At 38.3% G+C, this 128,036-nt stretch overlaps 3 protein-coding genes across 19 annotated transcripts in view; 1 reads left to right on the top strand and 2 right to left on the bottom strand.

Annotated features, from left to right (window-relative positions):
• Window positions 1-13,691: 13,691 nt before the first annotated feature.
• Window positions 13,692-92,254, bottom strand: TRIP12 (thyroid hormone receptor interactor 12). Of its 14 annotated transcripts, none has more exons than XM_079315595.1 (43): window positions 91,886-92,219; window positions 65,378-65,524; window positions 57,022-57,147; window positions 55,426-56,087; window positions 55,288-55,347; window positions 46,548-46,653; window positions 45,222-45,358; window positions 44,278-44,361; window positions 42,800-42,895; window positions 41,675-41,823; window positions 41,328-41,363; window positions 41,148-41,243; window positions 40,642-40,734; window positions 40,342-40,503; window positions 38,709-38,777; window positions 38,434-38,599; window positions 37,624-37,741; window positions 37,327-37,483; window positions 36,877-37,030; window positions 36,121-36,349; window positions 35,284-35,402; window positions 34,467-34,674; window positions 33,348-33,448; window positions 33,053-33,227; window positions 32,551-32,692; window positions 31,511-31,702; window positions 30,705-30,856; window positions 28,767-28,939; window positions 28,265-28,338; window positions 27,933-28,132; window positions 27,053-27,180; window positions 26,623-26,774; window positions 26,030-26,172; window positions 24,627-24,783; window positions 23,558-23,656; window positions 22,927-23,041; window positions 22,462-22,616; window positions 21,780-21,944; window positions 20,438-20,602; window positions 17,124-17,237; window positions 16,265-16,359; window positions 15,954-16,057; window positions 13,692-15,076 (listed from the first exon to the last, which is right to left on the bottom strand). In XM_079315595.1, the coding sequence occupies exons 2-43, from the start codon at window positions 65,473-65,475 to the stop codon at window positions 14,880-14,882; spliced, it is 6,123 nt and encodes a 2,040-aa protein (XP_079171721.1). In that variant the 5' UTR covers window positions 65,476-65,524; window positions 91,886-92,219; the 3' UTR covers window positions 13,692-14,879. The 14 variants fall into 14 exon arrangements, with proteins under 14 accessions (XP_079171721.1, XP_079171722.1, XP_079171718.1 ...); XM_079315596.1 differs by having other exon boundaries at window positions 28,767-28,924; XM_079315592.1 differs by lacking the exon at window positions 91,886-92,219 and adding an exon at window positions 92,233-92,254 and having other exon boundaries at window positions 55,288-56,087.
• A 137-nt stretch (window positions 92,255-92,391) lies between these two features.
• Window positions 92,392-96,823, top strand: LOC306806663 (uncharacterized protein; the record flags this gene model as incomplete). Of its 4 annotated transcripts, none has more annotated exons than XR_013775519.1 (3): window positions 92,392-92,633; window positions 93,882-94,336; window positions 95,765-96,823. XR_013775519.1 is itself a non-coding variant. In XM_079315633.1 (3 exons), 2 exons carry the CDS (start codon window positions 92,392-92,394, stop codon window positions 93,973-93,975), a joined length of 336 nt encoding a protein of 111 aa, XP_079171759.1. In that variant the 3' UTR covers window positions 93,976-93,983; window positions 95,765-96,823. The 4 variants fall into 4 exon arrangements, 2 of the variants coding, with proteins under 2 accessions (XP_079171759.1, XP_079171758.1); XM_079315633.1 differs by having other exon boundaries at window positions 93,882-93,983; XM_079315632.1 differs by lacking the exon at window positions 95,765-96,823 and having other exon boundaries at window positions 93,882-95,429.
• A 20,324-nt stretch (window positions 96,824-117,147) lies between these two features.
• The window catches only part of SLC16A14 (solute carrier family 16 member 14), a 13,816-nt gene continuing 2,927 nt past the window's right edge, over window positions 117,148-128,036 (bottom strand). The window contains exons 4-8 of the mRNA XM_079315435.1: window positions 125,586-125,810; window positions 125,033-125,331; window positions 124,148-124,291; window positions 119,446-120,438; window positions 117,148-117,948 (exon numbers count right to left, since the gene is read on the bottom strand). Coding sequence (XP_079171561.1) covers window positions 117,800-117,948; window positions 119,446-120,438; window positions 124,148-124,291; window positions 125,033-125,294 — 1,548 coding nt within the window. The 5' untranslated portion in view covers window positions 125,295-125,331; window positions 125,586-125,810 and the 3' untranslated portion in view covers window positions 117,148-117,799. The remainder of the gene's footprint in view (window positions 117,949-119,445; window positions 120,439-124,147; window positions 124,292-125,032; window positions 125,332-125,585; window positions 125,811-128,036) is intronic.

Raw genomic sequence — 128,036 nt, 5'->3', positions numbered from 1 at the left:
CCTCCATCCTCAGCCCCGTTCCCCAGGATGTCTCTGCTCCTCCATCCTCAGCCCCGTTCCCCGGGATGTTTCTGCTCCTCCATCCCCTCGCAGTGTTTTCGGTGCCGCTCCGGCTCCCTCTGCTGCCTCCGCGCCGGCCGCGGCCCGGACGCTGCAGTGACCGCTTCGCTTGAACCGACTCCATTTACATTTGACAGGATTTGTTCTTGATAAGTCCACAGAGGCTGCTACTTGTCTCCCTGTTATCTTCCAAGTGTTCCGAAATAACTTGTGTATATCCCAGGTTGCTCTGGGATTTGCTGTTAAAGCAGCTGGGCTGTAATTCTCTCTGTCCTTCTCACTGAGGTTTGTCCTTTTGCAGTCTCATAGGACTTCACCCATCCACACAGGCTTTCGAAGACATTTGTTAATAACAAGCTTTGGTCAGTTCTCTAAAAATTTTATAGAACAAATCATCAAAAACAGACAATCTGAAAAAATGCTCTCCCCTCGAATCTGACCCATCTTTCTTTCTGCTCAAGCTCTGCTCCTGGCTCATGCTAATTGTGTTGTGCTGACTGATCTTCCTAACAAAGAGTACAGCTGAACAGTCACTTACATAGTGACCCTATTTTCCAGTTGTTCCTGTAACCCCAAAGGGTTTGGTAATTCTGGTCTGTATCTGAAGATTTTAGGGGTAAGACATTTTAGATAAGCATTGGAAAATATGGTTTCAGGATTGACAGCTACATTAGACAATGAATTCTGTTGGTGGAGTAGCCTGGTATTTGCAGAAAAGAACAATTTGAAAAATAAGATGGTCAACCAATGCAGCCAATCAAGCAGGACTTAACACAGTGCTCTGAATCAGGTTGTACATACCTTAATCATAATTTCCTTAGCTCTTTACAGAATATAAAAGCAATGTTTGCGTTATTTTCATATGAAAATATTTAACCTTACAACAGAAAATATTTTGCTTACCTAATTAGCTAGTGATTTTTTGAAATACTATCTCTTTTTATGCATATTAATGTTCCAATGTGCATAGTTTAAATAATTTTATAGTTAGGTTTCTATAAACAAATTATTGATCTTAGTATCCAAAAAGGATTCAAGCTGCCTACTTCATTTACACTTGCTAGGATTTGAATTGTATTACCAGTCTAATAGCTTATTAGTGTGGCTTAGATAAGCTACATTACAGCTTAACTATTTATTTTGATGGAGAAGTACTCATCCTCTAGTGGCTTGAAGGAGATTTTGCAGAGATTTTATTTGTTTTGATTAAATATTTAGTAAAAAACAAACCCTCTCTTATTTGCTAAAACAAAACCACATGCTTTAAAAGTCTCCTATTACAACAATGATCTCTTTGCTAAATATTGATAAATTCTTTTAAAACTACTAACTATTGCTTACATTTTTATTTACTAGCATAGAAGTTATTTTGGCTAAGAAAGTTACAGTGTTGAGCCTTTTCTGAAGAGTGTCTGGACTGTGATTCTTTTGTTGCTTTTTTTGGGTCAAGCTGAAATTGATGAACTGCCATTTTCCTCATGCCTCCCTCAGCTTGTGCCTGCTTCACAGCATCTCAGGAGTTTGAGTTCCAAATTACACAAGGACTGGGATATTAACATCACTTGGGAAATTTCAGAAGGGCCCCACTCATGCAACTGAAGTCAAATTTCAAAAAAATGCCCATTGTCCTCCCTATCTCATTCTTAATAGCAGGCAAAATTAAAGTTACATCTCCTTGAAAATCATTGCTGTAATCACGGAAATTATTGCTGTATAATGTTGTGTTCCATAGGCTTTAAATGCATTTATTTAAAATGTTTGCTGCATGTTTTAAACTTTTTTTTTCCAACCACATTGAGTTTACTGGAATAGAAACTATTAATTAACTTTGAATGACCCACACTTCAATTTGTCAAAGCATTGAAGTATGCACTTAAATGCAGAAGTAACCCACAGAATTCAATAAGAATACTCACCTTGGAAGGAATATGCTCAGGTGTTTCACATTGAAACTTATTTTGTCTCCCCTTCCTGGGTTTGTGAGGGTAGTTTTTAACCATAGGTAGTTTAAGGCTCTCAATAGAGACAGAATTTTTTAAAGTACATAATTTACTGCTGTAGATGGGTGAGGGGGAAATACTGCTTTATTTCTGTGTGTACCTGGATAATTGCTATTTTTCTTCTCCCCTGGCACAGGCTGGCACCTTGCTCCCTTACAATGGGTAGGGATTTATCTGCTTTTCTACCCAGCATTTGTATTTACATTTATTTTAATTTGCTCCCCTTTATTAAGCTGTTTGAAGCTTGCATGTTTTTCCTTTTTGTTTGCTAACTTTGCAGTAAGAAATAGTGATAAGCCTGCTGATTTGTGTGCCACTCTGAGTGTTGTTATTTAATGTCTGCTGGGGAGAGGAGCTGCAGTACAAGTAGGGAGGTGTTGATACAACAAATACTTATTGTGGGAATCATAAATTCTTGGAAGTCATAAATTGAACTTTAAGTCAAAATCCATAGAGCAGAACTTAAGCTCTTCTATCAGGGAGCACAAAGCCACCATGCTGTGAAAATTCATGACGTGTGTTTATCAGTTGAGGAGTGGCAGCATTTCCCACACCTTCACCTGTTTGCTTGGTAAATAGCAACTTTTATCAGCCTGTGTGGGTTTTATATATTTTTAGAGCAATGAGATAAAATACACACAGTATAAATACTTCACAAACTCTCAGGTACCCAAGAAAGATCTTTCTGTAAAGATTAACAAAGATTTTCTCAATGGCTATCTCACCCTTCACTAGAAAGCTGTGCACATCCTTTGAACATAGATAGACACTCATCAACCAAGATGTGTTTGTTATACTCTTAGTTTTTCATCATCATTTTGTGTGACACCACAGTAAATATTACTGTACTTCATAAAACGAGAAGTTTACCATTGAAAAAAACTGTTCTGGACCTATCTCTAAGCAAACTGCATTGGGTAGAATTCTGCATATTTATATCAGGTTCAAATTAACTTCTTCCAATAGTCTCTCACAAAACAGATGTTTCAACTAACACAGGTACAGCTTAAGGTCTTTAAATCCTACAATGTAGATACAACAAAGCAATTAAGAATGGCTTTGCCATTTCCAATCTTCTGCTCTATTCTTAAGCTGTGACTTAGACTTTCAAATAATGATGTAACTACAATTTCAGTAGAGATAAAGAAAATAATTCATAAGATATCATTCATACAGACAGTAGCTTCTAGCTAAAGAAACAGAGCAAGTGCAAAGCACAGGATCAGAATTAATTAATGTCAGAATCACCTTAAATCTTCATCCTAGAATTTATAGAGATGTTTCAGTAATTCAAGTTATTCAAGTAATTCAATTGTGCTTAATATGGCAGCAATCAGAAGAAGTATTTGAGCATAAGAACCTCAAGGAAGCAAGATATCTGAAGAAGAGCTATATTTATATCCAGCAATTAAATGACTTTTTATTTCTATGAATTTCAAGGAGTGTATGGCAGAGGATGTGGTATCAGTGTTCTGATTGACTGGAAACCTTACACATTATAAGCCATACAAACAAAATAGAAAAATAAAATGCCAATAGATGCCTGACCCTACCTCTTTGCTCCCTCCTCAAAAAAAGAAAATAAAAATCATAAGATAATTTACTGACTAATTTTAAAGCTTAATGCTTCTTTTGTTATTCTTCCTGAGCAGTAAACAAAAAGGTGATGCTTTAGTGTGGTTGGTAGACACCAACCACAAGGGGCTACTTACTACCAGTAAAAAATACCCCAAATAAGGAACTGCTTTTATTGCTTTAATTTCAGCACAAAATTTCACAGAAAACACAAAACTGAATTTATATGGTGCATTTTTTTCTTCCATGAACTTATTCTTTTCAGGTATTTATTTAAAGTTTTTCAATTTATTATTGCTCCATAGTATCAACGTCAGTAGAGCTGAAATTCCCAATAGAATATCACTTTTTTGCTATCTGTTCTTTTACATGTCTTTTTAATTAGTAGACTACAGCTCTGTCTGGGCTCGTCTTTGCAGTTTCATTCTCTCCTTTAGCATTTATTTCAAAAAGAGATCACAGAATCACAAAATTGTTTGGGTGAGAAGGGACCTTAAAGATCCTTTAGTCCCAACCCCTGCCATGGGCAGGGACGCCTTTCACTAGGCCAGAGCTCCATCTAGCCTAGCCTTGAACACTTCCAGGGATGGGGCAGCCACAGCTTCTCTGGACAGCCTGTTCTGTGCTTCACCACCCTCAGAGAGAAGACTTTCTGCCTAGTATCTTATCTAAGCCTACTCTCTTGCAGTTTGAATCCACTGCCCCTTGTCCTGTCCATACACATCCATGTCAAGAAATCCCTCACCACCTTCCTTCTGGGCTCCCTTCAGGTACTGGAATGCCACAATTAGGTCACACCAAAGTTTTCTATTTTCATGCTTAAAAAACCAAATTCTCTCAGTCTTTTCTTGTAACAGAAGCTGGTGGTCTACTCTGGACTTGCTCCATCAGGACCATGGCAGAACCCCCTCCCTTTCCTGCTGCCCACGGGGCTCTAGATGCAGCCCAGGACAGGTTTGGCTCTTTGGGCTGGGTCATGTCCAGCCTCTCTGTCACACACCAGCACCTTCCCAGCAGGGCTGCTCTCAATCCCTCAGCCTGCACTGATATGGGGATTTGCCCTGGCTGAGGGGCAGCACCTGGAACTTGCTCTTATTAAGTGGTGTATGCATCTGTTTTAATAAATGTGGATCCACAAAATATCTTGACTCCTTTAAAGGCTAGGTGTTCAGGGTGCCAGTTAATTGAGTGCTGATCATGACCACCCCTCAGCCCTCTCCTGAGATGAGGAAGTGGTTACCCCAATTTTATAGCTCAAGCCTCAGATCCTAAACAATTTAAAGACTTTACAGACAAGGTGGATTCTTGACTAACAGCTACACAGAGGCTGTGGTAAGTACAAAACTCATCCTAAAGCTCTGAATGACTGGTTTATACAATGCTGAACCTTGCTAGAGAAAACAATCAGACTAATTTCTGTAAAAATTATTAATAAATATTATATGTTTATGGGAAAACCATGAAGCCAGTATGACTTCATTGTCATGACATGGTCTTAACATTACCCCAAATTTACAGAAAAGTAGACTTGACAGATTCAAGGTATCAGCGGTGTTTGCAGAGGCAGTGGATGTGTGCTGGCAGTCCACAGTTAATGACAACCTGTTAGAAACTCTATCCACTGTTTCTTAAAACCTTTTCAAAACAAAATGGTAATGTTGTAAGACAGTTCTGGGCCATGTTTCATGATGCCTCCCACATAAAGAGCCTCTCATTTACTTTATATTCAAACTATAAATATGCATAAATTACAGTATCCAGTCTTTATTTGAAGACCACAAGTGATGAAGACTTGAGGTATATTTTTCTCAGAAATCATAATTTTAATCTGAATTATTCTAGTTTCCAGTCACCAGATCTAATTTTACTGTTTTTCCTCACAGATTAAGAGGCTACATGCTAATAAAATAATTAACATAGCATTTTTATTTGGTAGGTGATTCTACATTAAGATTAGCCTTTTAAAACATACTTTTAGATGAGTTAACATTTTGTGGTCACTATTTATTAAGACTAAAGTGCTACAGCTCCCATGGACATATCACAGCAGTAAAAGCTGAACCTTCACCATTTCTTTTTGTGTAATCACTGCACATACATTTTCTTCTTGCAGTTATCTCCCACTAGGAGTTACTGGTTTCTGAGGAAACAGGTTGTATGCTTAGCTTAGTGGGCCTGTAAAGATTTTATAAGATAAGCCAAAAATTACATGGGCTTTTCCTTATACTGTAAAAACCTTCAGAAAGAAATGCCAGAGAGTGTGCAAAGTCACATGCCTGCAAGTTACAATAAACAAATAAACAGATAAATATCTGATGTAGAATGTATTACTAATTCAATAGAAATGTTTCCAATTGCTTGGGTAATGGTAGGAGCATAGGGGCTGTCTGGGAGGTGTTCACTGGGTCACCAGTGGTGTTATGCAAACGTGGCTGAAGGACTTGAGCCCAGGCTGTCTCTTGGGACTCGGGAACACAAAACATAAAGGTTCTTAATCCATGCCTTATTAATAAAATCATTCAGTCTTTGACATCATCAGACAGAAAGTGATGGAGGACTAATCAAACTTCAAATAAAAAACCTTAGAGAGTGACTAATATGCCAACCTGGTTTGTCTTTCAGGCTAGCAGATATTACATAACACACTAATGAGCAAAATTACTTCCTTTCATTTTAATTCTGGGTTAATAAATTGCATATGAATATTTTATGCTTCTGAAATTACTACAAAATTATAGAAATCTGCAATACTAAAAGCAATAAATAGCTCACTTCCGTGTCTATGGCCAAAGCCCAGACATTTTCATATTAATACAGCAGTGACAACTATTAATCCCATCCCACTGCCTACTACAAAACCAGAGCAACAGCATATTGTTTATTTTTTCATAATATCTTCTTGCTTAGTTTGTAAGTGGCTATAAAGTGGATACTCTTACACAGTTTAGCAAGTCAATAATCAAATGCAGAATCATTCATCTACATTCCACATTCAACTTTACCACTTCTTGCTTTTTTTTGATTTAAAGTGTTTGTGTGTCTGTTAACCTCTAAGAATATGCTCACAGGATTCTCCACCACAGAGGTACACAGATTGAAGCCCCTATTTTTGCTCAAGTAATGAGAAATCTAAGTCATAGAAACTTTGCTATCTCAAAGATACATATCAGATTCTGTCAACATCTGGTGTGTGCAAGAGTTACAGGTGATCTGTCAGGCTTTTCTGCACTAGCTGGTAGCTCTAGAGATGAGGCTTTGGCTTTTGGGAGGATGGCTGATTGGTTTTGCTGAACACAGTATCAGGATAATTTTAAAGTTGCTCCTTTCCTCAGCAATCATCAATTCTGAAAAAAAGTACATGTATAAAGTCCAAAGGAACTGGGTTACTGATATATCTCCATGCAGAGGTGCTGTAGCTCAGTCTCTCTGGAAAAGAACAAGACAAGCAGCAGTGCAGCACAGCACATCCCCGGGCTACGTGCAGTCTGTCAGCAATGGAGAGTACCTAATCCCTGAGCCTCTGCACGGGAAATGCAGGCACCCAAACAAAACTCCAGCAAATGAAAAATGAGGCAAGCTCTGTGGAGGAGTGCTTAACTTGAACTCCTCAGTAAATTTCATAAATGGCCCGGGCCAAGAAAGAAGATTACATTGAACTGAGATTAATTTTACTAAAAAAATTGAGGGGTGCAGATTCACCTTTGGAAAGCTGATTTGCTGATAGGGTATAATACAAAGAAAATATAGTCTAGATTTCTTAACATCTTCTAAAACTCTACGATGATAGCATGAAGTGTAAAAGACATTATTATATAATATCATATATTGTTCTGATCTTCACATTAAATCATGTGTGAAAGAGATGCATTTTCATGATTAAGAACCAAATATGTAGACCTCCTAAAAGAAATAACAGAGAAAGCCATATTATCTTTGATAAGTACTTATTTTGACAACTATCTGGAATTGCCTAATTCCATTTGAGAATTATTTAAAAGTTAAAATTATTGTGATTCAATTCAATTTAATATTTTAATTTCTCACATAAGATTAAAAAGTAAATCTCTATAGCAGCTGGTAATGTTTTGCTTCCATTTCCAGACTGGGTAACAGTTCTGAGACAGTCTTCTTGTAACCACGTTCTACTTGATGCTGTGCAGAGAAAGGACAAGAAGACCTCCCCACTTTTTCTTACTGTTAAAGAACAAGAGGAGGCAAAGTCAGGCACTACAGGAAAACCCATCATGAAGGGCACAATGAGACAGTATCAACCATCACAACAAGCCACAAGCATCCACAGCAATAGTCATTTATCATGATCATTTTGGGGGAAATATTATGACAAAGACGCTTTTTAAAGATTTTTAAATTGCCTGAGGCAATTTGAGAATACATTGAAGTGCAAGGTGAAGAAAAGGAGAGGGAAGAACAGTTCCTTCTCAGAGCACTGGAAGACAAGAACTTTAATGTGGTGGAGGAAAGGGAGCTAAGAAATATACATAGAGAAAAGAGACAATTAACCCAGGCAAAGCTGCAGTCTGTACATCTGTCCCCTCATTGGGAATAAACATTGTTGTCTTTAATAGCAAAATAAAAAAAAACTTAAACAAAAATGCCAGTTACATAATGGATCCAATACAACCACTGAATGATGTATGTGGATAGGAAAGGACCTGCACAAAGCATCAGCACATTCAGATCCAGTGTGGATGCAAGAATCTATTTTTGAAGCCAGGGTGACAGGGAGGATGGGTGCATTTAAAAAAAAAAAAAAAATCAGAACTGCAATTTGGTTAGAAATAGTCTACTTTAGCACAGAAGGATAAAAGTCTTGAATTTTTAGATACATAAAACTAAACCCTACTTGATTTGAACTAATTGGTAGTTTCTTGATTTATCTTTTTCTATTTACCCTGTCACAGACATGCAGGATCTCTAACAATTCAAAATGAGGCCTCCTGTTGAATTCTGCTAACAGCTTACAACATTATCAAATGCTACTGACAGCTGGAATGTATGAGGGTCTCAGCATTGGGCACAGGATCCTAAACAGCATCTTACTCTGTTCCTTTGCCCATATACTTCTTAGCATCAAGCCTTAATAAGTCTGTAACCTGCACAGTGAGCTTTTGGTAGAAAATGTATTCACTAAATCTTTACACTAACAGTAAAGCAGGAAGCGAGTGATGTAACATGACCATAAATGAGCATCTCCATGGACATCCATAGCTGATCACTCACCTATTCATACTTATTTTTCTAACTCCACATATTGGACAGAAGTAGGACTTTTTCTCTGTTTTGTCCATTTCACATTCCCAATTCCTGTCTCTCCATTTCCAGGATGCCATTTTTTGCTAAGACCTGTGAAAACTGCCTCTACATGCAATTATGACATCTATCCATAACTGCTGTCAAATCATGTTATCTACTAACTCTAGAAGAAATTGGAAATGACCAGGTGCTAGCTGGGGCAGAGATGAACATGGAGTCATAACAATTTCTCATCACAGATAAGTGCCAATTCATTCAATATTAAAAACAAAGAAGAGGAAGCCAGAAAAACTTTTGAGAATTGAAACCATTTCAAAAAGTAGGAGTAAATAAGGCCTGTAGTTTTCAGCCAGTTGAAAAGGAGTGTTCTGAAGTGGAGATTACCCATAATCTACAGCTGAAACAAAGACCCTTGTATTTTCCATGTATTTCTTCAGAAAATTTAGAAAATCTGTCTCTCCGCATATAAATTTTTCCCATTGAATTTATTTAAATTGACGGGATTGATGTAGCACAAACTGTGCAAGGGTAAGATGCATATCAATTTACTTTGATGCTGTCATACAGTTCTGACTTTAAATTCTAAAGAGAGCTCATTTTAGAACTGTGGTATGTTTTAGTAAAACAAACATATATCCAATTGGGCCTTAAAAAACCCACAGGGACTGTACAATCTCTCCTCTGGGGATACACAGTGAAGGAAATAATCCCTTCCCTTGATTCACCAGCTGTGCTCTCAGTGCAGTGTGTGGTGCTGCTGCCTTCTGGCTGCCAGGGGACAATGCAGAGCAGGGCTCAGCCTTTCCAGCAGAGCAGCTCTCCAGCCACTTCCTCCCTTTCCCTCCCACTTCTGGCTCAGCAGAAGTGGCCAGTACTGCTGGCCATAAATTGGCAACTACCACTCTCAGAACCCAGTGTTACTAAAGATAGAATAATTTTTCTGTTTGACTAAATTGGAAAATTACTTCCCCCTGCCTTCATATAGCATTTATAGTTTTAGTGCCCCAGAACAAGAGCTGTTCTTCACATACTGTGGGAAGCCCTTCTGAAGGGTTAGTAACATCAGTAATTCCAGGAAATTAAGCACGCCAAGCTACAAAGTGAAGACAAAGATTAATATTTTTTGGTGGTGTTTTTTTTTCCCCCTGAGAAGCATAGCACAGACTATGGGAAACACTGTGGGGGGAAAAAAAAAAATCAGCTAGAAAATTTTTACTGTTTAGCCAATGTCTTGACAGTTTTGGTACATTGAAGCAATAATCTGCAAAAAGAGTTGGAAATTGAGACTAGGAAATAAAATGCCACTTCTTAGATTGGCTAACTATTTCTAGATCAGGGCATTGCCCTGCCTGCCAAAGAGGTTTCTGCATGCAGGAGCTCTCAAGAACAGCCAAGCTGCAGTCAGATCAGGTCTATATTTAGCCTAGAACACCTTGGATAGCAGCTAAAAAGTAAAATAACTTGGGAAATAGCTGTTGGGAAAACTGCAGTACATCTATCTCCACAGCCTGAACCTGCCCTGGCTTTTAGTGTGGAAGGTTACATTTCAAAGGGAAACCTCCTCCTTACACCTCTTCCTTTTCTCAGGCAAGAGGGCAGGGTGATCGCTGTCCCACACTCTCCTCCCAGGCTCATCTACTTGTTTTATGGGGATTTGGCAACTCTAATTCTAAAGGGATGGGAAATATGACAGAGGAACACAAGACCAAACCCACAGTCCACATGCTGCTTTACCCCAACAGAGTCCTTTCAGCTTGAACTGCTCAGTGCTCTCCATATGGGAAAGTATTGCAGGACCTAAGAACTCCTCCCTCCTTTGTGGAGGGTGTGGGGGAGAGGCGCTTTCGTGTCTGCTGTTACAGCTTTTAGGTTAGTTTGGGATTTTGAGTTTATGTAGCATTTTGGTCTTTTCTTTTTTCCTCTTTGAATCAGCTTCCCAGAAACTGCTGCCAAACTACATCGGGAGCAATCAGAAACTTCAGTCTAGTGCCTTGAAAATACTGGTTGTGTCTTAACTATTCTCCCTCTGCTTACTTCTGCTTACAGCCCAAGACATCACTAGTTCCCAGATGCACACAGGGAAGGAAGAGGCCCAGGATCTGTTCCTCCCTCTGCCCACAAAGCAGCCTTGTACCTGATCAACACAGGCACATTTCAGCACTGGGAAACAAGGACATGGCATTCCTCTAGAAGCATCAGGCATTCCTTGTGCCATTTGCTGTCAGTCAGAGGCAGCAGAGGATGGAATGCTCCCCATCTGCTGTACCAACAGGCACCAACGCTCAGATCAAGCCCTGCCTGTGCAGCTTGTGCTGCTGCACTGGGCTGGGTGACCACTCCTTTTCTTGGGGCAACTCCACTCACTCCCCTGAGAAAAACTCCTGAAAACACAACACAGTGGGAGAGACATGGCACACTGGGAACCCAAGAGTCAGAAGTTCCTTCAGGATCACAGGAAGAGGTCACACAGCACAGATGTTTTCCAGTTCAAGCAATCAAGAGACCAGGAAAGTAACGTAGGAGAAAGACAGGGCAAGCCCTGAAAAGGCTCACCTATCAGCAGATGATACCTTCCCTTCGCATTTCAGCATTTCCAGAATCCATTTTAGCAAGGCTTTTCATTCTTCTCCATTCCCAGCAGCTTTAACTACAGCAGTTTTGGCTTGGGGAAGGCACATTCATATTGAGACCATGGCATTCTCTCTCATGTCAGGTATGCCCTTCTTTGCTGGTCTGCAGAGTACAGGCTGCTCAGCCCATGGGAACTGGCACTACTCACAAAGGGGGGCCAGGGCCCAGAAACTCCACAGATGACAAACCTACCTCCAGCAGGGGCCAGATGAGAGGGCACAAGTGTGACAGGCACCTGGAACTTCACCAGTCCCTGCCCTTAGGCACCCACCTTATTAGAGGAGCTCAGTAAGGGAAAGGAGATAGAAGAAAACAAAACACATGGTTGAAGGGAAAGGAGGAAGAATCCGGACAATTCAATTATGCAAGTAGTCTGCATATGGAAATTTGAGTATCTGATTAAGTTTGGCAGTGGGCATGGGGACTTCACAGATTATCAGAATTAATTCTTGTGCACCTTCCTAAAGGACATGAAGAAGCAGTGTAACTAATTCACATCAGATGAAATGCTAAAGTGTTCCCTAAACAAGAGATTTTGGTAAAAAGCCAACATTAACAACAACAGTAACAAATATTGCACAGGTTCAGTAGCAGCTATCAGTGCCTGGATGGCCCTTTCATCCACAAATGACTTTTTGCTGCTCTTGTTAATACAGAAGGACACGAAACTCATCCAAAACAGTAACTGGTGGTGTTACCTAAAACACACTGAACTTGCTATGCTAAAAAAGCATCTATTTTAAAGGCAAGACTTCTGGTTGTACCTTTTATTATACCTTATAAAGGTATACAAAGCAGTGCAATACTATAATGACTACAAACACCCATGGATTGATTTTAGTGAACTTTTCCCTTAATCCAAAACTCCTGAAAACAAGGAATCCTTAGGATCTTTTACCACCCCTCCACTCTTTCTGAACTACACTTAGATATACATATTTGTTTGCAGAACAGTACTGCAGTAATGCAAAATGAGATTTTTCAGTTTTTTCTTGTAATTTACTAATCTTCACCTTTTAAGGCAGACTGCTCTTCTAACATGTTAAAAGCTGCCCTTGGTAGGGAAAAAAGAAGTGCCACCCAAAAGGGTTTAATTCACTTTTCAGGCAAACTAAAACCTTAGTCTGCGCTGAAAATGATAGCCAGAAAAACCAAAATCACATCACCACGGGTACTTGTTTTCTCCTTCCTTTTTACACAGGCAATCAACTTATTTTCCCACTGAAACAGTTACACAAAGAGTTACACTATCAAATCTGAAAGCTCCTCAAAATTTCCAAGTCAATGAAAGCCAGATTCTAAAGGGAGACAACATGGGTAAAAAAAGTATCAATACACATGATATTTTAATACAAAATATTAGCTTTTTTCTTTTTTTTTTACACAAGTCAGTTTTTTAAAATATAGAACCTTAAAAAAATGAACAAATTGCTATCCACACACTATAAACACTTGTTTGTGCTCAGTTTGATCAAGTTATCAGAACAATTTAAACACCAGTCCATAGTTTTAAACACTGCATTGAAGTTGGATGCAAACTATGCCGCACTGCGCGCTACCATTATTGTATGCACAGGGTGAAGCGCCTTCAGTCAGGTTTAATATGGTAATAAAAAACTGTTCAGTTATCAGGTTCTTTGTGCAAAGATTTCACATTCTACTCATGCTCATGATAGGTCTGTATTACATTTCAGTGGCACTGGTCTGAGCAAGCACAGGAATTCTGTGAATGTTCACCGGAAGAATGTCCGTTACGTGTTCTGGAAGTACGAGTTCTTCAGCTGGATAAAAGAAAACTTGTTAGTTTAGGGGAAATAACTAGCCTGATTAGCCAGAATTTAACAATTTCTAAGTACTGAAAGGCATTTTGATTTCTCAAAGTTGAATAAAAGTAATAACTATCACATTTTTATAAAGATTACCTATGCAGCAGGTACATTTCAGGAATATTTGTAATTGCCCGTTTTTGAACGCACAGAAAGGAAAAAAATTTCCCCTCAAAGTTGGAGGTCTTAAAAGGTCTTGTTTTAGCAGTAAATCATCCACAAGTTGCAGGTTGTTAGCCAAGTAGATTTAGGACGATTTACTTGCATTACAGTAATTTACACAATTGAGTTTTAGGCATACAGTACAAAACTATGAACAAAAAGGTGAAGCAAACTTTTTTATTTATATTCAGGTAAAAACATTAACCTGATGAAGTAAATTATTGCAGATTTGAGAAATCAGCACATAAAACAGTTGGACAGAGCATTGCTTACAGGTGCTTTATCTGTGTCAAAAGACAAAGGCTGAACTGCTTGTTCCAAGCTAGCACTGGGGGAAAAGAAAAAAAAAGAAAAAAAAAAAGAGAAAAAACTACAAAATTAGCCAGGAACTTAGATCAAGAACAGGAAAACTGTTTACTCAAACAGGGAATGAAAAGACTAATTTGTCTTTTAAAAAACTTTACATCAATTCGAAATGCTCTGGGCCTTACCACAATATACACTGGCCAGCCCAAGCTGTTGGGACTACATGAAAGAAGTAATTCTTCCCTGCCTCCAGTACGAGGCTTTTGCTGCCTGAATCACTGTGTAAACAGCTCTGGAGCGCTCTGATAACGACTGTCGCCATTATATCCTACTACTACAGTAAAACTATGCTATAAGAAAGGTTCTACCTAGTTACAAAGGCTGAATTATATTGACAATATATATTTGATTTCAGTAAAATTTAAATTATCTTAATCAGAGAAAGAGGCATGGAGCAGTTAAATGCCCATGCTAACCAAAACATAACAATTGTTGAATGTTGCACACAAAAAGAACCAAGTGAATTGCACATCAGACAATACATGAGGATGGGTAAAATTAGAGGCAGGTGAGGGTACACAGAACTAGTCTACTAAACTAGATTCGTCAAATACATGGTGTATTTTAATTTCTGTACTTATGTACAAAAGTTGTCTTTGGAGGAAAAACTTCAGACTTAGCTAGATGGATACACACAGCCCAGTATTAAACTGCACAGCGACATTTATTGTTCCAGCCTGGAAAAACATCCCTTTTTAAATTTCACACAGCAAAGCAAGTTAAAAACTTCACTCGTCAAATAAATGATAATTTAAACAAGAACTTGCTAAAGAAACCTTGTCACAACAACTTTTAGGGCCTGATCACTTTAAGTCCATAGGGGCTTTTAATGAATATCAACCAAGTGTCTTTGTTTATAATCTGCAAGCCGTTTTTCTACAACAAGAAGGCGTAACACGTTTCCTTGACTCAGGTGATATATTTAGAAAAGAATCATGAGTTTCTCTTTTGCTGTAACAGGCAGACATTGCATTTTTCATTGTGATCAGGAAAGATGGAATGACTGCTGCCCTTCTCTCGCAGCTATCAAGAGTTTTTCACGCATTATCTCAATAGTTGAATAGTCCGGCAATTTGAGATAGTTCACACAAGTCATTACTGAGGGTAAGAAATCATCGGGATTCTCTGTGGACTCAAATGTCTTCCGTACAATCGTCAAGGGAGGATTCAAACTTCGAAAACCTAGTAATGAGAAAAGACACTCAGAATAAGGCTGCTCCTCCTGGACACCCACAGCTGACTGCAGACATGCCCAGTGACAGGAGCACACATTGCACAACTCACTTCCTGGACACCTTCAGTAGTTCAGACTATGGCTTTAGAAAGCTGCACAAGCTAAAAATACCTGAAATCATGCTTGCAGATGAATTTAAAGTACAGGAATAAGATGGATGAATCTCCTTTTAATTGTGTTCTATGTATAAAAACTCTATTCCAATCATAATATTTTTAAGTTTGTTGGCTTCATACACACTTTTAAGGATTTTCAGGAATCATCTGAGTCTGGTACCTGATTATTCTTACTCCAGCTATTGTTTCTATACTCCTAACACTCAAGTGTGTCTGCACCATGTCTCCATAGAAGAGCTCCCAAAATATGCTTAAGAAAAAAAGAATAATCGTCTTTCCCCCAAATCCCAAAGAATATAAATATTAGAACAGATGCATGAATTCTGTTTCGACCTGCAAAGCAGTCAGTTGAGAATACAGTAACAAGTGTGCTCTACAACAGTCCCTAGAAAAGACAACAAGTTCCTCTGTTTACTGCACTCTTACCTAAAGACTGAAATTCAGAAGGGAAAAAATTAAATAAGATTAAAACAATTTAAACCTGGACAGTCAACTTTAGGAAGTGTCATGAGATCAACACAAAGTTTATGAGAACTGTACCTGAAATCTGCCCAGCCACTTCTGAAATTAGAAACGTGAAACTAGTATCAATCTCTCAAATAAAGAAGCTAAGGTATTTCTTTCTATCCTCAGAAAGTAATAATCTTATCCAGAAATACAACAATAACAGTGATTTCACCCAAAGCAATATGCAGTAAGGAAAACCTACCTCCTACAGGCAGTCTGGGGCTGCCTGTCACAAACTGAAGAAACAGTCTTTGCTGCTCACTATCAAAACTACTGAGAATTTCAAAGAGATACTTCACCGCTCGACTGAGGAGGGAAAAGAACCAAGAGAATATTATTGTATTTCCAGTTAAAATAATTGCATCAGAATAATATTCAGCACAGTATGAACACTTTGAAATAAATGCCATATAATTCCTTTATCTTGAATAACAATATATGAAGATTATTTCAAGAAAGTATTTTCTACTGTTTTGGTTTTTTGTATGTTTAACAAGACCAACATGGTATTACCTGTCATGTGTATAACCGTGATCAGGCCTGCAACATTCCATTAAAGTCTTTGCATCCCAAGTGTCTGTCTTGCTGCCACACAAGAGCTGCTCCAACTGTAAAATTGAACAAGGAGTAAATGTTCCACTTTGCCTTGCAAAGCATTGGGAACACAGGAGCACCACAAAGGCTTGGCCATAGTGTTCCAAAGTGTGCTTTAATGCTTGTTCTTCAAGTCAAAAGATTGAGTTCATAAAGGTAAACAAACCCCTCAAAGTACAGTCTTCAAACAGACCCTCTTGAAGAAGAATAAAGCAGTATCTCTTCTAGTCCAGAGAACCATAATTGTGACTCAATTCAGACCACTTAAGACTGCTGAGCACTTTATAAAGAAATTTATATGGTGGTGGTGGTGAGAATAAAGCAAGACCAACGGTTCTTTACCCCTTCATCTGAATCTCTTATTGTCTGCAGCTGTGCTGAAGAGCTGACTACTTCTTTTATTGTTTTAATACAAGATTCAGGTACTGTGCACATCTATCTGCAGCTATTCAGAGGACTTGAGAAGACAAGGAATTAAGCGCACCCATACTCCATAGAGAAATTAAGTATGATACATAAACTAAAGCACTTCTTAGAAAAGCTGGGTACACACAATTTAAAGAAAATGGAGCAGTTCCTAATAAAAGCATTAAGTAAGTGACTATTGAACAGAGAAATCTTTAAGAGTTAAGTGTGCCATTTCAGGGACTCTCAGTTTTACTAACCTGCACCAGAAATGTCACATTGTCAGACTGTCACAAGTGCCCTACACCCAGGTTAAGACTGCCCATACAGGCACATAAAGGTATAAAACAGCAGCAAAAACACTTTCACCAACCTCCTCAGGATAGAAGTACTGAAGATGACTGAGGGGGAACACCGACTCAAATCCATCTCTGAAGGAGTCAAACTGTCTGGCAACACCTTCATTTAGTGCCCAGAATATAACCAGCTGCAGGGAAAGAAAAAAATAAAAATGAAGAAAGAAATTGAATAAAGGAAATATGCTACCATTACAGTACAAAAGACTACAACTGCAGAAGCCAAACTCCAACAGCCCAGCCATATGCCCACTGGAGTTACCACAGGGAACACACTGATTCATGGAGCTGCTCTACAATCTTGCCTCATTCTGCCTTAATTCATAATTTAGATTACCCTTAACATGAACATTCTGCAGAATTTAAACAACTTATTTGCCTTTGCTTTTAACAAAACAAACAGAACTCTGAATAGTTGGTTAAACTGAACCTATTTAAAAGAACAATTTAAAGTAAATCTGAACATTTGTTATTTTTAGAAGCCTTACCTAGGTGTTCTCTTTCTACACCACTTAAAATGCAGCACCTGAAGCAGAAATCCACAGGGCATCATTGCAGTATTATCTTAATTTCCCCCATGGAAATATATGGGTCCCTACTCTAATCTTAAGTTTAAAAAAAGTAATTTTAGCCTGTTTGATATATTAAGTAGCTTAATATTATAAGAATACATAGGAACAAAAGTAGTAACTTCATTTCAAGTTACTGAAATATGGTTAAGAATCATAATGCAAAAGACAGTAAGACACTAATCTAGGCTACTTCCAAAGCAGACAGCACATAATGGAGCAGTCAGTGGGGGAAGGAAGGGAATATGACCCAAATGAGACCAGAGTTCTTTTAAATAAATCTGCTGGAGCCATTATTTCTCCACTAAATTAAGAGACTTTACATGGCAGATGGCAGGCCAAGTTCAGATTCTTTTGTTATTCAGAGCTATTAATGATTACACTTGCCTTGGATATCCTCAACCCCAGCAGGAAACAAGAGCTGGTTGGAAAAGATGTGCTGTCAACACAGTACTACTAGTTTAAAATTTCTTAAAAGCTCTGGCCTGTGGTGCTGATTAAAGTAATCTACGGATGCACCTGAACAGGATTAAGAAGTTCATAGGTCCTGCTGAAGTCCTGAAGCAAGTATTTAACCCTATCCCAGTAACTGAAGATCTACTGGTTCCAGAAAACTCTCAAGACACAAAAAGCTCATTAGGATCTGCTGATAACATTTTCTGACAGAATACTCAGGAATTTAATTTCATGTGAGATATACTGCACTACTTTCACAAACCAGTTTTAATACTAAAGAGGAAGGTAGCAAGCACTAGGAGCACAAAAAACTCTTCTGCAACACAAGTCTATGTAACAGACATATGTACATAGACAATAGTCTACTGTAACAGCAGTTGCTCACCTACAATTCTGATTATTTATGATCAAGAGCATGTGGCATAATTAAGCTGCACTGTACTCTTGCAGATTCGAAGAGAAGATCAAATTGCTAGACAAAAATCTACACTACTGAACCTTTCTGTTCACAAATCTAGAGCAAGTAAGGTGGCCTCTTTTTAACACAGGGGAGAAGAGGAAATAAGAGACCAAAAAAAAAGAGAATAAAGTCTTTCACTACATTGGTAATTGAAGCAGTTCTACTTTCTGATAAAGGCAGCTCCTGTGGGAACCGTCTTTGGGGAAGAACAGGGAGGTAGAGGGAAGAGTGACATGATGGCAGGAGAGGCATGAAAATCAACAGTAGGATATTACAGCTTTATAAACTACTTTTCATGTTAATCCTCACACAAGATTTTAATGGAAATGACACATTCAAGAGCAGGGAGCTGACCCAAGGAGTGCTCTACAGGCCAGCTGATCAATTAAACACTGTTTCTAAAATACAGTTCATCACACTTATGATGGAGAACACAACAAAACCTTTTCTTTCACACCAAGTCTATAAAGTTATAAAAACAATGGAAAAACTGCAGAGAGGTCCTTTAAGACAATAGTTCCAAAAGTCTTTAGAAGGAGGACAGCAAGTTTTCTCTTGTAATCTCCTTTTCCTTTACAATATCAGAAGCCAGAAGCAGGACAGCTACAGGATATCTGAGCCTAAGCCTCAGTGTAACATATCTGATAAAAATTACTTAGGGAAGAAAAAAGAAAAGACTACCAACCACGGAAATCAGACTGGAAATGCTTAAATGCAAGATTACTCAGTAAAAAGAGACCACAAATTCTGTTTCTAATAAACTGTGGAAGTTTTTATTGCTCCTCTGTTAGGTCTGCAAAGAGCATTAAATTTAAATATATATTTAATTCTGTAAGTGATTCTTGACTAGCAGAATTTATTTGCAACAAATAAATACTTGAGAAGTGGATAGGTAGCAGATTGGAACTGTAAGGTGAATAGAAACTGCTCAATATTCACTTGTAATGATTATGGAACAGTTTTGCAAAAATTCTCAGCAGGGATTTACATGACCCTTATTGAATTATTTCTACCAAAACATGAGATGTGTTTCTTATCAGTGCTTCAAAATTTAACACTCAAAGGGAAACTGGCAGTACCTTAACCTATCAAGAAATGCATTACTAAGAACTCAAATAGAGTGATCTTCCCCTCCATCCCACTCAATTTCATGTGACACTTCATTCTTCCTGTCTTTCTTCATCTCTTTTCTAGGCTGTTTTTAACCAATTCCCTGTATCATCTCCTTATCAACCTTCTGTTTTTTTCTATGTCCCTTTTGCCATAGGAATCAATCAATTCACAGGTGTACTATCAATTTATTCTGGCAATGTTTTCCCTTTTCCTTATTTATTCTTTTTAAGGTTTGGAGTCCTTTGGTTGACTGACTTGGTTTTCCTTGGAATTTTTTGTTGGTTTGGTTTTGGCTTTTTGGACAAAAAACTAATCCTTTAATTTGAACTTAACTGCTGATGTCTAAGTCTGAGCCCATAAAAAATTACTGTTACAGCAGATTGAAAGTCACTGGGTAGCAGTTGCTATATCAATATTGCTAAATTAATTGCTTAATCACTTTCTAAAAAATTCATTACCATAACCACTTACAATACCTTTTCTCCAAGAAGCCAAACTTCTGATGATGTCACTACATACAAATCAGACTTTTTGTACTACACAATTTTCAAGTCAGGTGCAATTAGATTCTAACAGTTTTACTGTAGTAGTAAACTAGTACAGAAGAGAAGTCATAAGTAGGAAAATTATTGTCTCGCCTAGTTCATGAGAATGAACTGAAATATATATAGAAATAAACCACCTGGGAGCAAGAAAAAAGGAGAATTTTAGTTATAGGTTTGTTTTTACATACTCTGAGATACTCCTCTAAATTGTGGATAGTGACTGGTGTATCTTTTCCCCCTTTCTTCAGCTCTATATTAGGAAAGCCAGGAAGTGTGAAGTCCAGCCCTAGATCTTCCACTGAGCAGCCATTCATAGTCAGAGCCTCCAATGCATACTGTAGACTTTCTTTGGTCTAAAAAATTGGAAGTGAAAATCAATAAGAACAATTAATTCAAATAAACTTATCTAAAAGTTAGGACTTCTAAAGCAGACTAATCAGACATTTCTGTAAGAGCATAACCATTAGAACTGTTACAGCTCTCTTTGCTTCTGGAGTTTTTGTACATAACAGTAAACCAAGAGAAAGCAGATAAAGAACTTAATGGATAAATTGGAAAGATCACAAGAGTACACTTTTTTTCCAGCAGTTTTGGAATTACTTAATATACCAGAACACAAACTATCTAGAAAATACTACTACAAGACAAGGAAATGTGAAATATGCTACAGCTCAGAGGCTGGGGTTTTTTTTCCTTTAGAACAGTTAACAGCATTCATATCTGGCATGCATACTGACATTTTTCAGCTTTTATCCACCAGGTTTTTCAAATTCTTGGGAACTTAAAAGCTGTGACCAAGGGGAGAGAGTGAGACAATGAGGTAAAGAGGAACCAAGACCCACAAGCTTGCAATACCTGCACTCATAACAAAGCAGATGTATTAAGAGTATAAATTAGGTTATTATTTCCTGCCATCTATTAACACTGGATGCTAGAAAAAGCATGTGTGCCAAAAACCTTTTATCACTAGTGCCACAGTAAACTGTGTTATTTTTAGCTAACAGTAGATATCCTTGAAAAATTGCTGCACATCCAAAGGAATCTGTATGCTCATGCATGATGATAGTTCACCTCAATTCTGTATACAGCTCTTCAGTGGGGAAAAAACCCAATCCTACATAAAAGGCACATCTATGAAAATCCAAAATTTTGATTAAACCAACTCGTAAAAAAGCCAAACTTTTGACCAATCAAGAAGCAAGGCTATTTTTTTTTCCTCTGATATTCAAGTCAGTCTTTTTAAAGTGAACCAAAAGAAGTTAGGCAAACATATGGCAGCTTTAGACATTTCTAGACTGTGTTTAATCACAAAGAATCCCATAATCAATTTCTCGTGCTAGACTTCAAAAAGGCTGTCTTATAATTACCACCAGTTTATAATTACCAATGATCTAAAAATATTGTGTGAGACCAAAAGTAATTATTACTACTGCAATCAGTTTTAAGCCCTATGATATGTTAATTACTGCTATTTCATAAAATCCAAACATATGAAGATGCACTCTTCTGTTCTTAGAGTTACTTTCCTACCTGAGTTTTATCCTGTTCAAGTCTTTTCTTTTGTCTTACAATATCTTCAAGGTGATATATTGATTTGGCTACTACTGGATCAATACTGAACAAGTCATGCGATGTCAAAGAAGTTTCCTGTCGCAGCATCCACTTATAAAAAGGAAGTCCAAGAGGAAGGTCCACCTGGAAAGCAAAGCACTAAACTGTTTAGAACTGAATTGTCTTCCAAAAGTGTATCTTACACTACTTCATCTCTTGACCAGATTTACAATACTATCTCAGATTTTTGGCACATGACAAAACACCATGTCCTAGTGTTTTTGCTTCAGAAATTTACAGTCAAGAAAACCCAAGTGACTGCCTAGTGCATATACATTAAAGCAATCAGCAACTGGAGTAACAATGAGCCCAATACATTCTTGAAAGAACACTGGAAAGAGATTGGAACACATAGAAGATAATGGCTTTTCCTTTCTACTCTGTGGTCTCAAAGTCACTGTAAAGATGAACATGTATTACCCTTTTCCCCCCACAAAAGTTCAGCTGCATGCTCGTCCTCCTCCCTGCCCCACCCTCAGATTGCCCTTACTTCCAGAGCTGAAAGTAATACCATTTAACTCTTAATGCTTTTATCCCTCAACAGTCAGAACTAGTATTTTTATGTGACCCCTTCAGAACTGATTTTCAATTCCATTCTCACCAGTCTGAAGTCCATGATTGCCTTGGCCATTAGTTTTCCCAGAAAGCGGAACTTCATTTTAACTTTTGCAATGTGAGCTGGCTTAGCTGTTCTACCAAAAGGAAGAGCAAAAAGGCCCTGAAGGTTATGAATGTACTTGGTACCTTCTTGGCTTCCTGTTGAGGGAGAAAGAAGGAAGAAAGAGAGTTCAGTATTTATTCTGCTAGCTTCTTTCAAGACGCAAGTGGCATTCAGATAACCTTAACCTAAGCTTCTTTAAAAAAAATAAACCAACAACAACAACAAAAATCAAACACACACAAAAACCCCAATAAAACCCACGAAGACCCACACATCAGGCACATCATCCACACCATCAGGCACATTATCTGACCACAAACTGAGGTGCTCTTTACATAACTGAAGTCAACTTTCCATCTATACAGTATTAATTAATCTTTATAGATTAGGTAGTAGAGCAATTACCTTTTGGATTGGCTAAAGTCACTTCTTCTCCCCTCCAAAGGCCTAAGTCTGCTCTCTGTAGTTCCTGAGATACAAGTGCATAGAACTCTAGTGTAGGGCCTAGGCCTGTGCCAACCTTCAGGGAACAGAGGGTGAGAGGAGAGAAGGAAGAAGATGACAGAAGTCCATTAAGTCAGTTTGACTACAAAAATCTAGACTTGGAGAAATATTATACATTACTTACTATAAAAAAGACTACATAGCAAAAAGCATCTAGAAGATCCTAGCTACAGGAACATTTACAACGTGACAGAGGCTGGAAAGACCACATACCAGAGGGAGCAACAGCAGAGCAAAAATATTAACCACCTAATGATCATATTACAGAGGAAACACACACAGCTGTTTGCTTAAGAGAAAAAGGAAGAGCTCTGCTGACTACAATTGCTTATGAAATTTAGATCAAAAAGAGCTTCCCCTAGCAGCCAAACATCACTACCAAGTGGATTAGGGATAACTAATGGATACAATTCTTTAGCACCAGCAATGTGAAAAATCAAGGGTCTGATTAAGCCATTTTAGGAAAGCTGCAACTATTTTGCATTAATCTTCAGTAAAAAGGGGTTAAATTGCATGCATTGATATTACTTACTTCATTCTCATACTGGATTTCCAACATGGCTCTTGAACTTCCTAGATCCTGCATCACAGATTCTGCCTGTTTCAACAGCTCATCTCTGTTCACAGTGCGCTACACATTAGAAAAGTTACACATAGTGAAATTATGGATTTAAGTGCCAGCTCCCAAGGCAGTTACAACAGGTAAAAATCAGTTATGCACATTATTCTACCCCATGCCAATAATTCCACAGTTTAGTTCAACAAGGTTTAAGCTTATGCTTTGATATAATAATTTGTTTCTATATGAAAACTGTTTCGAATGAATGCGTTCAATATAAAATGAAAAAATAATGTCTTACATCAGTATAACTAATAGGTACTATTCTTGTCACAGATATGGCAACAGGACTATGATATAGCAAAATATTGTCAAGTGACATTATATACCTCAAACTAATATGTAGAGAAGAAAATAAAGATGCTGAAACCCAAACAAAAACCCAACAGCACCGGGATTCCTACATGTGGGCAGCTATACTCTTTTTAAACTTGAATTCTCATGTCTCCCTGCTGTTTTTCCCTCAGGTATTCAATATCATAGAGCATATACAGAAGATCTTATTTTAAGATAATTTATCTCCAGATTCAAAGCAGACATCCAAGAGTCCCCCAGATTTAACACAGTCACAGCTTACTTTTATTATGTTGTGACAGGTGATTTACCTTCCTCAAATACAAGTACAGTATTTTTGTTTATTAAGGGCTTAAATCGCATTGCCTGATTCTTTGAAAAATTCAAGTAAAACAGAGATCTACAAGCCAGTGGAAATATCACTAATGCAGTCTAAAACTGAGTTCACTGTTGGAGTTTCGTTTCAGGAATTATGTCAGGGTGCCCCCTCCTGCCCTCATTCAGCCTGCACAGAGAAGACACTGCGCCTTCTGCTGGGGGACTGCAGAAACAAAACTCACCTCCCCTTCTTCACTATACCACCAAAAAACCAAGTTCTACAAATAAAATCATTGCTCACAATGATATTCTTCAAGACAATATAAAAATACATAGATCCTTGAGCCCATATAAAACAAGATGTACTTACTTTTTTCCTGTCCAGCCGCGGTGCCACTCTGCTATCCTGAGAATCCGACTGATTGATTTCTGGATTAGTATCCAGTAGCCTCTGCATGGCTCGATCGCGATCAAAGGCCGTCACATAAAACAGCATTTGGCGAGTATCAAACGGAAAGAAAAACGGGCTGTGAAGAGCATTGCATTAGTCAGCGTTCCAAGCAGCATCTCTGACTAGCATTTGGTTTAAAACACAACAAATACAGTATGTCCAAAAATAGTACTTTATTACACTCTATGGTGAAAGCAGCCTCCAAAGTAAGCCCTCTAAAAAACACTTTAGTTTTGGTTAGAATGCTTAGGAGCAAGAGTTTTGAGAAATGCAGTAAATGAAGTAGAAAAAAAATTCCAGAAACTATTGACTCTTCTTGAAAAGTAACTTGAATAATAATAACTTTTGAACTTCACAATACTTGAATGCCTTGGCTGTGCAAAGTTTGCATCAGAGAATAAAATTCCTTGTTCACTACTGTTCTACAATTAGTAAATTCAACAGATTGGAGATTTAAACTCAAGCTCCCATATTTTGCAGCAGAAAGACATGAGAACCTGCCTCAAGCAGCACCACTATTCTACCTTCCAATTGCAAAAAATACTTTAAATAATCTGTAAAACACTACCAGAGAAATTTCCTGTTTTAATTTAATCATTTCCACTATTCTCAAAGGCTTGTGTGTATTAACAGTGTAGTCCTCCACTGAAATTAAGTGAAAAGGCAGTTCTATTAAACAAATAATTGAGCTACAGATTTGTGCTCATCATCTGTTACCTGGATTGTTTATGAAGAGATTTTATTTTTAAAATGAAAAAAGACAGTTTCTCAGAGTATGCATTTCCACAGTCACACCACTATTGCTGCAATTTAAATGCTTTAAAAATCCAAGAATGTCAACTCTGATTTCTCATTCTTTCAAGTGCAAGAGCTTTACAGCTTCTACTCTCTATCAAGATACAACAAAGTACTATGTATATAGTTTCATAAAAAATATTTCTATTCTTTTATCAGTATCGCTTATAAATGTATCTTCCTTTGTATCATACTGAATATGCTAAGATAAATACAGTGATATAGTAAGAATGCTATTAAGCAGTTTAACTCGAATAATCAAAATTTTAATGGAAAAACCTTCAGATTGCTCAGCAATTCCTGTAAGAAATGGTCCAAACTATGCACATAGTCTACCCCTCAGAATATGATTTAAACTATGCAATGTAAGTGTGAACATCCATTCAAGTGTTGCTATGTAACTTGGCAAGACTTGTGTGACTACATTCTGCACTCTCAAGAGTCCTGCAAGGATGATGCACTGTGATGCTCAGCCAAGGTTCCTATTGAACTGCAATTAGAGACACTACACAGCAAATCGCTCATACCATGTTTTTCCAAGTTCTGTCAGCCAAGTTGGGATGTTTCCTGTCATAATCACCAAAGGATCCTGAAGCTGCCTGTTTGCTTTTGCTGTCAGTTTACTGTTGATAAACTCTGAGGTTGGAATTATCTCCTTGCAGACTGCATTCTGTGTTAAATAAAATCAATGTATTTCTAGTTAGAGAAATGCTGAAATAAATAGTTTTGTTAAAAAAGATTTTTAATGCTTCTAATTTGTTTATCACGAAAAGCAAAAACTTCCATTGCTGTTTTATTCATCCGGACTCTCAGACATAAAAGAAGGACTGAGGAGATGTTTACTACTTTTCTTTTCAGGAATAACATTGGTCTTTAAACTTAGGGAAGGACAAAGCATGGATATTGTGTTCAACACAGTATACAGAAAACATGACTGACTGTAAGAAGTTACAGCCTTCATCTTCTCAGAAGTCAGAGAAACATGTAAGGGAAGATGGCAGTATGTGCATTATTCTGTCTTCTTGAGTGGCAGTGAATGGGGAAAAGGTTATTTAAAAATGCTACAGATGGTTCTGTCCTGAACCAAGCATCAAACTGATTTTAGAAGTGCTCTACTCACATCATACAGGTAATACCAGTATCGACTGATAGCATGTAAAACTCTCAAAAGAAGAATAACATCTAATGAGGGGTCTTCAAATGTTATATTTTCAGGTGGAGTTGATATGAGGTAAATTTCCAGAGGATTTAACACCGAAGGGCATACACCATCTAGCAGGGGAAAAAAACACATTAGCAAAACAATTAAATTAGAAATTTTCCCAAGATTTAAGTATTAGGCAGTATTAGCCATGGCATTCACTTAACTACAACAGTTCAGTTAAACAACTCAGTAAGTATCTTACTTTAAGTTTCAATATACAGCTAAAAATATATGCTTGCTATTTTTATACTATGCCTGCTTTAAAAGAAACTCTAGTGGCAGTAAACACTGAAAGTTCTGAAAGGACTGAGAGGAAATCTAACATATAGCAAGGCACCACACTCACCATGCCACAATTCATCATGTTTTTTAGAATTTCTAGGGGAGGTTTTTGTGGGAGCAGTTTGTGCTCTTCCTCTTTTACCACCAACACAGTCCTTATTACCATCTTCATCCTCTCGCACAGGTTTGTACCTAAAAAATAGAGAAGTTAAAAATATATTTTGAAATGCTTACAGGGAAACAAAAGCACTTTTAAAGCTATTCTCAGATTTCCAGAACTTTACTTGAATGACAGTTAAAAGCAGAAAGACAACAACACTGGACTGGGATATGATCGAACTTCTGAAGCAAAGCATGTCACAGGGGAGAAAAAACGGGGATCCTTTGGCTCCATGAACTGGAAGGAGAGAAAGTGAATGTATATAAACAAAACAAAGTGACTGAGGTGAGAGTTAGGGTTAGGTCAGGTTTTGGTGTTTTTTTTATGGGCTTGGTTTTGCTTTTTTCTTTAGCATATTTAAATGTTAAAAAGAACAACTACTGAACATTAAGATGTTCAGCATAGTGATGTGTCAATGTTTCTTGCAAAGTATGGCCAAAGAACACATTCACTTTTACAGCAATCAACTGGGAAAATCAGTATGAAGTTGACCATTAGCTGTATACTGCACATTCTCTGTTTGTGGTTAGTTGCCTAACACTAAGAAATGGTTTCTCCCCATCTAGCAGCTATCCTTTGAATTCCCTATTTCTTGTTCACCAGCTTTACTTAGGAAGTAGCAATGAATTCTTAGTAAGTTTTAAGTATCTCAAGCACATCACAAAATTCAAAGCCCCACAATTTTCAAAGGGATGAAAAGCAGACAGCTATAGTCCAAATTTCTTGATGTATATACATTTAGTAAACTGGAGAAGTTATTCCTAGATTTCTCTAGGCAACTTACCAAATAGTGTGCGTTTTTGTCCAGATCCCAGCTCTTCCCAGTGGGTTGCTTTCATCATCTGTAGACTCCCTCTCTTCCTCAGCTTGTAAACTGTACTGCCTGACTGCTTGGTACACAGTCATATTGTATGGCAGCAAGTGATCTCCAATGTAAAACTGCAATCTATGTCTCACGTTCCCTGAATTTAAGAATTGAGCAGCCTGGACAAAAGAAAAAAAAAAACAAACAAAAAAACAAACACAACCATACAAGTTAGGAAACTTGTTGCTTAGCTTTTCTTTAAAACCCTCCTCACACTGCACCCTCCCCATACTCACAAAGCAAAAGCTTACCAAAGATTCATCTATTTCTTCATCTGACCCATCATCATCACTATCTTCATCATCTTCTCTAACTCTTCCATAGCCTGAGGCAAGAGAGAAGTAAGACATCCTCATTTTTTTTTTTTTTTCATGGAAGGTAACAATGCTTTGGTACTCTGACTGTTTTAACACCTTAAACTTTAAAACAGTTCCTAAATATATAAATTAAAAACAGTAAGATTCAGAACTGCTAGAACAAATTTTAGTATCAACACCTGGCATCAAAACTGCCAAGCTACAGCCAGTGGGACAGTAAAGCAGTGATACTTCTGTTAGTAGTTTGACTGAACTGTTTACCACAGGAAATGGTTTCACCCAGAAAAGGAAGATTCTCTACAGCTTTAACATCCTCCCTTGTGAGCAAGGGTTCACAGGAACCTTTCATATGCATAATCCTCACAGGTTTTCACAGACTGAGAGCAGAACTATTCCAAAAAGGAAAAACACAAGTGACTGTATAATATATAAATACCTCTAACTACAAGGTATCTTTCAATGGCTTGTACCAAAGCCAGAGGATCAATCTTCACGGGTCCACCTTTCCACTGTTTCACATTAGCACAGTCTGGATGTCTTTGCAGTTGGCATTTTAGCTGATGTGTGTTGAAGAATTTTAAAGCTTGGGATCCTCTGTTAAGAGAAAAACTCAAAATAATTTGTGAAAAAAGTTGCTACACAAAGAATCTAATAACCATAATTGCATTAAAAATGCAGTAAAATAGACTTATACATGCATTTACAATTTCGCTTGTTCAGAATATTATTTGTCAGACTATTTCTCTAGAAATAAGGTCCTATGGTTTGGATAAATATATAGATTAGACATTTTCTTCTACAAGAACACCAGAACCGAAGGTGAACAAAATCTGGAAGCTACATGAACTGAAAGAAAGCCCAGCCTGAGGTCTGTTTACAACATGGCCTACACTGTCCATCTTTGAAATCTGAAGTAGTCCAGTGGTCAGCTGATGGCACAGGAGATTTAGAGCTGTGTTTATGTGCAGTGCAACAAGGATCAGAAGTGTTCATGGAAAATGCAAGTATTAATTTAAAAGTGTTTTTCTGTAAGGACCTAAAGAAAAAACCTCCAAGCTCCATTTTCTTCTTGCATACATTACACCTCACCAAACTATCAATACTCAAGCTAGCTGGTTTTATATAGCAAGCCTCTTATCTTGGGCTGCTTCTATTTCCAGGTGCTAGTAAAAGACTACCAAAACTTAATGCCTCAAAATCCTCATTGACATAATCCACAGTAAAACTTACAGTCAAACAATGCTACAGGACTCTGGCTTCCCAAGTTTCATTTTCTACCAAAAGGAACAGCAGAATTTTTCTTCTATGAATTGCTGCTTTTTAGTTTTGGTAGTTATCCCACTTTTTACAAAACTTATATACGTAAAGGAAGCACTCAGATTACAGAGCACATACTATTTGCAAAAGCCAGTATAGAGACACTAATTTCTTCTAATAAGAAATCCATGTACAGTATTAATTCCCACTGATTTTAAGTTTCATAAAAAATAAGCACTGAATTTTAATGTCAATTACCTTAATGCTAGAGTGTGAGGCTCCAATATATCAAATTAAATGGATGTTGTGCCCCCATTAATGAAAAAAAGAAACCTCTCCTCACTACCTTTACTAGCTGGCATTTCTAACTTTACAGAAGAGTTTTCAAAAATTCATTTTTAATGCTCCTCCTCTCATGCTGAGCTTTTAGTCAGCACCAAAAAATACTTTCAAAATTTAGATGTAGCAGTACTGAAACAGATTCACTGCTATATAAAAAATAAAAATTAGTGTTTATTTATTGAAGAAAAGAAACTATAGAAACAGATCTTTAGTCACTTAGATTTTGTTACTTAAAACAACTACTAGTTTGGATTCAAAATTTATTCTGTATCTTAAGACTCAGGGCAGGTCTAAAGCTATTTTAAACTCTATTGACAGCCAAGACATACCACTTAATCCACTATCATCCTAGAGAACAGAACCTATATGAATAATGAAGTTGAGCACTGTAATACACTCTCTGAAATTTAATTACTCTGCTAAAAAGAAAGTGTTCAAGCAATAAACAGATTGTTTCTTTCCAGTGTTTGTTACACTGGGACAAGGAAGACATTTGGATTTTTAAATTGGGAGTGACAGACTATAAATACAACCTCTAAAATTACTCTTTAAGTGAGACAAGTTTCAAGAAGGCAAGTAAACATTTAGTAAAACAGCCCATCTTCTACTGACTAAAAAAAAATCCACCATCATTGCTTTTGTCTTAAATAGGGTCAGAAGTTTCCATTACCTCCTCTTGTAATTCTACTTCTACTTGTCCTTTCAGTGTTGTTTGAAACATGTTTCAGAAAACAAAAGCTTCCAACAAAACTGTTACCTGAGCATTAATCCTTACCTGCTCCCTGTTCCATTTCCACTAGGGAAGTCATGCACTTTAACAGGAAACTGCTCCATCTGACTGAGGCAGTTGTTCATTTTATGGACTAATGCCAACAAAGGTGCATTTTCTAATGGCTCTAATCTTCCAAGGGGCTCTTCTCCAGGAAGCTGAAATATAGTCCAGTCTTTAGTTACCTGCTTGAATAAAACCATCCTAAACAATTTATACTGCAAATTAAGAATCCCTGCTCTCACTGAAAGTAGCAGCAGTATGAGGATGAGAAAATGACATGAAAAGACCTGCTTCAAAGAATGTACTTTTCTGTCCTGGTTTCAACTGAACAGTCCAACAGATTTTAAGCATTCATCCTTAACAATGAGCAATAAGCTTTTTGGAAGTTTCAGTTATCTGCTCTCCTCTCTTCCACTGCAAACTTCTTCCTTTAAACAAAACACTAGTTTCTTGAAGTATTTAGTGCTAAGTGATAATAATACTATCCAAACTCTTTGCACATCAACTTCTAAAAAGACAGAAACAACTTTTAATTTGTTCAAGACTCAGACAATTGGCCATTTCGGCATTTTTTCCACTGCTGTGTAGAATTTACTGCAATTACAGGGTATTTTACAAAGTTCATGACCTATAAGGACATTGAACAATGTGAAGGTTGCAGCATTACACAACTTAGACATAAACAGAACATTTTTTCTGGTCCACTTTTAAGATAAGGTCAACACAGAACCACTCAGATGGTTTTTTGAGGAAAAAAAAATTGAGAGAAAGACAACTAAGAATGCCAAAAAATAAACAAGAAAACTTACTGGAGAAGAAAAAAATACATGAAGAAATCTTTTCAATCTGATATCCCTGCTTACAGCATCTTTTTCACTTTTAGATGTCAAATAGAGCAGCAGTTGTTTAACAAACCCACTATGCTGGATTTCAAATGAGGAGACGTCAGATTCCGAGACAATGCTACGGATTTCTACAAGGCACTCTGTTCCACCATCCACCTGAAAAAGGAAGAGTGTGTTTTACTACCCAGAGATTAAGGGCTTAAGAAATGCTAGTTTTATTTCCAGTGCATGGAACAGCTCTAAAGGGAAGCGGGAAAGAAGGGAAGTCTGGAGTGTATAGTAACTCAATACAAGCAGCAATGCAGGGCAAATAATCTGAGGATAAGCATGTTTCTGTTCAAGGGGAGACAGTACAGGCACCATCTACATTTTCTCTGCTTGAAGAAATACAAGGTCCCTACTCTGTCTTATGCAAGGTAAAGATAAGCTCCAAGCAGGAGTGCTTTCTGTTTCAAAAAAAAAAAAAACAACACCCAAACAAAACCCCAACAACTCAGACTGGTGTATGTTTTACATGACCTCAGTGGGGGAGAGAGGAGGAGAGGAAGTTTTGTATTTTAATGATTGCTCAGATCAAAGCATTCAGCTCAGTTCTTATACTGCTTTAGAAGTTACATGTTTGGACCACCTATCAAGGACAACAACTGTCTAAAAAGCAAGGCTGAAGTTCTTGGCATGCTACCACATTTACCACAACCTGTATTTCTTCTATGGTTTTAACGAAATGCAGCCTCCCTTTCCTTCTCCCTCCAGTCTCAAAGTTCTTACTACAAATGGCATTGCTCTAAGAATAAAATGGATCCCTGACACTTAACTGCAGAACTTCTGAATCCGAAATAAAATGCTATGCAAATGACACATTGCTAGGACTGGTCTTATCTTAAGTGGTGTGTGTCAGAGCTTACACACTCATTCTAAAAAATTACTCCAAGTCATAATGACTCATAAATCAAGGCAAGAAATTACTCCGACCCCCTCCTCCCAGTAAGTCTGACACTTCTAACCTGGAGGTTGAGTTGTTCAGTTGCAGTGCAAAGTCTCTGTAATACATTTAGTGCAGGATTGCTTCCATCCATGTTTTCAGAACTAAAGTAATGTTCTACAAATTTATGGGCTTGCTCCTTAATCCAGCCCTTTATTTTTTCTCTGTAAAGAAGCACACAAAAAGCATTTAGCATTTGCATACATCAGTATTACAAGTAAGCACAACCTGAGTATAATTCTCTCCATGTTAAACAGCACAGAAAAACCTTGGCTTTTACTCCAATACAGACAAGTACTTTTCTCTACAGATTGCTTCTTGCATTGTTTTTTTCAGTTCTCCAAATTTTCCCCACCATGCAAACTTGAAATTATTCAGATGCTACTTTCTCTACCTTAAATTTCTTGATTCTTTATCCAGAATTTTAACTGTAGTTAAGCTCCAACTCCTTGATAGCTGCTATTTAATCACCTGATTATAGTCAACATCATGCTACAAGTATTTTGATTTTTTTCAGTGTGTACCTGTTATTGGAAATGGTATCCTTGGAAGCAGCCCTTGCAAGACCACTTACTCCTGCTGTTCGTGCTGGTTCAATATTATTACTGTTGGACTGTGTGCTTAATCTTCCCCATGTTTTAGGATTTAAACTTGCCAAGAAAGAAGATTTAGGAGACTGAGTAGTTGTGGGGCTTTTAGCTGGAGGAAGTAAAGACAAAATTTAAGAGAATCAACAAGTTTATTACAGCTAGCTATTTCTGCAGTTTACAAGCTTACTTTAAAAGGAGAAAGAAGCATCATACTTTAAGAATTATTTACCTTGATTGTCTACTTTGTCATCATCTCTTGGAGGGGAGTATTTTGGTCTCCTTGGCCCTCGTTTTGGCAATCTTTTTCTCTTTAGAACATCACTCAGTCGTCTGTCCAATTTTAAAAATAAAGTTATTTCCACTCATGAATATATACTCGTGTACACACCCCTCCCTCAATTTAAGATGTATCTGCCAACTACTTCCTTGAGAATTAAAGAACAGGTTCCATCCCATAACAAGGATATTCCCTGCTCTAGGACCAGGGGCCTCAACCCTGTAACTGACACAACAAACTCCATCCAGAAAGAAAGGGTTTTTCTGGCAATCATCTTTCTATCATATGAGCAGCCAAATACAGCCACAGGTGACAATAAACAAAATCCTCATGATTCTCATGCTTTTATTTGTATAATCATTTGTTCATCCATTTAATTGAATACAATTTAAAGAAAAAAAAATTCCACAACTCTCTTCTGAATAAACATCAGCCAAAAATGGGTATCTGGCATGCCTCCCCTACTAAAGCCCAGAAAACACTTCAACTATTTGTGGCATTTCTACTCATCAATCACTACACTTCACAAGTTCACGTATTTCAATTCCTGTTGAAAATGACAAATATTTGACCTTTAAAATAAGAGCCAACTAGTAATTTATTCCTACACTACACCTTAATTCTACAAGTGCTCAAAATTATTGCCTTCCAACAAAACTTAAAAGATAATTTCTTTTGTCTTCAGTCTCCAGCAGAAATAAACTATGCCCCATAGCCCTGAAAGAACCACTATTCTCAATAGTTAGATGAGTCTACAGGCTGTTGCTATTGACATTCTCCCAAAACAAAAAAATTATTTGATATAATTATGACCTAAGTATCAGGTCACTGGTTTTTTTCCTTTTTAAACATTTAATATAAAATTAATCAAAACAACCCATTAAAAAAATTCACCACCATTCCAATTTAGCTCTTTAGAGGAAAGTACCACAGCAAAATGCAGATGATGATGTGGGCACTTCATGTCACTCTAGATGTTTTTTCAAAAACGAGATTTAAAAAATCCCCAAAACCTCACAAGAAAGCACCAAAGGCAGAAGGAACAGATCACTTTCCAGGAAGTGCACTTACCCCTGTGGGCTCAGATCCAAGGAATCCTCCCGGCTGTGCTGCAAGCTGGGAGAGCCCAGATCTGCAGCAGCATTGCTGGCAGCAGTGGCTGTCCCAGTGCTTATGGTCGTAGTGGTTCCCAGAGTTCCTGAACCATTAGTGCATACTTTTGGGGGGCTTGTCAGCAAAGCCTCAGACTCTGCCAAGTTCTTCACTTGGTGCATCACCCCTTAGAGAAAGAAGAGATCTTTGTTTGGTGGGTTGGTCTGGGGTACGGGGAGATGAGGGGGTGGTAGAGATGTGGTGGCAGAACATGGTTGTTTGAAAATGTAGAACTGAGTGTTATTTGAACCTCTGTTTTGACTATGGCAGCATTTGCTCACCCCACCCATCAATACTAAGCTTTAAGAGCAGTTAAATCTTTTCTTCAAAAAGTTAACCTACAAAGTTTAAAAAAAAAATTTGAGGTGACTGAATTATGAAAATTATGAACAGTAGCTAAAGAAACCCCAAACACAAAGACTAGTACAAGACTTTCTGCCAAAGATTCATTAGCTTTCTCCCTAAGACTTGCCACAATTCCAGTGAGCCATCATCAGCCTAAGTGAGTTGACTAGTATCTAGTAAAGCCATACAAACTTCAGATTCTGAAAACACAAGCTCATCTCCTCCAGAGACTGGGTCAGCTCCTCCCTAGTGATATGACAACAGCATGCACAGATCTGCCTTTATTATTCAAGAAAAATATTCAATTTTTTACAGCTTGGGGAGAGTGGATACACATCTTTAAAGTACTACATAAAGAGGTGAAGAGGGGAAAAAAAAAACCACAATTTACCTTCTCTTCTGAAGTAAACACTAAAAATGTCAGGTAACTTTTGCATTAAAATCTCTGCCATCTGCAGGGCTCCAACTACTATCTTAAGGTCTTGACTCGACAGCATGGAGGCAATATGACTAAAACAGATAATTTATTAGAATTAGCTTTGTGACTTTTTGGCTGTTTTTTTTTTTTTTTAATCAAGTCAGTTCATCTTGCACACACAGCACTGGAGACTGAAAGCAAACAAATTTCACAGTGCTTTTATAAAAGCTATCAATAAAAGGACAGAAACAGCTCTCTTCTTACCTATATTACTTTTACCACGTTTTAACACAGCATAAAGGAGACAGTCATTTATGAACATTTTATGAAGTGTTCCAGAACTCGGTACTGTCTTTGAAAAATTATTTGGTTTATTTTCCAGTTGCATCCTCAGATCCTCAACTTGATATGCAATATACAGGAGAAGTTTCATGAATAAAACTTAACAGATGAATGCTATTAGTGTCTGTTATTGTTCACACAGTATTACCTCAAAAGTTATCTTGCCCTCAGAGAATTTCATAAGCAAGTTTTAGAAATCAAAAAACCAATAAAAAGTAATATTAGACACCCTTAGTACACACAGCCAGAGGCGACCTAAGTTTCTAGTAAGAATATCTAGTATAGGCAATTGCTGCAAAATCTACAATGCAAAAAAGATCCTGCAGAGCTGGCAGCCTCAGCTCTTGGAAAATAAGTAAGATTTTAAAAGTATCATTTTCTCCTGGAAAAGATGATTCAAAAAACGTCATCACAAGTTTGAGCTGTAAGCTCAGAATTAATTTCATTTGCAGCAGTTATTGAACCCACCTTGAAACAGCATGGTTTTTCAGCACATCCTTCAGAAGTTCAGCATCAGCAAAATAAATTATCCTAAGAATTGCTCTAAGGCACTTGTGTCTAACAGCAGGTCCAGCTGAAGAACTATATACTTCATAAAGAACACCAAACAGTGTTTTGATAAAGGATTTTGCCAGTTCTGGGTCCTCTTTCATTAATTGTGCTCGAGCATCATCCTTCTTCAATTCTGAATGTCCACCTGTGAGAGAGTGCACAATAAATCACTGGACAGATCTCTGCATCTCTGCTCTGATGATTACTTTCTTTTGTTAAAACTTATTAATTCAGCTCTCAAATTGAAAAGATAAAATTCAAGAATCAGAGATCAAAGTGAGTAAGTAAGTACAAAACTCCCTCTTTCAGGAAGTTTAGGTTTTTTTCTTCAGTTTTCTTACTCATTTCTGTATAACAGTAAGAAGCCCTCACAGAGTCTTTATTAAATAAAAGAGCTTTATGAATAGAACTGTTTCAGAAATCCCAAGCCAGGAACACCCACAGCTCCCTCTCAGTTTGATACTTTTTCAGGTCCCAGGAGGAGTTTACACATTAAAAAGCACACAGTAAAATGTCAACAGTACCAGTTTTGTTATGAGGTTTGCTTCGTTCACATACATCAAAATAGTTGAAAATCATAAGAAAATTATTAGTTAAGCAGTAAACTGCTACACAGCCCAGCATAAATTAGCCACAGCTAGAGAGCCCAGGTGTTTCCTGAGCTGTACTTACTAGTGTTTGTATTGGCTAAAGGGTTTGGTTTTCGCTGAATGGCACGAGCTGTTCCAGTATCCTCATTTATTTGCTGCATAGAGTTAAAATCAATAGTATAGACACGCCCAAGCGTAGACAGGCTTATCTCATCCTCACCAACCTGATGAGCTGCCTAAAATCAAGGAAGAGTTTAAAGTTAAGAAAAGACTAACAAACAGAAAACTAAATGACAGGTGAGGAGAGGGGTAACACAGTAGGAAAAACAGTGACAGAATTACAGTGAGAACAGTAAGTGATTTGGTGTGGCTGAACACTGAAACAATATTACAGCACAATGTTTGAGGAAACTTGTGTTTCTTACTCAGAAAGATCAAGAGAGATATTTTAAAAGACAGAAGGCACTCAATTCCCTATACAACCGCACGCAGATGTGAAAAGGATCACCACACAAATGTGTGGAATTACTACCTCTATTATTCGACTATCAATCCTGTTATAGGGATGCCAGAGACCCCTGTCATCTCGCCATTGCCATATTGCACCATCTGTATTTTGTGCATTTCCTTTCTTTAGCATAGTATCAACAGCAAAGATTCCCTCTTTTGGCAGGCAAGGCATCAGTTCACTGTAAAGAACATTAAAACAGTATTTTACTAGAAGTACACAATCAAGTCCATCTAAGCTGAAAACTGTTTGCCTTATTTTAGTGAAGTTAAGAATTTTAACATACAAATCACGCCCAAAATCTAGGGCTGCAAGACTTACCAGATAAGAGAAGTAAGTTCATAAAGTTCTTGAGGACTTCGTGGAACAAGGTCAATTTGTTCTTGACAACCCCCATTTGAGGCTCCACAAAGGAGGAAGTGAAGCGTTTCTGCAATATCTACAAAAATTATTATCCATGAGACTGCCTGCATCAGATATGGATTCCATTTTCTGTTGGACACTACACAGAAGAGATAGTTACTGCCCAAAGCAAATAGAGTGGACTGTAGGACAAAAGTGTTTCCTTGAACACTAAGAAATGTGTTTGTTCTCAGGTCTGGTGTATGTGGTTTTTTTCCTTTAAGGGACAACTAGAGGAGAGATACCACTAAATGTACAAGGCACAGTAGAAAACATGGAAAAATACAGGGCAGTAGTAGCAGTCAGTCCGTATTTGTGAAATGGAACAAAGAAAACAAGTGACAACTAAGCTCTACAGCAGTTACTTTTGTTAATGTTTTCCCCTAGAAGTAGTAGTTAAAGCACATGGTTCCCCCACATGGTAAAACTGAAACAAATAAATAAATAAAAATATTCAGCTTGTGTTGGAATGAGAGTAGTTTGTGCAGCCAATACAGATTCAAAATTAAGTGAGCACTGCAATGACAACAGCTAGAACTAGGAAAAAAGGATAAAACCCCCTCTGGATAAAAGCTTTCAACAAATTTTAACTAAACTTTTTATCCCAGGGGAAAAAAAGAAAAATTAGAAGAACAGAGTATTTATATAATCAAGTGCAGAGGTCCACACTGAAGTCTGCAGGCATTAACGTGAACAGGCCCCCTAGAACATGCAAGAGTAAGAACTCACTTTGCTTCATAAGCTGGACTGCAAGTGTGGGGCAGTTGGAGCACATCAGGGAGAACATGCGGACCACCATGATGAACATTCCTGAGCTCAGGATAGGAGGTGTCACAACCAAGAGCTGCTGGATATTTGTTAACAAATCCTTGGAAGCAACCTGCTGCAGCAAGTTCTTCAGGAGGGAACAACAAAATGGGAAACATTAGTGCTTGAAAGGTGAGCCCTCAAGAGAAACAGGGGAAGTGGAGAAAAAAGTAAAAATGCACCCCCTCCACACTTACCTCTTCATGCTGGAAGTTGTCCACTAGCCGTGCAAAACACAGACAAGTGCTTTCAACAGACTTTTTGTCCTGTTGGAAAAAAGTTTTGTTCAAATTGAAATATTTGAACTTGTATTAGAACATCCTGTCATTTTGAGGCATTCATAAAATTTCTGCAAAAGGGCAAATCTAATCACATTTTACAGAACACCACAGCTCGGACTTTTAAATTCACTGACAGTCTAAACTGACCTAATGATACAGCTGTGCTTCCTACATATTCCCTGGGAAACACCCCCCACTTGCAAAACAAATACCTTTAGAGATTAATAAATTGATCTCTAATATTCTTTCTGGATTCTGCAAGGGGGAAACAGAGAAAAGAGCTACGAAACCAAAGTAACAGGAGTTATAGACAATAAACAGGAGTGAAGGTTACTGCTCTACAGACTACATGAAACCTGACTTTGATACTATGCAGCACAGACAACACGGCAAATTCAAAGCAAAGACTGCCCCAAAAATAGCTCTAGTTAAAAGGTGAATGAAATGCTCAAAAAATTTCACCTGAACATAACCAAACACCAACTGTTAGGGTGGCTGAGCACTGGAAGAGGTTAGCCTGGGAGATTAACTCTCCATCCTCGGAGATACTTAAAAACAGAAAAAAACCCATCTGGATATGCTCCTGGGCCATCTGCTCTCTGGCTCACCTTGCAGGGGAGCTAAGACTAGGTAAGAGAGTTCTCTTCTAATCTCAACTTTTTTGTTAAGAGCTAACTCAAGATTCTTTTCCAGAAAATTTCTACCTCAAAATTTCTTGAAATCTCACGTTAGTGGGTTGTAGCTTCTCTTCAGAGATCAGGATCAGTACTTGTCCCTACTACTGGTGAGAATGGTGCTTCCTGTTTCTAGAGTACAATCTAAAGCTGTCATTTGGCTTCTTAGAAGCTGTCTCAAAGATTCAAGTAGTCTTTCAGCAAGATGATGTAGGCAAAATTAAGAATAGCACAAGAATACACAAAACCATTACCTGAAAGCTTCCAGTTAGTTTTATTTGTTAATAAACAAAATATTTCTCCATTTTCAACTTTTTAACAGGGATCTGCCAACCAAGCAGATCACGAAAAATCTCTTTGGTGCATCAGTCATTGCAAATGCCCGTTTATGAACACAGCAGCACTGCAGTATATGTAGCCCTTAGGAGTCCCTTGTTCCAGATTCATCACTTCAAACTATTGTACAAAAGCAGGAAATCTTTAAAAATTACATAAGCCCCGCAAAAAGTTAAAGCACAAAAAACCCACAAAAATTGGAACTGATTGTGTTCTGAATTTAAAGAGAGAACCTTGCAACCATCTGATAAGAAAAAATAAAACCAGCAATGCTACTGGACTTGCTGATGCCTTTGTTCTTACAAGGACTACAAAACTATTACTCATGCTTTAAGTACCTTATTTGTCTTGCTTTATAAAATGTCACGTTTACAGAACCACAAAAGGTACATTGGTATATCATAACTTGACATTATAGAAACTTCAAGTCAACTATCACCCTGCAAAGGCAAATAATACACAGCAAAGAACCAGATATCTGGAGACATCTTTGAACTGCTTTCAAAATCAAAAGGCTCCATTTCTTAACAACTTCTTACCTGATGGGTTAACCTTTGTGTTAGCAGTGGCAAAGAGTCTGCCACAAAGTGAAACTCATCAGGTGTTATACTCTGGCAGCAGTTGGCAGCAATAGCTAGTGCATTCCTTTGTGCATTTATACTGAAGAACTCCAGATACAGCAAACAGTCTGCCAACCCACCCTGTAACAAAACAGATGAACATTTTCACTCACAGCACTGCTGAAGTCACAGAAAGTTGTTTTCTTATTTCATCTTCACAGAAGATCACCAAGATGTAGAGCTGGCAGAGGCAAACTGCCTGTTTTTGGTTTTACTTACTGCCTGCAGAATGGCTTTACTGTGTCTGCGTGACAACATCTCCAGGGCTGTAAGCGCCTGCTCTGCCACATCAATGCACTGGATAACTTGCAGCTACAAAACAAGAAAGCTTGTACATCAATTTCTAAACTAATTTGCAAAAATAATCACATATTGATTAACATTCAGACATTCAACCTCTACTAAGACACATATGCTAATGAAACCAGTTCTGAACAAGCCTGCCAGTTTAAGGCTACCTCAGCCACGGGGCTAGAAGCAACAGCTTGCTTAATTATACATTTTGTCCGTTTGCAACACCAATCCAACAAAGTTCTCAGTGACTGAGAGAGCACTTTTCACTAAGGGTGGGAGCAAAGATAAAGCCTGGCTTTAGAAGCTTCTCACACATTTTATTATCTTGCAAGCTATGAAAAGAAGCCACCACCTTAATGGCCTTTCCTAAAGCTAAAACCAAAGATAAAATTCTCTCATGCTGTTTCATCACTGTTTTGATTTCATTTTACCTTTTCCAAGAAGACAGGAATTGCATCTACCACTACAGCAGATGATCTGGGAAGTGCTTCCATCATGTATGTTAAGGCCCGACATGCATGATTCATCTATTAAATATACAGATATTTGATTTTAAGTTCAGATAACATTTTTATATTTCAAAAGCTTATTAAATATTACAAACTACTTACAATGTCAAAGTTGTGCTCCATCTGCAGCAGTGTTATCTGTTTAAAAAAAAGTATTGTTTGTTTAAAAGCATGTATCTAGATACCATTATAAAAAGAGTACAAATCACTACTGTAGCTTTTGACTCAGGATTTTAAATGTTATTAAGAATTACAAAGGAATCACTACCTATCCTTGAGCTATTAAAAAACTAATAGGACTATCAAAATTTAGCAAAACTTCCTCTCAAAACTAAGTAAGACAGACACATACACACACTTAGAAGTAAGACAATATAAATAATGACAGTTTAATTTAAGACTTGGTGTGAAATATGTCCTTCAATAGAAATCTGAGATTAAATCTTTACCAAAGCTGGTACAACACTCTTGACTGGAAATCCTCCTAATGTTTCTTCATTTCCCATAACCAACAGCTGGCACATCTCAATCACTGCCTGTAGCTGCTGACTTTCATCAGTGGCTTGAAGACCTTGTAAAAGCTGCTGAGCTTTAGAACCTAGATATCCAGAAAAGAATTTAGGAAAAAAGGTATTAGAAAGTGTTCAAGGGAACTGCTGTGCTATACTTCTGCCAGAATGGAAGACCAGAGATAGTTTGTTTTCCTCTGTATTTGTAGTTTCATTTCCTTTCCCTGTCATAAAAAGGGGGAATAGGGGAGACAAAAATCTCACTCTTGGCTGCCTTTCCAGTGCAGACTGGTCAGCACAGGGAGTCCACCACACTGCTCAGCACAGCCATCTTGCCAACCTACAGCAGGTGCCAGAACCCACACCACCCCACCTCTGTGCAGCAAAGGACTTGGCAACACCCCCTAGATAATACAGCACATGAAACACCCATAAGACCCCATCCTCTTCTTGGCATGCAGTGTAGCAGGCTGCCTCTGGCTCTCCTGGGAAGCCAGACTTGGACTGGAAGGTGCACATCTCATCCAGCTGCATAGCGCAGACTTGGTGCAACAAGTCTAAGGACCCACATTCTCACTGACACAACGTCTAAAGGAAATTCATTCTGTCCGAAACCTAAGACACTTTTGAAACTAAAACCAACATAACTTAGAACTGACAGCTACCAATTGTTTTAAAGCTAGCTTAAGCATTTGTTTAAAGCTAGCAAAAAACCCAATGGGGTTGGAGAGGTCTTTTGTTAAGCAGCCCATCATGCAAAAGAAAAAGATAAGGAGGGGTGAAAAGGCAAGAACCCTCCCTTCCCCATCTAGAAGGGAACATTAAGATGCCCCGAAAAAGAAAAGCAAAGAAATACAGCTAAGGCAAATTTTTCTTCCTTTAAGGGAGACAAGGAAATTAAAACTGTTGACAAGTAGTCTAGCACTACCATAACATACAAGTCTCCAACACGTAAAACACTATATTAAATTATGATGCTAATACAAATATTAGATTTACTATTGGCTGAGTTCTACTAGTCTGGAAGTGGAAAGAATTAAGTCAAATTAGACAAACTTTGCTTACTAGCTCCACTTCCAATTGTCCTGTGGAAGAGCTGCGACATCCGAGGACCAAGAGGGCCAAACAGGTGAGGAGGAAGACCCCTAGCCTCTAATAGAGCTAAAAGCAAACAGAGGATAACAGCCATTGTCAAAGCTTCTACGTATATTTTTAAAAGCTTAAATTCCCTGATGTTATCATTTAAGACTACTAGAATTTTGATACTTTAGGAGTTAGGATTAGATGATTGCAGCTACCTCAATTTTGAAAAAACACCAAAAAGATGACCTTAAAGGAACAAGGAACTAAACTAATTTTTGTTTCTATCAGAGCATTAAGGTCCTTTACGAAGTCACCCGCTGAGTTTCCACAGCTGTATATTTGACAAAAGTAATCTAATCTATTAAACTCTTACAAGCCTAGAGCCAGAAGAGCAGATACATCAGGCTGCAATTTCAAATCAGAACTCAAACTACACAGGATAGGCTAAGCTTATCCAGAACCTACAGGCACCACTACTCTGAAAAAAATGACACTGAAAAATAGGTTCAACAGCTTTATTTGCTGATGAGTAGAAGAGGGAGGAACTCTGCTACGTATTAGCAGGTTTCTTTTTTGGTTGATTTTCAACACTTTACAGTACTGTTACTTAAGCTAAACTAAGTGGGTGATTCTGATTTTTTTTTGTAGCAACCGTGACTACTGCTGATCAATAAAACAATCATTAGTAGTGAAAACCAATTTAGCCCAATAATCCTAATGCATACCTACACTTACTGAAAACTATAAGCAAGTGAACTGATACTGACAGCACTCACTTCCATATTAAATATCCAGATTAACAAAAACTTGTCATTTGCAAAGGAGATTATGATCTCAGGACTCCCTGCAATGTAGTAGTGAAATCATTAGACCAGTTGCAGGACATGCAAACTGAGTTTATACCTGTCATACTCTTGGTTTTGGGAAACCAGACTCCTTTAGCCCAAGCACAAAAGCAAGCATTTTAAGAACATTCAGATTTTTTTTCAAAGCTTACAGCAACATGGGTATCAGTGACAAGCACCAAAAAAAAAAAAAAACCCAAAAAACGTTATCCAGAAGCAGGCAGAGTATAGTAGGTCTAACCTGGCCTCTAACCTTAAAACATGCTTGCAAAGAATATTTTCAAATTTGAGCTTACACACTTAATAGGACTGAGTTCTTAGTTCTCTCCCCCCCATCTCAGCCTAGGAAATCATCAGTAATAGGGTATTACACACCATTTGAATGAATAAAGACACCATCCCACCCTCCTAAAGACATCCTTGCATCTTTTGTGAATTGTGAATTTTGTGAAGGCTTGTAAATCCCTACTTCAGAATTACTGTAAGCAAAACCACATTCACAGACAGTGAAACAAAATACAGCTTTCCCAGTTGAATGTCATACAGAATTTGTGTAGGTACGTGATTTACAGGCTACTACCAACCAAAGAGGTAAATTAGTAACAACTTTTATACCTTGTAGTCTTCCCATCTCAGAATCATCTGACTCACTTTCTCCAGAAGTTGTCATACCTACAGCTCCAGCAACAGAACTAGAAGCTAAAGAAGCAATAAGAGATTAATACAAGTTACAGTGTCTTTAAAGCCACAAAACACACATCAAAAGAAGGCTCCATCAAAAGCACACTCTGCCACCAGACTCCTGTAAAACTTCCATTTTAAACCAGACCACTCTAGAGGACTAGTACTTTCCAAAAGCTGAAGAGAATAGCTTTATCAACACAAGATAACAAAAAACATACAGGTAAGTCCATAAAATTATGTTTCAGACAGATTTACCTGTATCTTTAATAAATGTATACTTTTCTTAATTAAGAATGCTGTACTTCACTTCCACTACTTCTTTTTGCACTGATGTAACCATTTCTAAGCATAGAATAGTATGTTTAATACTTTCTACCATTCAGCATAATTACTGCACAGCTCCTCTGAGCTCACTAATTAGGACCAGATGATAAAATTATCATCTAATAGAACTGTGCAAGTAACAGTACTCAACTTGGCTACAAATTTCTCCAGTACAGACATGCTTTCAATTTCAAAAGAAAACCTGTAGAATATTTATGAGTAGTTTTAACAGAACTTTTACAGGTAATGCATGCCTTCTACATTCTCAACACTTTTTGTCTTTTCCATTGGTGGCATTTATGTAGCATCAGCTGAAGTTATTTTTAAAAGTATAGTTTGGATACTACAAAAAAGCATAACTGAAACATGTACCAAACGACCAAAGAATCATAATCAAATGTAAGAGTCCCTCTCACTCACAAGCCTTCCAGTATTATTTTCCAGCTTAAATAATTTCTCTTCAGAGCTTAATCAATTTAGCTGCTTTCAAACGCAAAGAATTTTATAGTAACAACTATACTAAAAACTTTTCAGTTGGAATTCCTTCCTACCTGCAGCTCCCTGGGGAGGGTCATCTGTCCGTGCAGCTGAAGAATTAACTCCATCCTGGTTGTTGTCAGGATCAGCCATCTTCTCCTGTCGGCGAGCTTCAGCTGCTCCTCTTTTGCCCAGGCCAGAGCCTCGCCGACTAAAGGTTCAAAAAACAAAATTTTAGACCTTATGAACTAAGATAAGAGATTTATTAATGTAAGCCTACTCAAGACTATAGAATGTTTATGCAACCTCACTGCCAGTACATTGCACAAACAAGCAATTTGTAGAAGAATCAATCTTCCCAAAACAATCCAACCCTTCTGTACACTCCCTGTCCTGCATCACAGCAGTGATTTGTTTACACTAAGGCATTACAGACAGGTCCTTACATTACACATTTCAATACCAGGAAGTCTACTAAAATGTAATAGCAAAAATGAGCAAGCTTAAAGTAACTGTTAAATAGAGTAATCATCTTTAGAGGAAGTTCTGAACTACTGAAAGCAAGAAGAGGACCCCGACATTCATCTTGGTTTTCAATTGAGAGGATGAGCCTATTTAGATTTGCGGTTTTAAATACTACAGCCTTCATGACTACAAATACATATGCCTTCAAAGTAAATAGTCAAATTCAAACACACACTTCCACACCATTAAAAAACACTTCTGAAGTCTTGATTTGTTAAGAGGGAAAAGAGGATGTGTTAAAAGTACTAAACAGTCTAGGCATAAGAACAAAAACAAACCCTGTTAAGCTTCCTATGTCTAGTCCCACAAAATATGCAACTACAGAAGTTTATTGCATCACAGGATACATTAACTGTCCCCTCCCATTTAATCTATCAGCTGTTTAAAATTACTAAGCCAGAACTACTTCTCCTGTGCACCAGGAAGTACATTAAGAACTTAGATGCAGTTCAGATGAAACTGTTGACAAGCTGAGTCAGGTTAACAGTGCACCCTATTAAAACTGACTTCTGTGTGGTACCATAAAGTCTTACTTTTCAAAACAATTATCTATTTCACTATTCATGATAGACAGTACTTCAGCACTAGTGACTGTCTTCTTAAACACCTAAGGACAGGTTTACTTAAGTTTGATACTGGCTTTGGCTGTTTCTCTTCCTCCAACTTTACAGCTGAGGGACTTACTGTAAGTCTGATGGTGACAGATCCTATGTGCTATCCATGACATTGCTGTACAGAGCAATCCAGCAGGCCTGAAAAGCTACAGCTACTTTTACAACAGCCAAGTCAGAGAGAGACAAGGCCAATTTTGATGCATGAAATGACATGAATACCAACTCACTGTAGCAATCAAGTTTCATCTCCCCAAGCTTTACCTGGTGCTAGCACAGGAGCCCGTGGTCTTTTGCCGTGTGCTCCGCCGTAAGCTGGGGAGCTCAGCAGGTGGTGATTCACTGCGCTTCTTTGTAGATTTTCTGAGACCTACACAACATGTAAAGAATTGAGAGTAAATCAGTCTGAATACACAGCAGTCCAACAAAGAAATTAAGACTTGTGTACAGGAAACCTCCAAGTAGAAGAACAGCTTCTATATAAGAACCACAATAAGCCCACATCAATTTAAGTCAGCTTAAACTGAACTGCTATACCTGTGAAAGAAAGGTCTAGGCATTTCCTTTTACTTATTGAGTTAAGTAACACTAAACTCCAAGTTTTTATGCAGGCATCTTTTACTAAACTGTATGCTACAGCTACAGATGATCTTTCTCATGCTAAACAGGTATCACATAATGGGACACAAGTGTATTATTTCTACGTTCAAACACTTAGAAGATGCTTTAGCCTTAAACAAAAAGAAGCTACATTTCAAGAGGGAAGGCAGTGGTGGTTGCAATCTCAACTTTTAGTCAGCTTTATTCACATTAATATGGCTTAAAAATAGCTGTCTTCAATCAGAACTATGCACTTCTCCAGGAGTCAAGCACTGTCAGTGCTGAGATTTATCCCATATATTACTTGTATTCCTATTTGAACTGTAACCCTTCAGCCCCTCTTACTGTCACTAGGTCTCCCTGGATGTAAATAAGTAAGCAAATCCTCACAGTTTTGGAGGAAAAAAAAAAAAAAAAAAAAAAAAAAAAAAAAAAAAAAAAAGTTCCAGTGTTTAACTTACAAGTATTTACACTGCTGAAAACTGACCCAATTGATAACAACTTGCTCTAGGTGACAAAGCCATTGTTTTGGTAACATCCCACCACAGAACCAGGTTAAACACACAAAACCCCCATGCAATACAACACTCTCAGATGATTCTCAGCAAGCTTACTATTAGGTTGAAATATCCAATGGCGGCTTACAAAGCAAAAAATTGCTAATTTAGGGTAAAAGTCAAAACTTTTTATCAGGCCTAGCTTGACAGTGCAGTGATCCCACCCGCACCCCTCCACAACAAATAAATACAATAGCACAGAATATCATCACAATAAATTCAGATATATTATTAGTAGAACAGATGCAAACAACTTTGATTGCTGCTCCCTCTTCTGGCAACAAAGGAGAAATAAAATATACTTAAACACGCAATGCATTTGAGTTCAGAAGTTATCAAACTAGCTCATATTTCCTTAATCCTAAAACATTCCAGGAATGCAGAGTTGTGGTACTGAGAGATGAAATGACAACCATGCAGCTTCTGACTGGATATTTAACAGAAAAGTGACCTATAAAACTACTACTGATCTAGCTAAGAGTGTGTCCTTTCAAACACCACAGCATATTTGACCCAGAAACACAATGCTGTGTGCAGCTGAGGTGTATGTAGATGAAGGTTAACCTGATATTTATATTTTTACCACACACTTGGCTTAGCAACTCAAGAAAACTGGCAATCTTAAGAACAACAACGTTCTGAATTTAAAAGCCACCAAGCATTGAATTGAAGCAGGCCAGACACTTGGATTTCCACATGGTCTGTACATACAGAATATAGAACATATGTAACTTCTTTGAACATCCCAAAACCAGTGGCATTTTTGCTATATATGTTTTGAAACCAAACCTGTAAGCTGAAGTTACCACAATACAGTGACTCAAATCCTACTTACATACAGTACATATAATACTTGGGGGGGGGGGAAAACAGGAAAAAACATACAAGGTAGAGCTAGAAGACAAAACTCATTTGAAATGGCTGCAGCAGGATCCCATGCCATAGCTACATTTCTCAAATAGTCAGAAGTACAATGAAACATCTAAATTTCCCTGGGAGCTATTTGTATTCTACACCAGAAAATGCATTCTTTAACTGCCACTAGCTACTACTCCACAGATAAAATGTGTTTGCCCTACAGAGCTTAGATACACTCTCTCATATAGAGCACATATGGAAAACTAAGAAACTCAGTACCTATAACACCATGGTAAAATTTTATGTGAAACGCACTTTTGCTTTACGTTGGAAGAATAAATTAATCATCTTTATACAGCAGAGTTCACTGGGGGGGAGGGAAAAAAGGCACATTTTCATCCTTTATGTCAGCACACCATTTACTACTTCAAACCTGTGGGTAGTAATTTTCAAGTAGTCAAACCTAAACTAAGCAACTTCATATTAGCTTAGTAATGGGCTATTGATGAGACCACACATCCACTGCAAGTGAAGACTGACTTCACTCGTACCAAAACAGGATTTCTACTAAGGGCAAGAGTTTCACAAAGTAGCAGAGCCAGCTTAACAGCTTACTGTTGTTTAGAAGTAGGGCTCATCCATCTTCTTATTTTCCCCAAATCAATCTCAAGATGTACAAAGTACACATCTGACACACACTTTCCTGTTTTAGTATTCTGCCAGCTTGGTGAGTTGAGCTTAAGAGTCAGATGAGCAAGACACCATCAAGCAGTAGGGCAAAGATGCAATAAAATGGGTTGTCTTTTTCCATAAGTGGCATTAAATTAGCTGAGCCATCTCTTTAAACTGAATTACTTCTGAAGGTTGTAGAGAACATACAGTTACCCAGTTACTGCTTAGTGGGTGAGCATCTACCAAGGTAGAATTAAGCTTTCACCTCCCTCTATTAATTCTAAAGGCTAAAAGACAAAGTGAAGAAAGTCTTCTTACAGCATGTTCCCTTCCTGCTGGTCAATGCCACTCTGCCCTTAAGAAGCTTTCTTAATCAACTTTAAGTCAACCTTACCACCTGCATCTTCTGCACCTCCTTTAAATCTTCCCAATACCATAACTTCAGGACTGCTCATTTCTTTGGATGAGCCTTGTTCCTTTCACTCACACTGTCCTTAAAATTTGGGATGGCCAGCACACCCTCCAAATTGAAGGTTAATCCTGTGTCTTCAGGAGTTGCAGGAGGCTAAAAGTGGCAAGCATTCACCAGTAAATAGAGAACAGCCGATGTTCAGGAAAATGAGATTAAAGACACCCTGTGTATGCCTGATGGAGGAAAGCACCAGGCATACACAGGATGTCACAGACAGCAAGGGCTCTCAGAGGAATTGGTTTGGTGTTCATCTCCAGAAGTTGTTTATTCAGCACTATTTCTGTAATACATAGAGCAATTGTCACAGGCTCAAAGAAAGGTTGGGAATCAAACAGCCTTCAGAGATCATCTAATCCCACTGCTACAGCAGTCCTAGTCATGTCCAGGCATGTTTTGAGTATCTCCAGAAAAAGCAGACTCCACTGTCTCTCTGGGCAGCCTGTTCTACTGCTCTGTCATCTTCAAAGAGGTTTTTCTTCTTATTCAGTGGAACTTCCTGTGTTCAGTTTGTGTCCTTTGTTGCTTGTCACCACTGAAAAAAGAGTCCAGTCCCAGTCTCTTGACAGCCACCCCTGAAGTATTTGTATGCACTGGCAAGTCTTTCCTCCAGGCTAAACTGGCACAGAGGTCTCAGCCTTTCCTCATGAGAGATGCTCCAGTCCCCTCATTACCTTCATAGTCCTCCACTGGAACTTTTCAGTAGTTCCTGGTCTTCCTTGAACTAGGGAGACCAGAATTGGACACGGCACTCCAGGTGGGGCCTCACCAAGGCAGAGCAGAGGAGCAGGATGAACTCCACTAATTTGTTAGGAGTGCTCTTCCTAATGCACCCCAGGATTTTGCTGGTGTGCTTAGCCACAAGGGCTCACTGCTGGCTCATGCACTGCCTGTTTTCCACCAGGGCCCCCAGGTCCTTCTCCACAGAGCTGCTTTCCAGCAGATCAGCTCCTAACCTGCACCAGTGTATGAAGTTATGCAGGACTCTGCACTTGTCTTTGAACTTAGCTTCCTCTCCACTCAACTCTGCAGCTTCTCCAGGTTTAACTGAATGGCAACACAGCCTCTGCTGTATCAGCCACACCTCTCACTTTTGTATCTATCATCAGACTTGCTGAGGGCACACTGTGCCCCCCAATCCAGGTCATTGATGATCCAGTAGAACAGGACTGAGCCCAATATTTACTGCTGGGGAACTGCCAGCTACAGGCCTCCAAACTGAACAATGTGTTGCTGGCAACAACCTCTGAACTCTGCCATTCAGTCAGTTCTCAACCCAGTACACTGACATTCACCTCACCCATGCTTTCTCAGCTATGAGGGTGCTGCAGGACACAGGGACAAAAGCCTTGCTGAAGTCAAGACCAACAACATCCACTGCTCTCCTCTCATCTACTCAGCCAGCCATTCCATTCCAACACACTTAGCAGCCTAGGAAAGCATTATTTCCCCCCAGTGGATCCATGCTGACTATTATTGATAATCATCTTTTACTTCACATGCTTAGAGATAACAATGCAGGATAAGCCCTTCCATCATCTTTCCAGGGATGGAGGTGAGACTGACCAGCCTATAGTTCCCTGGCTCCTCTTCCTTGCCCTTTCTCAAGGGACACTGGCTTTGCTGAGGCATCTCTGCAATTCTTCATGACCTTTTGAAGATGGAGAGTGGCTTAGCAGTAACATCTGCCAGTGCCCACCAGGACCCACAGATTTGTGGGGGTCAAGTTTACTTAAATGATCTATAATCCAAACCCCCCAAAGAAAACCAGGTTTAACCATCTTATTTGCACCTGCAAAAACTTCAGAATTCAAGCAGAAGCACAGGCTTTCTTTCTTATGGCAGACATATATTGCCTATGCCCTGACATCATCCTATTTTGCATGCCAAGCACTCATGTTTATGAGTCAGAAGGAAAATACATTCAAACAGGCTAAACCTGAAATAGCACAGCCTTACAAATCAAACTAAAAAATCTTAACTTCACATTTAAGGGTGTTTATTTGTCAGCATTTTTTAAGGAAGATTTTGTTATGCAAAAAAAAAAAAATTTGAATGCAGCTGGACTGCAATCACTTAGTAAGTCTGAATGTATTACCCAGGTCAAAACAAAGTTAGACAAACTTTGACAGTTCACAGCCAAGAAAGCCCTTCATCTGCAGTGCAGAAAGGCAATCAGGAGTGATTTACTTGTTAGGACTGGAATTTTAGATTGGCTCCTGTGCAAAGCTGCTCTTCTCACTAATTAGAGAGATAAGGTAAAAAGAGCTGTAGCAGGGGAAGGCAAGACAGCCTTGTGTCATTCAAATATTCCACTATTACCCTCCCTCAGTACCAACCCAGAGTACCCCAGCTCCTATTAAAGCCCCACACAGCCTGTCATCACAACTGAATAAAATATCTCCAAGCTAGCCACCTTACTGCCTCAATCCCAAGTATCTAACTACCATCACCCAAGCCTGCACTGTACCCACAATCCCAAATAAACTAAATTCAGAGGTACTTTCTGACTCTTTTCTCCCTCACCTCTGCCAAATCCCTCAAAGCCAGGAGCTACATACCATTCACACTCCATCTTTATGTCCACATGGCTTTTCAGTGCCTACACCAATAACCTCCCTAAGCCCCAAATCACCAAGCAGAGACTTCCCAGGCAGGGACAGCTATGCTAAGTCACCCCACTCTTAGCACTGTCCCAGCAACTGCTGCCAGTTTCCTTCTACTTAAGGGCCACAAGATAATACACAAAGGACAGCAAATAGTTCCCCAATAATGGAAACATAATTAAGCTTGATTTTATATTGTTATATAATCAGTAACATGACCTGATTTGCAATGTTTAAAAAGCCCCTACAAAGGGCCTGAAAGGGATGTGAAAATACTCAAATCATGAGAACAAAATGAGAAATCTGCTTTCTTCTTCTCTTCCCCCTTTCCCCCATGAAGAAATACTGAACTAATCAAGTAGATGTGAAAAACTTTAGTCTAGCCTGTTTTTATTATTCCAGCATATTCTTTAGTTGCTATTCAGTGATGTCACTGCTCTGTTGCAGAGACTGCTGTGTAGTGCTTAACATTCTGGAAGTCACCTGTGCTGGATTTTACACCTATTTAGATACACGGGAGGACTGGACAAGAAACCTCAGGGTATTGTCCTCATTCTCCCCCAGCACATGAAAAGCTTCTGCAAGGATGGCAGCCATGTTTCTCCTCATTCTTCTCTTCAGCAGAGTAAGTCAGATCAGCTGCTCTTATTTTTCATTCAAAGATTACAACCCCTAACAATGATTCTTGTATTCCTTGGGACTGCATCATCTCCAGAAGGGAACAGCATTGCATTTACATAGACGTGACTGACCAGATGGGGCTTGTGAGAAAGCCTGGTGTAGTGAAAGGTGATCCTGCCTGTGGCAGAGGGTTTGGAATCAGATGATCTTTAAGTTCCCTTTCAACCAAACCATTCTATGACTTTGTTAACCTGAATAATCCCCCCTCTCCTCCCAGTTGTTTTCCTAGAAACACTTCCACCTATCATTTTCCTGAAGTCTTTACAGTCATGTTTGCTTTTTTGTTTATTTCCCTCTAATTCTATAAACCCTATTTCAGACTTCTCCAAATATATTTCATAATATATACATAATATATAAAAGCCTACCAAGTTTAAGATTTTAGTTTCTATATAGAACTACTATGACTCCTAAGGACTTGTTTCCAGGTAGAAGGGTGTACACCTCAATTTCATCTCAATCACTCTGCCCTACTGCTTTAGAAAGCCCCAGTGTGTTCATATTAGTGTGAGATATCACTTTCTTCTGATCCCTTATCCTCTAAGGCTACTGGTCTGCTACAGAACACAAATTTGAACTTACCCATTCTTTCCCAGAAACCTACTGTGGTGGTTTATTTTCTTTGCATTTTCAGGACACTTCTCAGCATTACGTAAAATGCTTTGTTAAAATACTTCAAATTTGTCCAAACAATTTGAAAGTGTTATGTCACACAAGCTCTCTTTTTTAAAAGACTAGACTAACAGCAAATATTGACTCCAAAATCACCTCAACCTGTTGTCTGAGAGCACTACTAGAAAGGTTGATACTGTTTGGAAACAACAGTTTAAGACTTCTGTTCTAGGGTGGGCTCTTAGTCATACTTGGTGATCAATGATATTTACTGAATTAAGTTTTGCTGTAATCCATTGTAAAGTAAAGAGGCATTAGACATTTTAGACTTCTTAATACCACCTGTTAGTACTTTTCTCCTCCCTAAAATTGAAATGTCATCTCTAGAATATAACTTTGCTCTCTACCACATGTAGAAACATCTCTCACCATGCTTTGTACCTCTTAGCAGTGACTTTTCATACACATGCCTACGGTTCCTACCAACTTGGTTTTGTTACATATTTGAGCATCTTATCTTCTAGCAAAAGATCTTTAGCTCTTCTATGACCTGAAAGTTAAGTCAAAGTATCTTTTTCAGTTCAGTCTTTGCAGTAACAGCTCAGGCTCACATTTTCAACTTTGTTTTTCAAGGCACACAAGACATACACACATAGCCCTTTACATTGTGCTATTCTACCCCTCCCCTTCTCAATCCTTCAAGAAGTTCTGTAATCATGTGAGTTACTCTCTGTCTTCATCTTCTTGTTCACTTGTTGGAGGTAAATTCTTTCTCCTTCCTGTTGCCTTTCTTCATTTATCTGATTTATCCCAGATTTTGTTGGTCATCCCCACTGTTCCCTGACTTTTATTCACTTCCTTCTCCTTCCACCCCATGCAAATTCAGAGTTTTGAGTCTGGAATTCATCACCTCGTAGCCTTGACACTCAGAGCAGGTAAGAAAAATAACTCCTCTCTCCAAATGTCATTCTTCTGTTAGATTAGGTAATTCCACAATCAATATTCCAGTCATGCACATTAGCCAAAACACACTGTTAAATTTAATTCATCTATGTGGATTATATAGAAAGATACCCAGTAGCTTTTGACTATTTCACTTATTTCCAGCATTAGCATAAGCTATGGATGTGTCCCAGCTGGGACAAGCTACTTGTGATCATGCCTGAGTAAAGGAACAACAGTAAGCAAGTTTAGGAATCCAACCTCTTACCTCAAGTTATAGATAATACATGCATTATATAAATCATTCAGTACACAAAGGCAGCAAAACACATTTTAAAAAATTGCTCAAGACAGAGGTACAAGCATATCTGCATACTACCAAGCAGCTGCTCTGCTTGGAAATGGCCTACATTTCTCAGTGATCATGCTCAGGAACAGTAGCTGCTATTCAAACTCAGCACTCAGAAAGAAGCCATACTTTGTAAGAATGACTTGGAAGATGAAGTGACTAATATCCCCAGCACTATGTACACCAGGTTTACAAGACTACAATTCTCAAACATCAGATTCTCACAACAAGGAAGAATCAGGAAAGTAAGTTTGAAGAAACCACATATGGTCTATTTGTTTTTCAGCATTTATCATTCCCACTTCAAAACAGAAGAGTGAAGAAAATGAGGGGAAATAAAAATCTGATTAAAAGAATATAATCAAGAGAGTTTTGTAACTTATATGCCCCCATCACAGCATCTAATTATTTTGAATTAATTTTATTTTTAAAATCCATTTTTTAGACACAGAAGCAACTGAAATTCACAGACAGACCGAACTTAAATCATCTGCTTTAGCTGTAAATAGTTTGTCACAGCTTTACTTAACTCAGCAGAACATACTAAAAGTTAATTTTTCTAGAAAGATCACAAGCGGCTTGAAAAAACACAAGCATTTGTTTAGAAGACTTGATTTTAAAACATATGTGTTTATTCTTCCAGAAAAGAATGACTTACTTGCTAGCTTAGCCTGTAGTCCTGAAGGTCCAGGTTTTGATGTCTCTGACTTGGAAGAGCCTGGTAGAGACAGTTTCGTTTTAGGGAGATTGACTTTTGGGCTGAATCGAGCAGCCCAGTCGAACTTTGAAGAGCCACCTGTTTTACTCTGTTCTTTGTCCCTGCTACTCCTTCTTGGACTGGGGCTGGATGCAGAACGGGAACGTCTAGCCTTACTCTGGTCCTTTCCCTGTTTCACTCTGGCACCCTGAGGAACAGTAGAAGAAGCAGAGGCAACAGCAGAAGAGGAGGAGGAGGTGGAAGCTGAAGAAGAAGAATCGGTGATGGTGCTACACCCAGCTTTGGCTGAGGTCACCGATTTTGAAGCCAGCTTGGAGACTTTTGCTGACTTTTCTTCAGTGCCAGTTGATTCAACTGATGACCCACTCTTTATACAAGACAGATTCTCTGTCCTTTTCCTTTTCTGACTTCTGGAGCTACCAGCAGCTCCACCCTTTCTGGAGTGAGCCTTGCTTGTTGATGGCAATTGTGTAGACTTGGGCGGCTCTTGGTCTGAGTGTCTTCTCTTAGATTTAGTATGTGGCTTGTTAGTTTCTGAGGAAGTTTCAGTGTGTTGAAGTGCTTTGGGTTTTTTAGCAGAGCTAGGAGAATTGGTCCTCCTGTAATCTGGACTAGCACTGCGTTTAACTCCTCGAGAATTGTCTTTCTTAGGCACTTGCCCCGTTTTTTGCTTTTCTGAAGTATTGACTCTCTCTGGATCTTCTTCTTGTGGTATTAAAACAGCAGATGAACTACAGCCTCTGTAGAAGTAAGCAGGAACAGCATTAGAGTTGAACTCAAGAAGTCTCACACTTATGAGAATTTTGCATGATAGATGTCATAATTCTTTAATAATAAAGGATACTGCACGTAAGAAACACTGTTAAGTTTACACTGAAGCAAACACCCCCACATGCTTGTATGAGAAGTCATACGGCACATATTTGCTAGCAATAAACCTAAGGATTGCAAAATAAAAGCACAATACACCATTTCTTCAAAAAGGAAGTTTAACTTCAGTAGATTTTACTTTTGTATATATGTCAAACTGATTAAAAACAAAAAAAAATAAAGCCATGAAGCTTATTAACTGAATGTTTGAGAATAAGTTCCACAAGAGAGTAAGGAGTGCTCAGTAATGCATAACTAGTCATAACTGGATTCTTGTTCAAGAAAAGCTCTTAAAGAAAGGATAGTTTCTCATCAATCTTTAAATTGATGTAGTGAATCACATACAAAAATGGCAAAATTCTCTATGTGACAGAAAACTGGTCCAGTGTGTATACAGCAGAAGCATGCAAAGAGCAGATAAGCAATACCAAGATGATTACCCTGAACACAGGCCTACTTTAGATAACTGACTTTTCAATTCATATTGGACTTTGCTCTAAACTCCTTGGGCAATCTTCCCCCAACATGAAGCAGATGAATGGGAGAAAGACCTTGCAAGTATTCCAGGACTAGTTATGCAGAAATAATTTCCTCCCCATCACTGATGGAATTCTCTTAGTTGGTGAATCAAAAAAAGAAAAAACAGAATTGGAAACACTGAAATATATCCAGTGAATGCAATACCTAGATTAGTTAAATGCCCATTAGTCATAATTTTATTAGAACTCTGTATAACTCAAAAATTATACGAATTTTTGAAGTGCAGATAACACTGGTTAACATATGAATATGAAGAACAATTACCTTTTAGAAAAGTGTCCCTTGGACTGCTCAGAAGTAGTATTAGACTGCACTTTGGGTGTCTTTGAAATAGATTTTCTACTCTCAGGAGGGCTATGTGCCTTATGTTTTGCCTGCCCTAAATGTGACCTGTCAGCAGAAAGTCAAAACAGAAAGCTATCAGGATTCCAAGATGCAGATAACAGACCTGTAGGAATATTGTTCATTTTTGGAACATTTACACTTTAATTTACAGCTACAAGTTTTTCCATATCAGCTCCTGATATTAAAGCAGCATTTCAAAAGAACCACCTGATGCAGTTACAAATCACTACCAGTGTAACTGTTTTGCAAAGCACACAATTATTTAGTCATTTTAAATGAATAAAACATCTTCTTACATCTGAGTTTTGCAGATAAGTTCAGATCTTTCTGTTGTGCAAGATTACTGAATTATTCACTTAAGCATTAAGCCAGCACAGTAAAGCACAAGACTAGAGCATCTGTCAAAGATGTCTTCTCAAAAATAGATATATATTCATCTACCATCAGATTCTAGACATTAGGACTTCATACAGTTACGATTATTTACATCTTTGCTCTTCAGTTTAAAAAAAACTCAAGTGCTCAGAACGGGAACGCAGCCAGTTCCACTTGGTAGGAAAGCTCAATCATACCAGTTATTTTCTGGCTGCAAGATCCACCAGTTCAAAGGACTGAGAGCTGTTTGGTAACAGCAGAAGTAGGAGAAATGAAGAAATGCACACCACCAATGAAGGCAGTCAAATGAGACAGGAAACTTGTGATGTCAGAGACAGGAACGAGTTTCACACAGATAAGCTGTAAGAGGTCTTATAAGCAGCTCTCAGCTGCATGCAAAGAAATGGTTCATTGTATGTGCTCTGACTGAAGGACAAAGATAACACTATACACCATGGGTAAAATGTAACTTAAGTTACATCTTCATATATTTCACATTTACTTTGAAACCCACTCAGAATTTCCATCTGCAAGACTCAGAAGAGGGTGCTCATCAGCATTTAAAACAGGACAGTATAAATAATTGCTAAGGCAAGAGACATCTCACTTGCCTGGATAAATGCACTTTGGACTCAGATGGTACCAGGGAAACTCTGCTGCACATATCCTACCCATACAGAAGCCCCAAAAATCACTAACCTTTGAAAAACCTCAAACTAGCCTAGTATTAATGCTGAAAAAAGCAATGCTTCAAAGTTGAAGAACCACTGATTACATGGTCATATGCTACTAACCTAGGCCTAGAGATCTTCCAAGCTGAGCTCTGCAAACATCCATGGAGGATGTAGAGGAATGTGGACTTGCCATTGAAGTGTCCTGCTTCAACCCATCATCCACACATCAAAGTTTAGGCCAACTTACTGACTGGAAGTGGTAAGAGTTCTATAAGCTTTACAATAGCTTCTTCCAATGAAATGCAAGAAATCTAGTAGTAAATGCAGAGCTAAGTATACTAATGACCAGAAAGCTTCCCCATCCTCTTCAGGATTTCAACACACACTTGAATCTCAGTAGAAAACAAGTACCAAGTCTAACCATCCAGATGATAACCAAATGCTAATTTGCTTAGAGTCAAAACAGTAAAACTTCAGTAATATGAATTTTTCTTTTTAAATTTCCTCTTTCTGCTTTCTTGTGAATTATTCTCACTTAGGCAGTTACTCAGATGAAAGCACATAATACATATTCAACACTTTCTGTGCCCCATCTAAGAGTGTGTCAGTCCAAAAATATTAAATTAACAGCATCTTCTTCCTACTTCAGTAATTAATTTTTATTTACCATACTGTAAGAAATATTGTTTACTATCAAAAGTAAGTGAAATAAAACAGTCAGATCTTAAGGTCAATAGCAAACTCCATCAAGGTAAACTTGGGAATGTTCCACCTAATCTTGAGTGTTTGGATTTTCCTTTTCCCAACAAAAGATTAAGGCGTGAAATTTAATTTTCCCCAAGAAATGTTTTTATTATGGGAGTAACAGACATTATTACATAACTTATACTTGGCAGAAATCTCAAGTTTTATGTAAGCTAAACTGATCAGGGTTCATTTATTCTGAAGTACATTTTAAAAGGTTACTTCCCTGTAAAGATCTTTGTTTTGCTTTAGATATTCACAAAACACAATAATTGAAGGACTTTTCAAGTAAAATACTACTAAAACAAGAGATGCAAAACACACACTGAAGAGTTTCCACTTGTTTCTGGCTCCCCCCGTTTTACATTTAAACCAATTCTTACAAGTTTCACAAATACACATTCATACCAATGTCCAATTTGTGTGGACTATTAAAGCTACAGCCATATCCTAGGGCTCATGAATACATTCAGAGTACTAACATTTGCTTTGCTTTCTTTATCCATCAATCAGTACAAACAGCCTTCTGAGCAGAAAGGTTGCTGTAGAAACATCACAAGTGGAGAGTCACAACTGAGGAGAATTTTAAACAATTATTTTAAAACACCTACTGTGCTCTCACTTCTCACTCTGAGTTTAATCATTCACCTTGCATATATTGCAAACAGAAGGTCCACAATACAATAGCAACTGTGCTATCATGTCAGTAAACAGGAATGTGACAAACTCTTCTCAGCTTTATACAAGAACACTGAGAATTTGATTATAGGATTAAGGTAAAAACTTTAACCATATACCAACAAGTATCATTGTCCCAATTTATATTTAAGATGCAAGTTTACTTAAGGTCTCCTTAAAAAAGTTAACTCACATACAAAAGTAGTTAGAATAGTCTGTAAAGCTCAGAATGAGCAATGCTTGCAGAGCAATGAAGTGCTATAAAAGATACATGCACAGCTAGAAGGCTGATTTTAAGGCTGCAAACTATGAGTACTTTTACTATAATCTGAGGCTTTTCACTTGTAACTTACCATTACAAGTTCTTCAGTCTTTTCTGTAACAGTACCACTCATTAAGAATTGTGATTCTAGCAACAAGTGTTTTGAGAAACTAAGTTCCCCATTAATGACAAAAATGATGAGCTAAGTATTTATGAACTTGCATTCATCCATTTCCACTCTCAGGGGCAGCTCCAGAAAGACTGAGCTCCTGCTGCACCCTCAAGTTGTGTTCTGTAGAGGTATTTTGCTTTCCTTCCCTCCCCAGACTTAAAGACAGTTTCACAAACAACTCCAAGGCTTCATTCAACTGGGCAAAGCTGTCTGCTGATAGACATTTTAATTCACAGGCAGACACTCAAGTTTAGAGTAACACACAGAGAAGTTGACAAGCTAACCACCATTTAGCCTGCTGTGTTATATAAACAATATGGTGGAAAATGCCAGCCCTGAGCAAAACCATAATAAAGAACCAACAAGAACCTGTTCTCAGAGAGTTACTCTGTGCATATTAAAAAAACCCAAAACATACCTTTTGAAGTCAGTTAATAAACAAAGTGTTTAATCTAAGTCATGTTCCTCAGCAGCTGAGAGAGAGAGCTATTAAATGCTTCCAAACAAAGTCTGCAAAAACTACCCTTTTACTTCTATCAAAAATGAGATTAAGAAAAAAGGGATAGGACAGATGAAAAAAGACCTACTTTCTCTCCTCAAATATTCCAATTGTCTTCCCAACTAATTCAAGCATCATATTTAGTTTTTTTACTGGTCTCAAGTAAGTTCTTACCAGTTAACATATCACCAAGCCTGGTCAAAAAAAAACTAATTTTGTTTACAACAAAAGCACTCTTTCTGCTTATACCAAAGTCACAGCCAACAAGGCTCTCATTTATCACTTAGCCTTCAATTCCAAATCCACAAGAGCATGTATGTATTTTATTCCAAAACATTAAAATTTGCTTATAAAGTATCCTACTTTCATATAGAACAACAGCATAGCAGTAATTTATGTTCAAGTGACATGCTACTTAAATACTACTCCTAAAGATTCCTTATGCAAGAAGCACCACTGTCATTTAGTGCCATTAATAAAAAAATAGTAATTTTTGCAGCACTGGTAAAAAAAGTTCTAGTACACGGGCCCACTTCTATTACTCTATACCAACACAGTGAAACACTGCTCACAGCTGAAAGGAACAATCAATTGCTCCATGTCCAGAAAAGATCTTATTGTTTGCTTCACAATACCACTTCCAAACTGCTCCCATTCAAAGTAAATCCTATGGCATCACTGGGCCCTAAGCCAGGAGGGCACAATTCTTCAACACACATGGTAACAATGTGTGTTAATACAGTTAAGAAAATGACAATAAGTACCTTCCACCCCCTCCTCCTACCCCTATGAAAAGAAAGCTTCATTAACACATCTGCTTCAGTTTACTGCTTCGAAGGGAAACCTAAGCATCATCATTGCTTCCTTAAACACCTGCAAAGAGTCACCCTTCAATGGAGAGTGCTCCAAGAGATGCTTCAGACAGGGTTCATGCTGTACCATCTTAAAAATGTCACTGTAACAGTAATTCTAAATTCAGAGGTAAGCACTAAATACTTTTCAAAATGGTAGTAAAGCCATAAGAACTGTAATACCTACAAGAGATTAAATTAATCCAAAAGAACAGTTATTGTAACATCATTACTGACAACAGAAAGTGAAGAATCACTTTAGTCCAAGTTCATCAAGGCCAATTTGCTTACATGCATACTTGGGGAGGGAATGACACCTCCAGTTCATATACCCCTTCTCAAATGCAGGCCTCTCTCTTCTTCTAAAGAAGAGCCCACATCATTGGTACAGCACAAATTGCAAATAAACAGCATCTGTCTATACTTCCTTGAGTCTAGTACCATTGTTTGTACCTTTGAACAATACACCTCAAAATCAAACTCTCAAAGCTCCTATCAGGCATCCCTTTCTCACTGTGACACAAGCATTGATGTTTTGGGGACATCAAACAAGCCCAGTCTAGAGGAAAATGGGTTTGCATTGTTACTTCCAGGTTAAGCCAGCCCGTCAATACTCAACAGGAGGGGGATTTCTGCATTTAGAACAGACCAGAAAGAAGTTTGGAAGTTCCAAGGTCTTCATACAAGTAAACAGTAGCAGTTCAGCAAGTTAAACTGGCAGAGTTTTAACAAAAGACCTTTAAGCTGTAGAAGTGTGAAAGATTATAAAAAGACATACATTAGTACTGCAGATTTCTCCTCTTAACACCTTTATCAACTAAAGTCTCTTGCATTCACTCACCCAGCCAGAGCATAAAAGAAATCGAGGCAACTCTAAGGCTATTACAAGGCCATCCAGCCATACAGCCCGCTTACCTTGGATTACTGGCCTTCAAATCCAAGTCTGAAATTATGAGTGACAAACTGCATAAACTCTCCAAGCTTTCGTCACTTAATTTGTATTTTAAAAATGCACACACCACAGCCACAAAAAAGCTTTAAGAAAGAAGCTGTTGCATTTCCAGCACTGAGAAAGCTATTTATACAAAGCAGAAATGCAATCAAGTACACAAGTTCAGGCAGTATCGAAACCTGTCCTTGCTCGAAGGGTTATGATTGCATATCTATGACCAAAGTGAAGTAATCTCCAACACTTCAGAAGGTGTGGCCCTTAAGTCTGCCTACAAACTTTGTGGCTAATTTTAGGCATGAAGCAACAACCCTCTACAGAGTCACATTACTATCTAATTCCCTCTTTTTTATTAGGAAGGGGGAGTGTTGGGAGTTTTTAATCTTCATGTATTGGTTTATTGTTTATTGGGAAGGGTAAGAAATATGTGGATCTAATAAAGTGCTGACTAAAATCTCACACTGTCTGTACAATAACATCAATAAGTAGTAGGGATCAACAGAAGACCTATAAAGCAAGACAGTTGCCATTAAGGATCAGAGTCCACCATCTCTGCATTTCAATGATTTCTACTTCAAAGCATACCAGATTACAACCATAAGCAGCCAGCATACACAAACTGCTCTCAGAGCACAACTTTCAGTTTAGTTTCATCCAAAAAGATTCCCATTCAAGTGCTCCAAGACCATTCCACATTAGCCAAAATGCAGCAGGTAAGGATGACTGATTGGCTTCAAAAGAAAATTCCTAGCTCCAACTGAAATATTAACATAGATACATCCCAAGTTCAGTTATTTGCACAATATGAGCATATTATTGAAACTAGTCTTTCCACAGTTTGCTTATTCTAAGTGATTTTACAGCTCAAACTGAAGAGTTTCGTTTTACTGATGAATGCAAGAAAGACCAAAGATAAATTGTCTCAGGCATCCCAAAAAAAACAATGCAAGAAAACGTGCATTATTTTTTGCTCAGTGTTTATTTGGTTGGTTTTTTTTTTAATATAGCAGCTAGAGCAGTGTTTATCACCGGAGTACAGCAAGGCATAACAAGACACATCAAGCTTGTGAACTCCAGACCCTCCTGTATACTCCACAGCAGCAGAACTGAAACATACTATACCACTGCATGCTAGATACACAGAAGGGTGAGTCCTGTGAGGTTTGTGTCCAAAAACTAAAAACTCATCTGAGAGCCTGATTCTCTTTCCCTGTCATCTGCAAATATTTTAAGGACCTGACAGATCTCAGATTGGTAAAACAGAATACCCATTTTTGCCCAGCACTTTACTAAAAAGGAGATGCTGATGACAGTAAAAGATGAATTAATTTTAAATTTTATATTAACCAGCATGCTTCAACCAGGCCTTTTTATAGGTTCTGCCAGCTCAAAATGCTTCCTCAGAAATGCAAAGGCAGGGGATGTCCTGTTCTAAAGAGACCCAGATTCAAATAGGAGGATTGTAAGCTTCTTCCACTCTCTTGACTTGAGCAAGGAGCTCTGGTTCTGATAGAGGTCTAACACAGTTTAAGAGTGCAATACATTCTTGTTCATGGAATTTTGGCACAGATCTGATGAGGGGTGGAAGAAGTCCAGTCATTTTAGACAAGTGAAATCTTCAATCGTATGACAGCGTAACAAATCACAACACACCAAAACAACAGATGAGTTCCTTTCTTAAAATGAAACAGTGCTACCCTTAAAATTCTTCAGTTTGTCTGACTCACTGTGGAGCTTCTCCCTAGCATTCTGCTGTAAAATCTGAACTAACAGTAGATATCTGAAGAATTCCCCATCTCATCACCAAAGAACTTGCCTCCAATTCTTTATTCTAGAAGAGCTTTATTCACCCCAGGTGAAGCTCAGTATCAAAGAAAAGAGTTGGTAGGGAAATACCTAATTTAAACATCCATTGAGATGCAGAGACAACACAGAATGGGCAGAAGGGAATGAAGGGCACACTATGCTTCTGTTAAGAGCTATTCTCCAAAACCAATTCTAGCTTACAAAATAACCAGCTACGTAAGGCAGCAGCTTCCACTTCATCCTGCATTATTTGAGGAGAGAAGCCTTGTATTTATCATCTGCTCTTCCACTTGTACAGCAGACTAGAGAAAGTGAAGATGCAATTTTCAGACTGAATTCACTCTCCCCAAACCTCCTTAAAGTTGGCCTTCTTCATCCATTCAACAGTTGTTCAACTTGTTCTGTTAGACTTTGCACTAGTAAGTCTACTACTACTTACACTAGTACACCTCATCTTCATTAAACTTCATAGCCCAGTTGCTTCTTAGCAAAAAACTTTTGTGCCACTAATCTGTATTATTTTAATACTCATCCCATAACAATCAAACCCAAGGTACACATATTCAACAACTGCATCATTAATGTATCTGAGGGAGTAGACTATAGACAGATTTGCCTACCATCACACCATAACCTTTCTTCATTAGACTGATCTTTTAACAAAGTTAAAGAAATACTTATACCCATACAGGCTTCATTCATGGCAGTAACACTACAGTCATCCATGGAAAAGTTTTAAGGATCTTTGTTCTGCACCACAGAGGCAATCACAGAGCAAATACAATCTGGTCTGCTTACTCACTATATCAGGCATACTAAATGATGACAAGCGTTTTTTTTTTTCTTGAATTATTCAACAGCTGCACAGGATTTATATGCAGTACAAAGGTAAAAAGTACCAGTTATTCAGTCTTCTCCAAGAGGAACACATTTTCCCAGACTCCCAGTAACAGACTCGCCCTGCCATCCCCCTCCCATATTTTTAATATCAAGGAAGAAACAGGGGGAAGAATTTGTTATTACCTGTAATCTATGGAAAACAGCTTTTTTCCCCTATAGCTCTGCTACTGCTATTCTAGCTGAACTGGTATAGTAGTGAGTTATCCATGGGTTTGCCCCACGCAGCAACAGTACAGGTAGCATTTCAGGGGCAAAAAGATTTTATATAAGTTTCAATGCTTGGATTGCAAGATGAAAAACATTATTGTCTAGATCACATCCATTACACTGTTAGACATTTGAACACTCACAGACAGCAGCCATACCTTCCTCCTACTGCGTCGTCTTGTGGCTGGGCCCCGGCAGTGTTCCTCTGTGAACGTCGCAGTGACCCCCCTGGATTGTTATTAGGCCGGTTGGACATTGGCACCTCTCTCCTGAAGGGACATACCCTTTCTAGACACTATCATTCACTGAAAGACAAGAGAGGAAAAGCATAAGATATGTGGTATGAAGACTCACCACCACACCTCCAGAGGCAAATCTAAAATTCTACTTTTTAAGCAAAAACTGAAGACAAAACTTTCAAACAATTTTTAGTTAAAAGACACACGGACAAGGTTCTTCTCAAGAAGATTTAGAACCTTAACACAGAGCACCCAGGTTTTGGTATATACAGCACGCAGATGATATACTGAACTAAATGACCTTTAAAGATCCCTTCCAACCCAAACTACAAACTCCTCTATGATTTTGTGATGATACGCTTCTTTTCTAGCAGGCTTCTCTAATTATAAGGAGACAGGACAAACGCAATTTAGGAGAATCTGTGTTTATCAATGTTATCAGTACTTGATAGCAACAGTATTCAAGCATTTTAATTTTCATTGCAGGAGATTACAAAGCCCATTTCAGGAATAAACAGCAGTATTCACAACCTAACTATGGTGCTTTCCAAACAGCTTCTTTCTCTAGTCTGATTTATGCAACTTTCATTTGCATAAAGCAAGATACATGGCCATTCAGAAAAAAAGATCTAGCTTTATAATCAGGAAGTTATACTCATGAGAGCTAAATTAAAGGGAAAAGGTATTTGAGACAGAAGGATTATGAGCATACAATTTTTTTTTTAAATAATCTATGATGGCTTTGTAGAACTACTTTTGGTATTGCTTTGTGACTCTTAGAGGTCTACAGATACTATTTTGGCAGCTATTTATAGAATACCACCATAACCCCCCAGCCACAGTCCTCAGAAACACATTTCAAGAACAAGCCTTGGTTAATTCCTCAGTAAAGAGAGGTGACTTCGTATCCTGTGCTAAATTGGTATTTTCATGTAGAGCATAGCAACAGGACCACAACCAGCAAATCCAGTTTTACTGTTTCTAATTTTGTGGAATCTGGTAAAAAAAAAAAAAAAAAAAAAAAAAAAAAAAAAAAAAAAAAAAAAAAAAGGTATTTGCAGGTGAAAAAAAGAAGCTGTAAGAAGGAAATAACCCAAGTTTAAGAACTCAGCAGTCTGTATGCTGATTTGGTACCTATTATATCCAGAGCACAATATACATGAAGGCTGTCACAAAAGTTTAAAATGCTGCAGCTTCAGATTCAAATTCAAATGTCTCCAATGAAATAATTTTAAAGATCTGGCATTGTCAGTAAAAACAGTGAATAGCTGAACATAATTGTCTGTTCTTCTGAAAAGGGCCTATAGAAGTGAACAAAGGTGACAAGAGGGGAAGGGGGGGACAAAGAAAGAATCCTAAATGATGCAGTTTTACAGTAGGCCTTAAGAAACCAGGCATATAAACTCATATTATGCAAACCATTACCTCACATGATGCTAAAAGGAATATGTATATCATCCATATACCTGCACAGTACAGGAAATTATTGATCAGGCTTCTGCTGGCTCAGATTCAGTCTTGTTACACTATAATAATACAACCTAATACTGAAGGGTCACACTTAGCATGCCAGAAATACTTTAAATATTTCCAGGAATTGAGTAAGAATACAAGTTAGGCAGAAGAATTGCTCTCCATTCTAATCACTCCATCACAGGGGTCAAAAGCATCTTTTGAAAGTTTTGATGTTTTTTCTAGTAAGAGCTCCAACACGGCAGCAAACTGCAAACACAGAAAGTAGACTTAAATAACAAATCACTTTTACCTTCATTTCGTTTGGGTTTTTGTTTTTTGTTTTACCTTATGCTTAGGAACTTGAAAGAACCTAAGTAAAGCACAAAATACACAATTCCACAAAGTATAGTTGTTTGATGAACCTCTTAGATAGAAAGCCTGATGACTAAGCTGAGAAAGCTATAAACATTACTACTCAAAAGGTGAACTTTCCCTCTTCACAATTGCTTCTTCTTATTCAAACTCCTTCACCAATGCCAGGATTTCCACTAACAGAAAGTTTTAATGCGTTTCAGTAAGATGCAACGCCAATCTACAACTTCTTATACTTTAGAGCACAAAAATATTTACAATGACACAGAATAAGCTTGAAACTGCTGGAAATCATACCGGCCTGCTGGTGTAGCCAGATCAGTCAAGTTGAAGAGATCTAAAATTGTAGCATCCTCTTCAGAACAGCAATGCAAGAAACAGAGCCCAGCATTAACCAGGCTGAAAACTGAGCAAGGGCTCAGCACTACCCAGGGGGTCCAGCTGAAGTCACATGCACTGTCAAATGTTGTTGTGCATTCTCTTTTTATTTCCTTGTATTCAAACACCAAATGAAAAAAACCTACCTCTCTCCTATCAGAAATGAAGTGCATTTTGTGCATTTTCCAAGAGGAAGGGGTAGTGTCCCCTTCTGCATGACGGTCTGCTGGCACTGAAACTGCACCAATGTCAAACTTTCAGTTATAGTACAAAATGGTAGCCACAGAACTATTGTCTCACCTTGCACTGATTAAAATGTACATTCCAGCAGGTTTCATTCTGCAAGGAGCAGCGCTCACTTAGACCTCTGCTACACACTTTAACCATGCACTTTCCCATCTAGGGCCAAAACATAGGCTTCTCCACACACCACCACCTGAAGAAAATATCAGGCAGGCAATCCTAGCTCTCCCTACAGAAACTTGAGTTTAACACTAATCTGCCTGGTTTTGTCTCTCACAGACTTGAATTTACTCAGGGTGGCTGATACAGGGCTGTATTTTGGATTTCTGTTGAACACAGCATTGATAATAAAGCAGTCTTGATAATACAGATGTTTTTGTTATCAGTGAAAAGTGCTTAGACAGAACCAAGGCCTTCTCTGCTTTTTGTACTGTTAGTCATGTTGGTGAGGAAGCTTGAGGTGCATGGGAGGCTGGGACAAGACCCAGCAAGGAAAGGTGACCCAAACTGACTAAAGAAGTATTTCAGACCATATGACTTCTTGCTCAGTATATAAAGTGGGAAGAAGGAAGAAGGGGAGGACATTTAGAGTGATGGTGTTTGTCTCTTCTGGAGAAGCCTGAACACCTGCTCAACCATGGGAAGCAGTTAATTCTTTGTTTTCCTTTGCTCGTATGCATGGCTTTTGCTTTTCCCTATTAGACTATCTTTATCTCACAACCCACACATTTTCTAGTTTTTACCCTTCCAATTCCCTTTCCAATCCCACTGGTGGGGGAGTGAGCAAGCAGCTGCCTGATGCTTGATTGCTGGCTGGGATTAAACCATGGCACAGGGTCAGCCAGACACTTTGTCTGTGCTTAGAAGTTACGTAGCACAACATGTTGTCATACACACGGTATTTTCAGCTGCGTAGAAGAATGAAACGACAACTGTTTTATCCTGTAAGGCATCTGTCAAGTAAAAATGATGTCCAGAGTTATCTTCTATATTGATACCTCTCAACTTAACTGCAATTCTTATTGTGTGCTTGTTGCCCTAGACTCCCAGATTGCTTTTAAATACAATGCAACTTATGATTCAGCTGTGACCTTTAACATCGAAATGCCAACATAAGTTTCACTGCAAGCCACACCATTACCATGTGCCCAGTTAGTCAAGTAATGAAGAGACATTTTCACAACTGCACCTTCCACATCCTAAAACAAGAGAAGAGCCCAGAGGTTTCTAAATCTCAACTGTTCTTATTCAGACTCATCCCTTGATCACAGCTCACTCCACACACTCTGTTTCTTTCCCACTGTCAGACACCTACATTCAAAAAAAAAAAATAAAGTGCAACTCAGTAGAGACCAGATGAATGTGCCAGTGCAGTCCTGCCAGATTTTAAGACAGTTTCCTCAACTACACTGCTTCTTCCCCACACCCACAATAACAAAAAGCTATAATCATCCATCAAACCTCCATGGTTCCAACAACAGACAATGCTATTTAGGAAATTTTAACCTCAGGTCTCCTTCTAGCATAAAATTATCTTCACACAAGCCTTTTTAGTTAATGTTTCATAACTCCATATTCCTAGCTATGATGATGCCAAAGCATGGGCCTACAGAGGCTCTCATCATAAGCAGACTCTTCAAAATGAGGATGAATTCCAAAAACCAGCATTTCATCAACTCACAACATATCTTCTACAGCCATGCAATAACACTGCTATCTAGCACTTATTATGCTGCATAGTATTTCTGAGTTTAGCAAACACTATTTGATTACTATTAAGAACAGTCTTAGTTATTGTATAGGAAAGCAACTATAATGCTTCACCATAATACCTGCTGCCTGCTTGGGGTTGAGCTAAATACACTGGTCAGCACCCTTCCTCTTATAGTTTAGTCCAAAAAACCCAGTGCCTTAATAATGCAGCTGCTGCAACAAACCAGCTCCTTAAAATTGTACAGACTTACTGCCCTGAAGTCAGAATTAGGCAAAAGTGGGGGGAGAGGGGGGGCGGGAGCAAAGGATCCTGTCTTCACAGGAGGATGTTTATACACCTTGCAAGTTCAGAACATTTTCTTCCAGCAAGTTGCACATCCTGCCAGCCAGAACCCAGAGTTCAGCATACATAGCAGAAAATATTAAACCTAAGACTTCATATTTGTATTCCTTTACTTCAATGTAGACATTAATTTACTTCATCAGCCGTTTCTGTGATAAATCTTGTCATTTAAGATAGAAACAACACTCTAAATATATAAGCATACAACACATTTAAGAGCTCAGACTTCAATTGTGACTAAACCGAAGAAATTACTGCCTACAGTTTAGTAACTGCTGAATTGTTTCAGATTTACATCATTTTCAACTGATCTCAGCTGCACCTCATTTTTGCTCACTGTTCACAAGGTTCTCCTCATTAACCTGCAGACATACACATCTCTTTACTTGCCTTACAAGCAAGCACTTGCAAGTACTCAATTACTACTTCTACTTCAATAGCTCACTTAAATTAAGATGACTTTTTAGTCCAGAGAGTTGCTTTAAATTCTGTCTTCTGCAGCTGATTTTGACACAATATTCTCCCTCCCTATACTCTCCAAATTCAAGAGCTATTCATTCTTTTTCCACTGAGGTCCTCACCTTAAACAGATTTTAAAGCTCCACAAAGGCAGAAGTTTGTATTTTCAGTTTAGCAGCCTCTGGTCCCTTCTTGTAGATGTGGCTCATGGAAGAATTTTAGGGGAGTTTAGGGATTTAACATACTGAAAAATTCCTAGAGAAGTTTTCTGCCACATGTCCTAAACTCTCATCATCCCTCCCTTCTTCCTGACAGTAAATTTCTATACACAAGCAAAGGGAAAATACATTCTCCCATGAACTGCAAGGTGCTCTAAGGCACAGGAAGGTATATATATATTTCATCTGCATTCATGCAAATCCAGAGTTATTCAGCTGCATGAAACCACTGAGCCTCAAGAAAATGACAAGCTTTTCTTCTTTCAACATAGGAAGACCGAGCTAACACTTAATTTCCTTATCTGCTCCCATTTCTACCTTATCCCCATGAATAACCATAAGTTGTATTCAAGATTCAAGGATGCCAGAGTGCAGAGGCTTCCCTGCTACATTGCATCTAATGATGTAGAATTCACATGGTGACTTTTACCAGAATAACTTCCTTTAATACAAAAACCACACAAAATCCATACTGAATCACATAATAAGCTGGACCATATTCTCTTTGTATTTTCCTTCTCCAATGCTAGAGAAGAACTAGAGAACTACACACACAGAACTGCATGCACAGACATCCAAAGTACAGCAAATTCAGTACACACATTAAAATCTCCAGGATAAACAAGACTCTACAGCCTTCTAATGATGTAACATACCTCACTGCCAAGATGATAGACAAATGGGTATCAAGGAAGTTTCTTCTGCAAACAAGCACATACAGTTGTAAGGAACAAGATTTCTACAACTCTGGCAGATTTGTATAGCTATATCACTTTTGTCACTTCTCTTTGAAGACATTAATAAGGTATAAATTGGAAGACAAGCAGAGTTTAACAGCATTCAGAGAGGCAAACTCCTCTTTGGACCAGATGTCTTTTTGATGCAGAGTTCAACTAAGTACAAAAATTAAATCAGAATTATTTTAAAAAGCCTTGGCTGGAAAGAATCTCTTGAGATGATATGGACCAACCATCTGCTGAAAGTAGGATCTCCAATTACACTACACAGCTCTCACCATGAGAAATGACAATTGCTAACTATTTTGACAAAACACACTGAGTCCTGAGCAAGAGGTGAGTCACAAGAGCTACCCCGCACAAAGGGAAAAGGGAAACAAAAACAAAAAAAAAAAAATCACAAATTAAGGTATCAAAGTCTTGCCATATATAAAAGTATGCAAAGAAGACACTACCAGAATATCAGAAACTTTAAAAATTCATGCTATAGACGTCAGTTCAAGCAACCTGAGACCTCAGATCTAAGATGTACACATACCCAATGACACACTCCTCATCCCTTCCAAGGACAACTGCTCTGAGAAAAGATCTAAGTATGGCCCAGCTCCACACTGCATTCACACAGAACTCAGAAAGACCTCCCTCCCCTTTGGTTCCTCAAAAGCACAATCCCATAACCTGGACTAAAAGGAAGAAGTAAGAAGAATGGGCATGTAAGCTACTCACTTCAAAGGAGCCCAGTCTCTGAAGAGATTATAATTAGGACCAGCTCATATGCTCATTTTTTACACTGAGTAACTTCAGACAATACATAAGTTCTTAGCCAGAGAATAATTTTCCAAGTTGCCAACAAAAAAGAGAAAAATTTCAGTAAAATAATTCTCCCTAGATTCACTTACAGTGGAAGAGTTTTTTATAATTTAGCTTCTCTGGAATCAATAGGCTGATTTCAATAGAAAGAAAAAAAGTAAAATAAATCAGTCAAGGAAAAGAAGTTATTCCCTGTTCCTCTGTCTTGACAACAAAGAGCCACAAGAAAATTAAGGCAAACTTTGGGCCTTGCTACATTAGGAAGTCAGCTTTCCCTTTCCCAGGCTTTCAAGAGGTCAGCCCTTGTCTACCCTTCCAGCCAAGACAGCAGCAGTGCTGAAGGCCACCTCAGCAGAAAAGCAAAATGAGTGGCTAAGAGCCTTACTAGGGAAGTTTTCAGACTGCATTTATGTATATATTGTCTAATGACAGAGAAAACTAGGACAAGAAAGTCTTCGTATGAAAGAGGAAGGGTGAAGAGCAAAAAAGTCCATGTTTGTCATGTCCTACTGCTAACTGGAAGTTCAAATACTCATTATCTGCAACCAGAAGATTTAGAAGTTCCCACAGGTGACAAGAACACTGAAAACACCTCTGAAAAGATGCACAGCATTATTCCCTAGAGGAATGACCAGGCTGTCAGGATTATGTGATCCAAAAGGTCATCCATGCCATGACCCCAAGAAAGCAAAGTAGCACATTAACCTACTGACTTCTGGCTACTGTCCTCCTGAGAGGACTGGAAGATATGAAAAGTCAAGTATTGTTTAAGAAAAAAAAAAATAAAAAAATCTATGTACACATCACATGTTTCAGTGTTGTTAAGAACAGTTCTGTGACAATGACTGAGTTGCAGAAGCTGAATAGCCTACCCTGCTTCAAGCAGGTCAATTGAATTTCAAGTCTGAGACAGCAGAGACTTTTCAATGGACCTGGTATAGGAAAAGAAAACTAAAGACTTCTTCAGGGACCTGGAAGAAATGTAAAAATTTGTTTCATTAAGATTACAGAGAAGTGACAACCATCACTCCTTTAGAAAGAAAACAGTGGATTGGCCTTTACACCACAGCCCAAACCTCAGTAAGTCCTTCTGGGCTGCAGAGAAGTCAAATCAAAACTGCAAATAGGTCAATACAAATACTCAAAATTACCAAGAAGTACAGGTACCACTGTCAGTTAACAATACAATTAACTTGTCAGCTGAAGAAACAAGAGAAACCTATGGATAGAGGGGAAGGCCACAAGTTAGCTAAAAAAGACTGAATTAAGCACCTGTAGAAGTTAACACAGCAGAACATTCCCACTCATCTAAATAGTTTAAAGGAAGAAAAAACCCAAAAGCTTGTACAGTATACAAGGGCAAGTTGAGGTGTATCAGGTAATACTGTACAACTGGTGTTCCTAGTTCACAGTACACAAGAATCCAGAGGTTCATTTTGTTACTGAAGGAAAAAAAAAAATCTTTGCATTTGTGTACTGAGAAATCAAAACCAGGTCTAAATCTTAATTGAAATATTGCAAGGGTTCAGAGGTGGTTGAGAACATTAAGACAGTAAAAGCTTTTACTCCTATAGTCCTTTTTTTCCTCTGGAAAAACAAACTGCAGTCTGAGGAGAAAAATTAGGGAAGCTGCATGAAAAAAATATAATGGTCTCTTGAGGGCATCCTTCTACAGTTCTGCCACATTGCTGCTTTCTATCTTTTATGTTCATCAAGAACTGAAATATTACAATTTGTGTTACTCTTTGGAGTGCACTTTGGTTCCCAAAACAACACACGCATCAGCCAGATCTTTGATCCTCATCCAAAGGAGAAACTAGAAAAAACACAAAGCATTTCATTTTTTTTCCTCTAACTTCTCTGTAGTTTTACATTATGTATTGAAAGTGCTGTCAACAACAACTATTCTTCTTGATTTCAGGTGCACAAGTAATAAAGAGTTAACTATAAAAATAATCTCCTAGAACATTTACTCACTACTTCATTCAAATAATTTGCCCTTGTTAAAAAAAATTCAAATATTCAAGTTGTTCTTCTCCAAATAAACCAAATTTGATATCTCTCCATGTCACTGTTCTTAACACGTCCAAACTAGTTCAGTGACAAGTTTTCCTCTAGTACGTGGTCTGACTTGAATTTGTTAACAAAAGGAAGGGAATGCTCTCTCTGTGGCAGAGTGCCAGGACTCCAAGCTTCAAGAAAATATTTCCACGTTTACAGTACCTGTAGTTTCTCAGTCTAAATTCAATGATCTATATTATTGTGGCTTCTTAACCAGCTAAACATTAAGTTCTGTTGCATAATCCAGTCAACACTGCAGCAGTTAAGTTTTTTACTACAGAGATAAAGAGATTACAAAATCATAAAAACCCAGCAACTCCCGCATCAAATCTATATCTATATCAAGGAATAGTCTGATCTGGAAAGCTGCAAGCCAGTGACAGCTCAGCTTAAGAAGCAGCCCAGAGGTTTTAAGCCATGTCAGTAACACAAGATTTGTTAGACCACACAGAGAAACAGGCACACACAAACAACAGCAAATGTTTGCTGCAAAATACTGAACCAGGTTCCAGATCTTTCTTGACAGGTCTTTTTCCCTTCCAGTACAGCAATGGGAAACAATGGAAAAGTGAGGAATAAATATGTTCAAAGTTTCATCTTCTGTACACTTCTGTACACAGAGCAAAATTTTTCTGCCAAATGAGTCCTACAGCAAGAGCTTGACTTCACCTCTACAGGACCTTCAAAACTACTTGTCACTACTGCTACTTACTGACAAAGTCTACACTATGAGAGACTCAGGATGCAATTCTGCTACCAGGTGTTCACAGAAGTATAGCTTCAACTTGTAATAACAATGAAAATAGCTCTTTTCCCTTTTAAAAAATCAAACAAAAGCAGGTCTCTCCAACAGAAAATAACGCATTCTCCAACAGCCAAATTCTGACCAAAACCATGCTGTTTGTACATAAAGTGAACAGATGCGAGTTCTTTCTTGCAGACTTTTAACTAAAAAACATCATAAGCAACAAAAGTAAAATCTTACCTGATCTTCATTTTCAGATTATCTAGAAACCCTTGTTTAGTAGGGGCCAAAAGTCACTATCTGAACTGAGGTTTAAGCTTTCACTAACAGTACAATAAAATTTTAAAACCCAAAACAAACACAAAACCACATTGTCTGGCAAGAATGAAGACTCTACTCAGAAGACAGGAATTCATTCGAATGAGGAACTTTATCTTCTGTGAGATAACATGAATCAAAGCACAGAATTCTTCATGAAGTACAGATCAGTGACACTGCCAGAAAAGAAGGCGAGTCAGAAGCAGGTGGTCAAGCTAAGACCAAGTAAAACAGGTGTGGCAAAGTTGGGAAAGGAGGTACTTATTACCAGAGGAATAAAAGAAAAGAACAGCTGAGTGATTTGTACAAATTTCAATTTATTAGCTTATTTCAGTACTTTCATGCAAGTGAACCAAGAGGTACTCAAAACTATCACCCACTCTACATCTGCCCTGCCCAATGCTTAATGCCCAGCTGTCTTCAGGCTGCATAGCTGCACTTTCTGACACCACCAGTCTGAATGCAGAACCTACTGCTCAAATACCAAGCCTCTTCCCTATTCTAATACTATAGACCAGATGGTGCCTTATTTGCAGTTTGCTATTCAACTGCATCTGGCACACACGGCCCCTAAGCAAAACCAAGTGCAATAGCACAAGACAAACAGTGATGCAGTGCACAGCCGTGTCCTACCTGCAGAGCCTGTTAGACAATACATGCCCCAGGTTCCAGCATGGAAGGTTTTCTGAGACCTGCCAAATTCCTAATCAACTTCTGCCAAGCTGTCTTAAATTACTGAGATACCTATTGAATTCAGTGGCTAGTAAAATGCAGTTTGGTCACCCCAAGTCTAAATTAATGCAAGAATATCTCTGCAATCTCCTACACAACTAAAAGGGTCCAGGCAAAACCAAAAAACTTTAATCAGCTATTAGACTGAAGAAATTCAGAGACTGCATGTCACAGGAAAAAGAAATGCAAAAACCAGTTGACTTGTATACGAGGATTAGAAAAGTACCACAGATGAACCCAAGAGTACAGGTGTAAGGGTATTATAAAAACAAGGTAAATAAGCAGAAGATTGAGTCTTCATTTTGATAACACTCAGCTTCAGCTCTAAACCAGTCTACAAAACTGTTCAGTAATAGCAGCATGTCTTAAAGAGAAAAAACTACAAAGACAAAAGCAAAAAATTCAAAAAATAACTTAAGCTTCCAAGGCCAAACAGAAGGCACTCATCTGTTTTCTACTCACCTAGAATGGGTCCTCAGATTTTTGCATCTTCAAAATGTAATTTAAAAAGTTTGGGACAAATCAGGAGGAATTCAGGAGCTTTTGTGTTATTTTCCTAATCACTGATGTCTAGCACTGATTCAGACTAATGCCTTTGGAGGCTTTGTTTTCCACACTGGCTCCAGCAGGTTATGCTGTTCTGAACAGAGACTTCATCCAAATGCTACACAGAAAAGGTCATAGGCCTAATGCATAGCAAAGAGTCCTACGCCACATGACACAATCTGGGAAATGGTTTAATTGCAGTAATTGAGGAAGAAATCCAATTAAAACAGGTTAAGTTTCCGGCTTCCTCAGCACTAGATCTGCATATGGATCTTTTGCTATCACAAGAACACTGTTAACAATAAATAAGGGGATTCAAACACATTGAAGTTTTCTAAACTGGGCAATGTTCAACCCAGCAGCATCTTGCAACTATATTCCACAGAAACATTATCTTGTCCACAGAAAAATTTTTACATTTACATTTTATATTACAGTGATGTAATTAGAAGCAAGCTCTAATACACATACCAAATTACTGACACAGGCATAATTAAAGATATTTACCTTGTATGAAATCATGAAGCAAGTTGCCTACCAAATATCTGTATAAACAGAAGAATTTCTGTGTAAAGCTGAGCAAAACAAAGTTACAACCCAAAAAACACCTGTTAAACACTAAGGATTAAGCTGACTTTAAACTGAACCTATTAATTGTACAATCATGACTTGACAGTGCTCAGAGCTATTCTTTCATGTTAAATACACAGAACAACATACAATATTAGTTCCCACAATCGCATTTAAGGAAGGTTCAAACTTTTACAGTAATGGAAGAAGTTGTCAGAAGCCAGAGCTTTATGAAAGAATTAAACAACTTTATGGCATACTTTTTTTGACAAGTGTCTACTCCACTTTTACACCTTCTCAGTGCTTAGTAAATAAAATGAGAGAATGTTGTGGGAACAAGGCATTGTACATGATACTGAACTTGAGCAAAACTAAATATTAGAGCTCTTTGAAGTGCTGTTTAGCAGGACACCAGATTTAGTCTTAGTTTTAAGCTAGACAAGCTTAAACATCACCAAATTCACACACAAAAAAAAAGCCTGCTACAAATTCCTCTCCTGCTTCCCTCCATGTGCAAGTGCCACTAGGACATTTTTCTGCTCTACCTCACCAATGATTTTTACCTCATCTTTCCCAGGCTACCCACACACTTTCCTTGAACAAGAACAACTGCAACTACGCCCATATGTTACAGCTCACAAGACTAGCAAGTTAACACTAATGAGGTGTTTTTCCTAAGGTCCTAGCATAGCCAGGTTTGTCAAAGTCTGAATTTCTTGTCAATAGTCAATCACTTCAGAGCTGGAAGAAAGGCTACTTACTTTTTGCCAACAAAATGTTCCAATAGGTACTGCCCAAGTCTGTTCAAAGCTTTTTATTACCTTCCAGCTAAACTGCCACTCTCTGATGAATACAGAGCAGTATGAGAAGAACACAATCTCTTCACCACCCTGAGACACTCAAAAGAAGAAGCAGAGCTGTAAGTTTTCCACAGCTTGATCAAAACTATTACTTTAAGGAGTAGATATTACAATAGCTGGTTTGATAAGCCTTCACTTTTGCAATTTGCTCTGTGACCCAAACAGAATACTCAAAGAGTTGTCTCCTATACTGGTGACCTTTCATCCAACACTAATGATTAACTATGCTTTATAGCCTACAACCTACTGCCCCCCAAAACAACACATTACTTATGGCCTTTTCCAGGACTGAAAAAGAATACAGTGAGGAAGAGAAGAAAGGAAGACTGTGTTTCTTCTAAATGTTTTGTGCACACATCAGTTATATAATATGTTGAAGCAAAGCAATGCATCCATCTTGCTACACTCCTAAAATACTTTTTTGCAAACATGAAAATAACCCCATACTGTTAATATGACACCGAATTGGAAGCAAAGTTCCCTCAACTCCCATGCAAGATTTCTTGTTTTTCTGGCTTATTTTCATGGTTTGGATTTTTTTCTTTAAAGAATATCGATAAGACACTCCAGAACTACTCCACATCATCCTCTTTACTCTCATCCTCTTATAAGCCATTTAACAAAATGCACTAGTAAGGAAGACAATCAAAAAGGTATTTAACTGGAAAGGGCAGCTTCATCACTGCACAAGATAAAATAACTCTTTACAACACTTTAGTAAAAAAAACACAGAATAGAGTGGCTTCAGGAAAAGATAAAAAATATGAAGTAGACAGGCTTGAAAAAAAAGGCAAAAAATACCAGAAAAGACCCAGAAGTGAACCCAGTTTCTTCCCTCCCCTATGCAGAGTATCCTACATATCAAATGGAAAATGTACATATTTCCTAAAGGCTGCAGCCTCTCTTACTCTTCCATCTTTGTTGCAAAACAAAGACACTCTGCTGGGAGCATGCATATCCCCATCCCACATATGATTAATGAGCAAAAAAAAGCATTCTAGTAATCCCAGTATCTTTACACCTCCATTTCCCCATGTCAAGTCTTGGAAATACATATTTTCTCCCATCAACTACTGGGATGAGGTGCTAGGAGAGCACTCAACTCCCACGAGCTACCAAAGATGCCAAATTAATTGCACTGACTTTGGATTTTTACTTTATGCTATTCAAAATTTATCTGTATGTTTACTCTGAATTTAAAGGCTCCCTTGACAGATCAGTTTTGGGACACAGACATCATGTACTACTATTTGAAAAAAGCCTGATCTGTCCAACCCAAACTTCTTCCACAGAACTGAGAACTGAAAACACCACTCTGCAAACATGCAGCTATCTATGAAAAACTAATTGAAACTACTTCCTATTAAATGTCTATTTTGTTGGAAAGTGGAGGAGATAAAGCATCTGACATTGAATTTTCAAAACAGAAGTCTAGAGTTGTTTTTTTCTTATATCAAGGGCAGAATATGCCACTAGCATATTACTAACATGGTAGTATTTATTATATTAAACAGTTGCATGATAAAAGCCTGAGTTTCAGAAGCACATTTTCATTTTCAAGAAAAACACTTCAAATGTGGCATGTACATATTCAAGTATGACAGACATTCTGAGCCAAACACCTATTTGTTCTTTGGGTTTTTTTTGTAATTCCATTAATTCTATGTTTAGTGATGATTGCACTTCCATATAAGTCTTCATACAATATTTAACTTACTACTGAAGTTACAGCACAGACTAAGAAGAAAAAACAAACAGGCCATACTTGAGGGCATCAGAGCCACAAGTCTGCACTGTGCAGTTGCTCAGCTGAGCTCCACTGTATCTCCCAAAGAATATCAAGTACTGATGGAAGCTAAGAATCCCAACTACATTTCTTGAGAGACATCCCAGTGAGTATGGTCACCTAGACAAAAAAGAAAGGCAAGGTTGTTGCTCTAATCCAAAGCTACATGGAAGTCTTGTGTACTACACAGAAGGTAGTTTCCAACTACTACATGTATTTATCCAAAGTTACATGCACCTCAGAGAGCATGGTGATAGAATAGTCATTAGCTTCACTATTATGCCAGTGCAGACCATTTTCATGTTAAAATTCAGCACATGAAACTTAGGGAGTTGGTCAAAAACATAGATTGCATTTGTACAAGTTGACATACACAATTTAGAATCTGACACTTTGATCTATCACCAACTGTCACAAGTTAAACTTTTCCAATTCTGATGAACCAACTTGAAGCTTTATCAGCTTCTCCTCCACTCTCCAACTACAAACAATACTCCAGTCTATTCAAGTACAAGCAACAAAAGTGTTTAAATTATAGTCTCTCACAAATTTGTATTTTCAAGTTATTCTCACTTCAAAGGCCACCAACCTTCCCAACAGTAGAGCAAACACACTCAAAGAGTAAATGCAATTCTAGTTTGTTGTCATAACCTGGAACAGTATGGAGTAGTAACAAACATTGCTTTTGGATGCATCTAAGCTCAAGTTAGACATTTATACCACTAAATTCTGCCATAGGTTGAGCTGTTACTTCTTGCTGCCACAGTTCTGGGCTTGCACTGGTCACATCCTGCATTTGATGAAGGATGTCAACAGAAAGCCCAAACCCTTCTGAGACAGGCTTTTTAACCAGCTAGAACATATACACAAAGCAAGGACAGGGGTTCACAAGCCCCAACTCAGCTATGTCGTACAGCTAGGTGAAAATCTGAGTAAATACAGTAGCTTGCATCTCCTCTACTCATCACTAGCTGACCTCTGAGCAGCATTCCTGAATCCATAGGCACAAAGCTCTGGGATATTGAATTCCTCCACTCGGTTGTTCAAAGCTTAGGTATGGCAGGTTAACATCTTTAGAATGCCTTCCCTTAAGGGACAGAAGCACACAGGTTCCCACAGGAGCAACTATCTTTCCTGGTATACCTGTAACATTTATGACAACACAGCTACAATCAGTGGTCTGAAAACTGAACACTTATACATACTTCCACATTTCACTTTTTCTTCTCCTTAAGTTAGCCTTTAGCTGGCAAATAGGATTTTACACAAAAATCAGGCATTTAAATCCTCCAACCTAAAGCAGTACAAAAAGTACAGTAAGGAAGAATCATCTCTTTGCTTTAAAACCAAATTAGTGTTGAAAGATATTCCCTTAGTGCTGACTGCATTTCCAGGAATAGGCCTTCTCCTTTCCTGAGAAACAGTCTATTTTTTCCAAGTACCTTTCCCAGGACAGCCTACCCTCCATCCCTATGTCGGTAGTGCCATGACATAATATTTGTTTACTCCACAATCTTATGCAGATAGACATTCTCATTGAAGCAAAATTTCAAAACTCAGGAAAAAAGTATTCTTTGATACAACTACAGCTTCTACCTGGTGAGCTTCAAAACTGTGTTACAGCAAACACACTCAAGTAGGAATATTCTACCATTTAGACATACCTGGACTTAAAATATTCACAGCTACTCTGAATGCACAGTCAAAGGCCCAAGGTTTTGAAAAATAACTGAAAAACAGTGTCTCTGTAAGCTGTGGGGAGCTGTTAAGAATGTTAAACATTTTTAACACTTGAAGGCAGGCAATAATGCTTAACTTGTAATGGTATTAAATCTTGAAATTATACTTCAGTAATGACAGGACATCAACAGACTCCAGAAGCAGAAGACTTTGTTTTCTGACAGAAGAACTCTGGACAATTGTTACTATTTCCTGGCTCACAGAAGAAAAGCCATTCAGTATTTTCTTTCTGTTTTGTTAAACCCAAGACTATTTAAATTGTTGTTAAGTAGCATCCAAACACATTGCATCATTGCATAATTTAACATAAAGTGTTTGCAATGTTGGAAGACTATTACCCATAGAAAAAAACTATAAACTAAGATGAAAGCTTTATTATTATTACACCCTTCATAATTCCCAAATAACTACGCAGGTGATATGGTTATCTAAACACAAAGCTGTTCCCTCAAGATTCCCCTTTCTCCAAAATTATCAAAACTTTCAAGTCCTTTTCTCTCCTCTGCCCCTCTCCCAAAATAGTAAGGATATATCAAAATATGGAGCAGTAAATTATTCTAAAGAGACACTTGCAATGCTGTGAAGTACAATATTACCACTCAACATGGAGATGATGCACTTCAGTACAGAAAAGAAAAAAAGCACTACTGTAAGCCAAATCCTGTCAGTTGACCTAAGCATTAGTGCCTGCATGTTCCAGTTCCTCCCAGTGATGCTGGAGGGGAATGGGAGAGGAGGCTGGAAGAGGAACCAATGCTTAGGTGTATATACTGTTACAAAGTAATTGAAAATTCCCAGGGCTTCTGTACAAACAGTGTTTATCTGGAATACTCTACCCCATCGCAAAGTGGGCCTTTGTCAAGAGACACGAATTCTAGCTGAAAACTAGAAAGGGGAGCTTAAAATCAACTAATAAAACCTGTACTATTTAGCCTGGCAACAGAATTACAAATACTTTTAGCAAGTGCTAAGAGTAAAACATCAACAGAAGTAAATAAAGAGAGAATAGTATTGATACAGTTAGCAGGCAAACAGTTAAGAGAAACTTCCAGGCTGAAAATTAGATGATCCTAAATTTTGAGACATGACATGCTGAAAGAATATCCCAGGAGGACTGAAGAATTAAAAAGTCAAGTATGAGATTTCTTACTAAGCCTATTCCCAGGGAGTCTTCATTGTCCTTAGAGACAACTAACACATTCTGTTGTCCTACTATGCCCATCGGAGAGAGGAGATGCTCATGCTGCTCAGGTACAAAAATCTCTTTAAAGTCTCAGTTTCTACAAAAAGCTAGTCGCTATCCTTTGGACCTCTTGGCTAAGAAAGTAACTACCATACCATTCTTGCTTTCATAACAGCCATTCTCTTTCTCAGAAGGTGTAAGTCAGAGAAGACACTGCAAAGAAGCCAACACCTCTATCTACAATTTGTGATTCCTGTCCTTCTTGTCCCATGGTACCTACCACCAAAGCTCTGACTGAAGAGAGAAAACTTGTCCCCACACCTTCTCCTGGGAAAGAGGAGGGGAGGCAGAAGACTGTCTTCCACAAAGCAAGTTATTGCAGTAAGCAGCAAGTTCTAAGATTTAAAAATAAAAAACCACAAACCATATACCACACTTTTGGATAGGGTTAGTCTGTGCAGAGGTTGTTTATCCAGCTTGATCCCTCTATTGCTGTGTCACTCTGTGCCCATATGTTCATGTTTGATATCTGCCACATGGTGGGGGGGCTGCGGGGGAGGGAGGGAGGAGGGAGGAAACTTGCCAAAGTTAATATATTCCAAAAACCAAACCAGTTATTCCATTTGTGGAAAGAGCTCCACGAACAACTGCCAGACAAAAACACAGGAGTCCTATGAAAGTGCAACAGAGAAATTTTGTAATTGAATTGCTAACATTCAATTCAACTGATGTTTCAGAAGGGGTTACAGAACAGAGAAAGTCAAAACACTACTTGAACTCTGCTGTTATATCAATCAGCACTATCACCTGCTATCTGGTTTTGATTTGCCATTTTCCTGAGCTTACTTTCCAAATAGCCTGACATCATTTTGGTGAAGGAAAATAGTATTGCAAATCTGCGAGTCTAATGAAGAAATCACTTCTTAGCTGAAGGGGAACAGCTTTTAATTTAAAACACACCATACAATTTAGTGATGCAGCATGATCTACATGGCTTACTTCTGATAAAAGTTTTTAAGATGCTCCAACACCACTTAAATAGGATTAAAATTAATTTAATTAAAATTAATTAAAATAGTAGTACAGATGAGTCCTAACAAGGTTTCCGGTAATTGCAAGGTAGATGTGAATCTGCAACAAACAGATGCAACACTAGTTTAGCACAGGCAGATTGCTGAGAACAGGTTGAGGGAGTTGACAGTGCTCCTGGTAACACTACAGGTACTACCAGCAAGAATCACAGCTAGCATTCAAGTGTGAGATCTCAATCTGATATAAACCCAATAATTCATCTGAATAAAAGACATGAGTTAAGAAGTTTTGAAAAACAGATGATACAATTGTTTATCCATTGACTTGTTATTTAATAGGAATCTATTTAAAGAATAGTTTTTACAGCTTTTGGCTAAGCTTGTGACAGAGGAAAAACACACAGGGAATACACTTTACTCCACACAACCTCTGAAAGCCATGAAGTATAGCAACAAGTATGGTCACTGCATCGTGTTTTGAAAGTGACAGAGATTACTTTGCCTGTCACTTCAGGTGGAGTCCCACAGGCAACTTTATATTTAGTTTAAATGTATTCCCAAAAACTAACTCATCACTAGATTTCTAGTTACCTCAAATTTTTAAATATAAAGTTCTCAGGTTCTTGAGTTCTTCTCCACAAAGCACAATAAAGTTGGAATTTTCAGTGCCCATTCTGTTTCAACTCCACTTTGATTTGGACAATACGTCAGGAATCCTTAAACTATTAAGGAAAGTATGACTGTGGTGTTCAAATACATCAACATTAACGAAGCCAATAAGTGGTACCATTCCCTCACATTGTAAATTTCACAAAATTTATCTTTCCTTTTCACAGCTAATCTGAAGAGAACTCAGTTTCCACCCACTTCATGGAGATTTAAATGTGCAGACTGAGGTGTGCAATGGTATTTCCCTTGAAACACTTCTTCCAATACTAGTTACAAGGTGCTGGTGAAAGTTCTGAGGGGCTGACAAGAGTCAGGTATCCAGCAAGGCGACATTCATTTGCAAATCTACAGCAGAACTGTATCAACTTAAGAGCTCCCATAGAGAAAATTTGAAAAATGTGTATTTCCTATCTTACTTTTGGCAAAGGAATATATAGACCTGTTCTTCTGCCAAGCTTCTTGTAACTGAGTAAGGGCGTGAAACTAACTTCTTTAATCCACAATCTTATGTTATAATGCAAGTCTTAATTTATATTACCAGTCTTTTATTGTAGAATACTATCTGCTAAATACAACAGGCAGAATACTACCTGAGTAAGATATAGCAGCATCCATTGTCATCACATAAACTTGAAAAACACCGTGGAACAGACTGCAGCACATCTTTAAAGCACAAGCTCTAACACTTGGACTTGTGGCTTAAAGTTTACTGAAGTTACGCAGCTTCCACTCCTTCCATTAAACGAGACTTAGCCAAAATTGTTTTTTCCAGCTGTTTAACTTAAAGATCTGGTATGTACCTACCTAGCTATGTAGCTGCATCTCAGGTGCTGCTCACTCAGGCTTATTGATACAGCTTATGACTGTCTGCTGTCCTTGTTCAGCTGAATGATTTCCTACCTTCCCCTCACCCCTGTACAATGGATGAGCTCATCAAGCCATCACACCTGAAACAACTGCAAAGCTCAAGCTAAGTCAAGTTTTAAGAAGAAATTACAGTTTGCAGTCAGTAAGTTGATTATAAATAAAATGCATACTCAAAGAGGAAGAAAACACTCACTCTCTAAGGAAGGCAGAGTTCCAAGTTTAAATTCAGCATACAGCCTATTAATATGCACCCTCAGTTACTTTCTTCATTTGTTCTCTTTAAATGCACAGTCACATCTCACCTGTGATCAGAAGATTCAGTTACAGTGCATACACCTTCCAGGACAGGACACTCCCCACACTGAATAAGCTAATTACATAAGGGATTTGACATTAGAAGACACAGAACATTATTAACTTGGATAAGATGCCATCCTCTAGCCCTGACACTAACCACATCTTACAGTATCACCCTGTCCAAAAAAACACATCTACCACATACTCCACAAAGGCATACATAATGTAAAGAGAGCTTCTCCTCACTAACTGCAGGAGCTAAGGTAAGCAACTAATTATTATACCAGTATCAAGGACATGTAATTCAAGTCCCTTGATGAGTGGGTGGGATGCAGGTGTGTGTTTTTCCTTTTCTTCAGGGCTGGAGGGAAGGGGGAGGAGGACAGACATGGGGGATATCAGAGTCCACCCTGACTAGTGTTACTATGCATTGTTTCCATCTTTCCTTTTTTGGTGCCTCAACTCATTTATGTTGCTACTTATCCTAAAAAACTCAATGTTTTCAACTCAGAAGATATTATACAAGAGTGTATTTTTGATTTCCACACTTATTTACCTGCACTTTTATAAAACTATGCAGTCTTGGGCTCAAGCAGAGGTACAGAACAGACTTCAAGCACATAAAGCCCACATACAGGAAGGTCATTTCTCCTACCCAGAGCTGGTAAAAGAAACTATCACAAGCTCAAAGTAAGGTAAGTAAGACAGAAGACAGTTATGGAGTAAAATGAGGGAGAACAAAACAGCATACATGCTTTCTAAAAGCAAACATAGCTAAATCTACACCTAGTGACCTTGGAGCATGAGTTTGTCACAGAACTATTTTTCCCTAATAGTTTTACTATTAAAAGCTACACCTGAAAATCAAGGTAAAAAATTAGTTACAGCTCTGCATTAATAAAAATTGGTATTAACATGCTTCAAACAGCCAGCCACAAAACTGAAGGAGGTGCATGCACACTGCTAGTATTAAGTCTAATGCCCATCTCAGGGTTTGACAGCCTCCTGAAAGTTTAACACTTCTGTCCCCAAAAAAACATACATACATCAGAAAATAAAGAACATGTTTATATTCTTTATTACCAACTTTACAAAAGTCTAGCAATTATTTGCCCCACTAAGTTATGTGGACTTCATGCAATACAAAACAAGTTGTCAGCAACAAGTTGCTCTAAAAGCAGAATAAATGTGAAATATACCTTTCCTTTCAGATCTTAAAAAAAGTCATCTTACTCAAAAAGTACCAGGGACCTCAGCTTCCATTTTGAGACACCAAATTGCTCCCTGCAACTCAAGGTTCACATTCCAGAAGATGACTCAGACCCTTTCATACCTTTTATGAAGGTCAGATCTTTGCAGTTCAGCATGTGTACTTTATTGTGGACACTATCAAAGCAAATCATTCAGAAAACACTTGAGAAATTGGGATTTTGTTCCCAGTCCACAAGCCAGCATAGTATTACTACAAACTGATAAAATCATTCTAGTTTCTTCTCCACACATAACTTTGCACGTTTGTAAGGTCTGAGGTTTTTTTCTCCTTTCTTATCACTCAAGAAAATGGAGCTCTTTTTTATCAGGTTCTAATCAATGAAAAACTATTCCAGGGCAGAAGTCATCAAATGTGAGGAGGGCCAAGTAACTTCCTGAGGTCCTTTGCAAACAGGCTTACTGTATGGATCCTAACAAGAGAGGCTTTTCTGCAGCAACCGAGGCTTGAACATCACTGCTCCTATTTCTCATGCCTCTTCAATATTAAAGTCCAGCATTAAAATATCATGATTAACTTTTTTGAAAATACAACTAAGTTCTCCATTTCTCCTATATGAAAACAATAGTTCCATTTTTCTTTCCAGAGTTGACCACCTACTCTCAGGGCAGTTTGCGGCCATATTCGTACCAAGCACCTTCATGAGTCAAGTTAGACTGGGAACAGTCAGTACCTTGCAAGACAAGCCTCACCATAGACAAGGAGAGTAAACAGATTGGTTCTGTCTGCTTGAACCCTGGCTGCCAGACAGAGCTGAAGGGGAATATGACTGCATATTTACACAGTTGGACTCTACCAACTTGATGGCAGGATTAGGAGAACAATTGCTCCTCAAGTTGAATTTCGTACTAAAGCAACCACTTCTGGTATCCAAAAGCAGGCAGGAGAAGCCAGTTGATTTAGCCCTGCCCTCCACAGACACTGTCCATTTGATAAGTAACTAAAATTTCTTTATTTAAAGAAAATAGTTTTAAAGCATAAATTCAGCAATGGTTTTGTTAAAAAAAAAGCAATCCTGAGACAAGTGGATACATACAAGCATTTTTTTCATTATTGCTCACCACTGAGAACTCTGAAAGTAGTTTTGCTTCTTCAGAAGCACTTTATTTCATATAAACTGAAAAAAAAATAGGAGTAGGAAAAACATTAGTATTACTTTGTTTTGCAGTTACCAACATCATGTCCTAAGTTGAAACTGAGCTATGGAAACTCTTGGCAAGAGGTTGCTTCATATACTGCCATAAATCTGTTGTGATACTATGTAGTGATTAAAATATTAGGAGCACATTTAAAATATTACTTCTTCAGAAAGCTAAGCATACTAACCCAAAGCTAATATGTTATTATACTGAAAAAAAAAAAAATAAATCCAAGGTACTACTACCTTCAGAGTCAGTACTGAATGGGGCAGTGACACCTTGATGAAAAGAGCATAACAGTGCCAAAGTGCTTTTTAGGGAGTGTTATTAATTTAACAAGTGATGAGCAGGACACTGATCATCCAACAGGCCAATGGGAGATCCCAGAACATTCTGGTTTAAGTTTTTGCCAATGCCATAGTTCACCACGTTGAACAACTTGTGATTATACTTTGTCACAATAATTTAGCCTCAGTGTGACAAAAGACAGGTCCATGATCAAAAGTGTTTTACATGATGCTTACCAGTTAGTTTGTTAGAAAACATAATATGGCCCATAAATACAAGATTATCACAGATCACTGTGATATTCATTTAGATGTGAATTAGGGACAAACATGTAGTTTCACTTACTAACTTTTCTACTTCTGCTTCAGCTTCATCATTTGGAAACAAAAGGAATTTAGGTTATGTTTCTGGATTGCTGCAGAGTAAGTAACTGTACTTATCAGTGATGCAAGAATCCACATGGAAATTGATCATGTTTCCACTGATGGGATTAAAGAAAAATGCATTTTATTTTTACTACACTGCTGCAGAAGGAATAGTGTTGTTGTCACCTATAGCTTTAGGCCTCAAATTTAGGAATGATTTTATAAGAACTATTTTTTATTAATTTTGGGGTTTTTCTGTCATTTATACTCTGGGTTTGAAGATAGTCAAAATACAATACAAAAAGGAAAAAGAAATAAAAAACCCACAAACAAACAACCAAACAAAAAAAAAACCAAAAAAAGAAAAAAAAAAACAAACAAAAAAAAAAAAAAAACCAAAAAAAAGTGTGCATGATTCCTGATTAGGAATGACAGCTTTGATTATTCATTTACTGGGAAGATGAAGAATATTTTCCCTAATGGTCACTTTGACCTGAAAAACTTTTGCAAGACATCAAAAGACTCCATTTTCATAAACTCTTACTCAACAGGTTGGCACTCCTACTGAAGTAGATCTGCTATATTAATAAGCAGTAATGTCACACTGTGGATGACCTACAATCTTTCTACTAACAGCTAAGACATGTTTAGGTTCCTACCTATGAAATCATCTGGAGACTGAAGACTTAAAGGTTGTTAATTCAAGTTTACTACTCATATTTTTCTTAGAAAGACCCTAGGACTGGGAGAAAAAAAATCTGATTACCTATATTTCTAATACAACAATAAGATACACCAAACAATAAAAATTAAAAATACCTTTGCATTTAAGATCAAATAAACTGAGCTTCTTACAATTAGCTGCATTTTACAAATATAGAAACTATCACAAGTTAAAAATATGTGCATTGCCAAAATCTTTAAGTATTATTTACAGAATTTATTCATCAGACCATTGTTTTTAAACTTTAGTTCAAATACAACATATTTTGTTAAAATACCAGCTGCAAAAACTGAAATTCTAATATTTTCACAAATGCATTTAAAGCCTATTGGTATTTATTAAGTAGGCTATCACACAATGGAAAGCTATAGCCATGATTCCAGTGCTTTTATGTCCACCACGTATACTTCTACATACATGAAGTAAAACTTGTTTAAAAACTTTTAGCTTAATGAAAATACTAAATCTCAGAAACCTCAGAAATCAAATACAAAAAGAAACCCAAAAAAAAAAAAAAAAAAAAAAAAAAAAGCCCTAAACAAAAAAAATCCAAACCAAAATCCCAACCCTGTATAATTAGAACTCCAGTCTTGGGAGTGGAAAAGGGAAAACTGAAAAGAAGAGACTACACCAGAGAAAAACATAAATAATCACAGCAACGCTTTCTATCTTTTAAAGTCTTACGAAAGGGTATCCATAGAGTCAGTTTCCACAAGAAAATCTTGAAAAATTGATTTAAGTGCTCAGAATTCCTCTTCTTTCTCATGATGATAGATGCACTTCAAATTTATCAGCTGGTAACTACTCAACTCCTCTTTGTGGCAGCCTTTGAAGCACCAGGAAGCTCAAAATGGATATTACACACAACACAAACTGTGGAAGTTACTCTGTTTGAGTAAAGTTTTGCATTACAGTGTTAGAAGATCTGAATCAATGTTATTTCTGCTGAACAAGGCAGGAAGAAGAAAAAAAAAAAAAAAAAACCTGAATAGTGTTTTTAGGGGAGAAAAAAAAATTAAAACAAAAATTATTACTGGATTGCTACACATAATAAAAACACTCCCAAAACAAACTACACACTCTCTGAAAGCGTTCCTAAGTTCCAAGCCAGACTCACGGAATAAATTTAGGCCAGTACCAAGCACTCATTTCTTCCCCGTGTGTAAATGCGACACAATCAGGCCTCACATGCAGGCCTCTCTCTCCAACACAGGCAGGACCTTTGTTCGATACGTCGATGTTTTTCCCCCAAAGCCCTCGACATAACTTTCCATTCTTCCCCCTATTATTTTCCGGTTCCCCGTCTAGACTTTGGGACTCCCGAGCCGTGCAAACCCCCGCCTGCCGGAGAGCCCGTGCACTCGGAAGGGGGAAGGGGGAACAATAAAAAAGTTGGACACAGGAAGACGGGCCTGCAGATCTGGCGAGAGCCCCGGCCTCGGTTCCTTCCCTTCCCCGATGGCCGGGGCAGCAGCCGGGAGCCCCAGTGCCACCAGCCCCCCAGCCTGTCCCCCTACCCAGCCCCCCGGGAAAAGGGAAGGAGGAAGAGCCAGGCAGGAAAGGCAGAAACCAGCGTTTGATCAGCCTCCAAGTACGACGCATTATGCAAGCAAACGCAAGGACCAAGGCAACTTGCTTCTTGACTGAAAACAAGAAAAACACCAGCACGAAAACATTTAGCTGCGAAAATAATCCCTTTCGTGGGCAGCCGGCTTTGTGACTCCGACCCCACGGGCGCCTCCGTTTTCTGCCCACCTTCTTCCTCCCCCCAAAAAAGCTTGTGAAATATGGACGTCGGCCGATTGTTTAGCATTTTACCGAGCTGGGCAGGAGGGAAAAGAAAGAGAAATTCCTGTTTTTTCCTTTAAGATATTACCGAGCTTCTTTAGAGAGGGGAAAAAAGAAAATAAAAGGGGGGTGGGAAAGAAAGGACCACTCAGGAAAAGGGGGCCAAGCGGAGTGGGGGAGGGAAGACGGGGAAGGGCATCGAAATCGGCAAGGCAGTGTCAACACTGACACTGCCCTTTTGTATCAGCAGGCACACAGGGCCCGCGGAGGGGCGGCCGCGCTGCCGCCCCCCTCCCCGCCGGGCGGCCCGGGAGAGCCGAGGTGGTCCCGGCACCCCTGCCCGGGGTGGGGGGAGCGAGGGATGTCCCTGCAGCGGGCTCGGGGGACCGCCTGGCCATTTTGTCAGCTCCATTTCCACCCCTTCCCTCCATGGCGAGGGCCCCATTCCACCCCTCCGGGCCGCCCCACACACTCACCAGCGCGGCGCCGTGTCGTTCCCGGCTCCCCTTCGCCCCCCCACCCCCACCCCCATCTGCAACAATGCTCCGGGATGGCGCCGCTCCCCTCCCCCTGCCCCGGGCCGCCAGGAAGGGCAGCTCGGCTAATGCCAGGATGACACAACAGGCCCGGCCCGGAGTCGCCGAGGGGCCCAGTGAGCGCCCCGCCGCCCCGCGCCCGCCCCCCCGGCGCCCCCCGACCGAGCGGAGGGGCCCCGGGTACCTAGTTTGTCCCGGTGCGGCCTCCGCAGACGCTCCGTGCCTCCCTCCTCCCGGCAGCAGCCGCCTCGCTTCCCTTCAATTATCAGCTGAAGCCGCAGCACTGAGCGACGCCTCGTCCGCCGCCTCCGCCGCCGAACCCCTTCCAGCGGCGCGAGGGGGAGGCCGCGGGACTACTTTCTCCTGGCGCCGGGGCCCCGCCGGGGCCCGCGCGCGCCCCGGGCCGGCGGGCGGCCCCTGCCCCGGCTGCCGCCCCCCGCGCAGCCCCCGCCGCGGCCCGCGGCACGGCCCGCTCGCTGCGCTCGGTGCAGCCGCTGGCGGCGGTCGGTATCCCTCCGCCGGGGTCGTCACCTCGGGTCCGCGGGAATGTCCCCCCTCGGGGCGGCCGGGGGACGGTCGGGGCGCGGGTCGCTGGTGGCACCGGTAGCGGGGGTCAGACCCTGCCCGGCACGGCGGGGCCGCCGCGGCTGCTCCTTTAAGAGGGGGCCGGGCTAGCGGTGACCCCGCGCGATGTCCGCCCCTTCCTGGTTGCCATGGAGACCGCTCGCCAGCGTCCCAAAATGGCGGCGGCGAAGCCGAGCGGATCCGCCGCTCTCTCTGCCGCCCGGGAAGGAAGGCAGGCAGGCAGACCGGCAGCCTGAGGCGGCAGCGGCTTTAGCGAGGGCTTGTCTGTGGGGAAGGAGCCCCTCCGTGCCGGGGCAGGACGAGGGGCCCGTTAACGCCGCCAGGAAGCGACCCGGCAGGCGCCACCAGTAAGTGCCGCTGGCCTGGCCTCCTGGCGCTGGGAACGCCTGAGGGCCGGCTGCTAAAGGGTATTTCCAGCCATGGCCGAAAGTGCAACTAGGCGGGGAGCCTCGGTATGGGGGGATTCCTTCTACCTGGACTTTCCCCGGCCTGTGGGATGGGGCTCCGGGTGAGGAACCAGAGGAAAGGAGAAAATAGAAATGTTTCCAAATGGTGAGTTAGTAACCTTGTGAAGTAGGCTAATACACATCATGATTTTGTAGCCTTAAAACAGACACAAGTCTGCTCTCAGAAAGGCCTCACAAATAAATGTGGTGTGACATTTAACGCAAATAAACAATAAATACTTAAGTATTCCTTCTAAAGAAAGATACGTTTAGCTGCACTTTCAGAGTAATCAGACTTAAGGCAGAGAGGTAAGCAATAATCTAATATTTCATTCCAAGAACATAAAATTAACATTTGGGAATGGGAAGGCTGTGTATATTTTCCACATTTTACCTGGAGGTGTTATGTGTCCTGCCTTTCACCACTGCAGATAACTGGTTTTTCAAACAGGGAAATAAGCAATGCTGAATATCCTGGAAGAGTTTTTTGAACCTTTGTTTTAAAATATCCTGCAAAAAGTGCAATATGAGTATTTTTCAGAGTAATCTAATAGAATCATCAAGGAGAAATGTTGGACAGTAAACAAATTAAATTTAACAAATCTGATTCTGAGTTTATAAGATTATGAAATAAAAATGCAAATATGCTATAATCTTTGTTTCATTTTGACCCATATTTTAATTTAGTTTACTTACTTTATATTTATTAGAGAGGCAAACACAAATGCTTGTCTCAAGCTGGACATACTGATTTAGAAGATGTAAAGTTTCAGAAACATTCCTGAGAAAGTTTTTTAAATGTCTCACCAGAAAAAAAAAAAAACAAAAAACAATGTATTTTTAAACTAGGAGGAAGTTTTCTGTTTGTTTTCATAACTTAAACCAAAAGAAGGAACATAAGTTCTTTCTGGGAAGAATTGCTGCACAATAACTGGGAAATAAGTGCTTTTGAGTAGCTGAAGTCTTGTGGTGGGCCTGTCCCACTGATCCCAAAGGAATGCTACCAGTGCTCTGCTTGGCTGTGGAATGTGACTGAGTGTTGTGGGGTCTTTGCTATTCATTTTTACACTCAGATAATAAAATAAGGTGGTTCTTATTACTGTCTTCAGGTTTTTGGTTCTCATATCTGTTTCCTGTCATACATTTCAGGTATCTATTCTTGGGTTTGTTTTCAGCTGCCCAAATATATCCTGAAAACGAACCAAAGTCAGTTAACATTAACCATGCAAAAAAAGCTTCATAACTGTCAGTGTAAGTAAGTTCAAATTGTTCTGCAAATGTTCATTGTACAAAACCAGGAAGTTGGTGTCATTGAAAAATAACTGAAAAGGTCAGCTTTTTATGGCAATAAGATCATTTGAGGGTTGTGCAGTGAATGTATGTATTTGAATATATTACTATATTTTCTGAAGCTAATGTACCTGATTCCGGCAAAACTTCCCAATTCACTCAAATTTTAATTCCTTACTCCTCAAAACAGCTTCACTTAAGTAGTGTCTCCAGCTTTAACTTCTATGCATGTAAAACTTCTGGATGCTAGCTAACCTTTCTACAAGCTATGGAATCTCCAGAGAAGAGACTTGTGTCAAAAATAGCAGTTGAAGGTATGTGCATCACTGATGTTCCAAGTTGTGTCTCATGTAACATTCAGCCATCCTGGGTTAGCATGGAGGAGGCCTTCTTGTTGGTTCACTTTCCCAGTGTGCTATTTTGCAGTCTCCTAATAAATAAGTCTGCCTGAAAGGCCTCACAGTCTAAGCCTCCAACCTGGCACAGGGTTACATGAATGCTGAAACCTGCTGCTTTGAATAGCTCCATTCTTGGAACTCAGGGGTTTCAGAACTGTCTGCTGTTTTTCTTTAAAAGCAGGAAGGGGAGTTTGTGGCTGCATAGTGGATTTGTATGAAAGCTCCCATAATTCTGTCCAGTGTTGCCCTTTTTTGAATGGTCTGCTTGGGCTTTATATGAGCAGTAAATTCAGCTCATTCAGTTATCAATTTACTGGGCACATCTTGTAAAGCTCCAAGGCTGTGGTCATGGCCAGGATTTCCAGGTATAGCTGACTATAAAGTCAAACTGTCACAGAAATCCTGGACAAATAAAAAAGATTTCAAGAATGCGTTAGGGCAAGAAATGTAGTTGCATAAATGAGCATTCACAGAATACAGTTCATCCAGCTGGATTGTGTGGAAGGAGAGATCTTCTGAGCCATCAGTGAAAATAATTTTTTTCAAGTAGCTATTTTAAGTCAGCAATCATAATTTTTCAAATGCACAGAAACTATTCCACATATTTCCCCTTTGTGAGCATCTGCCAGTTCCACTGCAGAAATACAAGACTATATATAAGAAAGAGACAACTCCAGGTCATCCAGTCCCAGTGCCTGTTGTTTCATCCAGCTACATAATAGATCTTCAGAGCATAAATGTGATTTGATTTGTTTCAAAGGTAGCAAAGATTTTTTTACTCTGCTACTTCACACTGATCAACTGGTCCAGATCATCGCTTCTCTGGTGGTTAGAAGTGTGGTTATGCAGATTAATTTACATTTATTTTTTATATATTGTGTGTAGGTAACAATACTATATATATATGTGTATATATATATATATCATATATTGTATATATTTAATAAATACACACTCTGGATAGAGTTTGTTTTGTTTTTTCAGTCTCCACTTGAGAAACAAGTGCTCTCTGCTTTCATTGCACTTATTCCCATTAATACTTTTGTTCTTAATAATAATAAGCCTAACAAGTACCATGTGCAATAGCATTGTTACTTCCCCGTGTCTTCTGGAAAATTCTGGGTGATCTGAATTTTGGGATTGTATTTAACTTTCTCTACCAAAATCACATTAATGACTCTTGATCATCCTTCGATTAGTTATTATTCCAATGTCTTTCTCCTCTGTCAACTTTCAATTTATAACCTTTCGGTTTATGGCAGAAATTATTTCCAAATGAATGACTTTGCCATTTGTACTTTTCAAATTTTATTTTTTTTATACGTTTTCTTTTCTCCTCTCCAGGACTGCTCTGAGTTGTTATGAAGGAGAAGTTGGTGTACATGTCAGAATAAACATAATAAATAAAAAATCATTCTTGGCCATAAAATGTATTCTAGGAATCCTGCTAGTATTCATGGGAATGGTGAAGAGTTTTTGTTTGAGTGCATATGCTATTACATAGAATGGGAATCTCTTTGTTCAAGACTGACATGAGGGATGGCAACTTGTTTCACATATACCTTTCACTATACATGTTTTTCAATCTTGAAATGCCAAATAAACATTTGATATGCCAGTTACAATTTGGAAAGGTTTATCACAAAAAACAATAGATGTTATCTGTTTGCGCAAGGCAAGTGATTAATCCTATGGCTTCCAACATTAAATGTAAGATGTCTTGAGAGAGCCACATAAATAACCTTACAAAATAGCATTTCTTATAAATTGTCTAACAGATGATAAGTACAGGTTTTGAAAAGTGCAGGAGAGGAATCCAGATGGTGGGGTAGTGTAGGAAAGATCAGTCACTCATTTTGGTCAAACAAGGAATATAGACACACATCCCCCACCCTCAAAAAAAAAAAAAGTCTGGTGCTTAATCTGCTTAGAGGGCAGGCTGATAACTGGAATGATGAAGCTGGTAACAAAAGAAATGTAATGGGAAAATGATCCGCTCAACATGTAATTAATACTAGCATCTGTCACCATTTAATGAATGCTACACTAATCAGAAGATTTTGTCATGTTAGTGAAATGTTCAGCTACTTACCCACAAAAGACCGGCATGGTGCATCCACAAGGCTGCTGTGGTTCTGTGCAGTATTCCACACATGATCTGCTCATGTAACAACCAGGATAACTGAACTGCCTCAAATATGCAACTGCAGAATTGTGTGTTTGGCCAGAGATCAGCAACTGGGGTCTCTAAATGATATACACAGGACATGTAGATGAACAAACAGTGTAAGTAACTCAGCAAACAGTTCTGATGAATGCTCTTGTTCTTTACCCCTCATTGCTCCTATTGTTTAGTGTTTGCCTCCATGTCTTCAATCAGTTTCTGATTAAATCAATACATTCTGAGCACAGCACATTATTTTGGATACTGAGTACTACAGTATTTGTTTAAAAGACCCTATAATTAGTTGTTTCAATTTTAAAAATGCACGGTTTTTTCTGGCTTTTTTAACCGTAAGCAAAAATTCTGAACCTACAGCATTTAAATCTTTACAAAACCTTTTTTTTTAAAAAAGTCCTTTTTCAATAAACAATCAGTTGTGTAACTGATCTCTGTAAGTCCTGCACTACAAAAACCCGAACAAACAAAAAACCACCACCACACTACCAACAACATAACCCAAACAAAAATTAAACAAAACAAAGCACCTCAACAACTTATGATTTTCAGTAAAATTTCCATTTTAGGAGGCATTAATAAATTAGCCTTGTAGTGGTGGGCTGGCTGATTTTCAGTTGTGAGAACCTTCATGATTTATTAAACCTGCAAGGATAGCTCCACCATTTGTAAAAAAAAGGTACTATGCAGTTAACTGTTAAATCTTGGGCTTGTTTTTAAGTCTTTATGATGACATTTGATATGTAACCTATTTGATTGACAGCAGATGCCATTTGAAGTGCTTAAGCCAGATGGATGGGGGGGGGGGGGAAATTAACAGATGTTCTAGTAGCAATTGAGCTCAAATTAATTTCATATTAGACAAAGCAATTTTTGGAAAGATAAGTCTTACTTTAAGTAAAGATCTGTGGGAGATGAACCTTTTTTCAAAATTCTATTTTATTTGCTTTTTAAACCTGAGGGATGCCGTATCAGTTACTACCTAGCCAGATTCTATCCAAGTATCTTCTTTGACTTTTCAGAGATTTGTGTCCTTAGAAAACAAAAAAGCACAGAAATTTCTCAAGATAGAGTTAAGAAAATTGTAATTTTATTATGAGCTATCTGTACGGAGGACTTCAACTGCATAAAAGAGGAACTTCTTGTTATAAAGTAGAAATATTTCAATTATAGTTTGTTGTGACCAGGAGATGGCAGCCATTTTGTCCCAGCTCAGGAAATGCTGTGATGTACTGAAAAGATGTATTTCCAAAATAATCAAACATTTTCATGGTAATGGTATCACACAGTATTAAGCAGTTATTATCAGGAGGATGTTTGGTAAGCTTAAAATACATAGGGAAATCGCCTTTGTTTTTTTGCTGTCTCTAATTCAGACATCAAAGTAAACAGTAGAGCTGCTTGGAGAAAATGGAGACAGTTTCTCTGGGGAAATAATGCTGCATTGGAAAAGCATGAATATTGTTGTCAGATGTTTCTGTCCAAAGCTAAAATAAGTTGGTTTAGCAGTGTTGTGATGTGTTATGGTTTGGATGCCTGATGGTACCTCTCACTTCTTCCATGATGTGCCACCAGATTTGTTGCTAGATCTTCTCTGTAAGGTTTTGGGAAGATCTGGGAATTCTTTGGTCATGCTGCAATATTGAAGATGTAATACAGCACAAAAACTGATATAGGAAAATTTGGGCTTTTAACAACTGAAATGCAATTTGTGATGTGTTGCATTTGCAATGCTGGAATTTCAGGGCTTTCATTATTAGTGGAGCAAGATTTCTCTACAGAAGGCATTACATACAGCAATGTAAGTCGTGGGTTTTTACCTTCCCAGGAGAATGAATTCTATTTTTTGGAGATTGTTGTTTTGGAGTTTTTTCCCCAAAAACATTACCAAATGCTTAACCCCATGAAACATTCATTTATTGATTTGAAATTAGGTATATAACCAATATGGAGTGATTACTACTTGTGAAGTTGAGTTCTTAGTGAGCCTATCATAATGAGGTGCTGTCATGTGAGCTTGTAAAATTCTTTTTCAGTAGTGGTTGAGCTGTTATTTAAAGATGCATTGGAATATTCTCATATCAGTTTCAATTAAGGTATGTGAAAGATGATAAACTAATCTTGGTTAATTTGCTATTAATCTGGTTTTGCTATATGACTAGGAGCCTAGAGATGTATTTTTCACTTTTGTCTCAGCTGGGCTTTGTCTACTTGTAACTAGTCTTTAATATACAGACAGCAGGATCTCACAAAATTGCAATGTTTAAGCTCCTGTTTTAAGTTTTAATATTTGTGGCTTTCTCTAAAAGTATCATACTTGATCTAGACCTGCCTGACATGGGTGATTTTCAGGTCATGCAGGTGTAATAGTTTCTCAAGGTAAGCAATCACAACTATTTTCTGCTTAATAATATAAAATAAATGTAAAATTTCTTTCTGTAACCAAGTCATGTACACGTTCCTTATTGACAGTTCTTGTTCTTTAGAAACAGTGAAAGATTTAGTTATATTTTTGACTTGCATTATCAAATCCTTGTCAATCACGTTCTGTCTCTTGGGATACCTCAGGAGTTATTCTACTTTCATGTTACCAAAGCTAAGTTTGTGGTCTTTCCTGTTGTCTTGTTTTCCTTTTTCCTGATTCAAGTTAGAAAAATAATCATTTCTTTTTCCTTTTGCTTTGTTAACCAGGAGCAATTTACATTATTTTTGTTTTCCATATACATTGTGGCATTCATGATGAAGAGTTGTCAGATATATTTACTTGACTAGGCATACCATATATTTATACTCTTTTACATATATCAAAAGTAATTCAATGCATTCAAGGGAAAGAAGAAAGCAAGAAGTGTAGAAGGCAAAGCTAGAAAAGGTTCAGAATTTTTATCTCAAAGTGAGATAGGCTATGAAAGATCTTATCTAAAGATGCACCAGCGTAACCTAAAAATTATTTTTAAGCAAAGTTGCTGGTCTAAACTGCTCTGTGGATTTTTATTCTAAAGATTTGCTTGATTTTGATTAGGTATAGACTAATCCAGTTTGTGTTAAACTGAAATAAGCCTAAATAAAACCAAAGTAAAAGTGCTTGCAGCTTTTGGATGGACTTCACAAAATTAGATTAAAATTGTGCACACTGGGTACAAGCAGTGTAAATGTCATTTGTTGGCTGAAACCTGAATTACATAAATAATCTGGAAAAGGGTGGGAACTAGAAGAATGAACACTAGTGCACAGTAAAATGATAGAAAACATTTGTTGAATATCTCAAAATAATACTGTAGAAGCAGAAGCCTGGGAGAGTGTCTGAAGCCAGAGTTCTAAATAACATAATAGGATGATAGTGAACAATGGAGTGAAAGGAATGACAGCAGATGGGGATTGCAGGCAAGAGAAGCTGTGTAGCTGGAAAGCATCAAAAGAGCAAGCAGATACTTGTGACAGAAAATGCAATGTATGTTTTAATGCATGTGCACATCAAATTATCATGACAAATGATAATGAGAGATTTCAGCTTTTGCTAAGTTTGTGCTATAGCTGAGTTATACAGTTGTTTCCTCCTATGCAGTTTACAATGAGACTGAAATGTGAAAGAAACAAATGTTAAGTTTCATGTAAAATGAGTAATTAAAATGGACTGAAAAAATCCTAGTGTTTGAAGAAACAGTGAAAAAATCAACTGTAAGCACATGCTACCTGTAGTACTGGGCTGATAACTCATGGAGAGAGAGGGCACACATGTTAACACAGCTTTTTCTAAATACTGGAGGCATGTGTAGGAGTCAAGTACTTTGGAATGCCTGCACCATGTGATAGATTCTTTAGTGTTCCTGTCTTCTGATGTGAGGTGAAATTAAAGCTGTAAATAGACAGCCAGGGAACTTTGAAAAACACGCTGATAGTGTATTTTGATCTTTAAAAAAATTGATGAGATTTTAGAGGCCAGTGCAACAGATGTTCCTCAAAATTTACAGTAGGAGATGTCCATGCTGAAAGTGAGCTGCTCACATAAGAATGCAGGAAAACAATTTTCAGCAGATATTAGATTAAACTGCTGGCGGATATATGCAAATCAGGAAGATAATAAGTATCCAAGAAGGGAGTAGTGGGATGATTCAACTAAGACTTCATCTGTAATAAAAAGGATTGCCAGTTATATGTACAGACCCTGCTAAAAGAGGTGCAGATTCACTAAAAATTACTTTGCGCTGTAACACTGCTCTACTTCAGGATATTTTATACAGATAGCAAAAGTCTGACTGCTCTGTTCTGTTGTTTGGAGCTTTTACTCTAATAAACAGGAAACAAACTCAAATGCAAAAAAAAAAAAAAAAAAATTCAAAAACTAAATTCAAAGCATTGACTAGACCTGAAATTTTAATAGGGAGACCTTGAAACAAAATTAAGGAGGACAAAACTAAAAGAAATGGTTTTAAATTAAGCCTGTCAGTGTCTTATCCATCTAGAAAGGAAAGTTATGTCTTGAACTTAGCTTGCATGCTTTGTTCTATTAAGTAGTGGAATAATCTCTTTGTGGCGGTCTGATCTAGGTCTGCCTGTTTAATCACATTAATAAATGGCAAGTATGATGCTCATAATTGAAGACTCTGATCCTCTAAAGTAATATTTTATTCTCTCTGATAGTTCTGCTTTCCCTTCAGCTCATCTCCTCCCTTCTGCTTTGTCTCTCACTCTTGTACTGTTTCTCTGATCTCTTGTGCACGTCCGTACAAAGGTAGACCTTAACTTCCAAAGCACCTGTGCTGTGATAAACAGCTTTGCCTACTTTTTTTATTTTCTTACTTTATTCACTTTTTATTCATTTTTTTCTCCCACCCACAAGCTCTGGGAAAACCAAGGAAGAAAGATACTAAAATAGGAATAAAGCAGGTATGTAACTGAGAGAAAGGGAAGGGGCCATGGCAAGACAACAGATTTTGTGCTCAAATATAACTTCTGCATTCCCCAAAGGAAAAGGCAATCATTATTTCCAAGCTTTTTATTATATCTTCCTCCTGTATTTTAATAAAACGTTTTTCAGATGCTCTAAGTGGGAGCCTTTGGTAGTCATGCACACACACACGCAAAGCTAATCCCTTGGTTTAAGTGGGTTGATGTTTCCAAGTGTGACTGAAGTGAGGAAAAAGTTATCAGCTTCATAGTTGCTACATGTGAAATTTTGGAATTGAGACATTTCTCTTCATGTGCTTGAAATATTTGTTAAAATCACAGCACAAAACACTTTGCCTTGACACCAGAAGTTACCTTCTTTCCATGTGTCATTGTCTTTACCTCTGAATTTTGCTACGGTCACTGTTATATTTTTTGTTTGCTAACAAAACTGTGTTAGCTTTCCTTGCTATTAATAGTAAAACTTATTTTTCTCCAAAACCAAAGTAGACATAGGGAAGGGAAGTATGTGGGTTTCCATGATGACTAATGTGGTCCTGAGAAGAATCTGTACAAACTTTCAAGTACACACTGTTGTCCAGAATTTCAGCTCAATTATGTGTAGGGGATTTTCTTGTAGAACAGTTACTTTAGCACAGCTGAATACTAAGTTTTACACTTTAGACTCTTTGGCATATATGAAGTAGACATCTCTTAGAAAGAGTGAAAAATGGACTATATCTAGTAAATGCCAAAAAATCTACTTTTTCTTCTCATGAGTGCACATCAGAAGAAAACTTATTTTGTAGAGATGTAATCCTGTCACTGTAGACAAAACAGTAATTTGTATAATTGCCTATACTATACAAATGCAGATGTTGAGGTTTTGTATCAGTTGTGAAATGAAGCAGGGAACTTGTAAGCCCGACCTTAAATTTGAGAAGAAAGTTGATAAATTGCCAAAAGAACAGAAAGCATCCAATTTCAGACATAACAGGCAGCAACTAATACCTGCTTGATTTCATATTATTCATCCCTCAAATGTGGAATGGCACCAGAGCATGGCTTTAGTTTAATTTCAGTTTGGTAGCCTCTTGCACCATTGCACCCAGATGTGTTTCAATTTTGTGTTTACCCCTAAAAAGTAGTTTTTCAAAGGCTTCTGAGAACCCCAAATAAATTAGGCCTTGATTAACTGCAACCTTGATAGTCCATTTTACTTTCTTTATCAGGTCAAACCCTGCCAGTAATTTTGAGCTACATACCAGCACCAGTGCTGAAACCAGGGTAGTCCCTTCTTCCAGGCTGCATTTGCTAGTGGGCACATTCTTGCATATTAACCAAATCAGGACTCTCAAAATAATCTGCTTTCGCCAGTCATATATTTTCATTACAAAGAGTCTAACTGGTTTTGGAGGCAGGAAGGAAAAATGGAGACTTAACAGATTCTTCAGTTCCACAAGATCTGCATTCTTGCTTTCAAGTTAATCACAATTGTAGCTTCACATGAAACAATTGCCCATGTGTGTTATCGTTCCACAGCAGCTTATCCCACAGGGATCAAAATAGCATTGGCTTGAGCTGTGTCAGTGTCCATGCCTAAGGATAGCCTCACTCCAGCTCTTTGTAAAGTTATGAAACTTTATTTTAGTTCCTTTGCAAATACCTGTCCAATGTCAGTGCTAGCTGCTTCCATAATTTACACACAAGCCATGGTTTCCTCTTCTTGGTGAAAATTGAGTAAAATTTTAAGGTACTTGTTTTGCATATTTTAAAGTGACCTAGAAGCCTCAGCTTCATTCACTTACAGAATGAGCATAGATTTGTCTAAGCCTAAAGATTCCTGTTTTACAACTCAAATTTTCCTTTATTTCTTATGCAGTCAAAGCTGCAGTGTGGATGTAAATGCAACTGTGTGAAAAACTTCACTATAAAATAAAAAACCCCTCTACTAAGCTATCAACTAGATGCAACTATGTTAGAGTAAGAGTAGAAAAAACTATGATCAGAGGGTGCCTTTTCATAAGTAAAAATTTTAGAACTATCTAATTTATAGTTATCTCCTTTAAGATATTTCAGTAATGCTGGTATTTATTCCACTTCTATTTTGTAAAGACATAAGTAAGGGTGAAATGGGCAACTTCTTAGCCAAAATACATGAAAGCAAATTGTTTTAAAACCAATAGATTAATTTGAAATTGTGGTCAACAATGCAGCAATACTGTGCAATAGAAAATAAGATAAAATGAATGGCAGAAGCATTTGAATAATCTAATTTTGAAATCAAGTTTTTATGGTCTTTTCCAATCAACAAAACCCAACCAAAAGCACAGGTTGCTTTAAAAAAAATTATGATGGAGAAGTAATATAATATGGGATAAAATAGTCTGGGAAAGGGAATTTAGTAGAGATAAAGTCTCTAAGACTAACTGAGAATGTGCCATTTTCTCTGCAGATGATACAATGGCTCCTTCACTGCACAGTGGAATGAGATATTGGATTGTAGTAACAAATCCAGAGCTAAAAATAAAGGCTGGGAATTTAGGCCATTCAGCTGGGACAGGAAAATGTTTGAATCTAGATCTCCTGAAACCTCAATGTTATTTTCTAGATTCTGTAGTCACCTTCTTTCTCCAATGAATGTTTAACTATTTAAAGCAGAATAATTTAAGCGAAACATTGACCTCCATATAGTCTGTAATCTGAGAAATTGTATTTGAGTTACTAGTTTTAGGCAAAGTAAAAAGCTGAATCTGAAGAAGTTTGAAATCCTAAAAATGTACTGGGGAAGGAGAAAGTTTCTCATATTTGCCTTTGTACAGGGTTTCACAATTCACACCGTCTGTCTCAGCTTCCCCCAGAGGTTTCTTATAATACAGTATGAGTCTGACGTGTGAGACTTGTCTTTACTTCTATAGCTTCTGAATGAGATTAAAGGGAGAGTGAGACCCACATCCTTAAAAGCTGGCTTACCATATGACAAATTTCAAATATTAGTTTCTCATACAATGTAAAGAGTTCTATGTGTCTAGTAATCTACAGTTCAGATTCATTTTGACAATAGATACTTCCTAAACAGTTTATTTTTTTCTAATTTTCACTTAAATATTTTAGTTGTTCTATTTGTTAAAAAAATTGCAATGACTTTTTACCTGAAGCCTTGTTTGGTTGCTTTGATTTGACTTTGCTCGTCCTTTCCTCTTCTCTCTTTTTTAATGAAGAAAATGGCAATGGAATAAGCAGTGTGGTAGTGAATTCCTTTACCACTTGCACCTCCAAATAACATCGAGAATGGAATGTGTCCATGGTAACCAGGATGCACTCATAACACTTTCCATTCTTCATCTTTTAATCTATGCAAATAGTATAGTATTATAAAATCTATGCAATATGTTTATTTGAAATAACCACATGCTAACAAATTACCAAGGTAACTGCAATTTGTCCTGGGTATTTGTACATAAAGGAGTTTTTTAATGGAGTGGTGCTATTGACAGTTTGTTCCACTGTAAATCAAAGAATAATGTTTACAAAAATCCCACTGGTGTTCAATAAAATTACTTGAATATTTTACTTTTCCAGTGCCTCTGCATGATGGCCTGATCTTTCCATTTTGGCACAGTTCTATGACAGTGTGCTTCCTGATACAGCAATTAAGAGGAGGCAATGTTATGGAAGTATGTATTTCTGAAGGTATAAGAAAGTACATTTTTATACTCATATTAAAACAGCTACTGTAATGGACAAGGGTATTTCATTTGCAGAGTATGGACTTATATTCCATTTGAAAGTTTGTTAGATTCTGTAAAGATAAAAACCATTTTCAAGGGTCTGAACACACATATTGCCACTCTAATGTTTGGAATAAATATATTCTTGGGCACTCACATATATTTAAGCTCACATTATAGATAAATTCACTTATATACACAAAGTAACAAACAAAAAGTATATATAATACTTACTGTGAAAAGTTTGTCTTGCTTACAGCAGTGCAGACTTTGAGTATCTGCTATCTGTATACACTTTGTTTTATTGTACTGTAAATCCCAGGCTGAAAAGTACTGATTAATGTGTTTTATAACAGATCCAAATGCACTGTAATCTGTGGTGCAACATAGCTCTGCTTTTTTTAAGAATCAGACTTCTAAAATTGTGTATAGTTACTTTTCTGTGTAGAATTACAGATTTAATCTGTAGAATATTGTTAGGTATGCAAGTTCAAAGGTTCAAAAGCAACAGTTATTAATGGATTTGGTGGGGGCAGGTAACTATTTTCTTTTTCAGTTACACCTGGCATTTTCATGCTGAGGAATGGGTTTGTTTGGTTGGGTTTTTTTTAAAGAAATGTCACTTCCAACAGTAATATGAAAAGACCAGGAGAAAGCCTATTAACCACATTTCTTTTCTCCTTTAACAATGGGGTTTTTCTCATGTATACTGAATTCTTGTGGACCATGTTGAATGGTATGCAAGCTGAGGAACATGTTAGAGATGTCTTTTCTTTCTCTGCTTGTGTATCAGTTTTGTTTTGACCTTACTCTCACCTCATGTTTTCCACAAATAAGAATGGAAGTAGCCTTGTGTGCTGCTTCTCTCTACACTGCTAGAGATAAAAAGAGCTTTAGGAAGTACAGTACAGCATTCACTGTCCTATTATTCCTGTGCTGAGCTGCAAACATTCAAGTTCTAAAGCCTTCCCAGGTAGTAACATCATGAAACAGAATGACAAGGGCTTTATAATCCTTTTTGCATTGAATCCTCATTACCACTAATGTATGAATTGGTGTTATTTTAACAACATAGTAGTCTATATTGTATATGTACATCACAGAAATTTTAATTCCACTGTATCAAATGTTTCAGTGGTATCATTTATTTTTCATATATAAAATTCTGGTATACAATTTGGATGAATATGGGCCTTTTTGCCTTCAAAGATGTGAATGTTTCACTGCAAATGACTAGAGCTTGTGTATTGTAAAATAAAAGGAAAATACTAAGCCAAAGACACCTTAATCCAGTAACTGCTGAGGACAGGTGAGGTGAGCTATGGCCTAGTCTGGAAGTGGAGTTCATAACTGCACCTGCAGTCTCTTTTGTAGCCCAAGGCCGAATAGCACAAAAACACCTTGGATTGGTGAAATCTTTTGTATTCTGATTCTGTACAGACATTAAAAAAATATTTACAGATGTGACTTCATAATTATCCTGGTTTTATTATGAACTTGAAAAGTCTCATTTTCAAATGAACTTTTGTTTTTCTCATCAACAGTTTTTGTAGACATCATCTTATTGAATCATCATCTTATCTAATAATCATCTTACTTGAGTAAGTTCTCCAGGGAGATGCTGGAGTCACTGTCTCTGGAAGTGTTCCAGAGGTGTCTGGATGTGACACTTACAGAATGATATAGGGATGATTATGGTGGTGCTGGATTGATGGATGATCTTGAAGGTCTCATCCAGCCTTGGTGATTCTGTGATTCCATGATTATTTACACTGAGGCGGAAGACATCTGCTTTCCCAAGAACTATGTGAATCTTGGGAAAGAGCTATGGTGGTAGGGGGAGGGTACAACTATTTATCTCTTCAAGAATAAGCTTGAGTGTATCTTCATTCAGAGTCTCAGATAAGGCCAACACATTATCTATGCTTTGTTTATTAAAATGTTAACACTTCCTACAGCACAATTGAGAGATTTCTAGCCCCGCTAAGTTCATGTGCCCTGCACTTCTATGTTTAGGTTTGTGTTTGTTACATTCGTGTTTCTGATTCCCTGCTATAACTTTTGCAACTAATGGATTTCAAGTGAACTTGATAGAAATAATCCCACTGCCTTAGGATGCTGGGGAGGGCTGCAAGTGAGCCCTGTTAGTGTTCCATGGATGGAAAGGCTGCACATTCTGAGATTAAGGGACTTAATATATATGCACAAACCATGGAAAAAGTTTCAATCAGCCCTCACAGTCCATGACAAAACCAATCTTTAATTCCAGTTATTACTGCTTGTTTTGACTAGAAGGGGAAGGAATATGTCCTGAACCAACAGAAAATGGACTGCCTGTTGAACTTGGCTCAGTCTCAGAGATTCTAAATATGTTGGGGTTTTGCAGATGTTCCTAATTGCTCCATTAGTTGAAGCAAAAAGTTGTACCACATTTTAATTCATGCCAAAATTGTTCATAATTTTTTATAAAATTGAGCTTTCAAAGAAATAGTTTTCTGTACTTTTTTTGTTGACTTCTTATTTTTATTTACCATATAAAAATAGATCTGAGATGTGAATATATGCTGCTGAGAAGAATTCTAGCTTTTTGGTTTTTACTCATTGCTTGTATTGTAAGGTTTTCTTGCAGCATTTGATATTAATATGATGTCACAATGAAACATTTGTTTTATGTTACGTGGGTGCAATGATTTAGATAATTAAATTATTGTTAGCAAGCAGTTTTCTGCTGTTATTCTGTGTTCTAGTAGGTTGCAAATAATTCAGTAGGTTATAAATAAGATCTGCCTGCTTTTTCTTGAAAAGTCTTATTGGTGGTTCTGAGGTTTCCTGCCCTATAGGAAGTATTGAAAGCCACAGTTGCCAGTCTTTTCTAAAATTTCTTCCTCCTCTTAAAAGTATCTCTAAAATTGGAGAGGTCCCCTCTATTTTTCATTAAAATTGTAATATAAAATAAAGGTGGTTTTTTTTTAGAAAAATGCTAACATAAATAGAAGTATTGCAAGTATAAATAACTATGCTTGTGACTTGTATTATCATGCTGATATTATTTCTGTCCATAGTTCTCACTGTTCCACACAATCAGATGTTTTTTACACCTCCTCACCTCCTGTTAAGAGCTTTCCTGCTCCTAAGTATTCACACACTAGTATTTTTGTATTAATTCTCAATAAAAAAAAAAGTTATATATCTATATATATATATACACACACACGCACACATATATATATTCTGGAATAATATTCTAGTTATCTGTAGTGATTTATTTGCCAGCTGAGGGTTCAAATAAAATACTTCTCACCAGATCTATGGTTTACTGCAAAATATCTGGTATACACCCGCCACTAAAATGTTTTCCTGTTAAGTATTGGTATTTCCTGCCATTATCTCCTGGTTTTCATTCCTATGATTTTATATCTTCTCACATGACTGGGATTTTTAGAGATTTTTTTTAACAAGGTGTCTGAATTATTAATATTACCATTTTACTAAATTTATAAGAACTAGCAGACAGGTGTAAACATCCATGTTTATTTTGAGAGGTTTTCTGTTATTTTTGGGCAGTGAAATAATATATTATTATGTTTCTTTTCAAAATTTCATGAAGCCAAGAGGATAGAGCAGGTTTTCATATTTGGTTTTGCAATGATGGAAAATTAATTGATTATAGTGTTGAGCAAGAGAAGAGAGGTCTACTTATTTTTCTGGATGAGTGAACAATTAGTACAAATCATCAAATATTCTCCAGCACTATCAGAATGAAAATTTTATAGAAAACTTAAAATTCAATAGATTGCTACAGTTAGTTCATTGTTAGCTTTGCATACATTAATTTTAAAAAATACTAAATATATTTTAGAATAGCCAAACCAGATCACATTATGTACCAGATCTATTTTTCTAGAAATAAATAATTTCTAATGAAGAAAAACTCAAATATTTGTGTGGCAGTCTACTTGATCATCCAACATTAAATAGATGTACAGTGAAAATATTATTTATCTTCATCATTCCCAGGATGAGAAGATTTGGAGCATTCTTTCATATCAGCTGAAATTAGATCAGCCTGACCATTTTTAGTTGACTGTGTAGATCATTTTGTACTTGCATAAGGAATTTGAGGGAAATTACAGACTATATAGAACTGAGATGCTTGGAATGCAAAAAGGCAAAGGAGAACTGACAGCAAACTGATTCTGCAGTGTGATACAGCATGGAAAAGAGAGCTGCAGAATATTGGACCATCTACCCAAAGACATGAAGGAAGATAAGGTGAGATAGCCTCCTCCCATATACTTACCTCAGAAATATCTCAGGAGAAAAAAAGAAGGAAAAAAAAATCTTAACAGTAAAATTGTGTTATTTTCAAAGCTCTTTCAAAGGTATTCACATAAGCTTGATTTTTGTAATTACTCTTAGAAAATACTTTGGAAGGAAAACTGCTGCATCAAAATAGGCCTATATTCAGTATAGTTTCAACTTACATAAAAAGTAAGGAATTCCTTTTATAGGGAATTTATTCCCTTTTATATCAGTGATTTTATTACAGAAATTTCATAAAATAGATAAGTGATCTAAAGAAAGAGTAAAAAAATGCCACATCCCTGTAGAAAGCAACTGCTTTCAATTTCATATTGGCTTAACTGTAGCTATGTAAGATAAGAAGCAGAACTGCAGGGCCTGGTGATGTCAGAGCCATCATTATTTTCCCCAAAGCATAAGACTGAAGTACTCTTCTCAGTTGTTTTACTAACTTCCCTCTGAGTAAATAGCACAGTCTTTGCATAAAAATCTATATGTATGTGGAAAAGTTGATCCAAAAATGAACTTGGAACATTCATGTTAAATAATATTTTCTCTAGAAAAACATAGGAAAAATAAGTTGACTTTCTGTTGGGTTGGTTTTGTTTTGTTGGGTTTTGTTGGTTTGTTTTAAATAAGTACCCACATAACTTGAGATTATTGAAAAAAAATTTCAGGTTTTTACAAATCTGTTGTCCCTTGGATTTGTTTTCATTTTTTCCCAGTTCAGATTGCTGCAGTATTTGGTGCCAGAGTTCTGGAACGTCCTCAATATGTGCTGAGGTAACTATGACTTCCTGGAATGGCTTCCTGTCCCATTGCTCCTGTACATAATTTCCCTTCTGGAGCTTGAAGATATTGCCAGACTTTCTCAAATTTCACAAAGGTCTGAAACAGTAAAAATTTAAAACTCAAAAAATTTGAATTGATATTGTTAGCTTTGCTGAGCAGCCTGTTGGCTTTGATTCATCTCATTGGTTTAACATAATCATCAATCTGTCTGCTTTACATAAGACAACAAGTAAATAATGTTTGTCCTTTTTTTGAGACAATAAATGAATCAAACTGAATGGCTGCAGTAAAATCCAGATCTTAGAAAGGCTATGTTTATCCTGTAAGCTTTTGTTTTATAATAAACATAGTGATCCAGGTAATTCCATTGCAACCCATGGCTAGGTGTTGCAGACTACTTCCAGGATTAAGTATTGGAAATGTGAAACCTTTGCTTTGTGTTATGATTTGTATTATTTAGTGTCTGGAAACTTCACCCACAGGCTGGGATCCCCTTACACTGGACTCATCGCCAAACAAAAATTCCTTATATTTTATGTCTTTGACAAAAGACCATGAGCAGAAGGAAACAGATTTTTTTCAGTCTTTTCTGTAGACTTTGCAGCAAGGAACTGTTAAAAACTCAGGAGGAGAAAGAGGTGACTTCTGCTTACTTGCTGGGAAGCTCTTACCAGTTCTCAGGAAATTATGAGAAATAGTATGTACATGTTGAATCGAAACTTAAGTAGTGAATAACAGAAGTTGCCATTATTGGACAGCTGGAGCTAAGGGTAACCTCTCCATGCCAAATGAGGGGTAAGGGATTGGAAGGGTAGTCTGGAAGCTGCAGGAGAATGAGGAGCAATCTGTTGGTGCAAAAGAGAGAAGATATATTGGAAAGGCCTTTGGGAGGTCAACTGTTCCAGCTTCCTGGTCTGTGCAGGGTCAGGAAACTGGGATGGAAAACTAAAACATTCAGTGTGATCATGTAGGAAGCTTATTTTTGTGGGTCTGAATATCTCAAAATTGTGTTTTCTATCCCTGTCAGAGCCTGAAAATAGGCTGCTGCAGTAATTCAAGTTGGAGAGAAAAATATTTTAGCTTATGGAAAATAGGAAGAGAAATATTTTAAATAGAAAAACTTTTATTCTTATTTTATTCTTATCCCCAAGGGTGCTGTGTAGGCCTAGAATGAAACCTATCAGTTTCTGGTGGAGTAACTACTGAGAACGTAAGCAACAGTGAGACCTTATAAGAAAGTTAAAAACAGGTCTAGTTCTCTTGATTCTGCCATGACCACTGGATATGCTCTGAAAGACTTCAGAGAGGCAGATCAAACTTGTAGCATGGACAGTGGGACACATCTGGTGCAGAGTACATCCCAATCAGAATGAGATTGCTCACAGGGTTTGTGTTACTTTGAGACTATGTGGGACAAGGTTTCAAGGACAGTTCTGTGTCAGACTGGCAATTTCAGAGGACATGGCTGTGCTGCTGTTCCTGTTGTGTGGCTGCCAAGGCATTACAGATGCTTTAGTGAGAGTCAGCTCAAGTGAGCACAAAAAGGGGACGGGGCAAAGAAAGCACAGGAGGAAATGGCAAGACAGGAAAATAGAGCGTGTCATTAATTTGGAGATGAAGGCCAGATGGGAGTAGATAAGCTTGCTGAAGTTCTGGGCTTTATTTCAGTTTGAAGATAAATCAGTCGATATTGTGACTGGGGAACAACTGAATGGAGAATAAGTGAGTAAAAATAACTAAAGGAGATAAAGAGAATGGATTGAAGAGAGACCAGGAAATTATTTGTCAGTATATTTGGAATTCATCTGTCATTTGAAGAGTGTGAGTGGAGTAGGATAAGGTGTTGTGGAGGGCAGTAAACTTTTCATTAGGTTAACACAAAGCCTTGAATATTTTGGAATTAAAGAAATCTATCACAACAAGTAAAGTAATGCTCCCTTTTTCTCATTTCAGCAGTATATTTAGGGAATTAAAAATTTCCCCAAATAATATGAGTTTTTATTTCCAGACTAATTTATGCATAAGCTGAAATGCTGCTTTCTGTGGAATTATAGAGAAGCATATTCAGATATCCGAACAGAGGAAATAGAACAGTCTCTCCATCACTCAGGAGTGGAAAGTGGAGTATGGGAGCTCTGTGTGTCCATCCCGTACTGTGCATCATTGTAGGCTGAACTCAGCAGGTATCTGTATTGCTACCCCAAGCATGGCATTTCTGTGACTGAGGTTCTGAGCATAAATCCTGCTCTCCAGGAGATCCAGATGCTTTCAATGTGTGTTCCAGAGAATTTTAGATTTTTCACCAGGTGCTATTCTTATTCTGTAAAAGAAGCTCCACGTCAAAAGAAACACTGAACAGAAATCCTAACGTGGACACCACCGTGTGAGCAGTGCGTGTGTTTTCCCGGCGCTTTCTCAGCGAGCTGCTCTCGTGTGCGCTGTCCCGGCCGCAGTCCCGGTGGGATCCGTGTCGGATGTTGTGCACGAGCCCGTGCTCCGGTTCCGGGCGCTGCGGGGCGGTTCGGCCGCCAGAGGGAGCCCCGGGGCAGGGCTGTGTCACCGCGCCTCGGGACAGCCGGGCAACGGCGGGACAGTCCGGAACCGGGGAACGGATGGGATAACCCGGAACCGGGGAATGCCCGGGACAGTCCGGAACCGGGAAATGGATGGGATAACCGGGAACCGGGGAACGGCGGGACAGTCCGGAACCGGGGAACGGATGGGATAACCCGGAACCGGGGAATGGATGGGACAGTCCGGAACCGGGGAATGGATGGGATAACCGGGGAACGGCGGGACAGTCCGGAACCGGGGAACGGATGGGATAACCCGGAACCGGGGAATGCCCGGGACAGTCCGGAACCGGGAAATGGATGGGATAACCGGGAACCGGGGAACGGCGGGACAGTCCGGAACCGGGGAACGGATGGGATAACCCGGAACCGGGGAATGGATGGGACAGTCCGGAACCGGGGAATGCCCGGGGCAATCCGGAACCGGGGAATGGATGGGACAGTCCGGAACCGGGGAATGCCCGGGGCAATCCGGAACCGGGGAATGGATGGGACAGTCCGGAACCGGGGAATGCCCGGGGCAGTCCGGAACCGGGGAATGGATGGGACAGTCCGGAACCGGGGAACGGCGGGGCAGTCCGCAACCGGGAAATGGATGGGATAATCCACAGCCAGGGAGTGGCCGGGACGATCCCTAGACAGGGAATGGTTGGGATAACTCAGAGCCAGGGAACGGCCAGGATAATCGGGTTTGCTTTTCTTCCTGTATATTTTTTCCTTATAGAGCACTGTGTTTGGAAATAAAAATATCCAATAGTAAAAAACAGTCTCTATTCTTTTTACCCTTATGGTGCCCTTTTTTCATGGGCAAAATAGATTGGCAAGAGGCAGAGAGTAAGCAGAAATGTAAAGAGAACTTTGAAAAGGTTCATACATTTTCATTTCAGCACTTTTACAATTTTTTTCCCCAATAATCCCTGGGTTTGCTTTTCTAGATATGCTAAGATGTTGTATATGCCTGCAAAAGAACAACCAGGACCACACATACTCTGAGATGGTTTTGCTGTGGGCAGTGAGAGAAGCAGTTGAAAGTATCCAGCTACAACTGCAGCGTGTAACACAAGTTACACCTGGATTTTTGCTTTTCTATTTCTGTAACCGCTTGCCTTGAGTACAGCTGCACTTAGGCTCCTGCAACTGCATCTGTAGAAAAGTGGAACATTTGGGGGAGTAATCCATGTTTCTGTGTTCTTGTATAATTTACAATGAGTAGATAATATCTGACAGAGTATCTTCTTTTTTTTTTTTTTTTTTTTTTTTTTTTTTTTTTTTTTTTTTTTTGGTGATGTTTCTGTAATCTAGCAAATTACGTCCTTTTTTTGTTTTGTTTTTTTCTTCTTTATATTATTTCCACCTGATTCTGTTTATGGAGTAATTTTGAAAGAGGGAAGCACCTCCTGAGAAACAGGCTTAATCCTTACAGTACATCTGAAAGTTTTCTAAAATTGCATTTCTGTTCAAACCCAAGGCCTCTTTTACTTACCTTGAAAACAGATTTGTATTTCTGATGTGATTTCTACATCCTGGCAGGTTTTTTGGCATCAGCTTACACAGCTTGGTTGATTTCAGAGCAGCTGTATAAATTACACACTAGGAAAGTACGTGGCATTACAGCTGCTTTTTTTTTTTTTTTTTTAAGTGGTAGAGAGGCCTTGGATATTATACCAAAAATAGCTTCTCAGATTTTTCACAGAAGAACATGCAATATCTTGCACTGGAAACCCTGGGCAAAACTTCTGCTGATCTCCTGTGAGTTTTAATCATCACTGCATCTTTCAAAATGCGTGGGCAGCTTGCACTGCAAGTGACCTTCATACAAGGCCTCTGTGCTGTCTAAACACATTTTGTGGAGTAGAATAATCTGCAGTGAGTAAGCCAAACGATGATTTCAGGCCTCTACTTTCTCTGACAAGTAGCTGTGTGACATTAATGTGCTCTGGGAAGCTCTTGTGGGGAGCTTGCGTGACACAGCCACACCTGAAATGAAAGAGCCCCACAGCAAGGGGCTGGGAACCTTCACACACACAGTCAGCTACAGCTCCAAAGGAGGCAGGAGCAACACAAAACTTACTGAATAAAGTGCATGTTCCATTGAAGCAATTGGTATAAGGCATGGCTGTTTAGTGGCTCAGACACATTTCTTCCTTACTAGGGAAAGCAGACTTTTTAAGGACTGAAAGACAAAAAAAAAAAAAAAGTCTTACTAGGAGCAGCATGTAAATATTAAAATGTTTAATAGGTTGGGTATCCTGAAATTGTGTTTTAATCAGCATCATAGCAGTTACTGCAATAGAATGGGTTGTGGCTATTTTGTGTTTCTTCATTCTGATTTCTCTGTTTTGTACTCCATGGCTTATAGCACATGCTATGGAATTGTCATTTATAGAGGCTGATTAATATATAATTTACCATTTATTAGATTTAGGACCCAAGTGCTAAAAACAGTGATTTCAGTATTTGGATATAATAGTTTCATATTTGAAGAGTGTAAGGAGTTGACAATTTTTTAACATACCAAGTACTAAACTTGAATTTTATAAATTGATTAAAAACTATGAATACAGGGTTCTTGTATAATTCTGTTTCTTTATAAACCAGTACTTTAATACTTAATTATTTGCTGATTTAGATTAAGGATTTTTTGTTTTACAACTGCATACCAATATGTTGGAAACATTATCTTTAAGTATAAGAACCATTTTCATATATATTCTTTTCTTTTTGTGATTATTTCATTTTAGGATAATGAGAAATATGAATTTCATTATGTGGCTAAAATCCTAACTAAATAAACGAACAGAAAATGTATTTTTGACTAATGTAAGTTTACTCCCAAGATATGGCCCTGTAAAGACCTCTATAGAATAGAAAGATCTATTGTGGATATCACAAGTGAACAACATATTTTTTTATTACTGTAATATGCAAATAAATTTGCTTTTGACAAAAGAAAAAGTGAAGATCTATGTATAAAGGATACATATCTTCCAAAAAAAATGAGGAAAATCATCACTACAATATATATTTCACCAATAAAAGATAGCTCAGTTCAAATGAGCCATCAGCAGCATTCCCACCAAGACATTTAACCTGTAACAAAGAATTGATGTGAAAATTTACGTGCAAATTTTCTCCAAAAACAGAAGCTGATTTTAAGAAGTTACTGACTGTGTGTTCACACCGTGTGTTGCAGTTCAGTGCCACCTCAGTGTTCTTATGTGAGTTTTAAAGGCCCTACATAACTACCCTATATGATTGCACTGAGGAAAATCTTAAAGTAATTGAGGGTTTCTTAAGGTTTTATTTTTTAACTTTGCTCATTTCAGTGTTCTTTGAAGCATGTCCCTGCCAACAGTTGTAGAAGTGCAACACTAAGAAGCTGGTGAATTGCAATATAGAACAAGACACATTCAGAACTTTTTGTTAACCAGCCTTGCAGCTGTAAAGGAAATATTGATATTGTTGCATACTGAACTGTTTCCCAATAGTACTTCAATATAATCAAATAGTTTCAATTGCTTTTTAAGGAATTCCAGCAGCACATAGCAATATTAAACTAAGGACATGTTTTGTCATGCAAAGAACTTTCATAAAGCTAAGAGGATGAAAATTTACTGTGGTTCTTATTTGATAGGAAAATTAACTTCAAACTCACCTCTCATAGCTGAAAAAAATATGCCCTGTATCACCATATTATCACCTTCTTCATTAATTACCAGATCCTTAATGTTAAGAAAATTTATTTGAATATTTTAAATGCTCTTCAGCTATTCCATGCTTTGCAGTATCTAATTTTCTAGTGAATAAATTTCTCAAATATGATGACTCTTAGTCAGTTCATGGTGTACATTACAAGTAGCATATGACTGATCATATATAACAGAGTTTGTGAACAATTAAATTAAATTAAATTATAACAAAATTTAGTGTGCTGTAGTAGAGTTCATTTCCATGAAAGGAGTCAGTGGCAATGCTATTAAATTCTACAATCACTCTAATTAGGTAAAGGGGCCAGAGAACTCAAACTGCTTCTGGAAACATTTTGCAGTCACAATGATATTTTCCATATGTTTCCTGTTTCTGCATTCATGGGTTTTTTAGTTCAGGTGCATTAAGTGTCACAGCATTTAAAATGCAGCCTATGTATTGAGGCTGGCTACTTTAGATGTAGTTGATAGTTTAAAAAAATAAAATAAAAATAAAAATAAAAATAAAAAGAAAAAGAAAAAGAAAAAGAAAAAGAAAAAGAAAAAGAAAAAGAAAAAGAAAAAGAAAATAAAAATAATTCAAGTAGAATCACAGAATATACTGGATTGGGAGGGACCTGTTGTGTCCAACTGGATCACTTCAGAAATAGATGAGAACTTTTCTTTAGATTTGCATCGCACAAGTAGTAATTTTAGTACACTGAATTAATGGAATTATTATAATAGCATTTCAACAGTACTTGACTAGCCAGGCAAGAAATACAATCATTTTCTTATGCTCAGTAACTAATCTTTCATCAGATTGAATACATAGTAGAGAGAAGTTTTATAAATCATTCATGTCCTGACCAAATTCTCTTGTAGGACTAGTGTAAATCAGAGTAACTGCACTGCAGTCAATGGATTTTCATCAATGCTTAATGGTGAAAAGTTAAAAGAGAAGCAAGGGTAAGGGTTCCTGGCATTGTTCTAATATTAAAATACTAGCAGTGTGCTTTTAATTATTATATTTGGTAGTTGTAAAGTAAAATATCTTAACTAATTTTAAAAGCATATTTCCAATAATATATAAGCATTATGGAGCACATTTGCTTTTCACTTAAGTGCTGCTAAATGTGGTTGGTTCTATAAGAAAAATATCTTCCTACTGTCACACAAGAGAAAATGAAAACAAAAAAGTTCTGTAAAAAAAACTTCTGGGATTTGTTCTATACTTGTGCTTCTTCTGTAGATTTTTCTCTTGGCTGTTTCTTTTGAATACAAGGTTGTATAAGTAAAAATATTATTCCCACCATGTATAGCAATCCAGCTATGTAAAAAGAAAAATCGTATTTTTGTGTGATGTCATAGATCCAACCTGGAAAACAAGGACAAAACATGTTTGTTACAAAGTGTGACAGAAAGGTACATTTTGTGAGAAAATACAAAAAAATATTTCACATTTCTTTCATGACATTTCTGTCAAATCCACAGATGCTTTGTGGAAAAAAATATTTTTCAAACAGATTTTAAAATTGATATTTTGCAATCCCAAACCAATTAGTTCCTTCTTCCTAACACTGCCTCTGTAAAATACCCTGTACTGCTTAGTTCAAATGCCGTGCCTTGTGCAAGCAAGCACATTCTCCATAGCTGTTTCCAAGCCTCACACACCAACAGAAGACTGTTCAAGAGATACAATCTCAATACTGCAATGACTGTTCCAGCCTCAATTCCTTTGCAAAAACACGTTGCAGTTACTTCTTCATTACTATGGGAAGGTTTGAGAACCCAAATGAGCAAAACTCTCTCATGCCACACTGGCTGCATTGCAAGGTACCCACAAGATCAGTTCTCTTTACATCAGCAACTTGCATCCAATTTGCTTTGTAACCAAAGCCCAAATACTGAGACAGGTTTAGCACGGACTGGGAGGTGCTGAGGGAGCTCTGAGGTGGCAGAGTAAAACACTGCTGCTTTCAAGGGGCACTGAGCAAGCTTTTCTCTCACTCGTGCTGCTCACCCAGTGGTGGGGAGAGAAGGGGCTCTCGCTTCCCTGGGCTGCTCATGCTGCTGCTGGCTTCCCCTCAGCCTAGAGCTGCCCCTGGCTGACCATGGCCATGAGATTTCTCATAGCTTTCTTCTCAGCAGCACCTCTGTGAAAGAGAGCTGGAGTCTGATAAAGAACTGATAATCAGTACCTGTATCTCTTCTGTACTCCCCCGCCTCTTTCTATGAGGACATTTATAATGAATGTCTGTTTACACCTAAGTAACTCTAGGGATAGCATACATACACTTCTCCCTTCTTTTGGGGATGGCAATAAAGAGGCTATGAGCAATGCAGTCCCCAAAGTAGGTATTTCTGGCTGAAGGAAGGCAAAACAGTTAGTTAAATCAACACATCAGTTGGTAGTTTGTAATGGGGACACCCAAACACACAGCACAGTCCTTGGGGTAATGCTGTGGTACAAACAGCTGCCTACCCTGTGAACTATTCAACCTTTCTTCATGTGGGTAAAGGAATGAATATGTATAGTGCATATAGTGTACAAAACATGAAAAAATAGGTTACACCTTTCTCATTTTAAAAAGTATATGATAACTATTTTAAGGAAACATGTCATTTTAAGGATAGGTTGTAATAGATTTGGAGTTATGTCCAAGAACTGTAATTTGCAATGTGAGGCGGTGAGCTGGAACCCAGCAGATGTGACCTGCAAATCTGTACAATGTAAAGCTCAATGTTACATTCATTCTGGAGTAGCTGTGATTTTGTTAACTACACATGCTCACAGCATAAGAAAGTTTAATGATACAAAGAGTCACACGGTCATTACACAAACATCTGTTCATTAGCAATTTGAACTTTTTACCTGCAAAGGGTGGTCCAAACAAAGCAGATATTCCATTGGCACAAATGATGATGCCATAGGCATTTGCAAGGTGTTTAGTTCCAACTAAATCTTCAGTCACAACAGGCATTAGAGAAAAATAGCCACTAGAAAATCCTATTAGAGCACAAACCACAGCCAAGCCAACATATGTCTGCATTAGTGGCAAAGTAAGAATGCAGGTGACCAGGGTAAAGTTAGCCATGAGGAAGACATTCCATGTGCTGATGCACGGGAGATCAGAGATGATTCCAAGGATCACTTTACCAAAAATATGAACAATGGCTATAATGGATGTCAAAGGAAATACATTGTCCTGCCTAGATAAGTTGTACTGCTTGACTATTTCTGGAAGGTGAATAAAGGGAATGACAAAGCTGCTATAGGCAAACAAAGCCCAAATGATAAAGGCCACAAATACTCTATTGGTAAACAGTGATGCAGCTCCAAAGTAGCTGGAGTACCAGAGTGCAAAGCCCTTCCTGACTGTAACTGTCAGCTGGCTCACTGTCTTAAAGAGGCGCAGTCCATACATGCTCCTTCCACTTCCAGATTTACCTCCAATTTCTGTATGCTGCACGCTGCCAAGCACTTCTTCACTTGCTGCCTCTTCTTTTTTCTCTGTTTCTTCACCAAGGACTCCATTGGATTTTATAGACTCTGTAGAATGGGACAGAGCTTTTGCCCGGTTTTCTTCACTGTCACTTCTCACCACATATTTTTCACAGAGGTCTTTTGGAGAGAGTGGTCTCATAAGTGCCCCACAGACACAAAGGTTCAGGGAGATGGCCCCCTGGATGAACATGGCATTCCTCCACCCAAATTCACTGCAGAGGTACTTCAGTAAGGCAGTCATTAGGAAGGTTCCAAACCCTGTTCCTGTGGTACTGAGCCCTTGTGCAAGTGCTCTTCTCTTCTGAAAATACTGCCCTACCATGACCACTGCGGGCAGATAAACCATGCCGCTTCCAATGCCTGTTAAAAAAATAAAATTAAATAAATCTGAACTTTTTGCCAACATTGTAAAAAGCAGTGGAAAAAAAAACAACAAAAAAAACCCAGTTTTATCCCTAACTTTTGTGTAAGCAAAGAAGTAAAACCAAAAATATTCAATTCGGATGTTAGCTTTCATTTCTGTCTTGTACTATTTTCCAAAACCTGCAATACTCATTTCAGCAAGAATGCAATACTGATATTTATTGCTGGAAAAACTAAACACATGGAGTATAAAATCTTTATCTCAGATCAGCAGGACAACACTGGAAAGTTACAAATGCCCCCTGACCAATCAGTGACATTTACTATGGAGACAAACATAGACACAGCCTATTTTGAAATATCTGCAATAATAATACCCACATCTGATGGTATCAGTGACCAGAACTGCTTAGTGAGCACATCTTGTTGCTTTCACCTAACTTCCCCAGCAAAGAAGATTCACACAGAGTTCCTGTCCTCATTCAGTAACTGCTGAGCCATAGTGACCGTGACATGTATTGAGGAGTCAGGAGTGGGGTTCGTGCACTGGTGGGACCTCAGGTGGCTTTGGGTTTGTTCTTTGGATGGTCCAGGGAGGGCCACACAGTAGCTCCTCATTCTTACAAGACAGATCTCTAATTCTGCTGAAAACCCCCCACTTGTAGTTAAAAACCAGGGTGGGTATTCATGGCATATACGTCAAGCAGAAAGCAATGAGTTGTGCAAACACATCATTAGAGGTAACAGGTCACCATTTTTTCTCCCAGTAAATTCTTCATAGAAGAATGTGGATTGGAACAGGTACACGCAGAAGATACTTCCCAACTAACTGTGATTATAATTCAGAAGTATGTTGTGACTTAGAAGTTTTCCTAAATAGGTGCTAACATAGCTGCTTGCAGCTACAGAATGATCTAGCTGCAGCTAGGCCAGAGAAAGCCATGGTTCCAGAATAGCCTGAGAAAAGCCCTTCAACATCACAGCAGTGACCCTGGCCAGAGCTGACCCATTTTGCTTGTAAGAAATATTTGTTTCTTACCTAGGCAAATACACAATTGGGCTTCTTTTTTTTTTTTTTTCACACCAGTGTCCCAAGCACACCCAAGCACGGGCTCATGGAGGCCTCTCTGCTCCCCAGGAGAGCTCCTGCTCCTGGGGCTGCCGTGAGGGGCCAGCCCAGGGGAGCTGAGGGTACCCAGCTGTGAGGAGAGAGGAGGGCAGGGAGGGAGAGGTGAGCCTGGGATGGGAGAGGTGAGCCTGGGATGGGAGAGGTGAGCCTGGGATGGGAGAGATGAGCCTGGGATGGGAGGGATGAGCCTGGGATGGGAGGGATGAGCCTGGGATGGGAGAGATGAGCCTGGGATTGGAGAGGTGAGCCTGGGATGGGAGGGATGAACCTGGGATGGGAGAGATGAGCCTGGGATGGGAGAGATGAGCCTGGGATGGGAGAGGTGAGCCTGGGATGGGAGAGGTGAGCCTGGGATTGGATGGATGCACTGAGGGCAGCAGCCATGGGCAGCCCCACAAGCACAGCATGCAGGCCCAGAGATGGTGGCAGCAAGAGGTGGCTACTGCAGGGGAACAGCAGCTTTACAGGAGCAGCCATGAGAGCATGGAGAGACTTCCCTGGGTGCCAGGACTGAGGGGGAGTGAGATCATCAGGGAAGGGACAGTGAGCACAGGTCTCATGGAGATGGGAGGAACCTCTTGGGTACCTCCACACTGTTTTTCTGGACAGAATTACTCCTGCAACATCTCACTTCTCCACCTCACATGGAAATTTGTCTCTGATTTTTTTTTTTTCCCATAAAATATATTTTTCAGCCCTCTTTAAGTACTCTATTTAAATCTGCATTTGTAGTTATGTGTGTGCTCTTTCCAAAAATCAAAAGGGCTGAAGAACAACTGTGTAGATTCCTGCCTGCTTGATTATATCAAATATATATGGAAACAGAAATTCTGAAAAAGGCAGTATCCTCTCTGTGATCCTTGTTCTTTGTTCAGCAATTTACATTACTGAAGTCTATGGTATGGTGGTATCAAGGGTTATCACAGTGATCTTTGCTAGTCTCAGTATTTCTCCATCCAAAAGCTAGATAAAAATTTATGTATAGAAATTCTGTAGATTTCTATGAAAGGACAGTTTAAGAAAATGCAGAGTACTGAAGCTATTACTAGTATTGTAAACAATCCCTTTTTTCCATAATGCTTCCCTCTGGCAAATGTAACATAGACCCTGCTTCATTTGCAAACATAACTGTTATCTGTGGAATAAATAACATTTCAAAGCCGCTTGAACTGCTCAGTGTAGTTTGGATAGTAATTAAAGTTCAAATTTTGTATTTCTTACACGGATAATTTTCACCTTTTTGTTTCATGTCTATTAGCAGTATCTCTTCAGAATTGAACAGCAAATAAAATGGAGTAGTGCTTTTAGTACTTAATACTGGGTTCCTCTACACCATTTACTTCAAATAACTGAATTTTTTCACAAGAAACATATTGCTAGAAACTGAGCATTAAGGCACTAAAGATCTGTTGGTTTTGAAGGAACCTAAACCCACATGCCTTTTTGTATTTTGATTGGGCTCTTACACATGTAAAAAGGTTTTCTAGACATCTAATTTCATTAAAATGACAAAACATTGCTTCAGTCATTTTGATTTTAAAAATGTAGCAGTATTAGTTGTTGTAAGTGGTTGTTGATACAATATGAATAACGGCTATTAGAGACTATGTATGAAATCCAGCCCCAGGCATTATCCTCAGGGAGGCTGGGGTACAGTTAATTTGCTCCCTAGCAGCTCTTCTGGTGCTGTGTTCTGGGTGTGTGACCTGCCTGACACAGGCATGGTTTAGCTGTTGGTGGACAGTGCTTACACAGCACCAAGCCCTTTTCTGTTTCTCATCCCCCAAGAGTGGAGGAGCACCAGAGGCTGGGAGGGGATGCAGTGGGACAGGGGACCCCAGCTGACTGAAGGGACATCCATGAGATGAACTCAGCAATGAAACTGCAGGAAGGGAGGAGGAAGGGAGGACTCGGAGTTGTGGCAATGTCTTGCCAGGCAAGCCCTGCTTTACTGGAATCAGCTGAATGCCTGCCTGCCCGTGGGAAGTAGTGAATTAATTCCTTATCTTTGTTTTGTTTGTGCATTCAGCTTTGGCAGTATCTACTGAACTCTCTTTATCTCATTTTTACCTTTCTGATTCTCTCCCCATTCCACTGTGGGAGAGTGAGTGAGCAGATGTGTGCAGCTTAGCTGCCTACCAGCTGCAACCCACTTCACCCTTTAAAATGGGTTTTGAAGAACTGCAGAATTATCATAATCCAGTATTTTATTGATGTGGAGCAACTTTTGGAGAAAATATTGGTCATTCTTTCCTGTGACAAAGAGAGGAGTTAGCTAGATATAAAATTAATCTTTAAATTTTACTTGTACGAGTTTGGGTTACAAATTATAAATGTCCTCTAATGTATTTACTTGGGTGAAACTGATAAAAGTACCACCTTCACATGGCAAATTTAAATGACAACAGAAGTCACTGGGCCAAGTCCACTCAGTAAATAAGTTTCCTAAAAAGATGACAGGCTGTAAAAAAGTGTGGAATGACTTTACAGTCTACCTTCCCTATTTGTTCACTCAGATAAGCTTCAAAGAAATCAAAAATAATTGAAAGAACCTTCAAACATTCATGCAGCTCTCACCAGCTGTCAGTCCAAAGGTGAGGAAGAGGTAGTGCACATTTGAGGCATAGGCACTCAGTATCCAGCCCAGGGCATTCAGTACCCCTCCAATTATGGCTGTCGTGCGGCACCCACACATGCTGATGAATAAACCAATAAAAGGACCTGTTAAAAAACATGAAAGAAATTATAATTTATTTATTTAATTCTTTATGCTCTAATAATTTTTCAGCTTAAGTTTCTTAATGTTTTTAAATAAAATGTTAAAGCATCAGGCTACTAGTGCAACTCAGTTTATTTTTCATGTTAATTATTAAAATTAGGGAAAGAGAAATACAACCAACTGATTAAATTCTTAGTAAATACCTGCAAGACCTACAATCAAAGTTGCCCCATGAAGAAGGGACAGTTTAAACAGAGGAATAAGCTGAAACTCTTGCTCCAAATGCTGATGCTCTGTGAGTGCAAGACTTTTTCACAAGTAACCAGAAGTTAAGCATTTTATCTTGTTTTCAGTGGAATATTTTAGGTAGATCTAAACACAACTTTTTCAGTCTTAATTTAGGGAGTCATAGGTGTGTATGTACATATATACACAAAAATTTCCTCCATACATTATTTTGGGTTGATCCAACTACATCTAAAAAAAAATACATTTTGCATTCAGCTACCAAACTGAAATATAAACTGAGATTTCAACATTTTCTCCTCACAGATGGAGTATGGGAAGTCATGTTTTCTTAATTCTAGTCAGACCTGAAAGTCACAAGCTTCCTTTCTCTATCATTTGTCCTGGTGACTTTAAAAGGTCAATTTTGGACAATCATAGGAATATACTTTAGGGATGATTGGCAAACATATTCTTAAAATCTATATAGTTTTAAAATATGTGATGCTGGCACATACCTACAATAAGTGTGATGCCCATGCTGAGGGAGCTAACCCATGCTGTTAAGCCACGACTTTGATTAAACTCTTCAAGCCATTCCATGTTGAGTATTCCAAGGGCCATTTGGGAACCCATGATGAGTATGTGCACAAGGAAAGAGGAAAGTACAATCATCCAAGCCCATCCTCCATCAATGTTTGGATTAGGTTTAGCTGGCTTACTTCCAACTTTTGAGTCCTCTCCAAAATCATATCCAATATCCTCTCGACTAGCATACATTTTCTCCACAGTATTCTAAAGCAAATGCAGTAAATACCTAAGAATACATACAAAATAATCAGATTTTGTATTTTTGTTATAGTGAGTGCCATAAATCACTACCATATTTCACCACCATGGTTAGTGCTGTTGTAGTGAATACTGTGACTTCATAGTTCAAATCTAAAATGCTTAGAAAATTATCCAATTAATTTATTTCTTTGCCCAATTTGTTATCATGGCTGTCTATGCAGGAGTATTTACAGGCTGAGAGTAGGCTGCATTATTTCTATTACTATATATTTTACTTACTTTTAGATGGCTGAGAAACCTCACTCTTCATGGGTTGATGTCACAAAAAAGACTGGTCTCTCTCTGTATATTACTGCTCTGTGTCACCTTCTGCTGTCCCAGTAAGATAATGTGCCTTTGTGTTCCAGTTCATAAAGCTTGGAGTAAAGAAGTGAAATCCTGAAGCAGAAGGTAGATGGTTACCACATCTTCTCAGAGGAAACCAGTTTGGGGAAGCATTTCTTCCTTAGCAGTGGAAAACAAGAATGAAGACAGCAAAAGATAAGGAATTAAGATTCTTGATGTCCAAAATGTTTTGCTTACATAAATCACAATGAGGTGACTGTTACTACCTCTCTGGAAAGCTTTTTATTAGAGTCAATGTGGCAACAGTTTTCTAATATGCTTTCAGTTTCCATAGTATTAATCCTTATAATCCTACTGAAAAAGAATTATTCCAAATTAATGTCAATGCCTCTCAGAATCAAACTGAATGGCAGAGTTACATGCATTGGTGTACATAGGATCAGGCCACACGAGCTTAATTTGATTACTTTGGTTTATTCTATTGTACTCTAAGTGACAATCGAAATACCAGGTGAAAATAATTTCAAAACCACTTTTAACTGATTAACAGTCAAGGTGCAGAATCCAGTCTTCCCTTCATCAGACTTCTGTTACAACAGATTCAAACCTTACCCAACTGTGGAGCACCACATAGGTTTCCATGGAGACTAGAAAAGCAATGATACAAATTACCAGAGAGGGTAGTTTTTAGTCTTTTCTTCTCCAGAGAAATAAAAAGAAACATCAGCTTCACAACAGTGGAAAGGGAAAAAAGTTATCAGAAATTGTTTTAAAAAGCTCCTTATGTATCCTGTGCTCCTCACTGCTGCAAACAAGTAGTGAGCAGACAAACCCAGATTCTGTACCAACTGAAAATTTGTCTTTAAATATGTGAGTACATTTTGCTTCTCAAGTTACTACCTTTCCAAACTTTTTTTCTTATTGCTAGATAAACACACAGAGAGAGCCCTGGGGCATTCCACAGTAATCCCTAGCTGGAGTCAGAGCTGGCCAGTCCCAGATGCCAGGGAACACCTGTGGATACATGCAGGGTGTCCAGCCAGGCTGCTGCCTAAGTTCTCTTTGTAGTCAAGTGCCACCTGACCCTTCCTTGCACTGCAGGTAATCATGTGTAACTAAGAGCAGCTTGAGCATATAGGTTCCTCCAAGAGCACACTGATTTGCCTCATAAGTAAGCTGCAGCTAAAATATGTTGCACTCCTGGTAGCAAATTGTTCACAAATGGATGTTTTTTAGTGACTAAGTTATCATTAGCCCTAACTTAGCCATGGGAGGTATTGGTGACACAGTGAGGAAGAACAAGGACTGTGCATGTTTAACACTTGCTGCACAGGCAGATAAGCTGGGATCAATTGATGGGTTGCCAGTAGAAATGGATACTGAAATGCTTTCCAGGCTTTTCATTTCCAAACTGGGAAACAGAGAATGGGGATAGTGCTTAGGGGTCCTTCTAGAGCTCCTGCAGGGTGTTTGAGGCAGGACAGGCAGCCGAGGAACAAGTCAGAGCCATGTGGTGGTGCAGACTGTTTTTGTAAAAGGACAGCCCGATCACAATTATTAAATTTTATTATTAATTAAAAATTAAAGAGGACAGCCTTAGTCATAATTATACCTCACCCTTCCTCTGTAAAAGTTAGGTCTTAAAGATGACATCTCAACCCTTTCCTCATAATGTACAGTCAGATCCTCTGTTGCTGTAGGTTACAGGACTACTTACAGAGGATTCAGCCCACTCACGAGGCAGAGAGAGACTAGGTACAAAAAGGTGATAAACACAGTGAATAATAATGTTAATGGAAATAATGAGAAGAGGCAGAATGAAGGAAAATCGCAAGCTGTTGCACATGCTCTACATAAGATTAATGAAAATTTATGAGGGATATTACACTGCATCTTAGATAATGGAATACAAAATTAAGTAACTGAAGAATCAGAGTCAAGATTAAATGTAAGCCTCACCTTTCTCTCTTATACTTTTGACTGGTTTTGTGCATAATGCACCTGAATCCTGATACTGGATACAAAAAAGTACTTATTCGGATAGGAAATAGGCACATCTTTTACATATTTTAAATTATTTGAAGAAAAGTAAGCGATATTTAGTGCAAAGTTATGACACTCCCATTTGCAGTCTTGCTGACAGAACTGGCTTAGATTGAGTGGATTCAAGTTAATGTCATGCTGGTATCAACCCCCACAATCTTCAGAAAATGCATATATTTTCCATTTGAAATGATTTCTTGCTTATTATTACTTTCATACTAGTAACTTTTCACTAAGGTCAAAAGTTCAGAGTGAATGCATTCAAAAGCAGGGAAGGTCATCTCCAATAACTGCACAAACTTTGGGTCTCTGGATAACGCAAGGATTGGATGCCTGGATCCC

Source organism: Erithacus rubecula (genome assembly GCF_903797595.1).
Source record: "Erithacus rubecula genome assembly, chromosome: 11".
Taxonomy (NCBI): domain Eukaryota; kingdom Metazoa; phylum Chordata; class Aves; order Passeriformes; family Muscicapidae; genus Erithacus; species Erithacus rubecula.
This window is presented reverse-complemented; position numbering and strand designations above follow the sequence as displayed.

Coding starts and splice junctions, on each gene's coding strand:
- TRIP12 (XM_079315592.1), bottom strand. CDS start 65,475: ATGTCCAACCGGCCTAATAACAATCCAGGGGGGTCACTGCGACGTTCA. Junction 35,403..36,120: donor AAAAACCATGCTGTTTCAAG/GTGGGTTCAATA, acceptor TATCTGTTTTAG/TCATATTGCCTCCATGCTGT. Junction 31,703..32,550: donor CTGAACAACTCAACCTCCAG/GTTAGAAGTGTC, acceptor TTCCTTTTTCAG/GTGGATGGTGGAACAGAGTG.